We start from the raw sequence: 141,911 nt of genomic DNA, 5'->3' as shown, positions 1-141,911 counted from the left end.
GGCAGCACCTCTGGAGAAAAGGAATAGGTCGAAACGTTGACTATTACTTTTCTCTGGAGATGCTGTCTGACCCACTGAGTTACTCCAGCTTTATGTGTCCATCTTTAGCCCACGAACCTGCACGTCTTTGGAGTGTGGGAGGAAGCCAGAGCTCACGGAAAAAACCCACACAGATCACAGGGAGAACGTGCAGACTCCATACAGACAGCACCCATTGTCAGGATCGAACCCGGGTCTCTGGCGCTGCGAGGCAGCAACTCTACCGCTGCGCCACCGTGCTAATTAAATATTTTACAATGACAATTAAAAAAACTTGCTTCCTTGCTCAACAAAGTCCACATGATGTGAAAAATGTACTCAAAGAATGTCCCACTGAGGAAACCAACTAATCACTAGATCAGAAGGTTAAAATAATCCAAGTTAATGATGGCGTTTAAAACAAAACATGCATTTCCGTGACTTGGCGGGTGAGGTGCTGGTGTTTCAAGTTAAACGTGGCATGGTTGCACGAGAAAACTATTTTTAATGAAACAATCTTCAATGCATCAGCAGTTCTTGGTGATAAATTGTTTCCAGCAGTAGACAGTCAATGAAATGTGTCTGGGAAAACAAGATTCCCCCCCAGAGGGGCTTTCATTGAATGCATAATCCGTTCAAAGCCAGGACCTTGCTTGATGAGGCTCAGCGGCCCAGCGGGTAGAGCCGCTACCTCACAGCGCCAGTGATCCGGGTTCGATCCTAACCTCTGCCGCTATCTGCGTGGAGTTTGCACGTTCTCCCTGTGACCGCGTGCGGTTCCTCTAAGTGCTCCCACATCCCGAAGACCTGTGGGTTTGTTGTTTAATTGGCCCCTGTATATTGTCCCCAGTGTCTAGGGAGTGGATGAGAAAGTGGGATTACACAACTGATCCCGAACTCGATGGGACCTGTGGACAGTTTTGTATTCTAAATTAAACTTAAATTGATGGTAAAGTAACCCCCTGTATAAAAAGTACCCTTCATTAATGTATAGTTTAGCTAGGGAGTTTAGGTAGGAAGGAACTGCAGTGGTCTTACATAGAAAGATAGACGCAAAATGATAACTCACTGGTGATCAGCGGATGGCACGGACTCGATGGGCCGAAAGGCCTGTTTCCACGCTCTATCTCGAAACTAAAGGGCAAGCGGCAGGTATGGGGATGGAAGCAGTCAATGTTTCGGGCTATTAACTTTTCTGCACAGCAACATTTTTCAGATTTAATTTCAGATTTTCAGCGTCTGCAGGTTTTGAGTGCTTTCAAGTTGTTGTCGTCTCCCATTTTGTCTTCAACGTTTGTCAGGGCCCCAATATATCCCGCAGTCTAAACATCTGATTTAAGGGCAAATCAGAATGCTAGATGTGCAAATACATATTCCAGTTAGACTGTGTAGACGGACGTCAGAGGTGGGAAGCTTGATGTGGTTTCCACCTTTACTCAACTCTGCAGAGATGAAGCCAATGGAATTGGCCAACAAATAGAGTCAAGAGTGGTTTATTGTCGTATGTCCCAGATAGAACAAGGAAATTCTTACGTACAGCAGCACAACAGGATATGTAAACATGGTACACTGTCAACAATATAATAAACGAGAAAAGTTCAGTGTGTGTGTATATATATACATACATACTCGCATATACATATATATACATACACACACTTATATATGTATGTGCATGTGTGTGTGTATATGTGTATATACATACATACACGCATATACATATATATACATACACACATACATACACCTATATATGTATGTATGTGTATGTGTCTGTATGTATACATACATGTGGGTGTGTGTATATACACATATAAATATATGTAAAAGTGTATGTGTATATAATGTGTGTATATAAATATTTACACACACACACACACACACGTTCAGAGCTTATAGTATTTAATAGCCCGCTGGTCATAGGGACGGAACTGCTCCTGTACCAGGAAGTTACAGATTTCAAGCTTCAGCCCAAAGTTTAAAGGACATTGTCCATGCATTTATCATGTGGTGTATTTATCCAGAGTTTCATCAGGGAAACTGCTGCACTTAAGTTAATAGGCTTTTAAACATGGATTCATTTACTGACTAACAGATACAGGGCACTCAGAGTTTTCTAACAAGCAGCCACAAGGTGACAGTAGTTCTTCACAAAGTTCCCACTTGGACTGGATTTAAAGTGTAAACAAAGTGAGGTAAAGAAAATGACCTTTTTTGAGAAGCAAATGACAGGGATGAATGGTTCTGTTCAATCATTAAACCAACACCGTTTTAGAATGAGAGGGGAGGAGAGAGCTGATAGAAGTATATCAAATGATGCGAGGCCTAAGTGGAATAGACAGTCAGGGCCTTTGTGCCAGGGTGGAAGTGACAAAGACTAGAAGGCATAACTTTAAGGTGAGAGAGGCGAAGTTTAAAGGACATGTTTCAGGGCAGGTTTGTTGTACACAAGAGTGGCGGGTGCCTGGAATGTGTTGCCAGGGGTGGTGGTGGAGGCCGATACAATAGTGGCGTCTCCACCATACGATGGGAGGCTTTTGGATGGGTACACAGACATGGAGGGAAATGGGTCATGCAGGCAGAGGAGATTAGTCTAACTTGGCATCATGTTCAACACAGACATAGTGGGCTGAAGGGCCTGTTCCTGTGCTGTACTGTTCTATATCTCACACACAAATAGACCTGTGCTCTTTTGCACTTAGAGTCACAGAGTGGTACAGTGTGGAAACAGGCCCAACTTGCCCACACCGACCAACATGTCCCAGCGACACCAGTCCCACCTGCCTGCTCTTGGCCTTTCTAAAACAGGAACAACAAAATTCCTAGGGTGCGTCTACAATGTAGTGTTGGCCAGGAGCAATATCAAGTTTGTAGAGTTCTTGTAGCATGAAATGACTTCCAATTCCTTTCGCTACATGTTTATTATATTGAGCCCAGTTTCAGGCTCCATGTGTACCAATTCTTTAGTATTAATTCAACTAATACTGTTTAGCAATAATACCACACCCATTGTACTAATGCCTCCATGATACACTTATTTCTTGAAATCACGGCATTTTCAAATGTGATTTGTGTTTCAGTACGACAGCATTTCCTGAAATACTAGTAATTATGAATGGTGTAATGATTACTACCGCAACTTTTAAGATACATTTAGACAGGTACATGGATAGAATAGGTTTAGAGGGAATATGTAAGAAGGGACTGCAGATGCTGGTTTACACCCAAGATAGACACAAAATGCTGGAGTATCTCGTGCAGCATCTCTGGATAGAAGGAATGGGCGACGTTTCTGAAGAAGGGTCTCGACCCGAAATGTCCTTCTATCCACAGATGCTGCCGATCCCGCTGAGTTACTCCAGCATTTTGTGTCTGTCATGGGTTTAGATGGATATGGGCCAAATGCAGGCAGGTAATACCAGTGTAGATGGGACATGATGGGCTTGTGTGGGCAAGTTGGGCCGAAGGGCCTGTTTCCATGACTCTATCATAACTTCAATGAAAGTATAGATAATGCATTCAAAGCAGGGAAGTTTCCTCTGTTATCAAAGCTGAGGTTAAATAAAAATTGCATTAACAATGGAGTGACCCTGAAATATCTCCTTCGTGGAAATGAAATAATGAAAACGGAATTGTGGTCGGCTTTCATGACAGGGAAACATTTGTGGGTCGAATACCAGGTGCACCCACAACACTTCTGCACAGACTCCATCAGATATTCTCCAAACCTTTTGTGCTATTTTGTGTTCGTGTTAAGGGAGGGGTTAAAAAAAAAAAAGTCTGATTATTTTTGGCGAGCTCCTGTTCTGCTTTCCAATAGATGTGACTCGTTGATACCGACAGCCTCTGTTCCAATGATAAAAAGCACTGTTTTTTCCCCTTGTGACGCATTGGCAAGCTGATAAATGTGTTTAAAGACGTTGACATGTTTGGCGTGCTTACAGATTTGGGAACAATGTGACCTAATTCATCTCTGAATCAGTTCTGTACTCGATTGTGGCATTTGGCTAATACACAGTTATTAACACCAAAATATGTCCCGATCTTTACTTCTGATTCATGAACAAAACGCGCATCTGGAGGGACAAAAAGGCACGATATAATTTGTTCTTAATATAGAGAGGCAGCTTTTTATTCCATACAATTGAAGTTTTATATTTATTCGAATAGACCTTTTGTTCCACTAAGCTTCGGGCCTCAGCAATGAGATTTTTTATAAACAACTCGTTTTGTAGGCATCAAAGAATTACGGACGTGGAATTTAATGATATCTGGAGACCACACGCTACTGGGAGTCAAAGGGACATTTAAGATAACTATAATTGCTTTGCAGAAGCCTGCAAGCTCCAAAATACTCACCATTTAGAAATAATAGGCTAATGCCTGGATATAAGTTGAGCTTATAGTTAATTCAAGATTTGACGTTGGTTGAGACCTTGATGATGCTATCAGGTTAAGACTGGTCGTTGGACTAGTGGAAATGTGTATAGAGTTGGGAAGTCATGTTACAGCTTTGTAGGACTTGGGGTTGGAGTATTGTGTGTACATCTGGAGTGTTGTGTGTATCTGGAGTATTGTGTGTATCTGGAGTATTGTGTGTATCTGGAGTATTGTGTGTGTATCTGGAGTATTGTGTGTATCTGGAGTATTGTGTGTGTATCTGGAGTATTGTGTGTATCTGGAGCATTGTGTGTATCTGGAGTATTGTGTGTATCTGGAGTATTGTGTGTGTATCTGGAGTATTGTGTGTATCTGGAGCATTGTGTGTATCTGTAGTATTGTGTGTATCTGGAGTATTGTGTGCAGTTTTCATGCCCCCTTACAGGAAGGATGGGAAGGCTTTGGAGAGGGTACAGAAGAGATTTGCTAGAAAGGTGCCTGGATTAGATGGTATTACCTAGGGGGCAGCTAGTGGGCACAGCAGTAGAGTTGCTGTATTACAGCGCCAGAGACCTGCGTTCGATCCTGACGACGGGCGCTGCCTGTACAGAATTTGTGCGTTCTCCCTGGGACCGCGTGGGTTTTCTCCAGGTGCTCCGGTTGCCTCCCGCATTCCAAAGACGTGCAAGTTTGTCTGTTAATTGATTTAGGTAAGTTGTAAAATAGTCTCCCATCCTTCCTGCAGGATAGTGCCGGTGTACGAGGTGATGGCTGGTCGGCACGGACTGGTGGGCCGAAGGGCCAGTTTCTCTGTATCTCTAAAGTCTAAAAGTCTAAGGAGAGGTTGGACAAACAGAGAGAAAGTTATCGACTTATGAGAGGCAAGGCGAGGATAGACGCATAACCTTATTCCCCAGAGTGTAAATGTCAAGGACTAAGAGCCGACAGCTTTAAGGTGAGAAGGGCAACATTTAAAGTATTTATTGTAGGGCAGGTTTTTACATTGAGAGTGGAGGGTGCCATCGACCTGCTGCCAGGAGGGGTGTTGGGAGCAGGTACGATTGGGGTTTTCAAGAGGCTTGGATATGCAGAGAAGGTTCTTGACCTGAAACGTCACCCATTCCTTCCATCCAGAGATGCTGCCTGACCTGCTGAGTTACTCCAGCATTTTGTGTCTATCTTCAGGGATATACGGATCACATGCAGGCAGAGGAGACCAGTTTAACTTGGCATCATGTCTAGCACGGACACTGTGGGCCGAATGGCCTGTTCCTGTGCCTGTACTGTTATTTCATGTTATTTCTTAATGATTAGAGAGACATTGGAGGATCGGGGATGTAAACAGAAGACAACAAACTGTGCTTCCTCCTCCTTCACCACCAGTGTCTTTACACTGAAGAAAGACGCAAAGCACTGGAGTAACTAACTCAGCGGGTCAGGCAGCATCTCTGGAGAAAAAGAATGGGTAACGTTCCGGGTCACAGACTGAAAGTAGAGTGGCTCAGTGGTAGCAGCGGTAGAGTTGCAGCCTTACAGCGCCAGAGACCCGGGTTCGATCCCGACTACGGGGGGGGGCTGTCTGTATGGAGTTTGTACGTTCTCCCCGTGACCTGCCTTGGTTCTCTCCGATACCTTCGGTTTCCTCCCACACTCCAAAGACGTACAGGTTTGTAGGTTAGGTTACACAAAAAAGCTGGAGAAACTCAGCGGGTGCAGCAGCATCTATGGAGCGAAGGAAATAGGCAACGTTTCGGCCCGAAACGTTGCCTATTTCCTTCGCTCCATAGATGCTGCTGCACCCGCTGAGTTTCTCTAGCTTTTTTGTGTAACCTTCGATTCTCCAGCATCTGCAGTTCCCTCTTAAACACAGGTTTGTAGGTTAATTGGCTTGGTTAAAAAATGTCCCTAGTGTGTGTAGGATAGTGTAAATGGGGTGTAGGATACGATGGGCCGAAGGGCCTGTTTCCGTGCTGTATCTCTAAACTGAACTGAACTAAATTAAACTATCGGGAAGGGATCCTTACACTGGTTGCAAGAGTCTTTATACTTTATACTGTTCCATTCTCCAAGATATTTTTAGCCACAACTTTCGTGCAGTTGTTTACAGCTTGCGGGCACCTAGTCAAAGCTCTCGATTTCATTTCCGCAAACTTTGAAGAGCTGTAGTTGCATCCGCTGTTGCCTTCTTTGAATTAAAGTCCAGGGATTTATCGACAGACTCCTGATCCAGAAGATAGACACAAAAGGCTGGAGTTAACGCAGTGGGACAGGCAGCATCACTGGAGAGAAGGAATGGGTGACGTTTCGGATCGAGACCCTTCTTCAGACTGAGAGTCGGGGGGGGGGGGGGGGGGGGGGGGGGGGGAGGGGGGGGGAATGAAGAAGGAAGAGTCTTGACCCGAAACGTTAAGCATGTGAAATGGCCCATTCTCTCCAGAGGGGAAGGCGCTCCCGCTGAGTCCCCAGCTGAGTTGTCGCTCGCCCCCCGTCCCACTTAGTAAACTGAACGAAGTCTGAAACCTCTGGAGTTAAGCACTTCTCTCCAGCCCCACCCGCTGAGTTATCCCCCCGCGGTTAGTAAACCGGAGGTTCTCGGAGACTTTGCGCCCCAGGTTTTTGTCAGCCTCCCTAGGTTCATTGAGGTTTTTGCTTCCACTACGGCAACCACCTCCGGCAACCACCTGCAACCTCCGGCAACCGCACGGAAACCTTGGGTGGGGCGCAAAGTCTCCAGAGGTTTCCGTTCAGGTTTCCTAAGTGGGACAGGGGCATTACTCCAGCATTTTGGTTTAAACCTGCATCTGCAGCTCCTTCCAGCACAGTCTCCTTATCCAGTTGTGGAGGTTTCCATGGTGACAAGACCATCCACGAGGCCCAGCCCAGAAGGCTTTGCAAGCGTTTCCTTTGAAGTCAGTCAGCCAGCAGCCAATTTATTTCTCTCTTTTTACACAAAGAAACCTCTGTCGCTGACTGTCCAAATCACAGAATCATTTTGATCTCGATCCGAGAGATTGCAACTGAGCAATGCAAGCTCCGCTGCTGAAACAGTCAAACCAGGCACTTATAAAACTTCCTTCACAATCTCAGTACATCAGAAAAGATTTCCAGGTTTAAAATAGAATTTAAAAACTGAAAAAGGTGAAAAAAAAGTCTGTGGAACGAGAAACATTTGGTTTAGTCTGAAAAAGGGTCTCTGCCCGAAATGTCACTTATTGCTTTTCTTCCGAGATGCTGCCTCACCCGCTGAGTTACTCCAGCACTTTGTGTCTATCTTCAGTGTAAACCAGCGTCTGCAGTTCCTTCCTAAACGTTTAGTTTAGTTTATTTAGAGATCAGGGCGGAAACAGGCCCTTCGGCCCACTGAGTTCTCACCCATCCAGCGATCCCCTCACACCAACACTATCCTACACATGCTAGGAACAATTTACACTTGTGCCAAGCCAATTAACCTTCAAACCTGTACGTCCTTGGAGTGTGGGAGGAAACCGGAGCTCCTGGAGAAAACCCCACGCAGGTCACGGGAGGAACGTACAAACCCCGTACAGACAGCACCCATGGTCAGGATCGAACCCGGGTCTCTGGCGCTGTGAGGCAGTAGCTCTACCCCTGCGCCACCGTGCTGCCGGAGTGAAGCTTGGGCATGCTGAGTTACTACAGCATTTTGTGTCTATCTACAATACTCCAAATGCGGCCTCTCCAACATCTTGTGCAACTGTGGCAGAACCTCCCAGTTGCTCCCCTTGTCTGACGATGGCCAATATATCAAAAGCCTTCTTTAGAAGGAAAAATATGGAAAGGAATACATGATCCGAGCATTCTCAATTGCACCAGTTTCTTGATCCAAAACTGAAATAATCTTTTTAGTGGATGTTTATTGGCATGCAGTTAACATTTCTACATTTTGATACATTCTTAAATATACTAAGATAGACACAAATGTTTCTCTGTAGATTGTCACTGGAACCTCTGGAACTCTCTGCCACAGAGGGTAGTTGAGGCCAGTTCATTGGCTATATTTAAGAGGGAGTTAGATGTGGCCCTTGAGGCTAAGGGAATCAGGGGGTATGGAGAGAAGGCAGGTACGGGATACTGAGTTGGATGATCAGCCATGATCATATTGAATGGCGGTGCATGCTCGAAGGGCCGAATGGCCTACTCCTGCACCTAATTTCTATGTTTTCATGTTTCTATGTCACCTTGTCGTGGTGGAGAAAATTGTGTGGACCTGAGATCCTGAGAGTGATGCCGTCTGGAGCCGTGCTCCTGGTAGGGCCACCCATGGCAGTATGGTCGAGGGGGAGGTCCCTGACAAAGAGCAATCCAACCAAGACCTCAATGGTGGAACAGGTGGAGGATGTTGGCTGACCTTAGTGGAGCTGGGAAGGCGGATGGATGAAGGCTGCAGCAGAAAAGGGTCTCCAGTCGTCTTGGACTCCATGCCACTGAATCCTGACCCAGATCTGTCAAGGACCATGGGGTGGCTGTCTGTGCACCATGCTCCCACGTTAAACAAAGTCACGCACAGACGCCCTCCATGGAGGGACTAGCACCCTGGAGACACCCATGGTCAGCCACAACCAAAGAGGGCCTAAGGAAGAAGACACAAAAAGCTGCAGTAACTCAGCGGGACAGGCAGCATCTCCGGAGAGAAGGAATGGGTGACGTTTCGGGTCGAGACCTTTCTTCATACTGAAGAAGACTCTACCCATTTCTTCTCTCCAGAGATGCTACCTGACCCGCTGAGTTACTCCAGCTTTTTGTGTCTATCTTCGATTCAAACCAGCATCTGTGGCTCCTTCCCACACTCCTTAAATATACTCATTGGCACAGTTCTAATGGTGGAATATATTTTAAAATAATTGTAACGCCTGCAGGTGAATCATTCGACCAGTTGTGCTGTAGGGACTACATGCATAGTTGCAAGCAGCTACTTGGTTTATTAAAACATGGTTTTGAATCGACAACAACTTCCAAACAGGCAAACAGAAGATTTAAAATAGTTAGGTCAAGGCATATTTAACACACTGTCGTTTTAACTCCCCCCTCGACTCCATTCAAGGACCCAAGCAGTCGTTCCAGGTGCGACAGAGGTTCATCTGTATCTCCTCCAGCCTCATCTATTGCATCCGCTGCTCTAGATGTCAGCTGATCTACATCGGTGAGACCAAGTGTAGGCTTGCCAATCGTTTCGCCGAACACCTCCGCTCGGTCCGCATTAGCCAACCTGATCTCCCGGTGGCTCAGCACTTCAACTCCCCCTCCCATTCCGAATCCGACCTCTCTGTCCTGGGCCTCCTCCATGGCCAGAATGAGCACCACCGGAAATTGGAGGAGCAGCACCTCTTATTCCGCTTGGGCAGTCTGCACCCTAGCGGCATAAACATTGAATTCTCCAATTTCCGGTAGCCCTTGCTGTCTCCTCCCCTTCTCAGCTCTCCCTCAGCCCTCGGGCTCCTCCTCTTCCTTTTTCCTTTCTTCTCCCCACCCTTCATCAGTCTGAAGAAGGGTTTCGGCCTGAAACGTTGCCTATTTCCTTCGCTCCATAGATGCTGCTGCACCCGCTGAGTTTTTCCAGCACTTTTGTCTACCTTCGATTTTCCAGCATCTGCAGTTCCTTCTTAAACACCACATCCAATTGTAGTTTCATGCTGTCATTCTTGAAAGCGTTCGTTTCAAAGCATTTTGATTTATGAAATGGAAAAAAACACCGTTCTGTTTCACCTACTGCTGTTTAGTAGTTATATTCATTTGAACGCCTGCCCACTCTTGGGAATGTACAATGTACAACAATGTCTTCGGGGTTTGAAACCATTTGTGCAACCTTACATTTTTAAAAAATCGAACAAGGACCAAGGGCTCAAAACAATATCACGATATTTCAGTCTGTTTTGGCTTTAATTACAAATATTAAGTCATGCGCCTCCAGGATCATCATGGATTGCATGATTTTGTGGAGATTCTGTTGCCATTTTAGAGTCATAGAGAGTGATACAGCGTAGACAGGCCCAACTTGCCCACACTGCCAACATGTCCCAGCTACACGAGTCCCACCTGCCCGCGTTTGGTCCATATCCCTCCAAACCCGTCCTATTCATGTACCTGTCTAACTGTCTCTTAAATGTTGGGATAGTCCCAGCCTCAACTACCTCCTCTGGCAGCTCGATCCATACACCCACCACCCTTTGTGTGAAAAAGTTACCCCTCAGATTCATGTTCAATCTTTTCCCCTTCACCTTGAACCTATGTCCTCTGGTCCTCGATTCACCTACTCTGGGCAAGAGACTTTGTGCATTTACCCGATCTATTCATCTCATGATCTTATACACCTCTATTTTGTGTGAACAGGTATAAGTTGTAATAGGACCCCATGGATCTTGACTTGACTTGACTTGACTTGGAAGCAAGAACTGGTAATTGTTCCATGTATTGAAAGTGAGAGATGCTGATACATAGATTAAAGGGCCTGTCCCACTGTACGAGGTAATTCACGAGTTCTCCCGAGTTTTCCCCTGATTCGAACTCGGAGAATGTCTGTAGTGGGTCCATAGGAGTTTGTGGATGTCTCGTAGCGGCTCGTATGAGTAACGGTAGGTACTCGGAAATCCGGTTAACTTGGGACGTTTTTTCAACACTGTGAGAAATGTCCACGAGTAAAAAAATACTCGTGATTAAAAAAAATGGTTACGTTTTACTCGTACGAGCCGCTACGAGACATCCACGAACTCCTACGGACCCGCTACGGACATTCTCCGAGTTCGAATCGGGGGAAAAATCAGGGAGAACTCTTTAATTACCTCGAACAGTGGGACAGGCCCTTTAGTTTAGTTTAGAGATACAGTGTGGGCACAGGCCGTTTGACCCACCGTGTCCGCGCCGACCAGCGATCCCCACACAATAACGCTCCCCTACACACACTAGGGACAATTTACATTTACACCAAGCCAATTAACCTACAAACCTGTACGCCTTTGGAGTGTGGGAGGAAATTGAATATCTCGGAGAAAACCCACGCAGGTCACGGGGAAGAACGTGCAAGCTCCGTACAGTCAGGATCGAACCCGGGTCTCCGGCGCTGTGAGGCAGCAACTCTACCGCTGCGCCCTGGGTGGGCGAGAAGGAAGGCTTGATCATGTGAGCAGGATGTGAGAGTCATGGAGTCATTCGGCTGGGAAACAGGCCCTTCGGCCCAACACTTCCATGCCGAGCAAGATGCCCCATCTAAGCTAGACCCTTTTGTACCCTCTGGCATTGTGAGGCAGCAACTCTACCACTGTGCTGTCCCACAGGATAATTAAACCTTTCATCAAAGAGCAAAGGTTTTCTGTTTACTTTGTGCACATGCATGAATGCATCTGAAAAGTTTCACTTTCTTGTACATTTTGAATTGTTTAGTAAGTTCTGGGCCCAGCTGGTAAAATCCCCACAGCTTTGGGAGGCGGTGCTGCAGATCCAAGATTAGTAAATTGGGGTCACTGGGGGCCAAGCTGAAGCAAGGTCCCTCACCTGTTATTGTCAGTGAAGCATCACCTTTAATACACTTTGAAACCCTGCTGATTTCACCTATTGCTCCTCTGTCAGGCTGAAGACTCTTTGCTGCTCTAACGAGCATCGAGATGTGTGACCTTTCACCGTAAAGATGTGACTAATTTGACTCAGGGGGGTCTACACGGAGCTGCAGTCTTGGCCTAGAATGGAAGACAAGGTGGCAATCTCTGCTTGGAATTGGGGGGGGGTTTCCTGGCAATAACAACGGCCTGCATTCTAATTGTTCTGCGCCATTATCTTGGTTTGATATGTTACCTTGTTTATCATATTAAGATATGTTATAATAGATAGATGGCCCCATAGCAGAAACATCCACGTCACGGGGCTGGAAACTGGAAGTATCCCGAGCTAATTCTGCTACCACCATGATCTATTGCAACAAGTGACGGCTCCCACTGATTGTCGCCGGAAGCTTGCGTCCTTTTCAGGACGGACGATGACAGCGAGGTCAACATTTGTAACAAGATGGACACTGAAAGGATAGATAGAGAGATAGAGATAGATAGATAGATATAGAGAGATAGGTAGAGAGATGGATAGATGGATAGATAGATGGATAGATAGATGGATAGATGGATAGATAGATGGATAGATAGATAGATAGATAGATAGATAGATAGATAGATAATATTAATAATACATTTTATTTAAGGGCGCCTTTCAAGAGTCTCAAGGACACCTTACAAAAATTTAGCAGGTAGATGACAAACATGTAAGGGGAATGAAATAAATAGTAGAGACATGACTAGTACACAAAGGAAATACAGAATTCAATACAAAACACAATAATAAGGCAATTAATGCACAGAAGAAAGGGGAGGGGGACGTGGGGCTAAGGATAGGCAGAGGTGAAGAGATGGGTCTTGAGGTGGAACTGGAAGATGGTGAGAGACACGGAATTGCGGATCAGTTGGGGGAGGGAGTTCCAGAGCCTGGGAGCAGCCCTGGAGAAGGCTCTGTCCCCTAAACTGCGGAGGTTGGACTTGTGGATGGAGAGGAGACCGGCAGATGTGGATCTGAGGGACCGTGAGGGTTGGTAGAGGGAGAGGAGGTCAGTGAGATATGTGGGGGATGGATAGATAGATAGATAGATAGATAGATAGATAGATAGATAGATAGATAGATATTATCTTTGTGTGATATTTAACATTTTTCGAGCCTGACTTTTATTGACGGTAACAGGAATTCAAGAAGAATAACAGCAATCTGACTGAAACACTAGGCAGTTATTGGTCATGGCCTAACTATTTCTGGCGACATTAAGATTTTTCTGACACCATTAGCAACTGAAATGGAGGACGGGAAAGCCATTGTAAGCACACCCTCTGTAAACAATAGCGGAGAAACCGCCCGGAGCTGATAGCATTTCAAGTCATCAATGCGATGCATGAGTGTGTGGGAATAGCACCTCATATTTCGCTCGGGCAGTCTACAACCCAGCTGTATGATTATTGATTTCTCTAACTTCAAGTAGCCCTTGCATCTCCCCCCCCCCCTCTCTCTCTCTCTCTCTCTCTCTCTCTCTCTCTCTCTCTCTCTCTCTCTCTTCTCTCTCCTTCTTCTCTCTTTCTCTCTTTGAACCTCCCCCCACCCTAGTGGTTGTACTAGTTTCATTGTTGTCCTGCTGAGTTTCATTGTCTGATATCTAATTTCCACCCAGCCCATTGCTAACAATGGCCTGCTTCCTTTATCATCGTTACTCTTTCGCATATCTTTCACTAATTTATTCTATATCTCTCTACATCACCGTCTATATCTCCCATTCCCCTCTCCCCTGACACCCAGTCTGAAGACGGGCCTCGACCTGAAACGTCACCCATCCCTTCTCTCCAGAGATGCTGCCTGTCCCGCTGAGTTACTCCAACATTTTGTGTGTGTCTTAGGCGTGTGGGATATTTGATTCCTCACCCCCCCAAGTGCATTGTAAACGCTTCCCACACATTTTCTTCACTGTTATGAATTAATAATTCTGTTTCAATTAATAATTTCTCTTTTAAGCTGAAGTAGAACCGTGGGTGTTTCGTTTGGCGGTGACAAGTAAAACGAATAATTGATCACGATCCACGTTTAACCTTCCAAGCAGTGGCGCAGGCTCAAGCTCCTCTGGTTGCAAATAGGAAATAGCTTCATTGCTGATGAAAGTGAACTAAATCTTCTCCGCACCCCAGCTCATCACAGTCAGAACAATAGTGGCGTTCCATCCTTTGAACGGGAATAAAGAAGTTTCTTCCCATGAAGTCTTTCAGAACATTCAACAGCGTTTTAATGCCAGTGAAGGAAGTCTTGGCAATTGCACCCGAGACTTCCTTCACTCTTGCTGCCAAGGTGAGATCAGTGTTTGGGTTCAAAAGAGCAGGACTGAAGATGGAGTTGAATCAGCAAGTGGGGATTGAGTAACTAACGTGAGGTCTACAACTGATGGAGCAAGGGTAAAGCTTGCAGGTGTTCAGCGTGGGAAGAAATGAACTAAACAGATGAATGATTTATAAAGAACGCACCTGCCCAGAAACAGAAAAATCGTTGAGAAAAAAGTACTAATGGAAAATAAAACATGGATTCGTACCTTTAGTGGGCGATGAGGAGGAATTTCTTTAGTCAGATGGTAGTGAATCTGTGGAATTCATTACCACAGAAGGCTGTGGAGGCCAAGTCAATGGATTATTTTTCAGACAGAGATAGATAGATTCTTGATTAGTGCGGGTGTCAGAGGACTGATGGGGGGAGGCAGGGGAATGGGGTTGAGAGGGAAAGATAGATCGGCCATGATTGAATGGCAGAGTCGTCTTGAGGGGGGATCTTATAGAAACTTACACAATTCTTAAGGGGTTGGACAGGCTAGATGCAAGAAGATTGTTCCCGATGTTGGGGAAGTCCAGAACAAGGAGTCACAGTTTAAGGATAAGGGGGAAGTCTTTCAGGACCGAGATGAGACTTTTTCATTCACTCAGTGGTGAATCTGTGGTATTCTCTGCCACAGAAAGTAGTTGAGGCCAGTTCATTGGCTATATTTAAGAGGGAGTTAGATGTGGCCCTTGTGGCTAAAGGGATCAGGGGGTATGGAGAGAAGGCAGGTACAGGATACTGAGTTGGATGATCAGCCATGATCATATTGAATGGCGGTGCAGGCTCGAAGGGCCGAATGGCCTACTCCTGCACCTATTTTCTATGTTGATGGGCCGAATGGCCTGATTCTGCTCCTATCACTTATGAACGTGCGATCCCGGCAGCAATTTCAGAAATGTATGAAAGGGAATACACAAAAATCGGTTGATATTTATAATATATTGTCACTTTAATAGATATGCATTTGCACTTAATGCATTTATTTAAGCAGTCTAACACACAGATTGGTTTGTGTACGATGTTTCTGTTTCCCACTAAAACTGCGAGTTTGACAAAGGCAACACGTACTCACAAATAAATAATCTAATTCAAGACATTTTGTGTCGGGGCGCGGTTATGTCCCGTCTTTTTACACGTCATGACGTCTGCATACATGAGATACAATATCGCGTACACCGTAATGTCTCAGACCAGTAGAAATCTAATAGAACCCAGTTCTTACGCCTAACACTGTACCATTACTGAGTATTTGTACATTCATGGTCGCCATGACCACAATACTTAGTGAAAAGCGACACAGTGCTGCCCACAGTGTTGTACATCCGGTGAGCACAGCTGAAAGCTCACAGACGACTTCACAAAAGACTGAGCGTGAGAAGGCAGGCGTGACACATTTTCAATCCATTTGCTCAATCGTTCCCACTGGAAAGGCTGCGCAGAGCTTTAGTTTCAGAGATACAGCGGGGAAACAGGCCCATACCCAATTCCCACCTAATCAGGAACAATTTGGCTGCTATCTTGAGGCTGACGGCTGTGTTTAGTTTGGCTTCGTTTGGAGATACGGCGCGGAAACAGGCCCTTCGGCCCACCGAGCCCGCGCTGACCAGCGATCCCCATACACTAACACCATCCTACACACTCACACACACATGGTGGGCAAATTTACATTTATACCAAGCCAATTGACCTACAAATCTGTACGTCTTTGGGGTGTGGGAGGAAACCGAAGATCTCGGAGAAAACTCACGCGGGTCACGGGGAGAACGTATGAACTCCATACAGACAGCGCCCGTAGTCAGGATCGAACCCGGGTCCCTGGCGCTGTAAGGCAGCAACGCTACCGCTGCGCCACCGTGCCGCTCTAATTATTTTCAGTCATCCCAAAGACATTGATGGAGGATGCAGGGATGAGTGCTCTGTACATTTTTCATTAAATGCCTTCCTTGCTCACCCCCCCCCCCCCCCCCCCCCCCCCCCCATCTAATGAAATTACCGTAATTGAACTCCAAGCAATGTGTTGGGAATATTAAGTGACTTCATGTGGAGGAAGGAACTGCAGATGCTGGTTTCAACGGAAGATCGGCACAAAATGCTGGAGTAACTCAGCGGGTCAGGCAGCATCTCTGGAGAGAAGGAATAGGTGACGTTTCGGGTCGAGACCCTTCTTCAGACTGAGAGTCGGGGGAGAGGGAAACGAGAGGTATAGACGGTGATGTAGAGAGATATAGAACAAATGAATGAAAGAGATGCGAAGAAGTTAACGGCCTGTCACACTTTCACGACCTAATTCACGACCTTTTTTACTCGTGGACATTTTTCATCAGGCTAGAAAAAACGCCGCGACCTACTTGATGCCACAAGTACCTACGGCTAGCATCACGACCTACCTACGAGCTCCTACGACCATGTTGCGAGTATGAGTCAAGGGTAAACTCAGCAGAGGTCGTGAATTGGGTCGTGAAAGTGGGACTGGCCCTTAACAAGAATAAAGGAAACAGGCTGTGAGCTAGGTGAAAACGAGTTACAGACAATGAGACTGAACAAGACGACTTTGAAGCTGGTACCACACAGGTGGGGGAATGATGGCGATTGCGGGGATGCAAGGGTTAATTGGAGCTAGAGAAATCATTAGTCATACCGCTGGGTTGTAAGTGACTTCATGCTTCGTTTTCTTTGATGAGGTAGGTGAGGATGTTGGCGTTAGGATTTAGCAGCAGATGGGAAAGGAGGAACAATGAGACTTGGAAGAGAGAGAGAGACGGGAGCTGAGTGAGAACGTGTACAGATTGGACAGGTGCAGCCCGGGAGAACAAAAGGCAGCTTGGAAAAGCTTTGCAGAATATGTGCGCAAAACTCGGCAAATGGCATCGATGAGACCAGCCAGGGGGAAATGGTAGAAACATAGAAAATAGGTGTACGGGTAGGCCTTTTGGCCCTTCGAGCCAGCACCGCCATTCAATATGATCATGGCTGATTGGTAAAAGGTCATAGCAGGGAACTGGTTGTTCCCGAGGAAGTTGGCCCACATCATCTGCTGCCTCGTTGGATGGTCCACGTGGAGCTTCTGACCGTTTAGCTGTGTAACGGGGGGGCATTGCAGAGGGTGGTGAAAATTGCCCAACGCATCACCGGTTCCACGCTCCCCTCCATTGAGTCTGTCCAAAGCAAGCGCTGTCTGCGGAGGGCGCTCAGCATCGCCAAGGACTGCTCTCACCCCAACCATGGACCGTTTACCCTCCTACCATCCGGGAGGCGCTACAGGTCTCTCCGTTGCCGAACCAGCAGGTCGAGGAACAGCTTCTTTCCGGCGGCTGTCACTCTACTCAACAACGTACCTCGGTGACTGCCAATCACCACCCCCCCCCGGACACTTATTATTATTTATTCAAATCGTTTGCTATGTCGCTCTTCAAGGGAGATGCTAAATGCATTTCGTTGTCTCTGTACTGTACACTGACAATGACAATTAAATTGAATCTGAATCTGATCATCCTGCTCTCTCCCCATATCATTTGATTTTGTTAGCCCTAAGAGCTACATCTAACTCTTTCTTGAAAACATCCAGTGAATTGGCCTCCACTGCCTTCTGTGGCGGGGAATATTGTTGTGGTGATAATGGTGGCTAGACTGGTAAAAGGTCATAGCAGGGAACTGGTTGTTCCCGAGGAAGTTGCTGCCTCGTTGGATGGTCCACGTGGAGCTTCTGACGTTTAGCTGTGTAACGGGGGGGACGTTCAGCGTTCCCACGTGGATGTTCCCGGTGGACATTCACCGTGAAGATCCCGACCTGGATCCCGTAATGGATGATTACTGGAGACTCGACCGTGGTCTCCACGTTTTTCTGGAGTCCGGTGAAGGAACATAAACCTCCATGGGTCCTATTTCACTCACAATGGAGAACCTGTACATTGAATCTGTATCCCTTTGCACATTTTTGGAGCAAGAAACTTTGCTTGGACATCGTTCACCCCAGCGGTGTGAATATTGACTTTGCCACCTTCCAGTGACACTTCCTTTCCCTCTCTCTCCATCCCTCCCCAGTCCCAGTCCGCTGACCCCGGTTACATTTTATCTCTGTTTGCTTTGTTGTCACTTTCTCCGAGCGAATAATGATCTATTCGACGTCTTCCTTGATCCCCATCTCTTTAGATGTCACGTTTTCACACCTTCCCCTTCCTTATCTCTGTGTCTCCCCCCCGACTCTCAGTCTGAAACATAGAAACATAGAAATTAGGTGCAGGAGTAGGCCATTCGGCCCTTTGAGTCTGCACCGCCATTCAATATGATCATGGCTGATCATCCAACTCAGTATCCCGTACCTGCCTTCTCTCCATACCCTCTGATCCCCTTAGCCACAAGGGCCACATCTAACTCCCTCTTAAATATAGCCAATGAACTGGCCTCAACTACCATCTGTGGCAGAGAGTTCCAGAGATTCACCACTCTCTGTGTGAAAAAAGTTCTTCTCATCTCGGTTTTAAAGGATTTCCCCCCTTATCCTTAAGCTGTGACCCCTTGTCCTGGACTTCCCCAACATCGGGAGCAATCTTCCTGCATCTAGCCTGTCCAACCCCTTAAGAATTTTGTAAGTTTCTATAAGATCCCCTCTCAATCTCCTAAATTCTAGAGAGTATAAACCAAGTCTATCCAGTCTTTCTTCATAAGACAGTCCTGACATCCCAGGAATCAGTCTGGTGAAGAAAGGTCTCGACCCGAAACGTCACCCAGTCCTTCTCTCCAGAGATGCTGCCTGTCCCGCTGAGTTACTCCAGCATTTTGTGTCTACCTTCGATTTAAACCAGCATCTGCAGTTCTTTCCTACACATGTAAATCAGATTAATTGCATGGTCGACAGCACCAACACAAGATGACATTCTTCACTTCAACTTTGGTCTCTAGGGCCACTGCATCTGTGTAAGACAGAGGGTATCATATTTCATTATCTGCCCTTTCTCTATTTTCTGACCATGTTCAAACTTTTTTCTAGTGGTACAGTGGAGCTTGGTTCCATTCACAAAGTCTCAGCGGTTTAATAGTGGTGCTGATGGGAAACAGAACTGAACGGTAAAGGGCCCGTCATTTGTGCCTCATTTACGTATTATATGTAAATCAGGTTGAAGCGTCGTGACGCGTGGGATCCGCGTCCCGTTGCGCATGGTGAGGCGTGGAATCGTCTGCGGTGGCGCGCGGTGTCACACGTCGCTCCAGGATCTAGTACAGGAATGAAATTCTCGCGGGCCACCTGCGTGACGAATCGCGTACGCACGCTGACACATTGGCGTCGTACGCTGTCTCACGTGCATCGCGTGGTGACGCATGGCTACGTCCTTGCGTCAACGTCCTGCCGCGTGCCGCAGGGCATTCTAATGACGTCACGGGCACCAGACGCCTTTGATGACGCGTGATTTGCGCACGATGTCGCGCATCACCACGCGTCGAAACTAGTTTACATATGACACGTAAATGAGGCGCAAAATGACGGCCAAGTGGGTCAGGCCCTTAAAGCTCCAAACGGATTCTGTTTTATATTAGCATGTTAGAGATGATTTAAACAGAGATATTTCAACAGGTGGTCTCCAGCTTCATGGACCTGTGTCAACAAAAGACTGACTTTGCCTGGGCCAGGTGATACATTTGCACTGAAGATCAATTAGCAAGAGACGACAGATATATAGGCAGGAACTGCAGGTGTTGGTTTCCATAGAGTCACTGAGTGATACAGTGTGGGAACAGGCCCTTCAGCCCCACACCTGCCAGCATGTCCCAGCTGCACTAGTCCCACCTGCCCGCTTTTGGTCCATATCTCTCCAAACCTGCCCCATCCATAAGGTACACCGAAGATAGACACAAAATGCTGGAGTAACTCCGCGGGACAGGCAGCACCTCTGAGAGAAGGAATGGATGACATTTTGGGTCGAGACCCTTCTTCAGACTCAGTGTCAGGAGAGAGGGAGACTAGAGGTACGGAAGGGTACAAAGAGAATGTAAGGTAAGTAAAGGAACGACCAGGTGTGACAACAATAAACCATTCCACATTTCCTTGACCATCCTCTGCCCTGATCTGTCGATTTCACACTGAACTAAACTAAATAAGTCACAGTCTATCTCACTTCTCCCTATATCTCGTCCACAAGCCTATGTGACGAGGCAACTAGGTAATTATAACAGTGATATCCAGTTTGAAGAAGGGTCTCGACCTGAAACGTCACCCATCCCTTCTCTCCAGAGTTGCTGCCTGTCCCACTGAGTTAAACCCCTGTCCCACGGTACGAGTTCATTCCAAGAGTTCTCCCGTGCTTGCCCTGATTCGAACTCGGAGATTTACGGTAATTGCCGTTCGTCGGTACTCGGGGCTCTCATGGACATTTTGCATCATGTTGAAAAATCTTCACGAGTCTTCCCGTGCTTACCTGCCGTTAGCGAGTCTTGCCGTTAGCGCTAAGAGACGTCCCCGAGCTCTGACGTACCCGCTACGTTCATTCTCCGTGCTTACCACGAGTTTGGGTTTTTTTTAAACTCGGGAGAGCTCTTGGAATGAACTCGTAAAGTGGGACGGGGCCATTACTCCGGCACTTTGTGTCTATCAGCAAGAGATGATGGGGGTTTAGAATTGTGACTCTGCGCAGCCTTGGGGAACATGAATGAACAGGTAATGCTGAATATTCTGGACTCCAGGCGGTATATTGTGTTTGTTCTACATGAAGACTATTGCTTACACGTCACATTCAGTTTGAATAAACACATTTTCCTAACATTGGACTTGGCTACCAGACACTCGACTGACCACAGGAGCTACACGTTCAGTCCACTGGGAATATCTGTATAGTCAGGACCAGCATCAAGCACCGTAGCCACTGTCGGTTGCTTCACTCGAGAGAGATGTGCCACCAACATGATGCAACCGCTCCAGTTCAATGCTTGCCTCTCCCAATATCCAGGCACTATTCTGCATCTGCAAAAGACAAGTTGAATCGTCAGGGAAACATTAAAGAACAATTTTACCCTAGTTTGTCCGTGGGTAAACACAATATTGTCTTATCTGTCCTGGGCCTCCTCCATTGTCAGAGTGAGGCCCAGCAAATTGGAGGAACAACACCTCATATTTCATTTGGGCAGCTTACACCTCAGCGGCATGAATATTGAATTCCCTAACTTCAAGTAACCATATAACAATTACAGCACGGAAACAGGCCATCTCGACCCTTCTAGTCTGTGCCGAACACGTATTCTCCCCTAGTCCCATCTACCTGCGCTCAGACCATAAACCTCCATTCCTTTCCCGTCCATATAACTATCCAATTTATTTTTAAATGATAAAAACGAACCTGCCTCCACCACCTTCACTGGAAGCTCATTCCACACAGCCACCACCCTCTGAGTAAAGAAGTTCCCCCTCATGTTACCCCTAAACTTCAGTCCCTTAATTCTCAAGTCATGTCCCCTTGTTTGAATCTTCCCTACTCTCAGTGGGAAAAGCTTATCCACGTCAACTCTGTCTATCCCTCTCATCATTTTAAAGACCTCTATCAAGTCCCCCCTTTATCTTCTGCGCTCCAAAGAATAAAGCCCTAACTTGTTCAGTTAACCCTTCCTTCCCTCTCTCTCCATCCCTCCCCCTTCCCAGTTCTCCGACTAGTCTTACTGTCTCCGGCTACATATTATCTCTGTTTGCTTTGTTGTTACTTTCTCCCAGCCAACAACAATCCATTCTCCATTTTCCCTGATCTCCATTCCCTTATTTCTGTTTTCACACCTTACACTTCCCTATCTATGTTGTTCCAGGTACCATGTATCTGTACACGGTTCGATTGTAATCATGTATTGTTTTCCCGCCTGATGGTTAGCAGGTAGCTTCGCCAACTTTCCCGCTCCCAAATAAGGGACAAATTCCCGACGGCAATTCGTTGACCGACTCGGCCGTGGCTGGGTGAATGATGAGTTGGCCCGGGTGCTGGACTGTACACCAAGCCCAGCCGGCAGACCAGCTGAGGAGTTTTGGGCCAGGTGCGATGTCGTGTGCAAAGTCCGGCGCCCCATCCAACTCATGAGCCGATAATCGGCCACGAGAAGGAGGGGTGGTGGTGGTGGCGGTAAGCGAAGGACAGCTGGCTGGGCTGCCGACCGACGGAGCCGCAGGTGAGGCGCTGCTGCTGCTGCACTCCATGGGCTGCACTACGATAGGACGGGTGAGGCGGGATCAGGTGCAGTACCGAGTAGTAGCAGTCAAGGGCAGTCCCGTGTGGGCCAAACCAATTTAGCCCAATATACGGGATGTCCCGGCTAATACGGGACAGTTGGTAATCCCATTAACATGCTACAAAACCTTTTCACTGTACCTCGGTGCACGTGACAATAAACTAAACTCAAACTCATACAGATGGTGGAATTGCAAAGGAACCAGGGTGCTTATGGAATCAGCACCAGAGGCCATACAGCATCATCTACCTTCACCACTGACAGTTGAATGAATGAATGAATTAATAGTTTAGTGGCCAAGTATTCACATACAAGGAATTTGTCTTGGTGCTCCGCCCACAAGTGACAACATGACATACAGTGACAGTTAGGAATGACACATAAATCATTAAACATTAATAATAAAACATTATCGATTAAACATGTGAATTAAATAAAATACCAGAGCAAAAGGAGGCTACAGATCTTGGTTATTGAGTAGAGCAACTACTCGTGGAAAAAATTGGGCAGATTGAGGGGAGAATTGACGAGGGTGCAGGATATCATGATGGGCCTGCAGAGGACACAGGAGAGCAGTTGTTTCTTGCAGCAGATGGTTGAAGGCGCAGGGATTCAAGGTGAAATTTAAGCCTCTGGAACGCGAGGTAGAGCTTTTATTTATTATGGAGAGCGACTCTAATCTGCAACTCACAGCCAGTGACAGTGGCTGATGCAACATCCATCAGGATTTTCAGAAATGAATTGGATGGTAATGTTAAATAATTCATAGGGTACACACTAGGTGACCTCTAGTTTCCCTCTCCCCTGACTCATGTGGTAGGAGCAGAATTAGGCCATTCGGCCCATCAAGTCTACTCTGCCTTCCAATCCTGGTTGATCCATCTCTCCTTCCTAACCCCATTCTTCTGCCTTCTCCCTATAACCTCTGTCACCCGTACTGATCAAGAATCTATCTATCTCTGCCTTAAAAATATCCACTGACTTGGCCTCCACAGCCTTCTGTGGCAAATAATTCCACAGATTCACCACCCTCTGACTAAATACATTTCTCTTCCTCTTCTTCCTGAAAGAATGCCCTTTCTTTTATTCCTTAATTCTGAGGCTGTGACTTCCAGTCCTAGACCCCCCCCCACTAGTGGAAACATCCTCTCCACATCCACTCTATCCAAGCCTTTCACTATTCTTGAGGCTAGCAGCAGCCAAGTTCTCCATGTAGGCCACAGATGTTGGTATGTGTTGTATTTTCACCCTGGGATGGATTTGGGAAGAGAGAAAGAAAAGGAAGGGCCACAATTACTTTCCCTCCATTGAATTCAATACAAATTCCGATATTTGTCATAGAAACATAGAAAATAAATGCAGGAGGAGGTCATTCGGCCCTTCGAGCCAGCACCGCCATTCATTGCGATCATGGCTGATCGTCCCCAATCAATAACCCGTGCCTGCCTTCTCCCCATATCCCTTGATTCCACTAGCCCCTAGAGCTCTGTCTAACTCTCTCTTAAATCCATCCAGTGACTTGGCCTCCACTGCCCTCTGTGGCAGGGAATTCCATAAATTCACAACTCTCTGGGTGAAAAAGTTTTTTCTCACCTCATTCTTAAATGGCCTCCCCTTTATTCTAAGACTGTGGCCCCTGGTTCTGGACTTGCCTAACATTGGGAACATTTTTCCTGCATCTAGCTTGTCCAGTCCTTTTATAATGTTATATGTTTCTATAAGATACCCCCTCATCCTTCTAAACTCATGAGAGATCTTGAGAGATAGGTAAACAGAATTAGGCCATTCGGCCCATCAAGTCTACTTCGCCATTCAATCATGGCTGATCTATCTCTCCCTCCTAACTCCATTCCCCCGACTTTTCCCCATAGACCCCAACAGCCGTACTAATCAAAAATCTATCTATCCCTGGCTTAAATATATCCACTGACTTGGCCTCCACAGCCTTCTGTGACAAAGAATTCCACAGATTCCGATATTTGTCTTCAATTAGTTGTGTTATTTTCCCCCAGAACAGTTATTAATTCTAAATGAAACAATTTTCTTTGTTAAATAAATGATTCCAGCAACTGCCAGCAAACAAAGTGTGGAGATGAAGGCCTCTATTTTCCCCACATGGGTAAGGTGGGCATTGTGCCAGCTGGGCACAGTGCCACCCACACACCCACTCTTGTTTGGTAGAATCAGCCTCGGCCAATTAGTTTAAGTTGCGCAACTTCCATCTAATGCTGCCATAGTTAATAGGGTTTCCTTTCTATCTTAAGTGAAGCTGTCAGCCTAAATTTCTAAGGACAATTTTACATGTTGCATCTGCTGGTGATGAACCAATTTTTATAACAGCAAAATAACAACGACTGCACTAGGAATTTACTCTGACTTATTAATGCAATATTTTTTTCTTAATTACACGTTAAATTTTACTGGTGTGCAGTAATGAAAGGGACACTCGGGCTAGAGATGGGGAGATGGATTGTATCCCTGACGTTGTTTCTAACACAGTTTTGCACCCCCTTTATCTTTATGTGAGGGGGTGTACGTTAACCGTGGTGCTTTGAAGGACAATCTTTAGTTTAGTTCAGTTGAGAGATACAGCGCGGAAACAGGCCTCTCGGCCCACCGGGTCCGCGCCGACCAGCGATCCCCGCACATTAACACTATCCCCACACACACACTAGGGACAATTTTTACATTTACACCGAGCCAATTAACCTACAGACCTGTACGTCTTTGGAGTGTGGGAGGAAACCGAAGATCTCGGTGAAAACCCACGGGGAGAACGTACAAACTCCACAGAGGCAGCACCTGTAATCGGGATCGAACCCGAGTCTCAAGGCACTTCATGACTGTCCTTGAAGGCGAAGACGGTGAAGGCGCTGTGCACACATCAGCCAGGCAACAGTCGCTTGTCTTGTTCTTTTGGTTTTCACTTTGAATTTCAAGTTCTTGTGTACCTTGTGTGTTGTGACTGTCGGCAGACCAATCTCCCTCTGGGGATGAATGAAGTCTTATCGTATTGCCGGGTGAAACACACCGAGTCTACTCACCAAGCAGTTGAAGTTTGAAAAGACATCAGTGCTGGGGTCTGAGCATCAGTCTTCAATGTCTGCATAGTCTGTGATGTCTGAGCTTGGGCCTGGGCCTGGGCCTGGGCCTGGGGCTGGGCCTGGGCCTGGGGCTGGGCTGAAGCCTGGGCCTGGGCCTGCCCTTGACTCGAATCGCTCCACTGACCCTCATCCTGGTTCAGCCAGCTGCCCCGGATTCCCCACTTCGACAAGTAGAACTTACAGATCTCATAGTTCATGGCAGAGTAGTAGAGAAGGTCCAACACAAGCAGAACCAGGACAAAAAAGCCATAGATCCACACTCCAACCAGTGCACTGTAGTTACTGAAACAAAAAGAGAATCACACCAGGGTGAGGATAGAAACGACACAGTTTTACATCAACAAACCACCGCCTGGAATATAATCATCCAATATATTTTTATGTGTAGGATGGAACTGCCGATGCTGGTCTAAACCGAAGATGGTGACAAAAAGATGGAGTAACTCATCGGGACAGGCAGCATCTCGGGAGAGAATGAATAGTTGACGTTTCAGGTTGAGTCCCTTCTTCAGACTCTGCCTGTCCCGCTGAGTTACTGCAGCATTTTGTGTCTACCTCCAATATATTTTAGTTTAGTTTACTATTGTTATGTGCACCGAGGTACAGTGAAAAGCTTTTGTTTGGTAAGGGAAACAAGTAGAGTAGCTATGGAAACTATGAGATTCAAAGAAGAGGAAGTACTGACACTTTTGAAAAATATAAAAGTGGATAAGTCTCCAGGTCCTGACAGGATATTCCCTAGGACATTGAGGGAAGTTAGTGTAGAAATAGCAGGGGCTATGACAGAAATATTTCAAATGTCATTAGAAACGGGAATAGTGCCGGAGGATTGGCGTACTGCGCATGTTGTTCCATTGTTTAAAAAGGGTTCTAAGCGTAAACCTAGCAGTTATAGACCTGTTAGTTTAGGGTTGTTAGTGTTGAAGACCTCCTTCGACCTCCTTCTACTATGTTGAAGACCAACTATGACTAGCTACGACTAACTTCGGGAAAATTGGACACTGAATAGTGGAGATTTAAGACGACCTCCTTCGATCTCCTTCGACCTCCCTACGACTATGATGAAGACTATCTACGACTACCTTTGACTACCCTCAATTACCTACGAGTAACATGGCGACCTACTATGACTAAACCTACGAGTAAAAAAAGTATCTATTTTTTCCATGGCAACCTTTTTTTACTCGCGGGCATTTTTTATCACGTTGAAAAAAACGCCGCGACCTAGCTGAAGCCTTGAGTACGCGGAGACCACTCTCGAGCATGAAGGAGAGTTACGGAGACCTCCTACGGCCTCGTGTCGACCATGCTGCGAGTATGAGTCAAGGACAAACTCGCCAATTACGTCGCCCAAGTGTAGGACAGCCCCTTTAGATGTTTATTTCTTCTTTTAATCTAAAACAATCTTTAATTTCCCTAGTTGATGGCTGCCATTTTATAATTGCGTTTTCAATGACCAAGGGAATCAAAATTATTTATTAAGAATTATGTGCGATATCTTTAAATGTTAGTAATTACTTCAATACTTAATTTCTAATTTATCATTCGCTAAATGCCAATTTCTAAACTTCCTCGGGCAACTCACCCATTCTTTCGGCAACACATATTGTTGAAATTTAAGACTCAAAATCACAATGCTCTAAAACTTAATATGAAATTCTGTTATATTAAGATTGCTCTTCCCCAGAGAATCCTTCATTATAAGATTACTAATTAACCCTGTCTTATTAGATAATTTCTAGATCTGAGATAACTTATTCCCGAGTTGGTTCCATAACATATTATTCAAGCTAAGTAATCCATGAACTCTTGCTCTAAGCTATTTTTTTCCAATTAAGGAAAATTGGAAAATCTATGTGAAGTTTAACATTGTGCTGAAATATTACATTATGTATTTTACACGCTTCTCTAAATCCCTGATTTATGATCATGATGAAAGGTCTCTGTAAATTACTCACACCCGTCCTCCAGCCAATTTCCTTTCTTTACCCTGGCCATGCAGATTCCTTGTCTTGGTTTTCTGAGCTGTAAACCTACATAGGTTCTCGGAGCAGAATTAGGCCATTCGGCCCATCAGGTCTACTCCGCCATTCAATCACGGCTGATCTATCTTTCCCTCTCAACCCCACTCTTCATAAGTTCATAAATTCGCAAGTGATAGGAGCAGAATTAGGCCATTCGGCCCATCAAGTCTACTCCGCCATTCAATCATGGCTGATCCATCTCTCCCTCCTAACCCCATTCGACCTGCCTTCGCCCCGTAACCCCCGACACCCGTACTAATTAAGAATCTATCTCTGCCATAAAAATATCCATTGACTTGGCCTCCATGGCCTTCTGTGGCAATGAATTCCACAGATTCACCGCCTTCTGACTAAAGAAATTCTCCTGCCTTCTCCCCATAACTTCCTCCCCATAACCCTGATCATTACCCTGCTGTTATCTCAACATCATCTGCCTTACTCTGCCTTCCGTTCCAGTTTCCCACTCCTCTGAATTAGCAGGACTTTGGAAAATGTCCTTTCATGGTAATCAGGGCAACACGGTGGCGTAGTGGTAGAGTTGCTGCCTTACAGCGCAAGGCAGCCAGGTTCGATCCTGACTACGGGTGCTTTCTGTACGGAGTTTGTACGTTCTCCCTGTGACCTGCGTGGGTTTTCTCCGGGTGTTCTGATTTCCTCCCACACGCCAAAGACGTCCAGGTTTGCAGGCTAATTGGTTTGGTAAAATTGTAAATTGTCCCCAATGCGTAGGATAGTGTTAAGTGTATGGGGATCGCTGGTCAGTGCGGACTCGGTGGGCCGAAGGGCCTGTTTCTGCCCGGTATCTCAACTGAACTAAACTGAACTGTAATCAGCGCATTAGAAAATGATGACGTTCTAATCTATTCTCACAGATTATGTTTTAGTTCAAGACGGCTTTTCGACTAAGTGACTAGATAAAATAATTCCTTGTGGGAAGATAAAATGCTGGAGTAACTCAGCGGGTCAGGCAGCTTCTCTGGAGGGAAGGAATGGGTGTCGTTTTGTGTCGAGACCCTTCTTCAAACGGGGAAATTTCCTTGTGGGAAATTGGGTCACAATTTATTTGCCTGTTCCATTGAGCCATTGGCCGTTGCAGCAGACTGCTCGTTGTGAATCAATTTTGCAGTTTAATCTGCACACAAGGAACAATAATGTCCTTCGGATTGTATGCTGAGTTTCACCATCCATAAACCTTGCCGCAGTTGACTTTACTGCTTGCTCCTGGAGTCCCCACGGACAGAGGCCAGTGGTTTATTGAAGCTGCCCGCAGTCGTGTTTTATCTTCCTCCCATTTCTATGCAGCATCACTCTGATTATCTTTCCCGTGTTCAGCAGAATTTGCCCACTGTACAATTTCCATCTACTCAGGGATTGTATTGGTGGACTGACATACTGCAAGCAATATCATGCATTGTTCACTTGTACAGAGAGAACATGCTGGTACACAGTTTAGAATCTTTATTGTATTTTTCCCTCCCTGCTGTTACTGCATAACTTTATCTATGAGGACATAGATTTTACATAAGATTCATAGAAACATGGAAAATAGTTGCAGGAGTAGGCCATTCGGCCCTTCAAGCCAGCCATTTTGGATGATCAGTCATGATCATATTGAATGGCAATACCGGCTTGAAGGGCCGAATGGCCTACTCCTGCACCTATTTTCTATGTTTCCATATTTCTGGGATGGAGTAATTATTGTTTTTACACCAGTGATTTAATTGCAATTAGTCTTAACCTATGCACATCAATAATTTGGAATATGTTCTGGTGCCAGTCTACCACAACCAGAGAGCAGCGCTGAACGACTATCTAAGGTAGACAAAAGTGCTGGAGAAACTCAGCGGGTGCAGCAGCATCTATGGAGCGAAGGAAATAGGCAACGTTTCGGCCCGAAACCCGGAAGGAAATAGGCAACGTTTCGGGCCGAAACCCTTCAGGGTTTCGGGCCGAAACGTTGCCTATTTCCTTCGCTCCATAGATGCTGCTGCACCCACTGAGTTTCTCCAGCACTTTTGTCTACCTTCGATTTTCCAGCATCTGCAGTTCCTTCTTAAACACTGAACTACTATCTACCTCCTTGGTGACCTTCGGACTATCATTGATCCGACTTTGCTGGCTTTACCTTGCACTAAACGTTATTCCCTCATCATCTATCTGTACACTGTGAATGGTTCGATTGTCCGTCTACCCGCAGAAAGACCGGCACGCCACAAAAAAGCTTTTCACTGTACCTCGGAACAAACTAAAATGAACTGAACTCGTCGAATTCTTCTTATTGTGACTCCAGTTAACACACTAATCTTCGCCTTGCCTCCCTTTCTCCTCACAGAGTGCCAGCCTAGTTATTTTCTACTCCATCGTTGAGACTCTTCTCTAGACTGAGCCTGGAATTGTCATAATGTCCATTCCCGCCACAGACGATGCCATATCCTCATCCCATATTCCTGCCTTTTCCCCCTAACCCTTGACAACCGTTCTAGTCAAGAAGTTGTCTACCTCCGCCTTAAAAATATTATCCACTGACTTGGCCTCCACAGCCCTCTGTGGCAATGAGTTCCACTGATTAACTACCACTCTGACAAGAGAAGTTCCTCCTTTCCAAAAGAAATTCTGCCAATTCTCTATCGAAATTTCCACTGATATATAGAAAACATTGAAACATAGGTGCAGGAGTAGGCCATTCGGCCCTTCGAGCCTGTACCGCCATTCAATATGATCATGGCTGATCATCCAACTCAGTATCCCATCCCTGCCTTCTCTACCATACCCCCTGATCCCTTTAGCCACAAGGGCCACATCTAACTCCCTCTTAAATATAGCCAATGAACTGGCCTCAACTACCTTCTGTGGCAGAGAATTCCACAGATTCACCACTCTCTGTGTAAAAAATGATTTTCTCATCTCAGTCCTAAAAGACTTCCCTCTTATCCTTAAACTGTGACCCCTAGTTCTGGACTTCCCCAACATCGGGAATAATCTTCCTGCATCTAGCCTGTCCAACTCCTTAAGAATTTTGTAAGTTTCTATAAGATTCTATAAGATATGAATCATTATTTGGACATGGGTATGGAACCAGAAGACTGGAAGGTCTCTAGTGTGCCTCTACTTATGAAGGCTGCAAAACAAAACCTGGGAAACTATAGACAATAAGTCCAACTTCCCTTGTAGGAAAGTTAATGCTGAGGACTCTGAAGGATAAATATATACATGGATTTGGAAATACATGGGTTGATAGCAATAGTCAGCATGGTTTTGTGCCGAACAAATTAAATTGTTTTTCTTTTGAAGAAGTAATCAAGAAGGTTCATGAGGGCAAGGCTAATTTACAGCATAGAAACAGGCCCTTCGGCCCACAGAGTCCAGTCTGCCCAACGATCACACATACATTAGTTCTATCGTACACACCAGGGATAATTTACAGAAGCCAATTAACCAACGAACCTGTGTGTCTGTGGAATGTGGGAGGAAACCAGAGCACCCGGAGAAAGGCCACGCGGTCACGAGGAGAATGTACAATGTCCATATAGATAGCGTTCACAGTCGGGATCGTATGAATCGTCCCCAGTGCGTGTCGGATAGTGTTGGTGTGCGAAGGTCGCTGGCCTGTGTGGACTCGGTGGGCCGAAGGGCCTGTTCCTGCACTGTACCTCAAAACTAAACTAAACTAAACAACTTCAAGGCCAGTGTTCACTACTTTATCTGCGACATTGGCAGAACACAGTTCCTTGTCATGAATAACTTAAACCGTGTTTTCAAATCAAGTTTCAAAGAAGCTGACAGGACTTGAGTTCATGCACACTTACTTATGGTAAAGTAAGTTTCGTAAAGTACAACTTATGCCTGGTAAGATGGTAAATTGTTCCTAGTGTGTGTGGTGTGCTGGGATCGCTGGTTGGTGCGGACTGGGTGGGCCAAAGGGCCCGTTTCCGCGCTGTATCTCGAAACTAAACCAAACACCTACTTCTTGTGTGGCATTGGCAAATCACAGGCCCTCAGCATGAATAATTGACAGTATGTTTTCAAATCGAGTTTGCAAGAAGCTGCCAGGGCTGGCGTTCTTGCGCACTTACTTATGCATGTATCCCTCGGCCTGGTCCGTCAGGTTCATCTGCATGACTGCTTGAAACTCGGTCTCGTTGCAGCAGTACTTGAAGGTCGAGCTGTTATGGTGACAACATAACATGTAGCTCTTGCCGTCCGACAGGCGTGGGCAGTGGAAGCCAAAGTGATAGCGCCCCTTGGCATCCGCATAAGGCTCACAAACGCGGAAATGTGCTGAGGTCACTGTTCAAAGAAAGCAGAGCACCCGATATTATTATTGATTTATCACTTCTCGATTATCGTTAGTAAGACCGTGGAATTCTCTGCCTCAGAGGGCGGTGGAGGCCAGTTCTCTGGATGCTTTCAAGAGAGAGCTAGATAGGGCTCTTAAAGATAGGGGAGCCAGGCGATATGGGGAGAAGGCAGGAACGGTGTACTGATTGGGGATGGACAGCCATGATCACATTGAATGGCGGTGCTGGCTCGAAGGGCCGAGTGGCCTACTCCTGCACCTATATAACCATATAACAATAACAGCACGGAAACAGGCCATCTCGGCCCTACAAGTCCGTGCCGAACAACTTTTTACCCTTAGTCCCAAATTGTCTATTGTGTATTGGCTTGGATCCGGTGGGTCACTCACGCTGTATCTCTAAACTTAACTAAACTAAACAACACAATGATTCCAACAATGGAATAAGATTCCCATTCTATTCCTAGCCCACCACTGCAGCTTTGACTTTGTCTGACGGGAAGTTTTTGTAGTTTTTAAGTTATGTACAGTTTTTGTGATATTTTCTCTTCTGAGTCTTCCGAGTGAAGTTATACCCCCCCCCCCCCCCCCCCCCCCCCCCCCCCCCCCCCGGCTTGGAATGTGAACCGAAAAATCACCTTGAGTTATCCACTGATAGGGTGTCATTTAACAACCTTGTTTATAAATTCATAGAATTTAAATGGCGTGTGGGGGCCACGGTGAGGGAGGGGGAAGAACAATGGACAATGAGGACCCGGCGTGGGGGGCTGCCGTGACGGGAGGGGGGGGGGGGGGGGGGGGGGGGACATGGAGGAGCCGGCGTACTTTGTACCTGTGTTGCTGCCCTTTATGTGGCCTCTATTTGTATACCTTGGATATCCAAGCAAAGAATTTCCCAGTGCCTAATAAAGCATTCCATCCCTCTATTATATTCTAATTATATTCTTTATGTTATGTTCTTATCACGATGTTCACTACTACAATGTCGAAGCAAGGGTTAGGAGCGGGAGATAGCTCAGCCATGATTGAATTGCAGAGTGGACTTCATGGGCCGAATGGCCTACTTCTGCTCCTATCACTCATGATTTTATGAACTGCGGATGCAGGAATCTTGTGCAGTGGGAATTTTATTTTTGTCCCAAACATCAGATATTGGTCCAAAGTTGTTTGCCTCTTGTGTTAATCACCTGCAACCAATCGCACTGGTCCCCCATGAGCGCGTCCCTCTTGGTTTATTTTTTGTAGAACTGCAGGTGCTGGTTTACCAAACAGGACACAAAGTGCTGGAGTAACTCAGGCATCGGCTCTGGAGAAAAATGGACGGGTGGCGTTTCGGGCCGAGACCCTTCTTCAGTCTGAAGAAACAGATGAGGTTCTGCGGGGAGTGGATGGGGAGGATGTGGAGGGAATATTTCCTTTACTGTGGGGTATTTGCCACTAGGGGGCATCATTACAGCATGGAAACAGGCCCTTCAGCCCACTGAGTCCATGCTGTCTATCGATTACCCGTTCACACCAGTTCTATTTTGTCCCGCTCCCTCACCCACTCCCTACACAAGGTCAATTAATTCACAGTGGCCAATTAACCTACAGACCCGGGATGTGGGAAGGAACTGGAGCTGCCGGATGAAACCCAGGTGGTCACTGGAAAAATGTGCAAACTCCACATAGACAGCACCCGAGGTCAGGATCGAACCTGGGTCTCCGGCACCGTGAGGCAGTGGCTGTACCAGCTCTGCAACAGTGCGTTCCATTTCTCCAATGTTTTGTGAGTATTATTTACGTTATGTTCTTATCACAATTTTGATTACTACAATCTAGAAACAAGGAACTGCAGAGGCTGGGATCTAGTGGAAAATACAAAGTGTTGGAGTAACTGAGTGGTGACGTTTCGGGACGGGACCCTCCCTCAGACTGAAGAACGGTACCAACCCGAAACGTCACCTATCCATGTTCTCCAGAGATGCTGCCTGAGCCGCTGAGCTACTCTAGCATTTTGTGTTCCTGTTGATTACGACAATGCAGGATGTTGACTCATGACGCGATGTTGAAGGAAACTCCGCACAGATTAGATTGCACCCAAGGTCAGGATCGAACCCGGGTCTCTGACGCTGCCAGCTGCGGTCAGCGACTCTGCCAGCTGCGCCACTGTGCCGCCACAGACACGATGGAGATAAGAAGTAATTTTGTCTCTCTGAGGGTCATGCCTGCTTGGAACCCTCCACCCCAGTCAGCTGTGGAGGTGAATGAAGTCGTTGAGTAGATTCAATGCAGAGACTGAGCTGTGTGAAGTATAAGGGAAGTGATGTGGTATGTGGATAGGGGCGGCCACGGTGGCGCAGCGGTAGAGTTGCCGCCTTACAGCGCTAGCGGCGCCTGAGACCCGGGTTCGATCCCGACTACGGGCGCTGTCTGTACGGAGTCTGTGCTGAGAGAATGGAGCAGCCGGGCTTGTACACTCTGGAGTTTAGAAGGATGAGAGAGGATCTCATTGACACATATAAGATTGTTAAGGGCTAGGACACACTAGAGGCAGGAAACATGTTCACGATGTTGGGGGAGTCCAGAACCAGGGGCCACAGTTAAAGAGTAAGCCATTTAGAATGAAGACGAGGAAACACAGAGAGTGGTGAGTCTGTGGAATCCTTTGCCTCAGAGGGCGGTGGAGGCGGGTTCTCTGGATGCTTTCAAGAGAGAGCAGCTAAATAGGGCTTTTCAAAAATAGCGGAGTCAGGGGACATGGGGAGAAGGCAGGAACGGGGTACTGACTGGGGATGATCAGCCACGATCACATTGAATTGAGTGCTGGCTCGAAGGGCCGAATGGCCTACTCTTGCACCTATTGTCTATTGTCTATTGAGTCCGTACGTTCTCCCCGTGACCTGAGTGGGGGTTTCTCCCAGACCTTCGGATCCCTTCCACACTCCAAGGACGTGCAGGTTTGAAGGATAATTGGATCGGTGTGGTGTAAAAATTCTCCCTAGTGTGTGGAGAGTAGTGTTGGTGCGCGGGGATCGCTGGTCGGCACGGACTCGATGGGCCGAAGGGGTTTGTTTCCACGTTGTATCTCTAAACTAAACTAAACTAAAGGTAGACAAAAATGCTGGATAAACTCAGCGGGTGCAGCAGCATCTATGGAGCGATGGAAATAGGCAACGTTTCGGCCCGAAACCCTTCCGGGTTTCGGCCCGAAACGTTGCCTATTTCCTTCAGGGTTTCGGCCCGAAACGTTGCCTATTTCCTTCAGGGTTTCGGCCCGAAACGTTGCCTATTCAGATTCAGATTCAGATTCAATTTTAATTGTCATTGTCAGTGTACAGTACAGAGACAACGAAATGCATTTAGCATCTCCCTGGAAGAGCGACATAGCAAACAATTTGAATAAATAATAATAAGTGTCCGGGGGGGGGGGGGGTGGTGATTGGCAGTCACCGAGGTACGTTGTTGAGTAGAGTGACAGCCGCCGGAAAGAAGCTGTTCCTCGACCTGCTGGTTCGGCAACGGAGAGACCTGTAGCGCCTCCCGGATGGTAGGAGGGTAAACAGTCCATGGTTGGGGTGAGAGCAGTCCTTGGCGATGCTGAGCGCCCTCCGCAGACAGCGCTTGCTTTGGACAGGCTCAATGGAGGGGAGCGAGGAACCGGTGATGCGTTGGGCAATTTTCACCACCCTCTGCAATGCCTTCCGGTCGGAGACAGAGCAGTTGCCATACCATACTGTGATGCTATTTCCTTCGCTCCATAGAGTTTCTCCAGCATTTTTGTCTACCTTCGATTTTCCAGCATCTGCAGTTCCTTCTTAAACTCAACTAAATGTCATTGTCTATTATTGTGGATGATCAGCCACGATCACAGCGAATGGCGGTGCTGGATGAATGGCCTACTCCTGCATCTATTGTCTATTGTCTATTGTCTAAACTAAACCAAACTAACTAAAGTGGAATGGTTGTGTTCAGACCAAGATAACACAGACCATGATTAAATGGCAGAGCAGGAACAAGGGGGAGGATTGGCCTTCTCCTGCCCCTGTTAGACTATTGCCCCATTCATCATTCAGTTGTCCTTCCATAATATTGTTCCCCAGAAGCCATTTGCTTATCGCTGGCCAGGACAAACTAATGAATCATTTATTGTGCTACGGTCTACAAGGAATACCATAAAAGCTAACGTGTCATATCTTGTCATGCAGGAGCCTTCAGAAGAAAAAAAAATCCCCTGCACAAGTATACTGCGCTTTCAAATAGAAACTTTGAAATAATGTATTTTTCACATCTCTGTGGGGAAAATGGTAAAAAATACACTGTCATAGGCAGTCATACCGCCATCCATATAAACGGGACTGAGGTGGAGCGCGTCTCCAGCTATAAATTCCTCGGAGTACATATCTCGGAGGACTTGTCCTGGTCCCTCAACACCTCCAAGCTGATCAAAAAGGCACAGCAGCGCCTTTACTTCCTTAGGAGGCTCAAGAAAGCCCACCTGTCCCCCCAGATCCTGACCAACTTTTACCGCTGTACCATAGAGAGTATCCTGACCACCTGCTTCACGGTATGGTACAGCAGCTGCACTGCTGCGGACAGGAAGGCACTACAACGGGTGGTGAAAACCACGCAGCACATCATCGATGCCCCGCTCCCTGCCATGGATGCCCTCCACCGAAAACGGTGTCTGAGACGGGCTGGGAAGATCATCAAAGACCCCTCACACCCCAACCATGGACTGTTTGCCCTCCTCCCATCAGGGAGGCGGTACAGGAGCCTCAGGTCACGTACTAGTAGGATGAGGAAAAGCTTCTATAACAACACAATCACATTGCTGAACTCGGAGTCCCGACGATAGATTTCTCTGGTCCCTCCGTCCCCTTTGTTTAATCATTCTGTATTTCCTGATTATTCTGTATCTTCCCTCTTTCTATTTTTTTTGTTTTTCTTTATGTACAACTACTACGGACTGACGCAAAACTGCATTTCGTTGCACTGATACTTGTATTTGTGCGATGACATTAAAGTTGAATTGAGTTGAATTGAATTGAAAGGTGGCATCCTAAGAAGCATCAGAATGAGGATTCTACCGAGCACAGGTCTCTTCAGAGCAGTTAAAATTCTCATTCAACGATGTTGTCAATATTCTACTCCTGACAATGATTAGTAATCTTGGCACACCTACTGCTGAGATTGTTAACAATGGCTTCCTCCAGCAGAATGTGGCATATTCATAACGAACGTTGTATGAATGTGTCACCTAATGCTGAAGCCATTGTACTTTTGTGCGTGTCTCTCAGCGCCACAGGTTTAGGAAGCGAAGCCTATTGAAAGAAGGGCCGCCAATTAATCATAATTAACACATAATTAATGCGACGGAAATTAAAGCCATTTGTAAACACACGTCATTTGCAAATGTAAAACTTATTTATTCAAAATGGGATGGCGAACACCACAAGATGGTTTAACATCTCTCCGAGAGAATATTAGATGCTATCATTGAAGACGTTAATAGCAGGTGGCGCAGCGGTAGAGTTGCTGCCTTACAGCGCCAGAGACCCGGGTTCGATCCTGACTATGGGTGCTGTCTGTACGGAGTTTGCACGTTCTCCCCATGACCTGCGTGGGTTTTCTCCGGGACTTCCAGTTTCCTCCCGCACTCCAAAGACATGCATAGAAACATAGAAAATAGGTGCAGGAGGAGGCCATTCGGCCCTTCGAGCCAGCACCGCCATTCATTGTGATCATGGCTGATCGTCCCCAATCAATAACCCGTGCCTGCCTTCTCCCCATATCCCATGACTCCACTAGCCCCTAGAGCTCTATCTAACACTCTCTTAAATCCATCCAGTGATTTGGCCTCCTCTGCCCTCTGTGGCAGGGAATTCCGCAGGTTCGGTAAAATTGTAAATTGTCCCTCGTGTGTAGGATAGTGTTAGTGTGCGGGTATTGCTAGTCGACTAAGTCTGCACCGACCAGCGATCCTCGCACATTAACACTATCCTGCACACACTAGGGACAATTTTAACTTTTACAAGAAGCCAATTGAACTACAAACCTGCACGTCTTTGGAGTGTGGAAGAAAACTGAAGATCTCGGAGAAAACCCACGCAGGCCACGGGGAGAACGTGCAAACTCCGCACAGACAACACCGGCAGTCGGGATTGAAACATGATCGTATTGAATAATGTGCACGGCTTGAGGGGCCTGATGCATCTGTGACATTCTTGTACCCTGCCCCATCTTTTATTCCAACTTATTAAAAGCACCATCCTTTCGAAAATGTTTAACTTTTTGCCAATACTGTGATAACTTTATCTTGCACTAAATGTTTGAAGGAGGGTCTCGACCCAAAACGTCACCCATTCCTTCTCTCCTGAGATGCTGACTGACCCGCTGAGTTGTCATGTATCGTCTTTTTGACTAGATAACAGGCAAACTAAGACTTTTCACTGTATCCCAATGCACATGACAATTATAAACTAAACTAACCTAAACTTTTGTGATTTGTTGACTTTGTGAGCTGTGCCCATCAGAGAGGAGGCTGAAAATATTTAGAAACATAGAAAATAGGTGCAGGAGTAGGCCATTCAGCCCTTCGAGCCAGCACCGCCATTCAATATGATCATGGCTGATCATCCAAAATCAGTAACCCCCCCCCCGTTCCTTCATTTTCCCCCATATCCTTCAATTCCGTTTATTTATTTATTCCGTTTATTTATTATAAGTTCATAATTTGCATTAAGCTTCCTACCTGCTGATGTTAGCAACAGGAAGACAACTGTTGCCACGGTAATGGACTGCGGGCAAAAGCTGATCATTTTTCAGGTTGCTTTCATCTGACTGTTAGAGAGACGTCTGCTCAACAAAGTTTGTCAAGATGGCCGACTGCCTCCCCGGCTGGTTGTCCTGTACATCACCAAGGGACACTGGAAAGAGAAAACGTTTGTGATAATATCTTAATTCCAGATTTATCTGCAAGAAAATAAGAGAGGTTAGAAAACCAGAAATTGCTGTAAGATAGTCAACAGTCCAGGCATGACCATCAGAAGAGAAACATAGAAACATAGACAATAGGTGCAGGAGTAGGCCATTCTGCCCTTTGAGCCAGCACCGCCATTCAATATGATCATGGCTGATCATTCAAAATCAGTTCCTGCTTTTTCCCCGTATCCCTTGACTCCTTTAGCCCTAAGAGCTAAATCTTAATCTCAAAAAGAAAGAAGATCTCATGATGTTAGTTTTTAGTTTTATTTTTTTTGGAGATACATAGAAACATAGAATAGAACCATAGAAATTAGGTGCAGGAGTAGGTCATTCGGCCCTTCGAGCCTGCACCGCCATTCAATATGATCATGGCTGATCATCCAACTCAGTATCCCGTACCTGCCTCTCCATACCCCCTGATCCCTTTAGCCACAAGGGCCACATCTAACACCCTCTTAAATATAGCCAATGAACTGGCCTCAACTACCCTCTGATTCCAGAGATTCACCACTCTCTGTGTGAAAAAAGTTCTTCTCATCTCGGTTTTTTAAAAGGATTTCCCCCTTATCCTTAAGCTTGACCCCTTGTCCTGGACTTCCCCAACATCGGGAACAATCTTCCTGCATCTAGCCTGTCCAACCCCTTAAGAATTTTGTAAGTTTCTATAAGATCCCCTCTTAATCTTCTAAATTCTAGAGAGTATAAACCAATAAGACAGTCCTGACATCCCAGGAATCAGTCTGGTGAACCGTCTCTGCACTCCCTCTATGGCAATAATGTCCTTCCTCAGATTTGGAGACCAAAACTGTACGCAATACTGTACGCATACAGCGCAGAAACACCGAGTCCGCGTCGACCAGCAATCGCCGCACGTTAAGACTATCCGACGCACACAAGGGACAATTTACATTTGATACCAAGCCGATTAGCTTACAAACCTGTACGTCTTTGTAGTGCGGGAGGAAACCGGAGATCCCGGAGAAAAGCCACGCAGGTCACGGGGAGAAATGACAAAACCCCCGTACAGGCAGCACCCGGGTCTCTGGCGCCGTGAGGCAGCAACTCTACCGCTGCTCCACCGTTTTTAATTCTTTAACGTCAATGCCACATTAACAACTGCTCATCTCTTTGTGCTCAAGATTCCAGCATCTACTGTATCTTGCATCTCCGCCAATCTCTCTGGCTGTTGAACTGTGAAATGCCTATTACTACTTAGCTATTTCTAATCTGTGTTAAAATCGGTGTTGTATCTATTACCAATCAGCACTTTTTTTTTGTGAATATTGAATTACACATTCGGCAACGAATTATCACACTTAAGAACCTCCCCCACGCTTGAGTTTGAACGTTAATATCTGCTGTAGACAAGACGCTGGAGAAACTCAGCGGGTGAGGCAGCATCAATGGAGCGAAGTAATAGGTGACGTTTCGGGTCGAGAACCTTCTTCAGTCTGAAGAAGGGTCTCGACCCGAAACGTCACCTATTCCTTCGCTCCATAGAGGCTGCCTCACCCGCTGAGTTTCTCCAGCATTTTTGTCTACCTTCGATTTTTCCAGCATCTGCAGTTCTTTCTTAAACATTAATATCTGCTGGCTTTCATAAGTTGAGTAGAATTCTGGTTATTAGAGGAATCGGGCAATAGTTTAGGAAAGTCGAACAGATATGAGGGGCCGAATGGCTACTTCTGGTTTCTCAGTCTGGTTTTTGGTGATGGTTAGAGTTCAGTGCGGTTTGTCGGCACTGCGCCTGTACTCGCTGGAGATTAGAAGGGTGAGGGGGACCTCATTGAAATGTACAGAATAGTGAAAGGCTTGGATAGAGTGGATGTGGAGAAGATATTTCCATTAGTGGGACAGTCTAGGACTAGAGGTCATAGCTTCAGAATTAAAGGACGTTCTTTTAAGAAAGAGATGAGGAGGAATTTCTTTAGTCAGAGGGTGATGAATCTGTGGAATTCATTGCCACAGAAGGCAGCGGAGGCCAAAGTCAGTGGATATTTTTAAGGCAGAGATAGGTAGATTCTTGATTAGTACGGGTGTCAGGGGTTATGGGGAGAAGGCAGGATAATGGGGTTAGGAGGGAGAGATAGATCAGCCATGATTGGATGGTGGAGTAGACTTGATGGGCCAAATGGTCTAATTCTACTCCTATCACTTATGATCTTATGGACATTCTTGCCTGGAGTTACAGTAGGAGACTTAAGTAGCAAATGTTGGCAACTCTTCTATGCAACACGGGGGAACGTGGCATTCCTGTTTTGTTAAATTGTTTGGCTGTCAGGTGTAGGTACGGTGACGCAGCGGTAGAGTTGCCGCCTTACAGCGCTTGCAGCGCCGGAGACCGGGTTCGATCCCGACTACGGGTGCTGTCTGTACGGAGTTTGTACGTTCTTCCCGTGGGTTTTCCCCCGAGATCTTCGGTTTCCTCCCACGCTCCAAAGATGTACAGGTTTGTCTCGGTAAATTGGCTTTGGTAGATGTAAAAATTGTCCCTAGTATGTGTAGGATATTGTTAACGTGCGGGGATCGCTGGTCGGCGCGGACCCGGTGGGCCGAAGGGCCTGTTTCCGCGCTGTAACTCTTAACGAAAACTGAACAAAAAATATATGTCACTGAGAAAACTGAGTTTGCTGTTCCCTTCGTGGGAATGAGGGTGAAATTGTTGCACTTTCGGCACTATAACAAAACCTTTTACTTTTAAATCTACTACAGTTTTACGCACTGCCAGCCAAGTTGTTCATGATGGATAAACATCATTGGATTCTATCAACAATACGCTCAAAATATGTCCCAAAAAAACTGGGTCACTTGGCAGCCGTGAACAACCAGATAAAGATTTGCTCTATTTAACAGTTTTTTGCACGGGTGGCTGTTCTGTTTGCTCACACACTAACTCAATCACAGAGTGAGATGTTGTTTTCTTGAGAAGCTGAGTTTAGTTTGGATGAGTTTAGTTGAGAGATACAGCGCAGAAACTGGCCCTTCGCCCCCCCGGGTCTGCTCCGACCAGCGTTCCCTGTACACAAAGTTTCCCGAGTACCTGCCGTTAGCGTTACGAGCCGCTGAGAGACGTCCCCGAGCTCCGACATAGCCGCTATGTACATTCTACATGCTCACCACAAGTTTGATTTTTTGTAATACTCGGGAGAGCTCTTGAATTAGCCAATTAACCTACAAACCCGCAGGTCTGTGGAGTGTGGGAGGAAACCGAAGATCTCGGAGAAAACCCACACGGTCATGAGTCAAGAGTGTTTTATTGTCATGTGTCCCAGATAGAACAATTAAATTCTTACTTGCAGCAGCACAACAGAATATGTAAACATAGTACACTGTAAACAGTATCATAAACAAGAGAGAACAAAAAGTTCAGTGTGTATATATACACACACTCACAAGTACACACACACACACACATGCATGCACACACACACACTCACAAGTACACACACACTCACAAGTACACACACACACTCACAAGTACACACACACACACATGCACGCACACACACACACACACACACTCACAAGTACACACACACACACACACACACACACACACACACACACACACACACACACACACACACACACACACACACACACACACACACACTCACACACACACACACACACACACACACACACACACACACACACACACACACACACACACACACACACACACACACACACACACACGCACACATGCACGCACACACACACATAAATATATATACACACATACTCAAAAAACAAACAATATTAGTGCAATAATAATAATAATAATAATAGTCTATTGTAGTTCAGAGTTTATTGGAGGTTGCAGTGTTTAATAGCCTGATGGCTGTAGGGAAGAAGCTGTTCCTGAACCTGGACGTTACAGTTTTCAGGCTCCTGTACCTTCTTCCCGATGGCGGGGGTGAAATGAGTGCGTGGCCAGGGTGGTGTGGGTCTCTGATGATGCTGGCTGCCTGTTTGACGCAGCGACTCCTGTAGATCCCTTCGACGGTGGGGAGGTCAGAGCCGGTGATGGACTGGGCAGTGGTCACAACCTTCTGCAGTCTTCATCGCTCCTGGGCATTCAAGTTGCCGAACCAGGCCTTGATGCAACCAGTCAGTGTGCTCTCCACTGTACACCTGCAGAATTCTCTCTGACATACCGAATCTCCAGCACAGGGAGAACGTGCAAACTCCGTACAGACAGCACCCATAGTGGGGATCTGGCGCTGCAAGCATTGTAAGGCAGCAACTCCACTGCTGTGCCTCCGTGCTGCCCAGTTACAAGCTCATATAACTGGAAACACACTGGGATATTGCTAATTAAATTATGCCATCCTTGAAACACACCAATAGTTTCGACCTCAAACTTTAGTATGGACTTCATACAATTTTAACGCTGGCAGCTTGCAACCCCCATGGTATGAATATTGATTTGTCAAGTAATCCTTGCATCCTCTCTCTCTCCATCCCTCCCCCTCCCAAGTTGTACCAGCTTCAAGGTCGTCTTGGTGAGTTTCATTGTCTGCAACCCGTTTTCACCTAGCTCACAGATAACTATGGCCTGCTTCCTTTATCATCGTTACTTTTTTGCATATCTTTCATTCATTTGTTGTATATCTCTCTACACCACCGTCTATATCCCTCGATTCCCTTTCCCCTGACTCTCAGTGTGAAGAAGGTTCTCAACCCATCCCCATTCTGCTGAGATGCTGTCTGACCCACTGATTGACTACAGTTTTTTGTGTCCTATCCTTCCTACACATGCAGCCAAACTATGCTCATTGCTAGCCTTGGAAACTGGTGACAGACACAACAAGCTGGAGTAACTCAGCGGGACAGGCAGTACCTCTGGAGAGAAGGAATGGGTAATGATTCGGGTTGAGACCCTTCTTGATATCCCACTAACATCTGGTGCTATCCAAATGGAGGACTGGACTTGTCCTGTTCGCAGTTGCTACTGGGTATTACTTCAAATGGATCCCTGCTATTCAGGGCAACACGGTGGCGCAGCGGTAGAGTTGCTGCCTTACAGCGCCGGAGTCCCGGGTTCGATCCCGACTACGGGTGCAGTCCGTACGGAGTTTGTACGTTCACCCCGCGACCTGCGTGGGTTTTCTCCGAGATCTTCGGTTTCCTCCCACACTCCTAAGACGTACAGGTTTGTCAGTTAATTGGCTTGGTATTAGTGTGAATTGTCCCTAGTGTGTGTAGGATAGTGTTAGCGAGCGGGGACCGCTGGTCGGAGCGGACACTGTGGGCCAAAGGGCCTGTTTCCGCGCTGTATCTCTAAACTAAACTAAACTAAAAGTAAAAACTAACAACAATACAATTAAAATTGGCCAACCACATCGAAGAATTCTCTTGCGAAATATCATTCCAAACTTTTAGGAGCTTGTAATATATAAATTGGAATTGCTCGAAAGCTGAATTAATACAAACAAATTAATAAAAGTAAATAGTAATTTAATATTGCCTGCAAACTATAACATATGAACCTATAACCTCATTGAAACATGCAGAATAATGAAAGGTTGGAAATAGTGGATGTGGAGAGGATGTTTCCACTGGTGGGAGAGTCTAGGACTAGAGGTCACAGCCTCAGAATTAAAGGACGTTCCTTTAGGAAGGAGATGAGGAGAAATCTCTTTAGTCAGTGGGTGGTGAATCTGTGGAATTCTTTGCCACAAAGGTCTGTGGAGGCCAAGTCAGTGGATATATTGAAAGCAGAGATAGATAGATTTTCGATCAGTATGGGTGTCAGAGGTTATGGGGTGAAGGCAGAATGGGGTTGGGAGGGAGAGATAGAACAGCCATGATTGAATGGCGGAGTAGAGTCGATGGGCCGAATGGCCTAATTCTACTCCCATTACATAACCATATGATTGAAGGCAGAGTCAGTGAGAACAATTTCTGGAATGCGACCACTAACTGTACTCTTGAGGTTGGCAAATACTGATAGTTTCGCTGTCACTTTAACTGTAAAATCCAGGCAATCTCACTGCATTGTGCAGCACAGCGAGATATATTTCCTAAAACCTAGTATATAATCAAGAGTAAACTCTCAACAATTTACACTGATTACACTGGCAATTAGGTTTATTTCTTGGAGATCTGCAGGAAGTCTGAAGAAGGGTCTCGACTCGAAATGTCACCCATTCCTTCACTCCAGCGATGCTGCCTGTCCTGCTGAGTTACTCCAGCTTTTTGGGTCTATCTACAGGTATTCTTCAACTGTTTCTCTGTTCCTGCAGGAAGGAACTCCAGATGCTGGTTTAAACCGAAGAGAGGCACAAAATGCTGGCGTAACTCAGCGGGACAGGCAGCATCTCTGGTGAGAAGGAATGGGTCTCGACCTGAAACGTCACCCATTCCTTCTCTCCAGTGATGGTGCCAGTCCCAATTTGTTTCTCTTGCGACTTTGCTGATGTAATTTTGAGTTTCAGCTGTAAACCTGTCTGCCAGCTGATTGTTCGAATGTATCTCACTTCAGATGACCAGGCCTAATGTGATGTCCTTCACGTGAGTGGGTGGGGGAGTCAAATGTAGGCCAGTTAATATGAAAATGGGAGCTCCCTAAAACATCATAGGTGGCTTAGCGGAAGAGCTACTGCCTTAAGGGCCTGTCCCACTTACGCGACTTATTTGGCGACAGCAGGCGCCCGTCATAGGTCCCCGAAGATTTTCATCATGTTGAAAATTCAGCGGCGACCAGAAAGACGTTACGACTCTTTGGGTGACTAGGAGACGACTCACGACCATACAGACGACACCTTGGCGACATGTCGCGGGGTGAAACCTGTACGGTCGTGAGTAGTCGCCCAAAGAGTCGTACCTTGTTCTGCTCGCCGCTGGATTCTCAACATGTTGACAAATTAGTAGTGACCAGAATTTTGACGCCATGGAGAGCAGCGAGAATTCTCGTGCCGTAGGTGCAGTGGTAGTGGGTCGCCAGGAGGTCGTAGGTTGTCGTAGGTTGTCGCCGGTGCTGACCGATGAAATTCATTGGCTCATTGGGAAAAAAAACGCAACCAGCCGTTTTCAAAACCGAGGATAACCGTCTGGTAATGTTAATGTTAATGTTCGCCGAGCTTCATAGTTGTGTATCTCTGGCTTCTTAAAAGTTGTTCCAACTCCTTCTCCCCCCTTCTCCCCCCCTACTCCTCCCCCTACTCCATTCCCCTCTTTTCAAGGACTTAAGGGACCCTTCCCGTACACTGTAGTTTCACTGCCTTAATTACAGCTCCAACCTTCCTGTTCATCGCGGTGTGTGTCTGTATCACATTGGCTTTGCACCGTGTGAATTTCACTCAGACAGCGCTCCCCGCGCTTTGCCCTGTCCCCCGCCTGTATAGCGGGCTGGTGAAGGAAGCGGTGTGTGTGTGTGTGTGTGTGTGTGTGTGTGTGTGTGTGTGTGTGTGTGTGTGTGTGTGTGTGTGTGTGTGTGTGTGTGTGTGTGTGTGTGTGTGTGTGTGTGTGTGTGTGTGTGTGTGTGTGTGTGTTCCACTCTGACAGTCGCCGGCAGTCACCTGAAAACAGTCGCCTGAAAAATCGTCTAAGTGGGACAGGCCCATAAACTACATAATGAACAAGAAGTAAAAGTCCAGTGCGCGGTTATGTTATAGAGTCACAGAGTCTGTAAAGAAACCTACTTTAAAAGGGCTGATAACAATATCGATAACTAGAGTCATAGAGTGATATACAGTGTGGAAACAGGCCCTTCGGCCCAACTTTCCCACACCGACCATCATGTCCCAGCTACATCAGTCCCACCAGCCCGCGTTGGTCCATTACCTCCAAACCTGTCCTATCAAAGACCCACACCATCCTGGCCACACACTCATCTCCCTGCTACCTTCAGGTAGAAGGTACAGGAGCCTGAAGACTGCAACAACCAGGTTCAGGAATAGCTACTTCCCCACAGCCATCAGGCTATTAAACCTGGCTCGGACAAAACTCTGATTATTAATAACCACTTACTGTTATTTGCACTTCGTCAGTTTATTTATTCAAGTGTGTATATATTTATATTATGGTATATGGACACACTGATCTGTTTTGTAGTAAATGCCTACTATGTTCTGTGTGCTTAAGCAAAGCAAGAGTTTCATTGTCCTAGGTACACAAAATTGCTGGAGAAACTCAGCGGGTGCAGCAGCATCTGTGGAGCGAAGGAAATAGGCGACGTTTTGGGCCGAAACGTCGCCTATTTCCTTCGCTCCATAGATGCTGCTGCACCCGCTGAGTTTCTCCAGCAATTTTGTGTACCTTCGATCTTCCAGCGTCTGTAGTTCCTTCTTGAACACATTTCATTGTCCTATACAGGGACACATGACAATAAACTCACTTGAACTTGAACTTGAATATACCTATCTAACTGTTTCTTACATGTTGGGATAGTCCCAGCCTCAACTACCTCCTCTGGCAGCTTGTTCCATACACCCACCTCCCTTTATGTGAAAAAGTTACCCCTCAGATTCCTATTAAATCTCTTCCCCTTAACCTTAAACCTGTGTCCTCTGGTCCTCGATTCCCCTTCTCTGGGCAAGAGACTCTGTGCATCTACCCGATCTATTCCTCCCGTGATGTTATACACCTCTATAAGATCACCCCTCATCCTCCTCCTGTGCTCCAAGGAATAGAATCCCAGCCTGCTCAACCTCTCCCTATAGCTCAGACCCTCTAGCCCTGGCAACATCCTCGTAGATCTTCTTTGCACCCTTTTCAGCTTGACAACATGTTGGAAGTAAGTGAGTTGAAAATGAAAAGGGTGCACGCGATAAATGTGAGGTCAGTGTCTGTACAAAAAGTAATAAGCATATTTGAGATAATGTTACTGGATTAGGATTTGCCTGCATTCGGTGCTGGGCTGAATGAAGAAATAATCATCTGCCACAGAAACCCAATTATAATTAATGAAGTTTCCGTAGCAACCGAGGTTAGGGGATAAACAACAAAGGCGAATGTTAATTCTCTGTGTGGTAAACAAGCCCTATTATTCTCCATGTTATTTCCGCGCCTGCCTTAGACAGGAAAACTATATTTAATGCCGCGGCAGATAATCTAGCTGTGTTGTGTGAACTGTTGAAGGTCAGTATCATTTCATTTCAATACCGTTTGCATACAATTAAATCATTATAGAAAGCAGCCACAAACTGGGTCGACCTTGCAAACCAACAGACTGTCTGACCGAGTTCAGAATATTCCACTTTCTTTTTAAGATAAAAACACAATTAAGTTGCACAATGCAGGATGTCGCTGCTTCCCCAATAAATATATTGTTTAGTTTAGTTTAGTTTAGGGATACAGCACGGAAACAGGCCCTTCGGCCCACCGAGTCCGTGCCGCCCACACGGCAACGCTATTCCTACGGACAGTACGGACAATTTATACTTATATCAAGCCAATTACCCTGCAAACCTGTACGTCTTTGGAGTGTGGGAGGAAACCGGAGATCCCGGAGAAAACCCACGCGGGTTACGGGGAGAACGTCCAAACTCCGCACAGACAGCACCCGTAGTCAGGATTGAACCTGGGTCTCTGGTGCTGTGAGGCAGCAACTCTACCGCTGTGCCTCTTATGCCACCGTACTGTGTTCACTATTCTGTCCCAAAATTCTTAGTCCTGACTGAATCCTGAGGTCCATAAGGTCATAAGGTCATAAGTGATAGGGGCAGAATTAGGCCATTCGGCCCTTCAAGTCTGCTCCGCCATTCAATCATGGCTGATCTATCTTTCCTTCCTAACCCCATTCTCCTGCTTTCTCCCCATAACCCCTGACACCCGTACTAATCAAGAATCTATTTGGTCAGGCCCAAATTGGAGTATTGTGGAGCCGTATGGGATCCCTTCAACGACAACAACAACAACAACAACAACACCCTGGAGAAAGTGCAGCGTTGAGCAGCCCGCTTTGTATGTAATGACTACAAGCGCAAATCAAGCGTGAATAATATGCTGACTTCTCTCAGATGGGGCACCCTAGACCTCCGCAGAACCAGGCTAAGTCCAGAACCAGGCAGTTGTACAGGGTCTTGGTGAGACCACACCTGGAGTATTGCGTACAGTTTTGGTCTCCAAATCTGAGGAAGGACATTATTGCCATAGAGGGAGTGCAGAGACGGTTCACCAGACTGATTCCTGGGATGTCAGGACTGTCTTATGAAGAAAGAGTGGATAGACTTGGTTTATACTCTCTAGAATTTAGAAGATTGAGAGGGGATCTTATAGAAACTTACAAAATTCTTAAGGGGTTGGACAGGCTAGATGCAGGAAGATTGTTCCCGATGTTGGGGAAGTCCAGGACAAGGGGTCACAGCTTAAGGATAAGGGGGAAATCCTTTAAAAACGGGATGAGAAGAACTTTTTTCACACAGAGAGTGGTGAATCTCTGGAATTCTCTGCCACAGAGGGTAGTTGAGGCCAGTTCATTGGCTATATTTAAGAGGGAGTTAGATGTGGCCCTTGTGGCTAAGGGGATCAGGGGGTATGGAGAGAAGGCAGGTACGGGATATTGAGTTGGATGATCAGCCATGATCATATTGAATGGCGGTGCAGGCTCGAAGGGCCGAATGGCCTACTCCTGCACCTAATTTCTATGTTTCTATGTAAGTCTTATTGCAATTTACAAGGAGATTCCCCAAAATCACTGGCCATCAAATCTCCCGTCATCCCAGAGCATCAACTGCCGTGAAACAAGACAAAATAACGGTCCCTACATCATCAACTCGCTAAATGTCAATAAAGTTTGCTACCAAGATTCCTTTTACCCAAAGGACGATAAGGGAATGGAATATGTTACCACCCAACACATGTGCTGCTCCCGATGTTGTTATTTAAAAAGGGGATTGATCACCGAGATCTCCTCCAAAGTGGTCAAAGAGGCCCACTTCAAAATGTGATCACTACTCTACTCACCCCGACCTGCACGAGATAACCACTGATGAGGAGTTTGCGCAGTGATCAACCAGAACCAGAACCAGAATCCTCTTGTGCTGCGGCATGTAAGGATTTCATTGTTCTATCTGGGACATACAACAATAAAACACTCTGGACTCTCCTGACTCTTGACTCTTAACGAGGGGGATTTAAAATCGCACAACATGCCTGTGTACCACTTTTCTGTCTTTGGGCTGAGCAGCAATGATAATGTCACCTGGTTACTGCGGGAGAAGAAATGATTTGCTATTATATTTCGGAGAGAGAGCGGTGCAGTATTGATCGCTTGTTGAGTCCACTCGACGCTTCACCAGAGATAGGTAGCCCCAATCCGCCACTGATGTGAGGCTTAAAATTAGAAGGCAAGATTTCTGTGGCTATGTTGGACTTTGTGTTCAGTGGGATTGAGAGATTAATCTTGTTTTTTTGAAAAATTGATGAATATATATTGGAGCATTCCCCCCCCTTCTGGTCATTTTCCGTTTATTTTAGAGTTTCTTGTGAAATCTCGGGGAAAAATTACGATACGTTGCGATGGAATTCTATTTATCCCAGGAGGGAAATTGATCAGCTGACAGTCATAAAAAACCCCAAAACACAAAGTACATGCAACATGAAATTAAAGCCATGAATGGAAAGGATTGGGGATCTGCAACATTTGGTGAATGGTGGTGGAGGGGGGTGGGGGAGTCGAAGGGGGGGGGGGGAGTCAGTCCTCTCTCACCTAATTAGTAATATTTAGTAATATGAATATGATGGGGAAGTCCATCTAGGGGTCACAGTTTAAGGATAAATGTCCAAATAATGATTCATATCTTATAGAAACTTACAAAATTCTTAAGGGGTTGGGGCTAGATGGGAAGATTATTCCCAATGTTGGGGGGGTCCAGAACGAGGGGTCACAGTTTAAATAAGAGGGAAGTCTTTTAGTACTGAGATGAGAAAATCATTTTTTACACAGAGAGTGGTGAATCTGTGGAATTATCTGCCACAGAAGGTAGTTGAGGCCACAGTTCATTGGCTATATTTAAGAGGGGGTTAGATGTGGCCCTTGTGGCTAAAGGGATCAGGGGGGTATGGAGAGAAGGCAGATATAGGATACTGAGTTGGATGATCAGCCATGATCATATTGAATGGTGGTGCAGGCTCGAGGGGCCGAATGGCCTACTCCTGCACCTATTTTCTATGTTTCTATTTACAATGCATCCTAATTCTTGCATGAATATCTGGACCCCTTGCAATGTGAGCTGATGTATCAGAAAGGGTACAGAATATTTGGGAAGTAGAATCATAACCAATATTCATAAGTCAATTTAGTTCAGTTTAGGTTTTTTGTCACGTGTACTGAGGTACAGTGGAAAGGTTTTGTTGCGTGCTAGCCCGTCCGTGGAGAGACAATGTTTGATTCACTTTAGGCAAATCTTTTCCTTCTGTCCACGGAATGATTTTAATTTCAGAATTCCACCCATAATTTAACCTGAAACTTTGCTTAAGGGCATTTGTTTGCTCACTGAAAATATTCCACCTGAAAGTTACATTTAAGTTTTTGCAAGAGTTGAAACAATAGAACTCTTGAATGCTCATAGAATGTAACATGTTGGTCATGAGAAGCTGAGACCATAACCTCACGTTGACCAATGATGTGAGATGCCATCCAAATCCAACCAGCTCATCATAGACTGACACAAAAAGCTGGAGCAACTCAGCCGGTCAGGCAGCATCTCTGGAGAAAAGGGATAGGTGCAGCCTGAAGAAGGGTCTCGACCCGAAGCAGTCTGAAAAAAAGGTCTCGACCCGAAACATCACCTATTTGTTTTCTCCAGAGATGTTGTCTGACCCGCTGAGTTACTCGAGCTTTCTGGGCCTACCTCCGGTTGAAACCAGCATCTGCACATCCTTCCTACACAGCTCATCATAGCATTCAGCACTGGTCACCCTTCCTAGAAACGGGAGAATCAATGGGTGAGAAGCTATTTCAAAGCAGCCCGTACATTGAGTTTAGATATATACCGTGGGGGAAACAGGCCCATCGGCCCACCGAGTCCACTCTGACCATCGATTGCCTGCACACACATTACCTCATTCGGTGGCACAATTGCAATAACGGGTGAAGATTTCTGGCCCTGAAGATACAATATCTGACAGATCGCATTCAATGCTTTGAATCAAAACAAGTGACAATTCTGACATGAAATTTAAGAATGCTGGCATTTACCAGAATAATTCAACTTGTACCCTTCCAAATTTGCCAGGATAATCAAGGGCGGCACGGTGGCGCAGCGGTAGTGTTGCTGCCTCACAGCGCCAGAGCCCCGGGTTCGATCCTGACCACGGGTGCTGTCTGTACGGAGTTCGCACGTTCTTCCTGTGACTGCGTGGGTTTTCTCCGAGATCTTCGGTTTCCTCCCATGCTCCAAAGATGTACAGGATGTAAAACTGCCCCTAGAGTGTGTAGGATAGTGCTAGTGTGCGGGGATCGCTGGTTGGTGCGGACTCGGTGAGCCGAGGGCCTGTTTCCACGCTGTATCTCTAAACTAAAAATAATCAACAGTAATTTGATGGCAGTTCCTACTCCCCATCTTTACATAAAAACATCTGCACTACAGATATTCTCTAGTGCAATTGGAACCTGTTTTAAGTAAAGATCATTGAAGCTTAAATGACTTTGTCTGGGGGAAAGAAATGAAAAATATAAAATATTATTACCAGCAATTATGCCAAGCAAGTAGAGCCAAGAGGCGTAAATTAAAAATTACTGTCATTTAATTTCATAGAACGTTCTTCTTGTAAAATGTAGTACCATTTAAATCTTAAAAATATAGTTACTGGAGGAAAAGGGTTGCAATAATTGAAAATACATTATTGTTCACATTATGATAAATTGGAAGCTGTACTGCTCAATATTGCAGCATACTTTATAATATAATTTTTAATTGGTTGATGAGATTTTCGGTTGAAATTGATTCTAGTATGTGTTGGAAAAGAGGTTGTTTTGGCTTGGTCAGTTTGATACTAATATCATGGAGTCATAGAGTGATACAGTGTGGAAACAGACCCTTCTGCTCAACTTGCCCACACCAGCTACATTAGTCCTACCTACCTGAGCTTGGTCCATATCCCTCCAAACCTGTCCTATCCATAAACCCTGTCTAACTGTTTCTTAACGTTGGGATAGTCCCAGCCTCAACTACCTCACCTGGCAGCTTGTTCCATATACCGACCACCCTTTGTGTGAAAAAGTTACCCCTCAGATTCCTATCAAATCTTTTCCCCTTCACCTTGAACCTATGTCCTCTGGTCCTCGATTCACATACTTTCGACAAGAGACTCATCTATCAGCACTTTAATCTGCTGAGGTTTGCTTAAGTCCCTGTCCCCCTTTCCCGAGTTACTCACGAATTCTCCCGAGCTTTCCCCTTGATTCAAACTCGGGGAATGCCCGTAGCGAGTCTGTAGATGTTTCGTAGCGGCTCGTAATGCCAGCAGTAGGTACTCGGGGCATCTGGTAAGTCGGGACGTTTTTTCAGCATGTTGAAAAATGTCCACGTTAAAAAAATAGCCCCGAGTACCTACGGCTGGCATCACCGAGTTTGAATCAAGGGGACACTCGGGAGAATTTGTGAGTATCTCGGGAAACAGGTCCTTTACTCTTAACTCTTCAAAGAAGTGGCACTGGCCAGTTGTCTTATGAAGTAAGCATATCTGATCAGATTTGACCGGGTCAGCATCACGGGTTTCCCCATGTCAAAAGATGGTCCTTCGAAAACTGCCATAGATAATTGTGCATAGAAGTGTAGTCAATAACCCTCTGCTATCTTACATTCATGAACCATAGGCACAGAACTAGGCCATTCAGCCCATCGCGTTTGCACCGCCATTCGATCATGGCTGATCTATCTCACCCTACTAACCCCCGTCTCCCCGTGACAATTAATATCCTTACTAATCAAGACATTTTGAATGTGGTTTCGCAGCATCCACCGCTAATTAATTGATTGACCCGAAACCCAGCAAATATAGGGCAACTTATACATAATTTTAATAGTTATATGATGAAGGTTATTGTAATATAGTCTGTGTACAGTGAGCATAAGAAGACCAACCACATCAACATTTTAAGCTCATATATAGATGAGTGCTTCTGCTTATCGAGTCCACACACAAGATTAGAAGTTGCTCAGGCAGAGCTGAACACATTTATTGGCATCTGCGCACAATGGTGCCTGTGTTGTTGCTTCTTGTGTGTGGTGGTGGAAACATTGGTGGAAACAGGGTCGCCACGTCCTTGACCCCTAGATGAGTGCTGGCAGTGGTTCTGATCCACATTCTCTGTAATAAGTGAGGAGTTACAAATTAAATTTCATAGACTAATGGAGCCAGTCAATATTCCATCGCTATTATTCGCTAGTTACCTCAGTTACCTCAATATTTAAGTATGTGGAGGGAGGAACTGCAGATGCTGGTTCACACCAAAGATTGACACCGCCATGCTGGAGTATCAGCGGGATCAGACAACATCTCCTGGAGAGAAGGAATCCATGACGTTTCGGATCCCCTTAGAACAACTTTTTCTTCAGACTCTTCGGGTATTGACCCGAAACGTCACCCATTCCTTCTCTCCCTCTGCTGCATTACTCCAGAGATTCACCACTCTCTTCGTTTAAAAAAAGCTGATTTACATATCGGTTTTGAAAGGCAGTTTTTTTTTCATTAGGTCATAAGCTGTGCAGAATTAGGCCTTCGTCCCATGTCTACTGCTCCAATCAACATGGGGATCTATCTTTCACTCCTAACCCCATTCTCCTGCCTTCTCCCCATAACCTGTATTATTATATTCTCTCTGTTTCACGATGCAACATCTGCAGTGAGAACATCTGCTCCTTTCTGTGTTACCAAATGTTGGGTCCGTGAAGTCACAGTTCAGTTTGTAAGGAATCCTCTGTACGCGTACAGGAGCATACATACATTGAGGAGGAGGTAAATGCAATGAAGGACCAATAGCTAACTTCCTGGCTGACATTTTTGGAACATTCTTTTTTCTATTGATCAGCTCCCATTGTGTGACTTTGTTTTGCTTCTGCTGGCACGAGCAACCATTCTGTAGACAAGGCATAAACAATGCTGACCCACAGTGCAGGTCTCTGTTGACTTGTTGAAAGTGGTACTGATACCTCGACTGGATATAATGAGGTGTTCGACATTTCTTGCTGTTTCTTCATCGTCACTTCAACTTAGTACATTACTCTTGTGGCATGACCTACTAGTGAGAATATTATCGTTTAAACTCCGAGGTCTAATCTAAGAATTTTGTGGCCATCAATCCCTTTACATTTGATGGACAAGTAGCATTGTAACGCGTTTCCAATTGTGTTGTGTTGCACTGTTGACGTGATCAACTGGGAAAAACATTCATACATTGCCTTCACAACTGGTTATATTATTATATTCTCTCTTATACGAGTGGGCCATCGGTGCATGGTGTGCCTATGTCATCCTTCATGGTTATTCATTTGTGATGCCGTGAAGTCACAGTTCAGGATGCACAGTGGCGCAGCGGTAGAGTACAGTTGCATTATAGAACATAGAAAAGGAGGTGCAGGAGTAGGCCATTCGCCCTTCGAGCCAGCACCGCCATTCAATATGATCATGGCTGATCATCCAACTCAGTATCCCTTACCTGCCTTCTCTCCATACCCTCCGATCCCCTTAGCCACAAGGGCTACATCTAACTCCCTCTTAAATATAGCCAATGAACTGGCCTCGACTACCCTCTGAGAGAGTTCCAGAGATTCACCACTCTCTGTGTGAAAAAGGTTCTCCTCATCTCGGTTTTAAAGGATTTCCCCCTTATCCTTAAGCTGTGACCCCTTGTCCTGGACTCCCCCAACCTCGGGAACAATCTTCCTGCATCTAGCCTGTCCAACCCCTTAAGAATTTTGTAAGTTTCTATAAGATGCCCTCTCAATCTCCTAAATTCTAGAGAGTATAAACCAAGCCTATCCAGTCTTTCTTCATAAGATAGTCCTGACATCCCAGGAATCAGTCTGGTGAACCTTCTCTGCACTCCTCTCATGGCAATTCATTGTCCTGATGCTCAGATTTGGAGACCAAAATGGATGCACGCAATACTCCAGGTGTGGTTGCTCACTTACCCTGTACAACTGCCCACTTAGGAAACCTGAACTGAAACCTATACTCAAATTTCCTGCCCCATTTAGGAAAACTGAACGGAAACCTCTGGAGACTTTGCGCCCCACCCAAGGTTTCCCTACGGTTCCCGCAGGTTGCAGGTGGTTGCCGGAGGTTGCAGGTAGTGGAAGCAGGTAGGGAGACTGACAAAAACTGCGCGGAAACTGCAGGGTAACCTTGGGTGGGGCGCAACGTCTCCAGAGGTTTCCGTTCAGGTTTCCTAAGTGGGACAGGGGCATTACAGCACTTGCAACGCCGGAGACCCGGGTTCGATCCCGACTAGGGGTGCAGTCTGTACGGAGTCTGTACGTTCTCCCCGTGACCCGCGTGGATTTCCTCCCACACTCCAGAGACGTACAGGTTTATGGGCTAATTGGCTTGATGTAGGTGTAAATAGTCCCCAGCGTGAGTAGGATAATGTTAGTGTGCGGGGATCGCTGGACGGCGCAAAGTCTCCGCGCTGTATCTCTAAACTAAACTAAACTAAATGAAAAACACGTGGGCTGCTGCTGCGATATGTGCATGTGAAGAACTCGCTAATCAACGAGGATTAGTTTTGTTTTAGGTTCACCAACAGAAAATCTTATTGTGTACGGGATACACGGCAAACTGAGCGAACTTTCAGATATTTGCATGGGGAAAACTGTACAACATTTAAAAGACGTTTGAACAGCTATGCGGATGGGAAAGGTTTAGAGGGATCTGAGCCAAGCAGGGGCAGGTGGGACCAGCATAGATGGGGCATCTTGGTCGGTATGGACAAGTTGGGCCCAAAGTCCTGTTTTTGTGCTGTACGACACAATGACTCTACAAAGCCTAGAATCATCTTAAAAAATGTATGCATTGGGAACTGTAGGTTTTAGTTTTAGTTTAGAGACACGGTGGGGAAACAGCCCCTTCGGCCCACCGAGTCCGCGCCGACCAGCGATCCTCGCACATTAACATAACCCGACACACACTCGGGACAATTTTTACATTTGCACCAAGCCAATTAACCCACAAACCTGCACGTCTTTGGAGTGTGGGAGGAAACTGAAGATCTTGGAGAAAACCCAGCGCTGGTCACGGGGTGAGCGTACAAACTCCGTACAGGCAAGCGCCCGTAGTCAGGATGGAACCCGGGTCTCTAGCGCTGTAAAGGCAACAACTCTACCACTGAGCCACCGTGCCACCCACAGCAACAGAACAAACAGCAGATGGAAGGCAATATTTTATGTCTGTCCATTGGGAACATCAAACCCATCTCCTGGGGCAAAGAAACTGATGTGGAACTGCAATCAGTAGCTCTCATTTAATAACAGCGCATCTGTTCCGTCTTTGATAAGGAACACTTCAAAATCGCGCTTGCATTTTTTCCACTTGGGGATAGTGGAATGTGCTTTGATGCAAAGAAGCTGAGTTCCTCATGTATAAGAAATAATATGAGGTTTCATTATTATTTGAGGTTATTCCATATTATTACTTCTATTATTTCTCACCGAATGGAATTTTGCTGGAACGATGCTTTGGAAGCATTTTGGAGAGATTTACTTGGACAACACAAGTGGTAGGAGCAGAATTAGGCCATTCGGCCCATCAAGATTCAAGATTCAAGATTCAAGATTCAATTTATTTGTCATTTGGACCCCTTGAGGTCCAAACGAAATGACGTTTCTGCAGCCATGCATTACAAACAAATAGACCCAAGACACAACATAATTTACATAAACATCCATCACATCGCTGTGATGGAAGGCCAAAAAACTTATCTCTCCACTGCACTCTCCCCCCCGATGTCAGAGTCAAAGTCAAAGCCCCCGGCTGGCGATGGCGATTGTCCCGCGGCCATTAAAGCCACGCCGGGTGATGCAAGGTCGCACACCGGGTCTTGGTGTTAGAGCGACCTCCAACAGGAAGACCTGTTGGAGGCCGCTCTAACTTCATCTAACTTAATCAAGTCTACTCCGCCATTCAATCATGGCTGATCTATCTTTCCCTCCTAACCCCACTCTCCTGCCTTCTCCCCATAACCCCTGACACCAATCAACCCCTAATCAAGAATCTATCCATCTCTGCCTTAGAAATAATCCATTGACTTGGCCTCCACAGCCTTCTGTGGCAAAGAATTCTACAGATCCGCGTATGGAGCATTTGGCTTATTTTATAAGGAAAGGTTGGACTGACTGGAGTTTGGAGAAGATTGGTTTCAAACATAAAACCATTAGCTCGGTACATTAGAGGGTGATTCCTCTTGTCGGCAACATCACCATTTAGTTTGTCTTCTTACTACATATCCCCCTGCCCAATTTCAGTTATGTTAGTTGGAGCTACTAGTCTGGTAAAGCATGGCATGGCACTTAATTGTCCAGTGTACCAACGTACAGTGAAATTCATTTTTGTATACAGTTCAGTACAAGTATCGCTATAAATAAGCACTTAGATGCAGGCGGCATCTGTGGATAGAAGGAATGGGTGATGCTTTGGGTCGAGACCCTTCTTCAGACCCGAAACGTCACCCATTCCTTCTCTCCAGATATGCTGCCTGTCCTGCTGAGTTACTCCAGCATTTTGTGTCTATCTTCGGTTTAAACCAGCAGTTCCTTACTACAACCTTATACATTTCCTTTCCGCCCCCAACTGACACTAAGTATCACTGTGCAACCTGTGCACCATCACGTTCCTTCAACAGAGAGTCATAGAGTGATACAGTGTGGAAACAGGCCCTTCGGCCCAACTTGCCCACACCGGCCAACATGTACCAGCTCCACTAGTCCCACCTGCCTGCATTTAGTCCATCTCCCTCCAAACCTGGCCTATGCATGTAATGTGTCCCATCCAAGATACATTTTATTACTTCTGAAGTCAAATATATTCTCCTAAAAGAGGAATATTGATGAAAGAAGTGAATTTACAAATTAAAAGGGGAGCTACTACAAAGCTTCCCCAAGAAGTAATTTAGAAATTATAAGATAACAGGGCAATTACTTCCTGCACTTTGTTTCATTAACTTTGCAATGAGTGCTTAAGCTGATTGCATGTTCACTTTCAAAGAATTATTGAAGTCGTTAATAATATTCTGAGCCTCGCGTACCCTGCAGCTCTGAAGAGCAATATTAGTGAAAGTGTACAACTCAGCGGTCTGAATATTGATTTCTCTAACTGCAAGTAACCCATGCATCCCCTCTCTCTCCATCCTTCCCTCACCCAAGTCGTACCAGTTTCAAAGTTGTTTTGTTGAGTCTCATTGTCTGTAACTGGTTTGCACCTAGCCCACTGCTCAACAATAACTGCTTCCTTTATCAACGTTACTTCTTTTGCATATCTTTCATTCATTTGTTCTATATCTCTCTGTATCACTGTCTATATCTCTCATGTCCCTTTCCCTGACTCTCAGTCTGAAGAAGGGTCTCCACCCAAAACGTCACCTATTCCTTTTCACCGGAGATGCTGCCCGACCCGCTGAGTTACGTCCCTGTCCCACTTAGGAAACTTGAACGGAAACCTCTGGAGACTTTGCGCCCCACCCAAGGTTTCCGTGCGGTTCCCGGAGGTCTTTGACAGTCTCCCTACCTGCTTCCACTACCTGCAACCTCCGGCAACCACCCGCAACCTCCAGGAACCGCACGGAAACCTTGGGTGGGGCGCAAAGTCTCCAGAGGTTTCCGTTCAGGTTTCCTAAGTGGGACAGGGGCATTACTCCAGCTTTTAGTGTGTTTATCTTTGGTTATCTGCAGTTCCTTCCTACACATTAATGGAAGATGACTGTATTTTAAACCACTTTGGAGGGCACAAACCTAACATAATATTCCAGTCATACAAACCAATATTTTATTCAGAAATGTTTTTTGAATGGAGGTTCTACATTTCCTTATCTTTTCACCCCCATCTGAATATTTATCCTCTCCCGAACTTGCATGCACATCCAACAATATGAGCAGTCACGTATTATTGCGGATCTGTGGTGGCCGCAGATTGTCGTGCATTTACCTTCGAATGCACGGGATGCGGTGTGGTGCAATTGTTCATTAAAATAGTTCGCAGAATAGTTCGCAGAAAGTAAAACTCAGCATTGCAGGCGTGTTGGAAGCGCAATTAAATACAGGTACATATCCTATGGTATCCATCGCTTTCCACTAAATGCACTTTTGGGTATATATGAAACTCCATTAAATGGTTAATATTGTTGCACAGAATTGATAGGATCAGCATTTCAAACACCACCTTAGTCTTGTGCATAGTAATGTATCAGTGAGACAATTGAATGTAGAGAGGTGCAGATTAAAGTGAATAACTGCTTCAGATATCATTTTAAGCAAATATTTATCAAAAGCTTTTTAATGATGGAGACTCATAGATGATTAAAGACAGAAAAGGATCCAACAACATACAAAATGAATAACGTTTCATAGGTATCTGAAGAACTGGTTTTGTAACGTGATGGGATTAGAAGATTTATTTGTTTTATCTAGGACGATACCAATGACCTTGGAGAGGCGACATACTCCTAATGAGAGCAGTTCCACAGTATGAATGTAATTTGTACAATCATATGTATATATAGTCTTTAAATGGAGATTTCACATACAGAAAGAAGCTTTGAGAATGACTATATTAGATACAGTATAGACATGCAGACCATTTCTTGCACAGATGATCTCATTACTTAAATTTTTAAGAAAGAACTGCAGATGCTAGAACAATCGAAGGTAGACAAAAATAGTCAGGATCGAACCTGCGTCATAATGCCCCTGTCCCAAGTAGGAAACCTGAACGGGAACCTCTGGAGACTTTGTGCCCCGCCCAAGGTTTCCGTGCGGTTCCCGGAGGTTTTTGTCAGTCTCCCTACCTGCTTCCACTACCTGCAACCTCCAGCAACCACCTGCAACCTCCGGGAACCGCATGGAAACCTTGGGTGGGGCGCAAAGTCTCCAGAGGTTTCCGTTCAGGTTTCATAAGTGGGACAGGGGCAGGCCCTAGCTCTGCCGTTACGCCACCGTGCCGCACTACGTTGAACTTAAAATGCAACTTTGAATTCACCCGAGGGTGCTTTCCTTGATTCAGCTTCATATTGATTTACTTTTATGTTGAGGTTTTATTCAGCATATGGCTGGTTTTACACAGAGGTAGGTCGATGCTGGTGAATTATCTTGTCTGGAACTGCTCACGCTGCACGATTAACTGCCATCAGGTCATTCCAGGCAGTCTTGCCCGCAGCTGTGCAGAGTTGATTAACAGAGACTGCTGCTGGCTGCAGCCTTTGTATGTCTCGACTGCAGATTGCTGAGCATTACCTTTGTGGAACTATGGTTTCTCTGTCATTAGTGACCCTGTGCAGCTCCTTCAAGCTCAATGTCAGGGAATTATAAGGTAACAGTATTGGTGTCGTTCACAGAATGACCTGTTCTTGTTAAATTTCCCTTTTTCATTCATCAACGCGAAGGGCATCAGTATCAAGCTTCACCCAACTTAAAAACATTGTTATTGATGCTGCTTTTTGGTCGCCTAATTATAGAAAGGATGTCAACAAAATAGAGAGAGTACAGAGGAGATTTACTAGAATGTTGCCTGGGTTTCATCAACTAAGTTACAGAGAAAGGTTGAACAAGTTAGGGCTTTATTCTTTGGAGTGCAGAAGGATAAGGGGGGACTTGATAGAGGTCTTTAAAATGATGAGAGGGATAGACAGAGTTGACGTGGATAAGCTTTTCCCATTGAGAGTAGGGAAGATTCAAACAAGAGGACTTGACTTGAGAATTAAGGGACAGAAGTTTAGGGGTAACATGAGGGGGAACTTCTTTACTCAGAGAGTGGTAGCTGTGTGGAATGAGCTTCCAGTGGAAGTGGTGGAGGCAGGTTCGATTTTATCCTTTAAAAATAAATTGGATAGGTATATGGATGGGAAAGGAATGGAGGGTTATGGTCTGAGTGCAGGTAGATGGGACTAGGGGAGAATAAGTGTTCGGCACGGACTAGTAGGGCCGAGATGGCCTGTTTCTGTGCTGTAATTGTTATATGGTTATATGGTTAACTAGTCCCAGCTTTTACAGCACCATGCATTAGAACGTGCCGGAATTGTCATTCTAAATACCACCCTTAATGAACAGTGCAGATGAGTATATATGGATAAATCTGAATATTAGACATCTGCAATGATTTCTCTACGTTTGAATAGCTAACGTACATTCCTTGACCGAGCACAAACTGTTTGATTATAAACACAAACTGCTGGAGTAACTCAGCGGGACAGGCAGCGTCTCTGGAGAGAAGAAATGGGTGATGTTTTGGGTCGAGACCCTTCTTCAGGCTGAGAGTCAGGGGAGGAGAGGGAGACACATAGATAAGGAAGGGTAACGAGCCATGTAAGGGGACATAGCTGAAAGAAAATGTAGAAGCGTCTGAACAAGGGTCTCGACCTGAAACGGTTCTTCAATTATACAGGGGAGAACGTACAAACTCAATGCAGACAGCACCCGTGGTCAGGATTGAACCCGGGTCTCTGGCGCTGTAATGGGCCTGTCCCACTTAGGCGATTTTTTCAGGCGACTGTCAAGAGTGGAACACGCACGCACGCACACGCACGCGCACACACACAGGCACCGTCCCACGCTCGCACGCACACACGCGCGCACGCACGCACGCACACACACACACACACACACACTCACACACACACACACACACACACTCACACACACACACACACACACACACACACACACACACACACACACACACACCACACACACACACACACACACACGTTACACACAGGCGGGGGGGGACAGGGCAAGCGGGGGGAGCGCTGTCTGAATGAAATTCACACGGTGCAAAGCCAATGTGATACAGACACACACCGCGATGAACAGGAGGGTTGGCGTTGTAATTAAGACGGTGAAAGCACAGTGTATGGGAAGGGTCAAGTAAGTCCTTTAAAAGACGGGGGGGGAGAGGGCGGAGAAGGGGGAAGAAGGAATGGCGACAACCTTTAAGAGGCCAGAGATACACGGCTGTGAAGCTCGGCGGACATTAACATTATCGGTCGGTTATCCTTGGTTCTGAACACTACCGCTTATGTTCTTTTTTCCCCCAATGAGCCAATGAAATTCACCGGTCAGCACTGGCCTTCAACCTACGAGAACCTATGACAACCTTCGACCTCCTGGCGACCCACTAGGACCTCCTGGTGACCCACCTACGGCTCGAGAATTCTCGCTGCTCCCCATGGCGGCTTCATTCTGGTCTCCGCTAATTTTTCAACATGTTTAAAAATCCACGGCGACCATAATGAGGCCGCGACTAGTTCCCAGGACGTGGGAAATCCTCACGACCATGAAGGCGACTCCCCGGCAACCGCCCGCGAACATGTGGCGACTGCAGTCGCCTAACAAGTTGCCTAAGTGGAACAGGCCCGTAAGGTAGCAACAGGTAGAACAGCTGACTGTCAGCTAGGGGAAGGTGAACAGCCCAATAGCTTGTTCCATCTCCAGGGCTGAGGATTCTAATAGAGTCACAGAGTGATAGAGTGATAGATACAGTGTGGAAACAGGCCCTTCGGCCCAACTTGCCCCAGCTACATTAGACCCACCTGCCTACATTCGGTCCATATCCCTCCAAACCTCTCCTATCATTAATGGCAAATGACCCTGGGAATGTGGATGATGAGCAGGTATTTAAACACGTCAAACAGATTTTTGACAATCACCGATATGCATTTGCTTTTTCTGTGTAACTGGTGCAGGCAGTGACGGGTCAGATGCTGTCTGATCAGTTGTCAAACTCTGAATAATTCCATGTGTGGATATTTTAATTGCCGCTGGCTGTCGGTGAAGCGGACTGATTGAAACTCTGCGGGAACACTGAATGTGACGAGCTGCCGCGGAAAATGGAATTGGTAATTGTGTGCGGGTCGACCTTATCCTCCACTATCATTTGACAGAAGTTCCATTGGTAAATGTTATTCTGCTCATCAGCAAATCTACCGCTGCGCCACCGGGCCCGCCAGCCACGTATCATGAAGACACAGTGGTGCAGCTACTAGAGCCGCTAACTCACAGCGTCAAAGACCCGACTTCCATCCTGACCTCGAGTGTGCTGTCTCCGTGGAGTTTGCACGATTTTATACTCCTCTATAAGATCACCCCTCGTCCTCCTGTCCCTGCCTACTCAACCTCTCCCTGTAGCTCAGCCCCTCGAGTCGGTATTGTTCCATCCCTATCAGTGTTTATGCGACCAACTCCTCGCAGGATTGTTGCAACATGGTTTAGTGTTGAACTCACTGGGGAATCTATCTGCCTCATTGTAGGAAAGCTGTGTCGTCCTGACAAAATAGCCATTGCTTCTATTTAATAGAGTGTCCTTGCTGTTTGAATTACCAACAGATGTCTGAAAGCAAAACAAAGGCCAACAGAACAGTGCGGCACGGTGCCGTTCGACCCCGACTACGGGCGCTGTCTGTGCGGAGTTTGCACGTTCTCCCCCGTGTCCGCCTGGGTTTCTCCGAGATCTTCGGTTCCCTCCCACACTCCAAAGGCGTACAGGTTTGTAGGTTAATTGGCTTCGGATAAGTGTAAATGTGCGGGGCAGTGTTAATGTGCGGGGATCGCTGGTCGGCGCGGACTCGATGGGCCGAAGGGCCTGCTTCCCACGCTGTATCTCTAAACTAAACAAAAACTAATCTAAACAGTCCAATGATACAACGGAACGGTTTACTAGTAACGTGCCTATCAATGTCTGTCAACCAAGAGTCTATTGATTCTGGCCATTCAAACTGTGGCATAGACAGGCTCAAAGTATAATCATTGCCTCTCTTAGACAGAATGCTACCACGCTGAATTTCCCCTGCTGCTCTCACCCAGAGTCTCGATAGAAGGGCACTATTTCTCGGGCAACACTGTTCATCTCTAACCAAAGAGTTCAAGTCAAGTCAAGAGAGTTTATTGTCACGTGTCCCAGATAGGAAAATGTAATTCTTGCTTTGCTGCAGCACAATGGAATATTGTAGGCGTAAATACGGAACAGTTCAGTGTGTCTATATAGCATAGACCACACATACACACTTAAATAAACAGATAAAGTGCAATAGGCTGTTACAGTTTCAGTGGATCCTGAAACACATTGTGAATACCCAGTGGAATATCCCTCCCCCTTCCCAGTTCTCCGACCAGTCTAAAGGGCCTGTCCCACATGGTGATTTTTTTGGCGACTGCCGACATCATTGACTGGCGTGATGTGGCGTGATGACGTTTGACGTGCGGTGGTTTTTCAAGTCCCGCAACATTTTTTTTTGTCGCCGTTGGATTTTGAAATGTTCAAAATCTTTTGGCAACACTGATATGACACCGGCAGTCACCGAAACAAAATCGCCAAGTGGGACAGGCCCTTCACTGTCTCCGACTACATTTTATCTCTGTTTGATTTGTTGTTACCTTCTCCCAGGTAACAACGATCTATTCTACATCTTCCTTGATCTCCATGCCATTTGTCCTGTTTTCACATCTGACACTTCCTTATCTATGTGTCTCCCACTCCCCCTGACATCAGTCTGAAGGAGGGTCTCGACCTGAAACGTCACCCATTCCTTCTCTCCACAGATGCTGCCTGTCCCGCTGAGTTACTCCAGCATTTTGTGGAGTATACCTTTGGAATAGTTTTGATGGCTGACTAGAAAGTCTACAAGCAATGTCAAGGAAAACCAAGGAGTCCAATACCAATGCCCAGGACCTTTGTGTGAAACTTTAAAGTTCAACCATGGAAATGTCGGGTAATTAATCTTCTTCAGGGTTTGGTGGGCACCGAATCTTCTTCAGACACACGTATCCATAGTCCTTTGATGCCTCTTTATATCCTCCTCCCCATTGACAACCCATTTAACGTTACATCATCAGCAAACCTGGAAATATGCTATTTAGTCCCTTCCCATTTAGCCAAACTGTTGGTATAACTTGGGCCTCAACGCCAATGTCTGCGATATTGCACCACTCACATAGAGTCAACCTGGGGAACATCCGTTTATTCCAACCCTTTGCTCTCTGGCCAAACCAATTTTCAATCCTTTTCAGTATGTAACCGGCGGCACGGTGGCGCAGCGGTAGAGTTGCTGCCTCACAGCGCCAGAGACCCGGGTTATATCCTGACTGTGGGCGCTGTCTTGACTGAGTTTGTACGTTCTCCCCGTGACCCGCGTGGGTTTTCCCTGAGATCTTCGGTTTCCTCCCACACTCCAAAGACGTACGTGCTTGTAGGTTGATTGGCTTGGTATGAATGTAAAATTGTCCCTAGTGTGTGTAGGATAGTGTGGGATAGTGCGGGGATCGCTGGTCGGTGCGGACTAAGTGGTGTGCTGTATCTCTGAACTAAACCCAACTAAACTAAACCTGGAGACGTGGCTGTCAAAGATCTGCTCAACAAGAGTAGTTATCCTCCACGCATCTGGTGACTCATTGCACCAGGGGCTATTAGAGCTGATAGGATCTGCTTTTCTCACATATCAGAAAGTTAAACACATTTGACAGCCAGATTTATCATTGCAGCTGTTATATGCAGTTTTGGGCTTAACCAGTTTCACTGAGAATAAATACCAGAGCACCATCAGATAGTCATTAATATCTAGTGGAGTGTAAAATTCCCCGCAACTGTCCAGTTATTCTGAAGTTTAACAGAGCCAGCATATAAACCGGTGAAACTAGAAATTGATTTATTTTTGCATTATAGATTTCACACTGTAAGAGCATTTTATTTGCTCGCCATTCCAATTATTTTCATTCTTAATGTGAACTGTGGTAAGAATTCTTATAGTAAAGGATTAGGCTTATTAGACCTCTGAAGTAGAGGTACTGCTCGGAAACAGGCCCTTCGGCCCATCGAGTCCGCGCCGACCAGCAATCACCCCCGTACGCTAACAAAACCAATTAATCCACAAACCTGCACACCTTTAGAGTGTGGGAGAAAACGGGGGTACCCTGAGAAAACCCGGACACAAAGAGAGGGAAGGAACTGCAGATGCTAGTTTATATCAAAGATCAACACAAAATGCTGGAGCAACTCAGCGGGGACAGGCAGCATCTCTGAAGAAAAGGAATAGGTGATGTTTCGGGATGGAACCCTTCTTCAGACTCAATATGCTGGACCTCTAATGGGATGTGGACGGGCGTTTCATGGTCAATGGTCCTTGTTTAGTTTAGTTTAGTTTAGAGACACAGCGCGGAAACAGGCTTTTCGGCCCACCGAGTCCACACGGACCAGCGATCCCCGCACATTGACACCACCCTACACACACTAGGGACAATTTACATTTATACCAAGCCAATTAACCTACAAACCTGCACGTCTTTGGAGTGTGGGAGGAAACCAAAGATCACGGGGAGAACGTACAAGCTCCGTACAGACAGCACCCGTAGTCAGAATTAAACCCGGGGCCCAGGGCTCTGGTGCTGTAAGGCAGCAACTCTATCGCTGTGCAATGAGATGTGTAGATGGGTGTTTCATGGTCAGTACACCTGCGGTGGGTGGGCCGAAGGGCCTATTTCTGCATTGTACGATTCCGTGACATAATTTGACTCTTCAGCCAAATGTATTGGCCCATTCATATTAATCTCCCTGTTGGATTGCAACCTTGTCGTGGTCGGGGAGCTTGTGTGTCTCAGTGACCCCCAGAGCTAAGCCAGCGGGAGATTCATCTCCTGTTAGGGTCTCCCATGCTGGACAGGTCGAAGGGTGAAGAGCGTTCCACTGGTCCTCCAGGTTGGAGGTTGAGCACAGGGCTGACAACCCTGTCTTGTAAAACAAATTTGTTACGGAAACAGCAACTGAAGGAATCAACAGAACTGGGTGGAGGACCTTCGTTGCTGCTCTACATGCCAGGAGGCATAATAGGCAGTAAGTAAGTAAGTATTCATATTAATATCATTCACACAACCTGTACGTCAGTGATTTTCTCACCTACAAGAAGAACATAATGGTTTATAGTACAAACCCTGTAGATTGAAAGGAAACCGGAGCACCTGGAGAAAACCCACACAGGTCAAGGGGAGAACGTACAAAATCCATACAGACAGGACCTGTGGTCAGGGTCGAGCCCGGATGTCTGGCGCTGTAAGGCAGCAACTCTACCGCTGCACCACCGTGCCGCCCTCTCAAAGGTACAGTAATCATTAATCATTAATGTTTTATTATTATTAATGTTTAGTGTTTTCTGAGTCATTCGTAACTGTCACTGTATGTCATGTTGTTACTTGTGGGCAGAGCACCAAGGCAAATTCCTTGTATGTGAATACTTGGCCAATAAAGTTACTTACTTACTTGCTTATACACATGCACATAAACGCATCGCATTGCTTCCTTTACAAAAGAGTAAATCTTTGCAATCTATTGACCACTTACATTTATAAAATGATGCATACAGTTATTTCTAATAATGAGCAGTTGTAAATTCAACTTGACTGTAAGTGGCACGGTGTAAATGTAGATTGTCCCTAGTGTGTGTAGGATAGTGTTAGTGCGCTCGGATTGCTGGTCGGCGCGGACTCGGTGGGCCGAAGGTCCTGTTTCCGCGCTGTATCTCGAAATAAAAAAAAACTGTCACATAGTATAACTTTGATGCACTGCTGCACCAGGCTGCTGCAAATTGAGTGTTCGAGCCTTCAATAAGTGATGTTCCACTGACAACAATACTCGTTTCTTCGTAGAGAGGAACAGAAATGAGCGCACACGTAGCTTAGTGGCGATGATTACCTTGTTGATTGAAAGATTTAGATGTTGTTTTAAGTCTATTCCAACAGCGGCTCTGGCTTGTGACATTAGGTAAATTGATCTAATTTTTAAGTGCATTGTATTCTCATGTTAAAAGTATCAGTTGTTTGGATAGTGTCAGCAGCTGTGCATATGATAAAACACAGCTGAGGCAAATGTGGTTTCCTTTCATCATAAAAAAACAGTACAAGATTTCCTTGAGATGTGTGCCAGCTAGCAGATAACCTCTTGCAAAGACATAACGTGGATGCGTGTCGTTTTCTCCAGATTTTTGTAATTAAAAATTTATCAACCTTTACATTCAAAATTTCCTTTGCCAGCATCAGTCCTTTTCAGATCTGCAAACCTGGATATCTTATCTCAAGGCAGGAACAGAGACAAGAGCAGGACAGCCACGGTGGCGCAGCGGTAGAGTTACCGCCTCACGGCATTTACAGCGCCAGAGACCCGGGTTCGATCCCGACTACGGGTGCTGTCTGTACGGAGTTTGCACGTTCTCCCCGTGACCTGCGTGGGTTTTCTCCGAGGTCTTCGGTTTCCTCCCGCACTCCAAAGACGTGCAGGTTTGTAGGTTAATTGTCTTCTTGTAAATGTTAAAATTACACCTGGTGTGTGTAGGATAGTGTTAATGTGCAGGGATCGCTGGTCGGTGTGGACTTGATGGGCCTGTTTTGCGCCGAACCTCTAAAACGAAAAACTAAAAAAACTTTAGTTCCTCAGTCTTTCAAATATTTACCTGTACCCATTTTAAATATCAAATGATCTAGCCTCCGCCATCTCTCGGAGCCAGAACATTCTAGAGATTCACTCCCACCAAAAGGAGAGATTTCCCCACATCTCAGTTGGCCCGTTGCTTGTGGCCATCACACCATTCCCCGCTGTAGCTCTAAACTAAACTAAACATGGAACTCCTTCAGCTCATCGCAGGCAGTAAATCTGTGGATGACAATGTTTGTTATGGCTGGTATAATCTCATAAAATGCCTGACCTTGAATCCAAAATATGTTGCTAATGAGAACTTCTAGATTATCCAAACAAGAGTTGGCATCTGGCAATGCTGTTGCTCTTCTTTGATAACATTCCCAATAAAACATCCTTCTTAGTGGTCGAACATATTAAGTGTGCACCCTGACTTCAGGGGGGAAAAATGGCATTGTCTATAATTCATGTATTTTACCAAATGAAGTAGATAGACTGAGTGGGGAGATTCCTCTGTGTTGGTTTTCCATACATCAAGAGTCAAGAGAGTTAATTTAATTGTCATTTGGACCCCGTGAGGTCCAAACGAAATGCCGTTTCTGCAGCCATACATTACAAACAAATAGACCCCAGACACAACATAATTTACATTTTACATAAACATCCATCACATCGCTGTGATGGAAGGCCAAAAAAAACGTATCTCTCCACTGCACTCTCCCCCCCCCCCCCCCGATGTCAGAGTCAAAGTCAAAGCCCCCGGCTGGCGATGGCGATTGTCCCGCGGCCATTAAAGCCACGCCGGGTGGTGCAAGGTCGCACACCGGGTCTTGATGTTGGAGCCCCCGGCGTGCGCTCGCAGAGTCCCGCGGCCATTCCAAGCCGCGCGGGGCGGTGATGTTAGGCCCCGCTCCAGGAGCTCTTCGGCCCCGCAACTCGGGCAGGAGAAGTCGCCGTTGCAGGAGCCTTGAGAAGCGGTCTCCCTCCGCAGACCCGCAGTTGCAGCCTCCGAATCAGCTGCAGCAGCAGCAGCAGCAGCAGCAGCAGCAGCGCTCCACCACCGCTCCACCCGCTCCGGACTCAGCCAGCTCCGCGACGGTGAGGTGAGTCGGCACCAGAGTCCCCGGTCTTCTTCTGTTGGAGGCCGCTCCTCATTGCAGCCCCAACGACAACGGAGACCCGACAAGAAAAGGTCGGGTCTCCCGTGCAGGGAGAGATTTAAAAGTTGCCCCCTCCCTCCGACCCCCCCCACACACACACCCCAACAAAAAATAACAAAAACTACATATAAACATAGACAAAAAATAATAAAAACGCGGACGGACTGCAGAGGCCGCTGCTGACGAGAGTCGCGCAGCCTACCGGGGAGAGACATTTGTTGAGTATATTAATGACGTGCGAAATTCTCAACAAATACACATGAAACATAATGATAAGATTCAGAGATGTTACGTTTCCGAGAGCCGTTATCTCTAAAGCTTGTTAAAAATAATTTTGTACAAAGCTCCTCACGGCAATCACTATTCCAATGTCAGATCCTATTTCTGATGGGTTGCACGGTGGCGCAGCAGTAGAGTTGCTGCCTCACAGCGCCGGAGACCCGGGTTCGATCCTGGCTACAGATGCTTGCCTGTACGGAATTTTTACGTTCTCCCCGTGACCTGCGTGGGTTTTCTCCGAGATCTTGGGTTTCCTCCCACACTCCAAAGGCGTACAGGTTTGTAGGTTAATAGGCTTGGTATAAATGTAAGATTGTGCCTAGCCCACCACTGCAGCTTTGATCTTGTCTGACGGGAGGTTTGTGTCGTTTCTAAGTCTGAAGAAGGGTCTCGACCCGAAATGTCACCTATTCCTTCGCTCCATAGATGCTGCCTCACCCACTGAGTTTCTCCAGCATTTTTGTCTACCTACTGACTTACTGATGAGTCTGAAGAAGGGTCTTGACCTGAAACCCATTCCTTTTCTACGGGGATGCTGCCTGACGCGCTGAGTTACTCCAGCATGTTGTGTCTATCTTCAGTGTAAACTAGCATCTACAGTTCCTTCCTACACATGCTGACTAACAATCAGTCTCTCCCATTAGTAGCCTACCTTGCGAATGATTATTTAGGCAGAAAGCGGGTAAAAGGCATATGAATTAGAGCCCTAAGCAGGTCCCCACTCAATTCTATCACTTATAAGAAATATCTGGACATGATGAATATGTAATCAATTTCTGGAGAAGTGAGAACTGGCAGAGCATAATATTGTGCGGTGGCAGGAAACTGTCAGGGGAAGGCAGTGAGAAAACTCTCTGAATTTGCAAACATGGATGTTAAATGACAATCCCTATCAGTGTTTAACATGAGGTAATTTTTCGAGATTCCAAGCGGGGGGGGGGGGGGGGAGAGGAGGGGGGGGGAGGTGCAGGGGGATAACTTCACTCCCGGCAGGAGACACAGAAGAGAAAATATTACAAAAACCGTACATAACTTAAAAACTCCAAAAACTTCCCGTCAGACAAAGTCAAAGCTGCAGTAATGGGCTAGGAATAGAATGGGAATCTTATTCCATTGTTGGAATCATTGTCTTGTTTAGTTTAGTTAAGTTTAGAGATACAGCGTGAGTGACCCACCGGATCCGGGCCAATACACAATAGGTGCAGGAATAGGCCATTCGGCCCTTCGAGCCAGCACCGCCATTCAATATGATCACAGCTGATCATCCACAATCAGTAGCCCGTTCCTGCCTTCTCCCCATATCCCCTGACTCCGCTATCTTTAAGAGCCCTATCTAACTCTCTCTTGAAAGCATCCAGAGAATCGGCCTCCACCGCCTTCTGAGGCAAGAGAATTCCACAGACTCACAACTCTCAATGAAAAAAAGTGTTTCCTCATCTGTGTTCTAAATGGCTTACCCCTTATTCTTAAACTGTGACCCCTGGTTCTGGACTCCCCTAACATCGGGAACATGTTTCCTGCCTCTAGCGTGTCCAATCCTTAATAATCTTGTATGTTTCAATAAGATCCCCATTCATCCTTCTAAATTCCAGAGTATACAAGCCCAGCTGCTACTTTCTATCAACATATGACAGTCCTGCCATCCCGGGAATTAACCTGGTGAACCTACGCTGCACTCCCTCAATAGGACACACCAGAGACAATTTACAATTACACAAAGGCTATTGACCTGCAAACCCGCACATCGTTCAGGTGTGGGAGGAAGCTGGAGCACTCAGGGAAAACCCACGCTGGTCACGGGGAGAACGTACAAACTACGTACTGACAGCACCCGTAGTCAGGTTCGAATCTGTTTCTCTGGCGCTGTGAGGCAGTAACTCTACAGATAGAGGATAAAGGGTGTAACGCTTGGCTCTTAGACAGCGCTATGTAAATCACTGCTGGTATCCCATTAAACCACACTAACATCTTGTGTTTATGTGGCACCTTCAACGTAATTAATCCACCGCAGGAGACTTATCCGACCAAATCTGACATTAAGCTGCTGATGAAGACATGAAGCCAGATGACTTCAGCCAAGCGAGCAGCTTGGTTAGTTGTAAGTTGGATGGGTTTTTCAAAAGGGAGAGAGGATGGAAATGGAAATGGAAATGGAATTCCTCAGCTTGAGGTTAAGGAGTTTACCAAAGAAAGATGGGGGTTGAGGACGCCATCATCCTCCTGCTCCAACGTTCCTATGCTCACCTGGATAAGCCAAGAGGCATTGTGCGAGTTGTGTTTTTCTCCAGTGCCTTTAACACCATCTGGACCACACTGCTAGGGAGCAAACTGACGGAAGATGCGGGTGGATGCTCCATTGGTGTCCTGGACCAACCAACTACCCGACTGGACGACCACGGTATGTCAGGCTACAGAACTGTGTCTCCGACATGGTGGTGAGCAACACAGGGGGCCCACAAAGGGACGGTCCTCTCTCTCCCTTCCTCTCCACCATCTACACCTCGGACTTCAGATACAACTCCGTCTCCTGCCACCTGCAGACGTTTCCCGATGACTCTGCAATTGTGGGCTGCATCAGTGAGCGGAGGGAAGCTGAACACAGAAGTGAAGTCAACGGGGTTTTGTTGAGTGGTGTGGGCTGAATCACCTGCAGTTCAACACCGACAAGACTAAGGAGTTATTGGTGGACTTTAGGAGGAGAGGAACGCCCCTGTCCCTTGTCTCCATCAACGGTGTGGATGTGCAGTTTACCAGGGAGTTTAGTTTAGAGATACAGCGCGGAAACAGGCCCTTCAGCCCATCGGGTCCATGCCGACTAGCGATCCCCGATCATTAACACTATCCTACACACACTAGGGATAGTTTTACTGAAACCAATTAACCTACAAACCCTGTGCATCTTTGGAGTGTGGAAGGAATCCCACGCAGTCACAGGGAGAACGTACAAACTCCATACAGACAGCACCCGTAGTCAGGATCGAACCCGGGTCTCTGGAGCTGTAGGGCAGCAACTCTACCGCTGCGCCACCGTGCCGCCATTTCATTACAATAGTGCCCCAGTATCTATTAGATCAGAACCCGCCACAGCCCAATCAGGATGACTTGTGATTTCTGGATAAGTTCTTTTGACTTGGGGCAGATTAGGCCGGGCTGGTAGCATTTCCCTCTTTATAAATAAACACAGGAATGAGGTCACAAGCTGTCTCATCCTCTTGAGGCAAAGTTTGTGAATTAAATTAAGTGTGGTTATTTATTCCCACAAACTGTCATGTTGTGCCTGTACCTACCCCTTGACCATGAGCCCACAGATCAAAACCAGGCCATCACCAATCTCACAATCTCCACTCATTTCCCCAACCACATCCTCCAATCTCACAGTTGGCCCACCTTGCACCAACCAACCAACCAACCTCCAACCAACCTACTGAAACTGAAGCTCTTAAAATCAGGGGATCTGGTGATAAGGCAGGAACGGGGCACTGAATGTGGAAGATCGGCCATGATCACAGTGAATGGCGGTGCTGGCTCGAAGGGCCCAATGGCCTACTCCTGCATCTATTGTCTATTGAAGCTGAACCATCCTACCACAACCAGAGAGCAGTGCTGAACCACTATCTACCTCTTTGGTGACCCTCGGACTATCCTTGATCAGACTTTGCTGGCTCTACCTTGCACTAAACGTTATTCCCTTATCATGTGTCTGTCCACTGCAAATGGCTCGATTGTAACCATGTATTGTCTTTCCACTGACTGGAAAGCACGCAACAAAAGCTTTTCACTGTATCCCAGTACACGTGACAGTAAACTGATCTAAACTAATCTGAAGAAGGGTCTCGGCAGGAAACATCACCCATTAATTCTCTCCAGCGATGCTGCTAACTAACTAACTAACTAACTAACTAACTAACTAACTAACTAACTAACTAACTAACTAACTAACTAACTAACCAACCAACCAACCAACCAACCAACCAACCAACTAACTAACTAACTAAGTAACTAAGTAACCCACGTGTACAAACTCCGTACAGGCAGCACCCGTAGTCAGGATCGAACCCGGGTCTCTGAGGCTGTAAGGCAGCAACTCTACCGCTGCGCCACCGTGCCACCAGTACAACGTGTACTGATGTGTCGGAAGGAACTGCAGATGCTGGTTCAAAGCATGGATAGACACGAAGAGCTGGAGTAGCTCAGCGAGTCATGCAACATCTCTGGAGAAAAGCAACAGATGACGTTAGGTTTCGATCCAAAACGTCACCTATTCCTTTTCACCAGAGATGCTGCCTGACCCACTGAGTTGCTCCAACATGTACTGATGTTGATTTTCCTGTTAGAAGTACCTAACCCTGAGCCCTTGCTATCAGGGGGGATCTGAAGTGATTCTTAGATAATTTATTTTTCCCGATGATGTGTTAAAGTGACAGGAACACAGAATTGGAATAATTAACCACTCTCTAGTGATGAGAGCTCAGGCAGTGTACTAGACAAGGGCTCAATCTGGTGCCTGAGGAGTAGATCTCATGATCTTACATTGGCATTTAAACGCATCCTGTGCATAAATCTTGTCTAACATTATCACTGATTACCAAGCTAATGCTTATTACAACTAAGATCATGGAGGTGTGTGGCAAACTCATGGAATATGAGAGGAATAGATCGGGTCGATGCACAGAGTCTCTTGCCCAGAGTAGGTGAATCGAGGACCATGGATTGGGCAGGTTTGGAGGGATATGGACCAAACACAGGCAGGTGGGACGAGTGCAGCTGAGACATGTTGGCCGGTGTGGACAAGTTGGGCCGAATGGCCTGTTACCAATCTATGACTTTATGACCAGAGGACATAGGTTCAAGGGGAAGGGGAAAAGATTTAATAGGAATCTGAGGGGTAACTTTTTCACACAAAGGGTGATGGGTGTATGGATCAAGCTGCCAGATGAGGTAGTTGAGGCTGGGACTATCCCAACGTTTAAGAAACAGTTAGACAGGTACATGGATAGGACAGGTTTGGAGGGATATGGCAGGTGAGACTAGTATAGCTTGACATTGTTGGCTGGTGTGGACAAGTTGGGCTGAGGGGTCTATTTCCACACAGTATCACTCTATGACTCTATGAATATAATGCACATGACATTGGGATTAAATGCATATCCCAAGACTATGTACCCCGAGACCATGTTAATCAAGTCTCTCCAAACCAATTACATATTATCAATATTATCAATTTTTTTTTAAAGCTCAAAAAAATGAAGTGGTACAACATAATGTAATAAGATATATGCGATGTATTAATGTGATTTACTGTACTGCTAATAAAAATAAAATAAAAAAAATATTATCAATATTAAATTAGAAAAGTAAAATGGTTCATGCAATGTTATGCTTCATGTTCATAACCCATATTAACCACGAACAACAAACTTTAAAAATGTCATTATCTTGTGCATGTTTTAGTGTTATACGCTCAAATTTAGCTTTCCAGGTTTTCAGTAGGACATTTCCTCTTCTATCAATGTTTAGTCTCAGGGCAGCTCGGTGTTCATTGGGCTACATCTTGGATATTTATGACCAAAAATAATGATCAATAAAAATTCATTACAATCTGGAATGGTGCCAGGCCAGTCCAGTGTTCACGAGACCCCACTCTGCAGAAAAATGGAGTTGCGTTTGTTTCCAGCAGCCGCCAATAGCTTAGTTTAGTTCAGAGAAACGGGGCGGAAACTGCCCCTTCATCCCACGGAGTCCGCACCGACCAGCGATCCCCGCACACTAACGCTATCCTACAATTTCCAATTTTAACAAGTCAACTAACCTACAAACCTGTACGTCTTTGGAGTGTGACGAATTCAGTACAGACAGCACCCGTAGTCAGGATCGAACCCGGGTCTCTTGTGCTGTAATCGCTGTAAGGCAACAACTCTAACGCTGCGCCACCGTGCCGCTCATATGTCAGGGGAAGGTTCGACAAGCAGAAGGGCAGAACCACCAAGGCATCCTAAAATACTGCGGAGAGAGTATTTTTCACTTTGTTTTGCCTCTGAGCACGGGGCAGCCACGAGTGCTGTATTCATAAGATCATAAGACATTGGAGCAGAATTAGGCCATTTGGCCCATCGAGTTTGCTTCCTCATTCGTTCATGGCTGATCTATTTTTCCCTCTCCACCCCCTTTTTAGCTTAGTTCAGTTTAGAGAATACAGAGCGGAAACAGGCCCTTCGGCCCACCGAGTCCGTGCTAACCAGCGATCCCCGCACACTAAGACTGTCCTACACACACCAGGGACAATTTACAATTTTACCAAAACCAATTAACCTACAAACCCTGTACGTCTGTGGAGTGTGGGAGGAAACCGGAGCACCCGGGAGAACGTACAAACTCCATACAGACAGCACCCGTAGTCAGGATCAAACCCGGGTCTCCGGCGCTGTGAGGCAGCAACTCTACCGCTGCACCACCATGCCGCCCTTTTGCGATTTATTTAATCCTTTACCAACCCTTTTACTGTATATCATTGCACTATAATAAACCTAGCTCCTTTCTAACTTCAAAGTGTGTTTTTCTCCATCATTGATCTGAAATCTGCTTTCATCATTACACATCGTGTGTTCGTTTTTTCCGCCCAGCAGTTTCTGCTCTTGGACGCACACGCTGCTGTAACTCATTGCTGTTGGACAAGTGCATGGTGTGGGGAGTGCTTTTGTTAAAACAGGGTGGCATGGTGGCGCAGCAGTAGAGCTGCTGCCTCACAGCGCCAGAGACCCGGGTTCGATCCTGACTACAGGTGCCGTCTGTACAGAGTTTGTACTAGTCAAGTCAAGTTTATTTGTCACATATGCATACGAGATGTGCAGTGAAATGAAAAGTGGCAATGCCTGCGGAATGTGCAAAAAACGACAAAGCAAAAACAGAATACACTCTCCCCGTGACCTGCGTGGGTTTACTCCGAGATCTTTGGTTTCCTCCCACACTCCAAAGATGTACATGTTTGTAGGTTAATTGGCTTGGTATCAATGTAAATTGATGCAGGGACATATGTTGAGGAAGGAGGGAAGGAGGGAAGGAAGGAGGGAGGGAGGGAGGGAGGGAAGGAAGGAGGGAAGGAGGGAAGGAGGGAAGGAAGGAAAGAAAGAAAGAAAGAAAGGAAGGAAGGAAGGAAGGAAGGAAGGAAGGAAGGAAGGAAGGAAGGAAGGAAGGAAGGAAGGAAGGAAGGAAGGAAGGAAGGAAGGAAGGAAGGAAGGAAGGAAGGAAGGAAGGAGGGAAGGAGGGAAGGAAGGGAGGAGGGAGGGAAGGAAGTAGGGAAGGAGTGAAAGAGGAGAGGAGGGAGGGAGGGAGGGGGGGAGGGGGGAAGGAAGGAAGGGAGGGAGGGAGGGAGGAGGGAGGGAGGGAGGGAGGGAGGGAGGGAGGGAGGGAGGGGGGTCGGTCCATAGTTGGATCTGGTGGTAAAGGAATTGGCTTCCGAGGTGAAACGGAGTTGTTGTGGCCGAAGGAATCAGACAAGCTGCGAGATGTTGTACTTACAGAAGAATAATTCCTTTGGAATTAGGGAGTATTTCAACTCCAGGAAGTAGATTGTGAGTTATATACTGTAGATGTGATGAGTTGCAGGCCACCACATCCCACATTTGATCTGATCGCCCTAGCGAGGAACATCCCAAGGATAGACACAAAAAGCTGGAGTAACTCAGCGGGTCAGACAGCATCTCTGGACAAAAGGAATGGGTGTCGTTTAGGGTCGAGTCTGAAGATGGGTCTCGACCCGAAACGTCACCCATTCCTTCTCTCCAGAGATGCTGTCTGACCCGCTGAGTTACTCCAGCTTTTTGTATCGATCTTTGGTATAAACCAGCAACTGCAGTTCCTTTTTATTGCGTTAGGAGTGTCCCGGAGATGGTATCTGTACTACTTTCTGCTTTTGAAGTTTTGACAGTACAAGTGTTATAGAGTGAAAAATAAAACTAGGGATTTCACGATCAGCTTGAGATAAACTTGGCGTGTGTTTCACATCGTTGTAAATGAGTTTGTCATCTAATACACATCCTGATTATTTCACTTCATGTTCTTGTTGTAAAGTGCTGGACCAAGTTCACCGTATCAGCGTTTTAAAGAATAACCAATTCCACGGTATTTTGTTAGCACGACGCATCTGCGTTCAATAACTGTTTCCAGAGGACAGCCACGGTTCGATCCCGACCACGGATGCTGTCTGTACGGAGTTTGCTCGTTCTCCCCGTGACCGCGTGGGTTTTCTCCGAGATCTTCGGTTTCCTCCCACTCTCCAAAAGACGTACAGGTTTGTAGGCTAATTGGCTTGGTGTGTGTATAAACTGTCTCTAGTGTGTGTGTGTGTAGGACATGTGCGGTGATCTCGCTGGTCGCTGAGGACCCGGTGGGCCGAAGGGCCTGTTTCCGCGCTGCATCTCTAAACCAGACTCGACTAAGACGGGCTCCAGATGGTGACGGTGACGGGAAGAATGTTCTAGAAGCTGCTGGTAAAATAATGAGCGAAGTTTCACTCCTGGCACTGCGAGTGGAATCTGCGGATTGATAAAGAACAAAGACAGCTGCAACAACTCTCGTGTTTCTGGCGTAAACATTGCGCTGAAATGTAAACCTTTAAACCTAAAATATTAGCACTGCAAGTGTGGGGGACTAGGGAGTGTTGACATGCCCACAGACACGGCTTTGACGGGGCTGCCGAGCCGATGACAAGGTAATAATGGAATGTCCTGATCAGACTTTCAAAACCGTTTCCTTAACTATGGTTTGATAACGGGAAAAAAACTTAATACTCAAAGTTTGGAAAAATGCACCCACTCCATCCAACGCTGAAAATGTGGATCGCAAACATGTCTGAGATGTTACATCTCAAAGATATGAGATTCGGTCTAGCAGGAAAATCAGAACAATCAGAGGAAAACATTTTTCACACAGAGGGTGGTGAATCTCTGGAACTCTCTGCCACAGAAAGTAGTTGAGGCCAGTTCATTGGCTATATTTAAGAGGGAGTTAGATGTGGCCCTTGTGGCTAAAGGGATCAGGGGGTATGGAGAGAAGGCAGGTACTGGATACTGAGTTGGATGATCAGCCATGATCATATTGAATGGTGGTGCAGGCTCGAAGGGCCGAATGGCCTACTCCTGCACCTATTTTCTATGTTTCTATGTTAATTCTTAAAGATATGGTCTCCTTTCATCGATTTATCACAAATATAATATGGTGCAACATATATATATAATGCAACACAACATAACAAGCAAACCGCTCTGGATTTCTGATGGCCAAGTGGCTTCCAAAGCATTGTGGAGCTTCGGAAGATCTGATCGGAAAGCCTGGAGGCGTGATGGCTGGGTGTGCCAGGTGGGTGTGAAGGAGGCGGGGGTGGTTGATGGTGAGAGTAAAGGTGGGCCTTCACTTTAGGATGTGGAAATGACTGGAAAAGTCTGCAATTAATCCCCATTCTTTATCGTTTTTGACCACTCATGTAAACAGCAAGAAGCAGGAAGATGAAACAGAGATGTATTGTAATCCAACATCAGAACTGTGGGGATTGGAGGTCAAGTCTAAATGTCACCATGGTGGTCGAACAATAAGGCCTAGTGAGGTCAAGTCAAGTCAAGTCAAGTTTATTTGTCACATACACATACGAGATGTGCAGTGAAATGAAAGTGGCAATGCTCGCGGACTTTTGTGCAAAAGACAAACAACAAAACAACCAAACAAATTATAAACACAATCATAACACACATATTCTTTTACATAATAAATAATAGAAGGAAAAACGTTCTGTAGAGTTAGTCCCTGGTGAGAAAGGCGTTTACAGTCCGAATTGCCTCTGGGAAGAAACTCCTTCTCAACCTCTCCGTTCTCACTGCATGGCAACGGAGGCGTTTGCCTGACCGTAGCGGCTGGAACAGTCCGTTGCAGGGGTTGAAGAGGTCTCTCATGATTTTGTTTGCTCTGGAGTTGCACCTCCTGTTGTATAGTTCCTGCAGGGGGGTGAGTGAAGTTCCCATAGTGCGTTCGGCCGAACGCACTACACTCTGCATAGCCTCCTTGTCCTTGGCAGAGCAATTCCCAAACCAGATGGTAATGTTCCCGGACAAGATGCTTTCCACCGCCGCTGCGTAGAAGCACTGGAGGATCCTCGGAGACACTCTGAATTTCCTCAATTGCCTGAGGTGGTAAAGACGCTGCCTTGCCTTACTCACCAGTGCTGAGGCGTGTGATGACCATGTCATATCCTCAGAGATGTGGACTCCCAGATATTTAAAACAGTTCACCCTATCCACAGGATCCCCATTTATACTCAATGGAGTGTACGTCCTCGGATGATGTGCCCTCCTAAAGTCCATGATCAGCTCCTTCGTTTTTTTGATGTTCAAGAGGAGGCTGTTCTCCTGGCACCAGAGTGCTAGATCAGCCACCTCCTCCCGGTAGCAGGCGAAGAAGCCTAAGTTAGTTTAGTTTAAAGATACCGCGCGGTAAAACAGGCCCTTCAGCCCACCGAGTCCGTGCCGGCCAGCGATGCCCGCACACTAACACCACCCGACACACACTAAGGGCAATTTACTATTTTACCAAAGCCAATTAACCTGCAAACCTGCACGTCTTTCTAGTGTGGGAAGAAATCAGAGCACCCGAGGAAAACCCACGCGGTCACAGGGAGAGCGTACATACTCCATGCAGACAAGACCTGTGGTCAGGATCGAACGAAGTCAGGATCAGTATCAGGATCTTATTGCAACATATAAGATTATTAAGGGTTTGGATATGCTAGAGTCGTGTTCCCGATGTTGGGGGAGTCCAGAACCAGGGGCCACACTTTAAGAATAAGGGGTAAGCCATTTAGAGCCACGGAGACGAGGAAACACTTTTTTCTCACAGAGAGTTGTGAGTTTGGGGAATTCTCTGCCTCAGAGGGCGGTGGAGGCCGGTTCTCTGGATGCTTTCAAGAGAGAGCTGGATAGGGCTCTTAAAGATAGCGGAGTCAGGGGATATGGGGAGAAGGCAGGAACGGGGTACTGATTGTGGATGATCAGCCATGATCACATTGAATGGCGGTGCTGGCTTGAAAAGGGCCGAACGACCCACTCCTGCACCTATTGTCTATTGTCTATTGTCCCCGGGTGTATTGCGCTGTAAGGCAGCAGCTTCACGGCTGTTTCTGCAGCAGATGGTTCTTATTGCTTCTACAAAGCGGGGGACGTGGAGAGAGAAAAAACTCTCAAAGGCAAAATACACATTTAAGAGTCTTTGCTGGAGATTAATGCAATATTGCCATTCCCAGATATCTGTGAATTGGATTTACGAGTAATCTTTGTGGTGACTGCTGTGATTGAAGAGCTCAAACAATCCCAGTGAGTCACCACTTCTCTCTGTTGTCTGAGTTAATGGCGTGAGATCTTGCTCATCTAATGGGGGATTAAGGGCAGTTGCCGTAGTTACTTTGAGGTTCATTGGCAATTGAAACATCGGCGTTGAGCGTGGGAAGTGCTTCAGAGAGTTATTACCCCCATTTGGGGCAACGCTGCTTTAACATGGAAGATAGACACAAAATGCTGGAGTAACTCAGCGGGGCAGGCGGCATCTCTGGAGAGAAGGAATGGGTCACGTTTCAGGTCGAAACCCTTCTTCAGACTGAATATTGACTTCTCTAACTTCAAGTAACCCTAGCTTTCCCTCTCTCTCTCTCCATCCCTCCCCTTCCCAGTTCTCCCACCAGTCTGACTGCTCCCCTGATTACATTTTTATCTCTGTTTGCTTCGTAGTCACCCTCTGCTAGCTCACAATGATCTATTCTACATTTTCCTTGAACCACCTCTCCTTTGATGTCTCGTTTTCACACCTGACACTTCCTTGTCTCTGTGTCTCCCTCTCCCCTGACTCTCAGTCTGAAGAAGGGTCTCGACCCGAAACGTCACCCATCCCTTCCCCTCCAGAGATGGAGCTTAACAGATTTAATTAGTGATTTCAGGCACGTTATAGTTTTAAAGTGCCTTTCATCCGCTGCCTTCAAATAGTCGTGATGTTGCCTGAGGTTAATAGATTAGTGTAAGAAGCAGACTTTACTGAGGATCACAACACTAAGAGCTGGATATCCTTTTCATCTCGAATATATTGCTTTCTTAATAAAGTTTGCAACAAATAGATAATACCCAGCATTCATGTCATGCCATTCCAGGAAACAACCCATATCATTCTATTTGCATTATAATAACATTACATCAATTTAATTTTGATAAAATTCTTAAGCAAACAGTCCAAGCGCATTTTTAGGAAGGAGCTGCAGATGCTGGTTTAAACCGAATAGTCAAGTCAAGTTTATTTGCCACATACACATACGAGATGTGCAGTGAAATGAAAGTGGCAATGCTCACGGACTTTTGTGCAAAAGACAAACAACAAAACAACCAAACAAATTATAAACACAATCATAACACACATATTCTTTTACATAATAGAATATTATATAATAGAATATGGACACAAACTGCTGGAGTAATGCCCCTGTCCCACTTAGGAAACCTGGACGGAAACCTCTGCGCACTTTGTGCCCCACCCAAGGTTTCTGTGCAGTTCCCGGAGGTTCCCGGAGGATTTTGTCAGTCTCCCTACCTGCTTCCACTACCTTCAACCTCCAGCAACCATCTGCAACCTCCGGGAACCGCACGGAAACCTTGGATGGGGCGCAAAGTCTCCAGAGGTTTCCGTTCAGGTTTCCTAAGTGGGACAGGGACATAACTCAGCGGGACAGGCGGCATCTCTGGAGAGAAGGAATGGGTGACGTTTCTGGTCGAGACCCTTCTTCAGACTGACTCCAGCATTTAGTGTCTGTCAAGTGGATTTTTACACACGGTTTTCTGTCCGTCCATGGGCAATGGGAGGGACATTTACACATCACACGCTCAACATTTCTGAAGCTGCACCTTTCTCCGCAAAAGGCACAAATTCACAAATTCACTGATTCTGCTTCCAATCAGACACCAATAAGGTTGCAACCATTTGATGACCCCTTTAAAGCCCTTGTCTCTGCTGGTTTCTTAGAGTGTTTGGTTTAGTTTAGTTTAGTTTAGAGGTACAGTGTGGAAACGGAGATGAGGAAACACTTTTTCACAGAGAATGATGAGTCTGTGGAATTCTCTGCCTCCGAGGGCGGTGGAGGCAAGTTCTCTGGATGCTTTCAAGAGAGAGCTAGATAGGGCTCTTAAAAATAGCGGAGTCAGGGGATATGGGGAGAAGGCAGGAACGGGGTACTGATTGGGGATGATCAGCCATGATCACATTGAATGGCGATGCTGGCTCGAAGGGCCGAATGGCCTACTCCTGCACCTATTGTCTATTGTCTAATGAAACAGGTCCTCCGGCCCACCGAGTCTGCGCCGACCAGCGATCCCCGCACGCTAACGGTACCCTACACACACCAGGGACAATTTACAATTGCAACAAGCCGATTAATCTACCAACCTGTACGTCTTTGGGGCGTGGGAGGAAACCGGAGATCACAGAGAAAAACCCACGCAGGTTCACAGGGAGAAGCTACAAACTCATAGAAACATAGAAATTAGGTGCAGGAGTAGGCCATTCGGCCCTTCGAGCCTGCACCGCCATTCAATATGATCATGGCTGATCATCCAACTCAGTGTCCTGTACCTGCCTTCTCTCCATACCCCCCTGATCCCCATAGCCACTTTCAAGACATCTAACTCCCTCTTAAATATAGCCAATGAACTGGCCTCAACTACCCTCTGTGGCAGAGAGTTCCAGAGATTCACCACTCTCTGTGTGAAAAAAGTTCTTCTCATCTCAGTTTTAAAGAATTCCCCCCTTATCCGTAAGCTGTAACCCCTTGTCCTGGACTTCCCCAACATCGGGAACAATCTTCCTGCATCTAGCCTATCCAACCCCTTAAGAATTTTGTAAGTTTCTATAAGATCCCCTCTCAATCTCCTAAATTCTAGAGAATATAAACCAAGTCTATCCAGTCTTTCTTCATAAGACAGTCCTGACATCCCAGGAATCAGTCTGGTGAACCGTCTCTGCACTCCCTCTATGGCAATAATGTCCTTCCTCAGATTTGGAGACCAAAACTGTACGCAAAACTCCAGGAGTGTTCACCAAGACCCTGTACAAACTCCGTACAGACCAGCACCCGTCGTCAGGATCGAACCCGTATCTCTGACGCTGTTAGACAGCAACTCTACCGCTGCGCCACCGTGCCGCCCTGTGATTTGAAGAAATGGCAATGGCTGAATTGTTGAGGTCTGATTTGGCACCAAATCTTGATGCCAAAAATGGAGGTAAGAATCTGTATGACCTCCATACCTTCAGGAGGTTTGGTCTCTTCATCCTGACGGATAGCGCAGGCTGCGCCAAAAATCATCTTGCCCCCGCTGCTCATTACATTTTAGCCACATCAGCTCCCATGATAACTGACTAGTAAATCCAATGAAGCCCACATTTTCAGAATTGGCAATTTGCAATATTTCCAGGCTCCCAGGTCTAAATTCTTCTTCTAAATCAGCAGGTACTCCATTAGAATGTGTAGGGAGTGAGTAACCTGTTGAACAAATGCTGTTCAAGTGAATATTCCATCAGCAGGGAGTCTATTAACTTGTGTTTTCTGTATTTCAAATTCATAGGGTTACATTGAAAGATCTAGGCTGTTAAGGTTGCTTTCAATATTTTGTGAATGAACTAAAGGTGCCACAGAGAAATCACATTTAGGAGTACGGGCTGATTAGTACGGGTGTCAGAGGTTATGGGGAGAAGGGGTTTGAGAGGGAACTATAGATCAGCCATGATTGAATGGTAGAGTAGACTAGATGGGCAGAATGGCCTAATCCTGCTCCTAGAACATTATTCCCGGGATGGCGGGACTGTCATATGCTGAGAGAATGGAGCAGCTGGGCTTTATACTCTGGAATTTAGAAGGATGACAAACATATAAGATTATTAAGGGCTTGGACACGCTAGAGGCAGGAAACATATTCCCGATGTTGGGGGAGTCCAGATCCAGGGGCAACAGTTTAAAAATGTGGGGTAAGCCATTTAGAACGGAGATGAGGAAACACTTTTTCTCACAGAGAGTTGTGAGTCTGTGGAATTCTCTGCCTCAGAGGGTGGTGATGGCTGGTTCTCTGGATACTTTCACGAGAGAGCTAGATAGGGCTCTTAAAGATAGCGGAGTCAGGGGATATGGGGGGAGAAGGCAGGAACGGGGTACTGATTGTGGATGATCTGCCATGATCACATTGAATGGTGGTGCGGGCTCAAAGGGCCGAATGGCCTACTCCGAATGGCACCTATTGTCTATTGTCTATTGTCTATGAACTTATGAACTTATCTCAGGCTTATAAATGTGTGTGCTGGGAGAACATGATGTGTGTTTGTAATGGTGAGGCTGAACATAGTAAGCTGATGCTACACAACAGCAACAGTGAACCAGATTGCTTCTCCGATCAAATTGTGATCAGCCCTTCCACAGAAAGACATACATGAAAGAAAGAAGGGCTAACTATGGATGCCATCTTGCCCATCTCATCAACGCATGTTACAAAACAACACCAGGAGTAGTTGAGGGATGGGGGATTAGAATCAGATTCAGATGGATTATTATCCTAAAGATAGACACAAAGTGCAGGAGTAACTCAGTGCACCAGGTAGCTCTAGAGATCTCTGGGGCAGCACGGTGGTGCAGCGGTAGAGTTGCTGCCTTACAGTGCCAGAGACCTAGGTTCGATCCTGACTACGGGTGCCGTGTGTACTGATTTTTTTACGTTCTCCCCTTCACCTGCGTGGGTTTTCCCCAGTGTCAATAGACAATAGACAATAGTCAATGGGTGCAGGAGTAGGCCATTCGGCCCTTCGAGCCAGCACCGCCATTCAATGTGATCATGGCTGATCAACCCCAATCAGCACCCCAATCCGTTCCTGCCTTCTCCCCATAGCTGCTATTTTTAAGAGCCCTCTCTTGAAAGCATCCGGAGAACCGGCCTCCACCGCCCTCTGAGGCAGAGGTCCTCCCACACTCCCAGGCTCGTCGGTCAATTGGGTTGGTAAAATTGTCAATTGTCCCCAGTGTGTGTTGTACGGGGTGATCTCCGGTCAGCAGAGACTCAGTGGGCTGAAGGGCCTGTTTCTGCGCTGTATACCTAAAGTTAAGTCTAAATAAAGGATAAGTAATGGTGCAGGCCAGGCCCCTTGGGCCCCAACCCGAAATGTCACCGATCCTTTACCTCCAGAGATGCTGCCTGTCCCGCTGAGTTACTCCAGCAGTATGTGTATATTTTTGGTACAAACCAGCATCTGCTGTTCTTTAGTTCTCACACCCTCAGGCGCTCCTTTCATGTGTGAGAGAGGGAGAGAGAATCTGCAAATGTCATAGATTCCGTTCTGGTTTCACACAGCACCTAGTCGCTGCATCCAAAATGGAAATGGCACACTTAACTCAGGACAGTCACGATGGCGCAGCGGTAGAGTTGCTGCCTTACAGCGAATGCAGCGCCAGGAGACCCGGGTTGGATCCCGACTACGGGTGCTGTCTGTACGGAGTTTGCACGTTCTCCCCGTGACCTGCGTGGGTTTGAATCGCGCACTCCCACCCATTAAAAACGAGATCTTCGATTTCCTCCCACGCTCCAAAGACGTCCAGGTATGTAGTGGGTGTAGGATAGTGTTAATATGTGGGAGCAAATCAGTGGGATCTTTAAATCTCCACGCGCGGACACCGGCTTTCTACCTTCAGGTAATTACCTTACTTTCTATCTTTTTTTTGCCGAAGGGCCAGTTGTCCACGCTCAGTATCTTTAAATTCTAAAACAAAACTAAATCAATATTTTGAAGATTCAAATAATGCAGCCACGCAGTATCGGGGGGGGGGGGGGGGGGGGCTGTGTCGGACAACTTGATTTAGCTGCCTCAAGCATGACTTGAGATCGACAGGCCGAGATTGATAGATTCTTGATTTGTACGGGTGTCAGGGGTTATGGGGAGAAGCAGGCATGGAAGTCGCTATCAAAACATAGGGGGGTCACAATTTCTTGGCAGTCGAGCGCGAGGCTTCAGCCGTGGGCCCTGTGGACGGTAACATCAGGTGCTGCCCTGGTTGGTGGCCGTCTCCGAACTCCAGCAGCTTTGTCCATCCCAAATCATGGGGCTTGAATCGGCCCGCTCGCGGAGGCTTTCATCGGTCGGTGGGGGCTTCAACGTTGGGAGCCTCGATCGCCTCGATGCAGCAGTTTGATTTGAAGCAGCGCCGGGTTCTGAAAGTCCCCACGAACGGGCCCATTCAGCCCTTAGAAAGGGCCTGATAAAGTCCGGATTACAAAACATGGGGGGGATTGTCCCCCACCTCTCAAAGCATGGGGGGGGGGTGGTTCCCCGTCCCCCCCAGGATTTCCGCCCCTGGCAGGAGAATGGGGTTGAAAGGGGAAGACAGATCAGCCATCGACTTGATAGGCCCGATAGCCTAATTCTGCTCCTGCCACTTAGGAAGTTATAACCTTTGTTTACGACAGAAGACTGTTCAGCGTTTTTGTTCACAGATGTCAACTCCTTTTGCTTTATACTCTTCCGGAGCAGATTAAATCTTTACCCGATGAGAAAAGCTCTGAGAACGTAAGCATGTTTACAGAGCAAATTCCCATGCATAATTAGAAGTGTTTCAGTGTTAATTACAGATAGAGTGGTCTGTGATTTAAATCAAATAGCTGTGAAAAATAATCAAGAGGATAGGGAAAGACATACGTTCTTGCACCAATCAATTCTGTTGAGAAAATGCTAACTACTCGAAATGGGAACTGTGGTGCTCCAGTTAATCTCTGCAATAAAATATCTCAAGTCTTAGGCTAAAGGGACCCATCCGTAAGATGTTTTGAACAGTTCAAGATGGCGGCGCTGCCTTAGCAGCTGCGGCTCGCCTGCAGTCTGTCTGTTTTTTCTTTCTTTTTTGGGTTGTTCTTTTGTCCTGTTTAGTTAATGTTTGGTTAATTATGTTGTGTATGTGTAGGGGGGAACACGTTTTTGATCTCTTCCTTCGGGGGATGAGACTTCTTTTGTCGTATCCCCCGTCTCCGCCTGCGCCGAGGCCTAATGGCGGAGCTGGCGGCCTCGGAGCTGGAGCTCGGCAGCGGCAGCGGCTGCCCGGCATCGGAGCTGGGACGGCGGCGACCAGAACTCGGAGCTGGGGCACGTTCCGGCGGCAGCGGCCACTCGACCCGACTGCGGGCCCAGTGGAACAACAACGGCGGCTGGGACAGAGGCAGTGGCCTCGACGCAGAGGGAAAATAAGAAGGGATGAGACAAAGACTTAAGACTTTTGCCTTCCACCACAGTGAGGAGGTGCCTGGTGAACTCACTCACTGTGGTGAATGTTAATTTGTGTTTATTGTGTGTTTTGTCATTTTTACTATATGTAGGACTGCAAGACAACAACATTTTGTTCAGACCACAAGGTCTGAATGACAATAAAGGCTACTTGTCTAAGTTAGCCTTGGATTCAATGAGTTTGTGACAGGATGGCTCGTACATTATTCAATGCTGGCTTACACTAAATTAGTCAAACAACAGTCAGAAAGAATCTGACACGTTCATTTCGATCGAACTATCAGAAGTAATTTCAACCTCAAGCAATTTACACCCAGCTCAGGCGAAAAAGTATAAATAGGGATTTAACTTCACAGTCATAATTCAATAATAAGACTCATGCCTCAAGCAATAGCAGGGTGTTGGCTATTGAAGGATGAGCCTACCTATGTGTAGGAAGGAACAGCAGATGCTGGTTTACACCGAAGATAGACACCAAAGGCTGGAGTGATTCAGCGGGACAGGCAGCATCTCTGGGTAGAAGGGATGGGTGACGTTTCGGGTCGAGACCCTTCTTCGGACTTCAGAGGAGAGGGGGAACACAGAGATAAGGAAGGGTGAGGTGTGAAAAGGAGACATCAAAAGAGATGCGAGCGACAACAAAATGCTGGAGTAACAAAATGTTGCCGCCTTCCTCTCAGCCAACAATGAGCCATTCTTCATTTCCTTGTATATCGTCTGCTTTGATCTGACTCTTCACACCTTAAATCCACTTTGTACTCTTCCATATACTTCGGTTCCTCCCCCTCCTCCTCTAGGAGAGGGCGTAGCAAAGATTGGAAGGGTGAGGTGTGAAACATCAAACTGGAGACATCAAAGGGGAAAAAAGGTCAAGGAAAATGCAGAATAGATTTTGTTTGCCAGGGGAAGTTGACAACGAAGCATAGAGAGATACCATTTAATCAGGAGGACAGTCAGACCGGTTGGATGGAGAGAGAGGGAAAACAAGGGTTACTTGAAGTTAGAGAAGCCGATTTATGTATTTTGAATTTGATGACCATTAAAAAAATATTGATAAAAACTGAAAGATTTCTTGATAATTTTTAAAGATTTAAAGATTTTTTTTCAGTTTAGGAATAGTTTTAGTTAAAGATTGGTATTTTTCTCACGTGTAGCAAGGTACAGTGAAACACTTTTGTTTGCATGCTACCCAGTCAAAGAAAAGACTATAATGAATGCAATCAAGCCATCCACAATGCAACGGCAAAAGGGCACAGTATTTAGTGTAAGATACAACATTGAAGTGATTAGGTTTAAAATGACGGGGGGGGAAAAAACTAGTCCGTTAATATTCCTCTTTTGTTTGTTTTAACAAAAGATTTCTATGTGTTATTTATCGTTCAACTTGGTAACAGTGGCATGGTCTCCAGGCGTTCAATGCACTTTATAGCATTTCAGTTCAGTTTAGTTCAGAGATACAGCGTGGAAACAGACCCTTCAGCCCACCGAGTCCACGCCGATCACCACGTCCGCATCCAACCGGCGAAAACCACCAGCCAACCTCGCAACAGTAACGTGTTTAAGAAGGAACTGCAGATGCCGGAAAATCGAAGGTAAACAAAAATGCTGGAGAAACTCAGCGGGTGCAGCAGTGTCTATGGAGCGAAGGAAATAGGCGACGTTTCGGCCCGGAACCCTGAAGGAAATAGGCAACGTTTCGGGCCGAAACCCTTCTGGGTTTCGGCCCGAAACGTTGCCTATTTCCTTCGCTCCATAGATGCTGCTGCACCCGCTAAGTTTCTCCAGCATTTTTGTGTACCCGCAACATTAACACTTTCCTCCACTCACCGGGGACAATTTTACATTTATACCAAGCCAATTTAGTTTTTGAATTGTTCTAGTTAGTTCCCTTACTATTTACAAATCACGGGTTTATACTCTCTAGAATTTAGGAGATTGAGAGGGGATCTTATAGAAACTTACAAAATTCTTAAGGGGTTGGACAGGCTAGATGCAGGAAGATTGTTCCCGATGTTGGGGAAGTCCAGGACAAGGGGTCACAGCTTAAGGATAAAGGGGAAATCCTTTAAAACCGAGATGAGAATAACTTTTTTCACACAGAGAGTGGTGAATCTCTGGAACTCTCTGCCACAGAGGGTAGTTGAGGCCAGTTCATTGGCTATATTTAAGAGGGAGTTAGATGTGGCCCTTGTGGCTAAGGGGATCAGGGGGTATGGAGAGAAGGCAGGTACGGGATACTGAGTTGGATGATCAGCCATGATCATATTGAATGGCGGTGCAGGCTCGAAGGGCCGAATGGCCTACTCCTGCACCTAATTTCTATGTTCAAGCTCTATGTGATACAGATTTGAGAGGAAGATTTTGTCGGATTGACTTGGTAATATTGTAATATCCTATCCATTGTCACTGTTTATTAATTTTGTGCGGCTTATCATCGTGAAAGATCTCGGTTCTGCGGCGAAACTTTCATTTGCATTTCACCTGGTTACGTTCAAACCCATTGTATTCAGGACTGTGTGGGTGTGAGCTGCAGGGAGAGGATGAGCAGGCTGGGACTCTATTCCTTGGAGCGCAGGAGGACGAGGGGTGATCTTGCAGAGATGTAAAAAACCACGAGAGGAATAAATCGGGTAAATACACAGAGTAGACAAAAGTGCTGGAGGAACTCAGCGGGTGCAGCAGCATCTATGGAGCGAAGGAAATAGGCAACGTTTTAGCCCGAAATGTTGCCTATTTCCTTCGCTCCATAGATGCTGCCGCACCCGCTGAGTTTCTCCAGCATTTTTGTGTACCTTCGATTTTCCAGCATCTGCAGTTCCTTCTTAACAGTTCACAAAGTTCGTGTGATAGGAGTAGAATTAGGCCATTCGGCCCATCAAATCTACTCCGCCATTTAATCATGGCTGATCTATTTCTCCCTCCTAACCCCATTCTCCTGCCTTCTCCCCATAACCTCTGACATCCACACTAATCAAGAATCCATCTGTCTCTGCCTTAAAAATATCAATTGACATGGCCTCCACAGCCTTCTGTGGCAATGAATTCCACAGATTCACCACCCTCTGATGAAAGAAATTCCTCCTTATCTTCTTCCTAAAGGAACGCCCTTTGGTTCCGAGGCTGTGACCTCTGGATTTAGGCTCTCCCATTAGTAGGAACATCCTCTCCACGTCTTACTCCAGCACTTTGTGTCTTTTTTGTAAAAGCATCATCTGCGGTTCTTGTACCTCCTTATTAGTCGTACGACAGTTACCAGCTGAACGTTAGATGTGTCAGTGTTATATTTGCCTGGAAATAGCAGGGGACCAATTTCAGACGGCCAACAATCAACCCGATACCAGCAAAATTTAAGATACTCAAGACAAATTTTGAATACAATTTCTGTATAAAAATGAGTCCAAATAATGCAAAATAATGCCAAAATACGAGATGCCAAAGAAATGATTTGAAAGGAATTAAAAATATATTTCAGCATGAAACACCATGATTAGCATTCCATCTAAAAAGCAAAATAAATTGTGACACAAACATTGGAGGCTGAGGCAAGATAAATTGGTATAAATTGTTGGCAAATGTAGCCGGAACGTTTGAAGTCATGAATATGTATTACAGTAATTTAAACAATAAACGTTGTTGAGAGACTGGAATAAAGAAGGACATTAGAGAAAGATGTCAGGGAGTCACGGTGGCACGGCGGTAGAATTTCCGCCTTAGAGCGCCGCCGTGACCCGGGTCATGGGTTCGATTCTGACTTTGGGTGCCGTCTGTAGAGAAATCGTACGTTCTCCCCGCGACCTGCGTGGGTTTTCTCCAAGTTTAGTTTAGTTTAGTTTAGTTTAGTTTAGTTTAGTTTAGAGATACAGTGTGGAAATAGGCCCTTCGGCCCCACCGGGTCCGCGCTGACCAGCGATCCCCGCACATTAATGCCCCTGTCCCACTTAGGAAACCTGAACGGAAATCTCTTGAGACTTTGCGCCCCAACCAAGGTTTCCGTGCGGTTCCCGGAGGTTGCAGGTGGTTGCCGGAGGTTGCAGGTAGTGGAAGCAGGTAGGGAGACTGACAAAAACCTCCGGGTACCTCCAGGAACCACACGGAAACCTTGGCTGGGGCGCAAAGTCTCCAGAGGTTCCCGTTCAGGTTTCCTAAGTGGGACAGGGGCATAACCCTATCCCTGTACGTCTTTGGAGTGTGGGAGGAAACTGAAGATCTCAGAGAAAACCCACGCAGGTCACGGGGAGAACGTGCAAACTCCGTACAGACAGCGCCCGTAGCCGGGATCGAACCCGGGTCTCCGGCGCTGCATTCGCTGTAAGGCTGCAACTCTACCACTGCGCCACCGTGACAGACCTTTGGTTTCCTCCCACACTTCAAAGACGTGCAGGTGTAAATTGTCCCTAGTGTGTGTGTTGGACAGCGTTAATGTGCAGGGATCGCTGGTCGGCACGGACTCGATGGGCCGAAGGGCCCATTTCCACACTGTGTCTCTAAAATAAACTAAATTAAACCAACCTTTTTTTAAAAACAAATCAGTTTTGAAAATGGTTTCTTTCAAGTGTATTTTAACTGGATATATTTAATGTATTTCAGTTAATTCTGGCAAGATTATACATTCAGAATGCTTTGTTCGAGAGGAAACTTCATTCTCTCAAAGACACTTTTGATGAATTTTGCCTTCAAAGGCAACCACAAGATGAGAAATGACAAATAATTACATCAAACCAATCTTGATTAGAGGCATGAAAATCAAAAAAACTACTGATGCTGGAAATAGAAATCAGGCATTCAAGGGCATTGCTTTAGGATGGAGATGAGGAGGATTTTCTTTAGTCGGAGGGTGGTGAGTCTGTGAAATTATTTGCCAGTAAAGACTGTGGAGACCAGATTCTAGTATGGGGTTATGGGCAGAAGGCAGGAGGAGAATGGAATTGGGAGGAAGAGATATATCGGCCATGATCGAGCCTTGATTGAGCCACGATCCACTTGATGGGCCGAATGGCCTAATTCCGCTCGTACAACTCATTAAGTTATGACATTGCTGGAATATTCAGCGGGTCAGGCAGCATTTGGGGTGAAATGGAGTTAACATTCCAGCCGTCCAGGACAAAGCTGGACCCGGTGTGGGGGACCGTCGAGAACAAAGGTGGGGGGGGGGGGGGGGGGACTCAGCAGGGGGAGGATCGAGTACTAAGGCGGACAAGCACGGGGGAGGGGGGGGGGGGGTTGTTGAGAATGGGGGGGGGGGGGGGGGGGGGGGGGGAGAAGGAGGGGAGACCCATCAAAAATGGAGTACTTGTGTAACTTTGTCTGTGCTCTTTATGTGGTGACTCTTTGTATACCTAACTATATAATACAAAATATCTCACTGTAACTTGTCAGATGTGACAATACAAAGCATCTAATCTAATCTGATTGCAAGTATACGGCTCTCTAAGGACCACGATACATATCATCGAGGACCAGACAACATAGGTTTAAGGTGAATGGGAAAAAGATTTTAATAGGAATCTGAGGTGTCACTTTTTCACACAAAGGGTGGTGGGTGTATGGAACGAGCTGCCAGGGGAGGCAGTTGAGGCTGGGACTATCCCAACATTCATGAAACAGTTAAGACAGGTACATGAACAGGGTGGGTTTAGAGATGATATGGGCCAAACGCGGAGAGGTGGGACTAGTGTAGCTGGGACATGTCGCCCGGTGTGGGCGTGTTGGGCCAAAGGGCCTGTTTCCACACTGTATCACTCAATGACTCTATAAGGTACTGTTGCTGACTTCAGCGTGGATATAGCAGTGTGTGGTGACTCACTGTGCTGACAACTGAACAAAATAATTATTTTTTTCGGGCATTTGAGTATAAACGTGCTGTCATCAGGGATCAGATCCACTTTAAAAGGGATTTGCCTCACATCCGAGGGCAGGCGAGATATAGTGTGGCTCGTCCAGCAATCAACCTGAGGAATTCTCATTGAGCCTGTACATAGAAATCAGACCTGTGGGTTCGATGTATGTGGTGTGGGAAGGAACTGCAGATGCTGGTTTACACCGAAGATAGACACGAAATGCTGGATGTAGTAACTCAGTGGGTCAGGCAGCATCTCCGGAGAGAAGGGAATGGATGACGTTTCGGGTCGGGGAGAGTCAGGGGAGAGGGAGGCATGGAGATTTTGGAAGGGTGCGGTCTGGAAGGGAGAGGGGACGAAGATCAAGGAAAATGTAGAATAGATCTTTGTGCAGGTTTAAACCGAAGATTGACACAAAACTCTGGAGCGGACGGATGCCGTGGCTGGACAGCGCTGACCCCGATGGGGAGGGGGGAGAGTGGGGGCTGTCCCGAGGGATGCGCTCCTTTAGCCGCTTACACCTTGGTGCTGGGGTTGAGAGCAAAGATACTGGAGCATTTGGTACAGAGCGCTCACTCACTCACCCTCCACAATTATTTACAGCGCAAAAACTGACCATTTCGCCGTTTTTTTAACAGGTAAGAAAATACGCGTTTTGTGTGTTAACGGTGTATGCCGGAGGCTGCCATGTCCTCCAGATGGATTGAGCTGCTCCGTGCTTCACGCCCTTTGACCCGATGACCTTATGTGCAACCCCCCCTATTAGGTAAGTCAGTGAGTGCTGGAGTAACTCAGCGGGTCTGGCAGCATCTCATGTCTATATAGATGACGCCTCACCTCGGGACTCTTTTACAGATTGCTCGTGGTGGAGGTGGGTGCTGATAGCTTAGCTCAGTTCAGTTTAGTTTAGAGATACAGCGCGGAAATCATAGCAAAAGGATTTGAGTATAGGAGCAGGGAGTTTCTTCTGCAGTTGTACAGGATCTTGGTGAGACCACACCTGGAGTATTGCGTACAGTTTTGGTCTCCAAATCTGAGGAAGGACATTATTGCCATACAGGGAGTGCAGAGAAGGTTCACCAGACTGATTCCAGGGATGGTCAGGACTTTCATATGAAGAAAGACTGGATAGACTCGGCTTGTACTCGCTAGAATTTAGGAGATTGAGGGGGGATCTTATAGAAACTTACAAAATTCTTAAGGGGTTGGACAGGCTAAATGCAGGAAGATTGTTCCCGATGTTGGGGAAGTCTAGAACAAGGGTTCACAGTTTAAGGATAGAAGGGAAATCCTTTAGGACCGAGATGAGAAAAACATTTTTCACACAGAGAGTGGTGAATCTCTGGAACTCTCTGCCACAGAAGGTAGTTGAGGCCAGTTCATTGGCGATATTTAAGAGGGAGTTAGATGTGGCCCTTGTGGCTAAAGGGATCAGGGGGTATGGAGAGAAGGCAGGTACGGGATACTGAGTTGGATGATCAGCCATGATCATATTGAATGGCGGTGCAGGTTCGAATGTCCGAATGGCCTACTCCTGCACCTATTTTCTGTTTCTAACAATCAATGGTACACGTTAAAGTCTGTAACTACTGCAGGTTCGTCAAAGATAATGGGTAACCTAATTCCCATCTCAGCAGCTATTTTCTATGTTTCTATGAAACAGGCCCTTCGGCCCATTGAGTTGCTGCCTCTGGATAGTAGCTGTGAATTTAGGTTGTATTTTCTACGCAACAGCAGCGGTAAGCCATTGGACGAGGGCCAGCGGTGGACGGTAAACAACATGTTGGTCCATTTGTTCACCGAGCTGCACAACTCTGGCAGTGCCTTGGATACTCGCATCTAACGGTGCATTTCACTCTTGCCTGAAGGTGCATCTGCCACTTCTCATTAAATAGCTGTGAGCTTTCATTGTGAGCTTCACTGCTATTTACACAGCAGGGCCTGGGCTATTGTTTTTCACTCCAAATCTGCATCCAGACAATTCCAATTGGTTTAGGTCAGACATACAGCGCGGAAACAGGCCCTTCGGCCCACCGACACAGTGCTGACCAGCGATCCACACACACACACACACACACACACCCACACACACACACACACACACACACACACACATATACCCACACACACACACACACACACACACACACACACACACACACACACACACACACACACACACACACACACACACACACAATTGGGACAATTTATAATTTTGCCAAGCCAAATAACCTATAACCCATAGAACCATATAACAATTACAGCACGGAAACAGGCCATCTCGACCCTTCTAGTCCGTGCCGAACACATATTCTCCCCATGTCCCATATACCTGTGCTCAGACCATAACCTTCCATTCCCTTCCCATCCAATTTATTTTTAACCCTGTACGTCTTTGGAGTGTGGAGGGAAACCGGAGCACCCGGAGAAAACCCACGTAGGTCACGGGGAGAATGTAAAGATTCTGTACAGACAGCACCTGTGGAAAGGTCACCAAAGAGGTAGATAGTAGTTCAGCACTTGCTCTCTGGTTGTGTGGTAGGATGATTCAGTTGCCTGATAACAGCTGGGAAGAAACTGTACCCCGAACCTGGAGGTGTGCGTTTCCGCACTTCATCTGAGGGCCCCGGGAACGGCGACAGGGACGAACGTGCAAACTCCGCGCAGACAGCACCCGTAGTCGGGATCGAACCCGGGTCTCCGGCGCTGCGAGGCAGCAACTCTACCGCAGCCACTGCTGTCTGAGACTTGAGTGGGTCAGGCGTAGTCTCAACCTGCCACCTGATGCTTCAAAGTGTTCAAGAAGGAACTGCAGATGCTGGAAAATCGAAGGTACACAAAAATGCTGGAGAAACTCAGCGGGTGCAGCAGCATCTATGGAGCGGAGGAAATAGGCAACGTTTCGGCCCGAAACCCTTCCGGGTTTCGGCCCGAAACGTTGCCTATTTCCTTCAGGGTTTCGGCCCGAAACGTTGCCTAATTATAGGAAGGATGTCAACAAAATAGAGAGAGTACAGAGGAGATTTACTAGACTGTTGCCTGGGTTTCAGCAACTAAGTCACAGAGAAAGGTTGAACAAGTTAGGGCTTTATTCTTTGGAGCACAGAAGGTTAAGGGGGGACTTGATAGAGGTCTTTAAAATGATGAGAGGGATAGACAGAGTTGACGTGGATAAGCTTTTCCCATTGAGTGTAGGGAAGATTCAAACAAGGGGACATGACTTGAGAATTAAGGGACAGAAGTTTAGGGGTAACATGAGGGGGAACTTCTTTACTCAGAGAGTGGTGGCTGTGTGGAATGAGCTTCCAGTGAAGGTGGTGGAGGCAGGTTCGTTTTTATCATTTAAAAATAAATTGGATAGTTATATGGACGGGAAAGGTATGGAGGGTTATGGTCTGAGTGCAGGTGTATGGGACTAGGGGAGAATACGTGTTCGGCACGGACTAGAAGGGTCGAGATGGCCTGTTTCCGTGCTGTAATTGTTATATGGTTATTTCCTTCGCTCTATAAATGCTGCTGCACCCGCTGAGTTTCTCCAGCATTTTTGTGTACCTGATGCTTCAATATTCTGGGGGTGCTGCGGAATAACCTCCATAGCCGTCTGCCCCTGCAATCACATCCCCTTTAAGCAGAGCGTGCCTGGGTTTGATGACAGTGGCCAGCTCCAGATGGTACCAGACACTTGAGACACACACAAGCACGACTCTGCACTGAGCCTAGTGCTGGTCTGAAACGCAATCCCTAATCCATTTCAACTTCTTCCTCAAGGTTTTGCTCCACGCGCTCCATCTGTTGCATTAATGCCCTATTTTGTAAACATATATATATTTGGTGGGGAGTATTTAACATAATAATTCCCAGGGCCCTCAGATTAAAGTGTTTCTGAGGCTGTTTCAGCGCAGGAGTTGAAACCGGCACGGATCAAACAGTTGACAAAATGCTCGCTGATAAAATGTGCCGGTGGGTCAACGTTTTCAGAAGAAAATGTCATTGCTGCGGCTGAGGTTATTAATCATTCACATCTCCATGTCAGGGCAAAAGGCAAAGCAGGCACAACGTGCTGGAGTAGCCCCTGTGGGGCAGGCAGCATCTCTGGATGGAAGGAATGGTTGACGTTTCGGGTCAGGACTCTGCTTGAGACCTCGACCCAACCGAAAACGTCACCCGTTCATTCTCGTGTTCAAGAAGGAACTGCAGATGCTGGAAGATCGATGGTACACAAAATTGCTGGAGAAACTCAGCGGGTGCAGCAGCATCTATGGAGCGAAGGAAATAGGCAACGTTTCGGGCTGAAACCCTTCTTCAGTCTGAGGAAGGGTTTCGTCCCGAAACGTCGCCTATTTCCTTCGCTCCATAGATGCTGCTGCACCCGCTGAGTTTCTCCAGCAATTTTGTGTACACCCCGTTCATTCTCTCCAGAGATGGAAGCGGGGGGGGAGGGGGGGGGAGGGGGGATATCGATTGGCAGATGGGTGCAGAGGTGCCAAAAATTAGAGGTGGAATGGACACAAATGGGTGTCAGATAAACGGGGTACGGATTGTGGATGATCAGCCATGATCACATTAAATGGCGGTGCTGGCTCGACGGGCGAATGGCCTACTCCTGCGCCTGTTGTCCCGCGGAACAGACCCTTCGGCCCACCGAGTCTGCACCGACCAGCGATCCCCGCACACTAATGCCCCTGTCCCACTTAGGAAACCTGAACGGAAACCTCTGAAGACTTTGCGCCCCACCCAAGGTTTCCGTGCGGTTCCCGGAGGTTTTTGTCAGTCTCCCTACCTGCTTCCATTACCTGCAACCTCCGGCAACCACCTGCAACCTCTGGGAACCACATGGAAACCTTGGGTGGCGCGCAAAGTCTCCAGAGGTTTCCGTTCAGGTTTCCTAAGTGGGACAGGGGCATTACATTGTCCCACACACACACGCTAGGGACAATAATACATTCATACCGAGCCAATGAACCTACAAATCTTTACGTCTTTGGAGCGTGGGAGGAAACTGAAGAGCCCGGGGAATGCCCAGGGAAGAACGTGCAAACTCCGTACAGACAGCACCCATGGTCGGGATCCAACCCCGGGTCTCTGGTGCAGTAAGCGTTGCGCCACCGAGCCGCTCCGCAACTTATTTGATTGTCTATTGATCTTTCTATTGTCTATTGTCTATATCAGAGTCCCAATGCTAACGCATTGGGACTCTGAAATAGACAATAGACAATAGGTGAATAGGTGCAGGAGCAGGCCATTCAGCCCTTCAAGCCAGCACCGCCATTCAATGTGATCATGGCTGATCATCCACAATCAGTACCCCGTTCCTGCCTTCTCCCCATATCCCCTGACTCCCCTATCTTCAAGAGCCTGATCTAGCTCTCTCTTGCTCCATGCCTCTATCAACTGAGAGGTTTGTAAAAACACCCTTCGGAACAATTCACATAACCATATAACCATATAACAATTACAGCACGGAAACAGGCCATCTCGGCCCTACAAGTCCATGCCGAACAAATTTTTTCCCCTTAGTCCCACCTGCCTGCACTCGTACCATAACCCTCCATTCCCTTCTCATCCATATGCCTATCCAATTTATTTTTAAATGATACCAATGAACCTGCCTCCACCACTTCCACTGGGAGCTCATTCCACACCGCCACCACTCTCTGCGTAAAGAAGTTCCCCCTCATATTACCCCTAAACTTCTGTCCCTTAATTAATCGAAGGTGCTTATTTGCATAATTGTTGAGAGCCCATTATCCCGAACCAGGTTCACACTGAAGGGATACTGAACAAAAATGTTGCGTTTATGTGTAGGAAGGAACAGCAGTTGCTGGTTTACACCAAAGATACAGGAATGCTGGAGTAACTCTGCGGGACAGGCAGCACCTCGGGAGAGAAGGAATGGGAGAACCTTCTTCAGACTGAGAGTCAGGGGAGAGGGAGACACAGAGATAAGGAAGGGTGAGGTGTGAAAATGAGACATCAAAGAAGATGGGGATCAAGGAAGATGTTGAATAGATCATTGTTAGCTGGGAGAAGATGACAACAAAGCAAACTGAGATAAAATGTAACCGGGTGCAGTCAGACTGGTGGGACAACTGGGAAGGGGAGACGGGTGGAGAGAGAGGGAAAGCAAGCGTTACTTGAAGTTAGGGAAGTTAGGCTGTCGTGTACTTGTGGACCAGCAGTTTCCTAATGCTCTCACCGTCTGTATGTGATGAACCTGTATTTTGTATACTTAAAAATATCACGCCAGCTCTTAAATTATGCATGCACAAATAGCTTGTTTAAGAACAAAATGTTATTTGCAAGGCCCCTGTTCTGTGTAAACAAATTTCAAGTAACTTTAACAGCTAAATTAAACTGCGCAATTAAATTAGTTCACGTTCTGTGCTGTGCTTCACGGCCTGGGAGCTTGATGTGATTTATCAGCCGAGGTTTGTTGTGCTCGGTTACAGAAGCAATGTGTTTATGCCTTGATGGTGACATGAAGGGATACAGGGACCATCCAAAGGTCAGCGCGGTCGGTGTCTGTGTTTTATATGTCAATGTTGGCCGTTTCCACGCTTTCATTATATTCATCTGAATTGTACTCAGATCGTTCCAGCTCTCCAGGTGGCTCAGCGGGTAGAGTTGCCGCCTTACAGCGCCGGAGACCCGGGTTCGATCCTGACTGCGGGCGCTGTCTGTACGGAGTTTGTACATTTTCCCCGTGACCTGCGTGGGTTTTCCCCAAGAGGTCCCACTCTCCAAAGACGTCCAGGTTTGTAGGCCAATTGGCTTTGGTAAAATAGTATAGTGTTAGTATGCGGAAAAATCGCTGGTCGGCACAGACTCGGTGGGGCCGAAGGGCCTGTTTCCACGCTGTATCTCTAAACTAAACTAGACTCGCGTGTGTTGGATTGTGTTAGTGTGCGGGGATCGCTGGTCGGCACGGACTCGATGGGCCGAAGGGCCTGTCACCACGCGGTATCTTCCAAGAGGCACAAAAATGATGAGTTGGTCCTATTCCCATTTTTACTTCCCCGTTCCCCACTCTGAATGAAACATGTCACCAATTCACGCGTTTTACACCCAAGTCGCAGAACTGGCAAAGTCACTCAAACTACTCCTGCGGCAGCTTCTCCTGAGAATCAAATTCACAGCTGAAATATTCAGTTACATTTCAGAGCGGTGAATGTATAATGAAAGTGGTCTCTCTTCACTTGCCAACATGGTCTAATGCATTCCTCCACAGCCTCCTCTCTCAGGGTCCCTGACCTAGACAGGACCACACGTCTCTCTCCAGTTTCTTTCCCATCTCAGTTACAGTTTAGTTTATCGTCGCGTGTACCGAGGTACAGTGAAAACCTTTTTAGTTTAGTTTAGAGTTACAGCACGGAAACAGGCCCTTCGGCCCACCGGGTCTGCGCCGACCAGCGGTCCCCGCACACTAACACTATCCTGCGCCCACCTGGGACAATTTTTACATTTACCACCAAGCCAACTAACCTACAAACCTGCACGTCTTTGTAGTGTGGGAGGAAACTGGAGATCTCGGAGAAAACCCACGCAGGTCACGGGGAGAACGTGCAAACTCCGTACAGACAGCACCCGTAGTCGGGATCGAACCCGGGTCTCCGGTGCTGCATTCGCTGTATGGCAGCGACTCTACCGCTGCGCCACCCTGACCTTTTGTTGCGTGCTAACCAGCCCGCGGAAAGACAATACATGATATCACAATCGTGCCATTTAGGTACATGATAAAGGGAATAACGTTTAGTGCAAGGTAAAGCCAGCAAAGACCAAACAAGGATAGTCCGAGGGTCACCAATGAGGTAGATTGTAGTTCAGCACTGTTCTCTGGTTGTGGTAGGATGGTTCAGTTGCCTGATAACAGCGGGGAAGAAACTGTCCCTGAATCTTCCCCCCCCCCCCCCATTCTGATTTCATATTCTATGTTTCCCACTTACATTGCCAGTAAATTCCTGCTCACATCAGCTCCGCATTTTGCCACCTCCATGCAAGATGTATTGAAAATGGTTCTTTCTCCTCAGTAATTGTTCCTCTCCCAGTCAAAAGTAGTGCCACTGACTCACTTTATTCCCAAAGTCACTTTAAATTCCTATCCCAATTCCAACTTAGTTTAGTTTAGTTCTCTGCCACAGAAGGCAGCGGAGGCCAATTCACCGAATGTTTTCAAGAGAGAGTTGGACTTAGCTCTTCGGGACTAACGGAATCAAGGGATATGGGGGGAAAAAGCAGGAAAGGGATACTGATTTTAGAATGTACACAAAATTGCTGGAGAAACTCAGCGGGTGCAGCAGCATCTATGGAGCGAAGGAAATAGGTAACGTTTCGGGCCGAAACCCGGAAGGGTTTCGGCCCGAAACGTTGCCTATTTCCTTCATGGTTTCGTGCCGAAACGTTGCCTATTTCCTTTCCTCCATAGATGCTGCTGCACCCGCTGAGTTTCTCCAGCATTTTTGTGTACCTTCGATTTTCCAGCATCTGCAGTTCCTTCTTAAACACGTTACTGTTGTGGGGTTGGCTGGTGGTTTTCGCCGGTTGGTGCGGACATAGTGGGTAGGCGTGGACTCGGTGGGCTGAAGGGTCTGTTTCCACGCTGTATCTCTGAACTAAACTGACGTTTCGGGCCAAAACCCTTCTTCAGACTGATGGGGGGTGGGGGGGGGGGGAGAAGGAAGGAAAAGGGGAGGAGGAGGAGCCCGAGGGTTAAGGAAGGGGAGGGGACAGCAAGGGCTAGCAAAATTGGGAGAATTCAATGTTAATGCCATCCGGACGCAAGGTCCCCAGGCGGAATATGAGGTGCTGTTCCTCCAATTCTCCAGTTCCTCCAATGCTGTTCCATCCAAAACCTTCGATTTTCCAGCATCTGCAGTTCCTTCTTGAACACTGATTTTAGAATGGTCAGCCTCGATCACATTGAATGGTGGTGCTGGCTCGGAGGGCCAAATGGCCTGCTCCTGCGTCTATGTTTCTAAAGAGGAATGGGTGACGTTTTGGGTGGAGACCCTTCTTCAGACTGGCTAGGGATAAGGGAAACGAGAGATATAGGCGATGTAGAGAGAGAAAAAATGAAAAAGGTGAGGATGATAAAAGAAACAGGGAATTAATTGTTAGCTGTTTGTTTGGTGAAAACGAGAAGACTTGTGTGGGGGAGGGAGGGATAGAGAGAGAGGGGGAATGCCGGGGCTACCTGAAGTTAGAGAAATCAATATTCATACCACTGGCCTGTAAAGCTTATAGAGTTATTGAGTTGTGGAGTTTAGTTGAGAGATACAGTGCAGAAACAGCCGACCAGCGATCCCCGCACACTAACACTTGCCTACACACACACACACACACACACACACTAGCCACTTTCTGCAGTACCTGCGCACCTACTAAACACCAGGAATGATTGCACCTCCAGGCTTCATGGAATAAGTGACACATTTGGAAATAATGACAAAGAGATCTCTGCTGAAAGACTTTAAATACTGAGATGTATTGTGCCTGACTGCAGTCTGATATAGAGTCCTTGTGATGGAATCAAAAACGGGATCATTTGCTGTCATTATAATCTGACTCCCAGATCTCTACCATCATAGCTCTTTGATGTTTCATTTTCTTCTCATTTTTCATTCTGTTCGACACTGACGGCTGGGCGGCTGAGCATGACGATGCCCTCAGCCACTGTCTGTCTAATGGTAGCCACCACGAACCATCGATCATCCACAGAAGCCTTGCTATTACTCATTCTTTATCCCGCTCCTGAGGGCCAAGAAAGCCAATTATGGAGCCATTGAGTGATACAGCATGGAAACAGGCCCTTCAGCCCAACTCGCCCGCACCGGCCAACATGTCCCAGCTGCACTAGTCCCCACCTGCCTGCGCTTGGTCCATATCCCTCCAAAACCTGTCCTATCCAAGATTGTTAAGGGTTTGGACACACTAGAGGCAGGGAACATGTTCCCGATGTTGGCGGAGTCCAGAACCAGGGGCCACAGTTTAAGAATAAGGAGTAAGCCACTTAGAACGGAGACAAGGAAACACTTTTTCTCACAGAGAGTGGTGAGTCTGTGGAATTCTCTGCCTCAGAGGGCGGTGGAGGCGGGTTCTCTGGATGCTTTCAAGAGAGAGCTAGATAGGGCTCTTCAAAATAGCGGAGTCAGGGGATATGGGGAGAAGGTAGGAACGGGGTACTGATTGTGGATGATCAGCCATGATCACAGCGAATGGCGGTGCTGGCTCGAAGGGCCGAATGGCCTACTCCTGCACCTATTGTCTATTGTCTATTGTCTATCCATGTACCTGACTAACTGCTTCTTAAACGATGGGATAGTCCCAGCCTCAACCACATCCTCTGGCAGCTTGTTCCGTACACCCACCACCCTTTGTGTGAAAAAGTTACCCCTCAGATTCCTTTAAAATCTTTTCCCCTTCACCTTAAACCTAGGTTTGGTGCTCGGTTCACCCACTCCAGTCAAGAGACTCTGTGAATCTAGAGCTGAGGCGGACATGGGCTGCAGCATAATTCAAAAATACAAAGGGAAGATGCCGGAAAATATTCAGTGAGTCAGGCAGCATCCATGGGGAGAGCAATGTGAGGTAGAAGGTGTTTAGTTGTGACTTGTCAGCTAAGTCTGCTTCAAGCCTGACAGACCGAGTTCGATATCTCTCTACATTACCGTCGATATCTCTCGTTTCCCTTTCCCCTGACTCTCAGTGTGAAGAAGGGGCCTCGATACCAATCGTCACCTATTCTCTTTCTCCAGAGGTGCTGCCCAACCTGCTGAGTTACACCAGCTTTTTGTGCCTATCTTTGGTTTAAACCAGCATCTGCAGTTCCTCCTCCACACAACGAGCTAGTGTTTCCTGACCCTCTATCGTTTTATCTTTAGACTTTAGAGATACAGCATGGAAACAGGCCCTTCGGCCCATCGACTCCGTGCTGACCTGCGTCACCCCGTGCACTAGCGCTATCCCACACACACTAGGGACACAGAAACATAGAAACATAGAAAAGGTGCAGGAGTAGGCCATTCGGCCCTTCGATATGATCATGGCTGATCATCCAACTCAGTATCCCGTACCTGCCTTCTCTCCATACCCCCTGATCCCTTTAGCCACAAGGGCCACATCTAACTCCCTCTTAAATATAGCCAATGAATTGGCCTCAACTACCTTTTGTGGCAGAGAATTCCAGAGATTCACCACTCTCTGCGTGAAAAATGTTTTTCTCATCTCGGTCCTAAAAGATTTCCCCCTTATCCTTAAACTGTGACTCCTGCACCTATTTTCTATGTTTCTATCACTTATGACCTCATGACCGTCTGCCCTCCGAGTCCGCGCCAACCAGCAATCCCCGAACACTAGCGCTATTCTGCACGCTAGGACAATGGACCTTGGAAGGTCAAATCCTTCTGACCGTGTGGCAATGCATTTCTCGTCGTTCCATTAAAACAGAGCAGCTTGCCTTCCGTGTTGAATGGACATGTTCTACTGAAGGGAGCAAGGTGTTCACCAGTGACCAAGGCACCACACGTTTCTCATTGTTATGAAGCTACAGGGTGAGTCATTGCAACTCTGCCTTCGTAGAATTCCCCAGGAAACCATTTTATCTTGAATACTATAAAGTGCTTGAAACCGAACACAACAAATCTCCCTTGTCAGCTAATTATCATTCCAGTACAATGAGGCAGCGACTCTGGCTTCCAGATGCAGGCAATTAACAGGGACAAAGCTCCGAATTTTGACGCAATAAAAAATATCATGAATTAACATGCTTAAGAAGAAACTGCAGATGCTGGAACATCGAAGGTAGATAAAAATGCTGGAGAAACTCAACGGGTGAGGCAGCATCTATGGAGCGAAGGAAATAGGCGATGTTTCGGGTCTCGGTCAAGCACGGGTGACCCGAAATGTCACCAATTTCCTTTGTTCCATAGATGCTGCCTCACCCGCTGAGTTTCCCCAGCATTTTTGTCTACCTTATGAATTAACATCATTGAATAGGGGAAAATATCAAGGCAATAAGCCATGCATGCAGCACGGTGGCGCAGTGGTGGAGACCCGGGTTCGATCCTGACTACGGGTGCTGTCCGTGCGGAGTTTGCACGTTCTCCCCGTGACCGCGTGGGTTTTCTCCGGGTGCTCCGGTTTCCCCCCACACTCGAAAGACGGGCAGGGTTGTAGGTTCATTGGCTTTGGTCAAACTGTAAATTGCTCCTAGTGTGTGTAGGATAGCGCTAGTGTACGGGGGGGAATCAACGGTCGGGGCAGACTCAGTGGGCCGAAGGGCCTGTTTCCGCTCAGAACTAAAACTAAACTAAACTAAATTCATAGTTGGGCTTTGCTTCTGTGTTCCAGAGTTTCTCTTGCTGTTGAACAATACACAGCATCATTTTGATGATGGATTCATCTCTCATTTTATAACCACCCTGGAGCTACTTGGCCCACTTTGTTCACCTTGATCCTGGCATTCTCATTCTTATTAACACAAATTTGAATAGTAATCTCGGAGAAAAATTCGAGTTGGTTTCCTGCTTTCCAGTGTGGAAAAGATAAGATTCACCTTCTGAAGAAGGGACCCCGACCTGAGACGCCACTTTATCCACGTTCTCCAGTGATGCTGCCTGACCCCCTCAGTTACTCCAGTACTTTGTATGGGGTTTCTTTCTTGTAAACCAGCACCTGCAGTTCTTTGTTTCTACTCTTAAGATTCACAACACTTTTTTCAGGTGGCGCAGCGGTAGAGTTGCTGCCTCACAGCGCCAGAGACCCGGGTTCGATCCTGACTACGGGTGCTGTCTGGACGGAGTTTGCACGTTCTCCCCGTCACCTGCGTGGCTTTTCGCCAGTTGCTCCGGTTTCCTCCCACACTCCAAAGACGTGCAGTTTTGGTGGTTAATTGGCTTTGGTAAAAACTAACGGGTGAGGGGCCTGTTTCCGCGCTGTATCCCTGAACTAAACTAAAATTGGATACACAGCTAAAGGGGTTTCCTGTGCAACTTTAGGCAAATTCCCAGCAGTGAGGACTCACTGAGTCCCGGCACTGAGCACTAACGAGCAGATCCCAAACTGAGACCTGACGACATTGGAAAGCTACAAATAAATAAAAATGTAAGCAACATGTGGACAGCAACAGAAGACTCAAGCATTGTCGTGAGTCTCAAGATAGGGACAGTTCCATCGTTAGCAGTGGCGGTGGGTGCCAGGAGCAAGCTGCCACCATAACGTCATTTGAGGTTTTAGATAGGCACATGGATAAGCAGGGAATGAAGAGATATGGATTGCATGCAGACAGAGGAGATTAGTTTACATTAGCATCATGTTGAGCGCAGACACTGTGGGCTGAAGGGCCTGTTCCTGTGGTCTCCTGATCCATTTAGTTTAGTTTAGTTTAGTTTAGAGATACAGCGTGGAAACAAGCACATCGGCCCACCGGGTCCGCGCCGACCAGCGATCCGTGCACATTAACGCTATCCTGCACACACCAGGGACGTTTTACAATTATACCAAGGCAATTAACCTTAAATAAATCTGTATGCCTTTGGAGGGTGGGAGAAAAAAGATAGAAAGTAAGGTAATTACAAGAGGGAACTGAAGGTAGAAAACAGCGGAAGTGAACAGCCGACATTTGCCGTGGAGATTTAAAGATCCAAAATATCGGGAATTATCGCGTTTGCTCGCTGAATTTCATCAAAAGTAAGGCATTATTAACTTACTTTTGATGAAATTCAGCGAGCAAACGCGATAATTCCCGATATTTTGTCGGCTGTTCACTTCCGCTGTTTTCTACCTTCAGTTCCCTCTTGTAATTACCTTACTTTCTATCTTTTTTTTTGCCTGAAAATTTAGGTCGCTGTGCTTCACGGTCACCCCGACTAGCACAGAAAATTTCAGCTCAAAAATCGGCCGTTTTCCATGTTTTTAACGGGTGGGAAAGTGCGTGTTTCCCCATTCACTAACATGTACCGATGTGACATATGTCCTCCAGTTAAAATTTTCGGTCACGTGAGGGGGGATCTACGCTCATTTGACCTTTGGTGAAATCACCCTATAGAATCAGCTAAATGTGAAGAACTAACGTTTTGTCGACTTGTGTGCAGTGATTGAGTTAGATGACGGAACATTACTGCTTCCCCTCTGTAGGCCGCAAGAGAGGAGTTACAATGTAATCCTTACAGAGAGCTAGGCAGGAGTGGACCGTTCCTTTTCATTCTGCATCTACCATGAATTTCTGAAAGCAGTGGCGGTATCTTTAAAACTCCAGGCTGACATTACACCTGGAAGATATGAGACTCCTCCTTGCAGGCAAATCAGACCACTTCCAAAAGACATGGTCTGCATCTATCGACTTACTACAAGTACTAGGTGCAACAGTACTTTAAAAAAGAAATGGTGTCAGGATCTGGTGAGGGAGGGATGAAAAATACGAAGTCCCGTTTTCATAATAGAGTTGTTTCTTTTTCTTTCTTTCTTTTCTATGGCCTATTTCTTAACTTTTTCCCCTAACTCTTTGTTTAATGGGTTTTTCTATTCGATCACCTTTTACACTAACACGACTCGCTCTCATGTTCTTTACTTTCTTTATTTCTATCTCTCTTTAAAGCTTAAAAAATGAAGGGGTACAATAAATGTAATACGATATACGTGGCTTGTACTACTGTAATCTACTGTACTTCTAATCAATAAAATTATTTTTTTTTAAACTCCAGGCTGCTAGTCTACATATGATGGGATGCGTTGCTATCATGGATTAAACTGCTACAGTTCATTGCAAACTGATCAGCTCATCGTTAGGTCACATCTCATGAATACAAGGAAGACATTTTGTAAAATCCATTAGCTCAGAGTTACTGAAGACAGCAGACTTACTATGATGGCTATTGCTAGTTATATTGGATAAAATGTATACACTGCTAGTTATACTAATAACTATAATATCCATACTATAATATTGACAGTAAAACACTCCTCACTCTTGGCTCTCCATATTATCAACCTTTAAAACTGACAAAACAAATATATTAGAAGTGTTCCAGACACAAAAAGCTGTAGTTACTCAGCGGGACAGGCAGCATCTCTTGGGAAATGGAGTAGGTGATGTCTCAGCTGGAGGCACTTCTTCATAGAAACATAGAAAATAGGTACAGGAGTAGGCCATTCGGCCCTTCGAGCCTGCACCGCCATTCTCTATGATCATGGCTGATCATTCAAAATCAGTGCCCCGTTCCTCCTTTCTCCCCATATCCCTTGATTCCGTTAGCCCTATGAACTGTATCTAACTCTTGCTTGAAAACATCCAGTGAATTGGCCTCCACTGCCTTCCGTGGCAGAGAATTCCACAGATTCACAACTCTCTGGGTGAAAAAGTTTTTCCTCATCTCAGTCCTCAATGGTTCCCTTATTCGTAAACTGTGGCCCCTGGTTCTGGACTCGCACAACATGGGGGACCATTTTTCCTGCATCTAGGCAGTCCAATCCTTTAAGAATTTTATGTTTTTATAAGATCCCCTCTAATCCTTCTAAATTCCTGTGAATACAAGCCCAGTCGATCCATTCAGACTCGGGGTGGGGGGGGGAGTCAATGGGAAATATAGATGGTAGACAAAAATGCTGGCGAAACTCAGCGGGTGAGGCAGCATCTATGGAGCGAAGGGAAAAGGCAACGTTTCGGGTCGAGACCCTTCTTCAAGCTGATGTGGGGGTGGGGGGGAGCAGGAAGAAGAGAGGAAGAGGCAGAGACAGTGGGCCGTGGGAGAGCTGAGAAGGGGAGGGGAAAGAGGGAGAAAGCAGGGACTACCTGAAATATATAGATGGTACTTAGGACAAATGAATGAAAGATATGCAGAAAGCAATGACAGACAAGGAAATATGATGAAATGATCATGAATATAAAGATGTAAATGAACTATTCCTGTATCAAATGTTTAGCCCTGAAGCATTTAAATATATTCCAGTGTCTTTGAACACCTCATTGCCATTTACTCTGTAGTTTGAATCAGGAACTCATTTAGTGTATTTTTTTTAAAGATTGGAAACGTTACAGTTTTCTTTGCTGATTGGATTTGCATTTGAGCTTCTCCATACAATTCAGCCGGTCTTCTGCCCCAACTCTCTCCCCACTCACCTGTGATGTTTCATTATCTGACTGGAGTTTAGAAGGATGAGGGGGGGGAGATCTTACAAAAACATATACAATTATAAAAGGACAGGACAAGCTAGATGCAGGAAAAATGTTCCCAATGTTGGGCGAGTCCAGAACCAGGGGCCACAGTCTTAGAATAAAGGGGAGGCCATTTAAGACTGAGGTGAGAAAAAACCTTTTCACCCAGAGAGTTGTAAATTTGTGGAATTCCCTGCCACAGTGGAGGCCAAATCACTGGATGGATTTAAGAGAGAGTTAGATAGAGCTCTCGGGGCTAGTGGAGTCAAGGGATATGTGGAGAAGGCAGGCACGGGTCATTGATTGGGGACGATCAGCCATGATCACAATGAATGGCCGTGCTGGCTCGAAGGGCCGAATGGCCTCCTCCTGCACCTATTTGATATGTTTCTAATGAGCTAATTTGTAATGGTTACTCATCTGTACAAACACAGGTATCATACAACTCTGATACTCTGGAAGATCTTATTGTGTAGACACAAAATCCTGGAGTAACTCAGTGGGATAGGTAGAATTTCTGGAGACGGAACGGGTGACATTTCGGGTCGAGACCCTTCTTCAAACTGAGAGTCAGGAGTGAGGGAGACACAGAGATATGTTTAGTTTAGTTTAATTTAGTGTATTGCCACATGTACCGAGATACAGTGAAAAGGTTTTGTTGCGTGCTATCCAATCAGCAGAAAGACAATACATAGTTACAATCAACCCATTTACAGTGTATTGATACATGATAAGCGAATCACGTTTAGTGCAAGGTAAAGCCAGCAAAGTCCGATCAAGGCTCACCAATGAGGTAGATAGTAGTTCAGCACTTGCTCCCTGGTTGTGGTAGGATGGTTCAGTTGCCTGATAACAGCTGGGAAGAAACTGTCCGTGAATCTGGAGGTGTGCGTTTTCACACTTCTGTACCTTTTGCCTGATGGGAGAGGGGAGAAGAGGGAGTGGCCGGGGTGCGACTGGTCCTTGGTGATGCTGCTGGCCTTGCCGAGGCAGCGTGAGGTGTAGATGGAGTCAATGGAAGGGAGGTTGGTTTGTGTGATGGTCTGGGCTGCGTCACTGTGCCACCGCCTGAACAGTCACCGAGTTTGTGTCACTCAGGCAAACGTACAAAAAACAAGTGTAAAACAGGATCAGGTTTCTAATGTCTCATTCACAATGTCAGTTCACTTCTCTCAAAGTTCTTTGTTGTTCCAACTCACGTCTCCTCACAATCGGTGGCCTCATTTGTTTTACATCTCGCGATGACATTGTATTATTTATACCAGTCACCTCCTGGTCACCTCCTGAGCTAGATTATAGTGGTTCACCTTGAATGTTGACAGCCTGGTTGCTAACGGCGCTGGGAGCTGGAGACTATTTTCCTCACCACAGTGCGGGCATCACCTTCAGACCATTCTGCTCTCTAATGGCTGCCTGTTTCGGAGTTGTTTCTGTCACAAAAATACCTGGTGTGTAGGAAGGAACTGGAGATGCTGGTTTACACCGAAGATAGACACAAAATGGTGGGGTAACTCAGCGGGCCAGCCAGCATCTCTGGAGAGAAGGAATGGGTGATGTTTCGGTTCAAGTCCGAAGAAGGGTCTCGACCCGAAATGTCACCTATTCCTTTTCTTCAGAGATGCTACCTGACGTGCTTATTTACTCCAGCATTTTGTGTCTATCAGGATAATATCTGGTTCAGAAGACTTGCTTATCGCCAGACCATCTACCGTATCTAAATAAGACCTAATGATTGGGTTGAACTGACTCTTTAGATAAAGATATGGAATGGTAAGGTGCAAGGTGTGAAAACGAGAGATCAAAGGGGAAGAATTTCAAGGAAAATGGGACATGGTCTGGCAGTATTCAGGAGTTGCAATTTAATTCAACTTTCTGTTGTGAAAGGAAATATTTAGACATTTATCCAGAGAGCAGCTGTTAATGTCCTCCTCTATACTAAATGCAGAGATCAGCACTCCATAATAAGAGTTGTTAAGAATCTCGGTGCCTTGTCATAGAATGATAGAGTGATACAGGGTGGAAGCAGGCCCTTCGGCCCAACTTGCCCACACCGGCCAACATGTCCCAGTTACACTAGTCCGACCCGCCCGTGTTTGGTCCACATCCCTCCAAACCTGTCCTATCCATGTACCTGTCTATGAAGGAACTGCAGATGCTGGTTTAAACCGAAGATAGATACAAAATGCTGGAGTAACTGTTATTTGTTTTTAAATCTCTGAATGGGCTCGCCCCGCCTTACCTCTCTGAGCTGCTCCACCCATACGCTCCTGCCCGGTCCCTCAGGTCAGCTGGTCAGCTGCTCCTGGAGGTACCGAGGTTTAGTCGGAGGCTCAGAGGGGATAGAGCCTTCTCTGTTGCTGCTCCGGCACTCTGGAACACCCTGCCGTTGCACATCAGACAGGCCCCCTCACTGTCCATCTTCAAATCCAGTGTTAAAACACATTTGTACTCCCTGGCTTTTGACCATGCCTGAGGCTTTGCTTCTGTTTGTGGTGTTTTTGATGTTTCTTTATTTTACATGTCTTTTCCTACTATTTCTTTTGATTGTTATTTTTGGTGTGTATTAACTTTTTTGTCAATGATTAGTGATGTACAGCACTTTGTTGCAGCTATGTTTGTTTTTAAAGTGCTCTATAAATAAAATTATTGTTATTATTATTATTATTATTATTATCTCTTGAGAGAGGGTAGACAAAAATGCTGGAGAAACTCAGCGGGTGAGGCAGCATCTATGGAGCGAAGGAATAGGTGACGTTTGGGGTTGAGACTCTTCTTCAGACTGATCAATGGTCTGGAGAGAGGGAATGGGTGAGACCCTTCTTCAGACCTGTCTAACTGGTTCTTAAACGTTTGGATAGTCCCTGCCTCAACTACCCCCTCTTGCAGCTCGTTCCATACACCCACCACCCTTTGTGTGTGAACAAGTTACCTCCCAGATTCCTATTAAATCTTTTCCCCTCCACCTTAAACCTATGTCCTCTGGTCCTCGATTCACCTACTCTGAGCAAGAGACTCTGTGCATCTATTCCCCTCATGTTTGTCGTGGATAATAGCGTGTGGGTCACCAGATGTGACCCAGGGGAGGTTTGGAAAGGAATTGTTGTTGAGCATGTTTTCCGAGCGCATTACTTTCGTTCAGTGATTACTGTGGTTAAGGATTTTTTTTTAAACCAGACAGGGTGTTTTCCCAAAGTGTCCCTGCCTCAAACATTGTTGTCAGAGCTGGAAAGATGGGGAAATGCTAAATGCATTTTGTGAAATCTTTCTGACACCCAGAAACAATTCTAAAAACCTCCACGTGAAGAGATCAGCACCAGCCTCGTAGCAAACCGCTTGGCTCCTTTGAGTGCTTCAAGTGTAGTCTGTATTGTTGTTACATGCATAGGTTTTCCCCATGGGCGGGAAGGAACTGCTAATAATGCCCCTGTCCCACTTAAGGAAACCTGAACAGAAACCTCTGGAGACTTTGCGCCCCACCCAAGGTTTCCGTGCGGTTCCCGGAGGTTTTTGTCAGTCTCCCTACCCGCTTCCACTACCTGCAACCTCCGGCAACCACCTTGCAACCTCCGGGAACCGCACGGAAACCTTGGGTGGGGCGCAAAGTCTTCAGAGGTTTCCGTTCAGGTTTCCTAAGTGGGACAGGGGCATTACGCTGAGGATAAGCACCAAAATGTTGGGAGTAACTCAATGGGACAGGCAGCATATCTGGGGAGAAGGAATGGCTGGCATTTCGGGGGGGTTCGGCCACTTCAGACCCCCCCCCCCCCCGCCCCATCCCTCTCAAATAGACATTGGATTTTATTTGTCCTATTCATCCAATGTATTTAATTCTAACTATCCTTTGTAAAGGGCATTGAGTTCGTTATATTCTCAGAACACAACAGGGTAAATCCATCTAATGTTAGTTGCACACAAAATGCTAAAAGTATCTCAGCAGGTCAGGCAGTTATCTCTGGAGAGAAGGAATGGGAGACGTTAGAGTCGAGACCCCTTCTTCAGACTGAGAGTCGGGGGGGGGGGGGGGAGGGAAAACTAGAGATACCATAAGGTACACAGCAAAAAATGAATGGTGGGTGTGAAACTGTCTGCAGTTCCTTCCTACACATACTAGATGCCCCCCTCTGAGAAGATGGGTTTTTATAAAGGACAAAGACATATTCTAAACGTACTACAAGCCTCTGGATACAAACCCAACACAACACCAGAAGGTCTTTCTGAGATCTCTAGAAAAGCACAGACAGATTTTAAACGCACTTTAAGACAGGAATCACAAGGACTCCATCGATCAGTACATCATACCGGGCACCATTTGTAGACTTTGGAGGCGAGGCAACTCTGATCGAGGGTAGACAAAAATGCTGGAGAAACTCAGCGGGTGCAGCAGCATCTGTGGAGCGAAGGAAATAGGCAACGTGAAACGTTGCCTATTTCCTTCGCTCCATAGATGCTGCTGCACCCGCTGAGTTTCTCCAGCATTTTTGTCCACCTTCGATTTTCCAGCATCTGCAGTTCCTTCTTTAAAACTCTGATTGAGGAGTCACCAAGCAGGGGCTATTGGATGTTTGAGGCGACAGTAATTAAACATCCAACGAACTGCGATAGGATTTTCCCCGGAGCCTGTGCCTGCCACAGTTTGCAAAGTCCCAGCCAGCCACTATGCGCCCAGTCTATGTTACGAGGAGGAGAGAATGTACCTTACTTGGGTAAACTTTAACACCCAATAACTGCACTCGCATCACCACGGCAACAATCTCTAGTGGTTGGCAGAGGGGAGCAGCTTTAACAGCACAATTAGACAAGATTAAAACAAATCTTCAATAAAGGACAAAATAAACATTTCAGTACCTGTTAGCATGAAGTTGTTGGGCGTCGAGGCTGCAGCTTGGTTCCTGTCTCAAATGTTCCTGTCTCAAATGTTCCTGTCTCAGCTCAGGAAATCTGTCAATTGTGTTTCTTTTTTTTTTAATCTTCCCGATGATTTTCTTAATCCATTCAGGTCCAAGTCCAGATGATAGACAGAGCGGAACCAGACGGGGCAGCCCTTAAAGATGGGCTCAGCCGTCACCGTGAGTTGGTGGTGTTAGCTGGTTGCAAAGCTGACATACATCAGAGCAGTGCTGGCAGGAACGCTGTGATCACAGCTCAGACTAGAGAGAGCAGGCAGCTAGCTCCACCGTTTGTTCTGGATTCCGGGTTTCCCTCGTTTCAAAAGCCAACAAACAGCCCGCTCTATTTTTTTTTCTCGTCCAAAAAAGTGCTGTTGTGTTGAAGTCTAGCTTTTTCCCCCCTTGCCGGGCAATCTGACACTTCACAGCAGCGACACACCTGACTCTGATCTTCTTGGCTGTATATGTGTGTGTGTGTGAGTGAGTGAGTGTTCCTCTCTCTTCGTCGTCTCGTCCGCTTATGTTACTCTTCACTGAGAGCAGCTCTTTCCTTTAGATAAATACATTCAAATGAAAGACATCCAAAACCTGCAGGCGGTAGCATAAATGCACCCAGAGCTGGCTGGGAATGGGAGGTGAAGTCACAAAAGATTCCTCATGCAGCTGCTAAGATTTCAAAGAGTCTGCTGGCTGGCGCTGCGTGATCAGTTCAGCTTTGCTTACAGCTTCTCTCCCCACCCTCCCCCTCCTCTCTCTCCCCCCCCCCCCCCCTCTCTCCCTCTCTCCCTCTTTCCCTCTCACTCCCCCTCTCTCTCACACACACTCCCTCTCCTTGTCTTCTTCTCCCTCTCTCTCTCTCCTTCTTTCTCTCTCTCTCTCTCACTCTCTCTCTCTCACTCTCTCCCTCTCTCTCTCTCTCTCTCTCTCTCCCTCTCTCTCTCTCTCCCTCTCTCTCTCTCTCTCTCTCTCTCTCTCTCTCTCTCTCTCTCTCTCTCTCCTCTCTCCCTCTCTCCCCCCTCTCCCCCCCCCCTCTCTCTCTCTCTCTCTCCCCCCCCCCCCCCCCCCCTTTCCTTTCTCTCTTCTCACACACACACAATACAATCTTCCTCCCCGGTTGGAAGGAAGGGTTGGGTCGGCAACACTGTGTGTGTGTTTCCGACGGCAAGAAAGGGCATCCCAACTGACGAAGCAGCCGCTGCAAGTGTGCAGCTTTTCACTTTGAAATATTCAAAGAAAGCATTGCTTCCATTTAGCCTTGCAACGCCCAGAATTTTACTTTGAGAATGAGAATTCAGGTCTGCTCCAGTACTGACTTTTAATTGTCTACTGCTATTTCCCCTTAGCTTGCCAATGGAAGAAAAACATTGTCCATACATTGCATATGTCCAACTGAGATTTCAACGCGACTTAAATGTATGTATTGTACATATGATGCCAATGACATATGATGCCAATGTACATATGATGCCAATGTACATATTATGCAGATGTACATATTATTCTTCATCGTCAGGTCTGCCTGAAAAGGGCTTTTAAAAAATGTCTTTGTTTTATGAGCATCTTGCAGGCAAAAGCCTAATCCAAGAGATCAGCAAAGATTCCATTAAGCTGATTACATTCAAGCTAGTTATTGAAATATATTTTATGATTTATGCTGCATGAATATCGGTCATGCTAGGCTTCCGTCAGCGAATTACGAATTACTGCAAGTGGGAATCCCATCTCGTCGTCTTGCTGTCAAAGGCGTTCACAGCTTGAAATCCACTGAGCTCTGAGGTTAATGGCAATTTAAATAACCACCGTTTGGTTTTCCCTTACATGTAAGATCAGCTGGCAGGTAGGAAGGAATATTGAACTAGGGTGTAACCATGTGCAGTGAGGAACTGCAGATGCTGGTTTTACACTGAAGATAGACCCAGAATGGTGGAGTAACTCAGCGGGACAGGCAGCATCTCTGGGGAGAAGGAATAAGGGTGACGTTTCTGGTCGAGACTCTTCTTCAGACTGAGAGTAGGGTGAGGGGCAGAGAGAGAGAGATGGAAGCGTTTGAGAAAGACCTGCAGATGCTGGAAAAATCGAAGGCAGACAAAAATCCTGGAGAAAGAAACTCAACGGGCGAGGCAGCATCTCTGGGGAAAAGGAACAGGTGACGTTTCGGGTCGAGACCCTTCTTCAGACAGAATAAATGAGTGTGTAAACGCACACCACCAGATTCAGGGACAGTTTCTTCCCAGCTGTTATCAGGCAACTGAACCATCCCACCACAACCAGAGAGCAGTCCTGATCTACCACCTACCTCATTGGTGACCCAGTCCCTTGGACTATCTTTAATTGGATTAGAGTGGACTTTATCTTGCACTAAACATTATTCCCTTTGTCCTGTATCTGTACACTGTGGACGGCTCGATTGTAATCATGCATAGTCTTTTCTCTGACTGGATAGCACTGGATAAAAAGCTTTTCATCATACATCTGTACACATGACGATAAACTAAACTAAACTATAACACAATGATTAAAACAGAACCAGTTATCAGTGAAAGGCCTAAATAGAGTGGATGTGGAGAGGATGTTTCTACTAGTGGGAGAGTCCAGGACCAGGGAGCCTCACAATTAAAGGACGTTCCTTTAGGAATGAAATGAGGAAGAATTTCTCTGAGGAAAAAATCAGTGGGTGGTGAATCTGTGGAATTCATTGCCACAGACGGCTGTGGAGGCCGTCAGTGGATATTTTTCAGGCAGAGATAGATAGATTCTTGATTAGTGCGGGTGTCAGGGGCTATGGGGAGAAGGCAGGAGAATGGGGTTGAGAGGGGAAGATAGATCAGCCAGGATTTAATGCGGGGTAGACTGGATGGGCCGAATGGCCTAATTCTGCTCCTACCACTTATGACCTTATGAGTATTGTCCAAGTGAATGTTGACAGTTTGTGGTTTACGATGGGAATTGTGATTCATAGAAACATAGAAATAGAAATTAGGTGTAGGAGTAGGCCATTCGGCCCTTCAAGCCTGCACCGCCATTCAATATGATCATGGCTGATCATCCAACTCAGTATCCCGTACCTGCCTTCTCTCCATACCCCCTGATCCCCTTAGCCACAAGGGCCACATCTAACTCCCTCTTAAATATAGCCAATGAACTGGCCTCAACTATCCTCGTTGGCAGAGAGTTCCAGAGATTCACCACTCTCTGTGTGAGACAGTGAGACAGGGAAGGTGGTGAGGGCCATGGGGAATTGGCTTGGAAGCAAAGTTCATGTGTGTGTGTGTGTGTGTCGCTGCTGTGGGTGCCACTAATCATGGCCTGCCCCCGACCATCCACATTGTTCAGCAAATGGTTCCTGAACGGACCGAGGATGGAGAATGGCCAAACATTCCTCAGATTCCTCGCATATTCCAGGCATTCCGTGCAATCCAATCCAAACATGGATATTTTTTTTTTGCAAGATAAATTCATTCTCTTTCAGTCCAGGCCACCTCTGGAATTTGGAGCCGTGCTTTCCAGCTCACCACGCTCCAGTCCTTCTTTGTTCAATCCAGCCCACTTGGAGGCCAGTGCATCTCATCGATGAACAGCGGTAGAGATGCTGCATTACAGCACTTGCTGGTCCACAGTTGCCGGTTCGATCCCGACTAAGGGTGCTATCTGTACGGAGTTTGCACGTTCTCCCAATGGCCTTTCAAGGATACTTTCTGGATACTTTCAAGAGAGAACTAGATAGGGCTCTTAAAGATAGCAGAGTCAGGGGATATAGGGAGAAGGTAAGTACTGATTCGGGATGATCAGCCATGATCACATTGAATGGTGGTGCTGGATCGAAGGGCCAAATGGCCTACTCCTGCACCTATTGTCTATTGTCTTAGGTCTGTTAACCTCCAGAACCTTCAGTGGCAAAGAATTCTACAGATTCACCACCCTCTGATGAAAGAAATTCCTCCTCCTTCCTAAAGGAACGTCCTTTAATTCTGAGGCGATGACGTCTAGTTTGCTACAAGGTTGTCTACTGTCTTTTGACCTGCGTGGGTTTTCTCCGAGATCTACGGTTTGCTCCCACAGTAGATTAATTGGCTTGGGTTTGTATATTAGTGTAAGTGCAAGTTGCCCCTAGTGTGTGTCGGCCTGTGTTGATGCGCGGGGATCGCTGGTCGGCGCGGACTCGGTGGGGAGAAGGGTCTGTTTCCGCGCTGTATCTCTAAACTAAATTAAACTAAACTACTGCCTGACCCTCTGAGTTACTCCAGCATTTTGTGTCTACCTTTGATTCATCGCCAAAATTGATTTTAGTAAAGCATCAGGCAGGGTGGAAAATGGGCAACAGATCTGATTATGCAGTTCCCAGGTGGATCGGGTTAGGATATTTCCATTAGTATTGTTCTGGGCTCAAAGATATCCGGTGAAATTGAAATGAGGCTCCTCTGCAAAAAGGTCAATACTTGTCACCGGGGACGATGCATGGTTAATGTAAAGCTATGTAACGTGGCTTAACCTCAAAGATGCCACACAGAACATCTGCAACTGCACACATACTTTGTACCCACTTCCTGAAGACATTAAGCCTTTGTTTGTCGCTGCTTTGAATGCATCAGGAGTCATTTGAACAAAAGGAGATGGCGGCTGGATATTTATCTGCGCAACTCGGCTCCACAGTTTTGTTTAGTTTAGAGATACAGCGCGGATGGAGGCCCTTCGGCCCATCGAGTCCGCGCTGACCGACGATCTCTGTACACCATAGGGTGATTTCACGAAAGGTCACAGGAGCGTAGATCCGCACCCACGTGATCGAAAATCTGAAGTGGAGGACATGCTATACATCCGGTACATGTTAGTGAATGGGAAAACACGCACTTTCCCACCCGTTAAAAACATTGAAAACGGCCAGTTATTGAGCTGCAATTTACTGTGCCAGTCGGGGTGACCGTGAGGCACAGCTACCTAGATTTACAGTCCAAAAAAAAGATAGAAACTAAGGTAAATTAAAGAGGGAGCTGAAGGTGCCAATCCAGCGGAAGTGAACAGCGGACATTTGCCGTGGAGATTTAAAGGTCCAAAATATCGGGAATTATCGTGTTTGCTCGCTGAATTTCATCAAAAGTAAGTTAATAATGCCTTACTTTTGATGAAATGCAGCGAGCAAACGTGATAATTCCCAATATTTTGGATCTTTAAATCTCCACGGAAAATGTCTGCTAAGCACTTCCGCTATTTTTCCACCTTCAGTTCCCTCTTGTAATTACCTTACTTTCTATCTTTTTTTGCCTGAAAATTTAGGTCGTTGTGCTTCACGGGTCACCCCGACTAGCACAGAAAATTTCAGCTCAAATATCGGCCATTTTCCATGTTTTTAACGGGTGTGAAAGTGCGTGTTTCCCCATTCACTAACATGTACCGGAAGTGACATATGTCCTCCAGTTAAATAAGAGGGGGGATCTACGCTCATTTGACCTTTGGTGAAATCACCCTATACACAAACGCTATCCTGCACAAACTCGGGGCAATTTACAATCTTTTACTGAAGCCAATTAACCTACAAACCTGCGCGTCTTTGGAGTGTGGGAGGAAAACCGGGGCAGCCGGAGAAAGCCCACTCGGTCACGGGGAGAACGTGCAAACTCCGTACAGACAGCACCCGTGGTCAAGATCTGGCGGCAACTCTACCGCTGCGCCACCGTGCCGATTGGTTTAGATTATATTCCGTTCAGTGAACAAAAGACTAAATCGCTGTGCAATACTTATTTTAGATCCTTGGAATGATGAATGCTGGTGATTTAAAGAGTAATTTAAACCGTTAAAATTAAAAAAAAAAACCTGAATTGAATGATACTGCTAATCGAGTATCATGTCCAACACTTCGAACAGATGTTTCTGTTTTGTAAATAAATTCATCCATCTGCTAGTTTTAAAATCCCATCGTACGTCTGCACTTCAGGCAATGTGACAGCACTGTGCGCATATAGATCGGCCATGATTGCTTCTCTCCAGAGATGCTGCCTGTCCCGCTGAGTTACTCCACCTTCTTGTGTCTATCTTCGGCCATGATTGAATGGCGGAGTAGACTTGATGGGCCGAATGGCCTAATTATGCTCCTATCACTTGTGGACTTATCAACCTATAACACTGACGAGCATTGTTTCCACATTAATAGTTTTATTTTCAATTAGCAACACAATTATTGAGCATCATATAATCTAATTTGAGGGCAATTCCTGCACTGTACAGTTCTATGTTCTATGAGATAGAATGAGGGACTTGGATTATCTGCAGGCTGATAAGAGTTGGTCTTGACATCACAGTTAGCACAGACATCAATCAACCTTTATTTGTCATCTTGCAAGCAACAGTTGTACAGTGCAAAATGAAAAGACGTTTCCCAGGGAATACCGGAGCATCGCACATGAAATTTAAAACATTTCACACATAATAACACTAAAAAAAATCCAGTCCCTGATGGAACAGTATAAATAAATAGTTAAAAGCAGGTAAAACAACAACGTTAAAATACAGTAAAACCAATCATAAAAATGTCCGGGGCAGCTGATTTGAGTGGCCAGTGCCAGTTATTAAAGTGTCCGTGCCAAGCCTCAGAATCAGGAGACTGTGAGTACAGAGTGACTGTTTAGCAGCCTCACAGCCTGTGGTAGGAAGCTGTTTAGCAGTCTTGTAGTCCGGGCTTTGATGCTTCGATATCTCTTGCCTGATGGCAGGAGATCCAGGTGTATGTGGAGGGGGTGCAGTTTGTCCTTAGCAATTCTCTGAGCTTTTTTCAGACAGCGGCTCTGGAACAGTTCTTGTACCGAGGGTAGGGAGATGCCAATGATCCTCTCTGCTCCCCTCACTACCCTCTGCAGAGCCTTCCTGTCCGAGCAGTTGCAGGTGGAGTACCACGTATTTATGCAGTACGTGAGTACAGACTCCACCGTACCCCTGTAGAAAGTCCTGAGGATGTTGGTGGGGAGTGAGGCCTGTTTTAGTTTCCTCAGGAAGTGCAGTCGCTGATGGGCCCGTTTGACGGTCCCAGTGGTGTTCCTGGACCAGGTGAGGCTGTCTGTAATTTGCACACCGAGGAACTTTATGCTCTCCACTCTCTCCACTGCAGTGCCACTGATGTTGAGGGGTGTATGCTTTGGCTGCGCCCTCCTGAAGTCGACAACCATCTCCTTCGTTTTGTCGACATTTAATTCTAGATTATTTTTGCCGCACCAGTCCACTAGTTGTTTTACATTGCGGAGCGAAGGGCCTTTTCCTGTACTGTACTGTCTTCTGACTCCCTATTCATGGGCAGTCACGGTGGCACAGTGGTAGAGTTGCTGCCTTACAGCAAAATACAGCGCCAGAGACGGTTCGATCCCGACTACGGGCACTGTCTGTACGGAGTTTGCACGTTCTCCCCGTGACCTGCGTGGGTTTTCTCTGAGATCTTCGGTTTCCTCCCACACTCCAAAGACGTACAGGTTTGTAGGTTAATTGGCTTGATAAAAAAAAATGTTAAATTGTCCAAATTGGCGATATGCAGAGTACTGCCCTGCCGACTGCAATAATTCAGAAGGTTCAGAAGGTGTTCTCCCCTCTCTCATCAGGCCAGAAGATACAGAAGTGTGAAAACGCACACCTCCAGATTCAGGGATAGTTACCTCCCAGCTGTTATCAGGCAACTGAACCATCCCACCGCAGCCAGAGAGCAGCCCTGACCTACCATCTACCTCATAGGAGACCCTCGGACTATCTTTAATCAGACTTTACTGGACTTAATCTTGCACTGAGCGTTATTCCCTTTATTCCCTATAAATAAGAGGGAGTTAGATGTGGCCCTTGTGTCTAAAGGGATCAGGGGGTATGGAGAGAAGGCAGGTACAGGATACTGAGTTGGATGATCAGCCATGATCATATTGAATGGCGGTGCAGGCTCGAAGGGCCGAATAGCCTACTCCTGCACCTATTTTCTATGTTTCTATGTTTCTATCATGTATCTGTACACTGTGGACGGCTCGATTGTTGTCTTTCCACTGACTGGATAGCACGCAACAAAAAGCTTTTTCACTGTACCTCGGTAGGCCTGGCAATTTAAGCTAAACTAATCAACTAATCAACCATTCTTCCTATTATGGAATGTGGCATCACTGCCTCCAACTGCGGAGAGACGAGGAGCCATATTCAGTGGAAGTCACAGCTTTTACAGCGCTCACTAACATCAGCAGGTGTTTTAGAAAATATGATCATGTATCCTGGCTGTAAGCAAACACTTATAAGGTTAAAAGGCATTCAAGAGTCAAGAGTGCTTCATTGCCATGTATCCCAGACAGAACAATGATATTCCTACTTGCAGCAGCACAACAGAATATGTAAACATAGTACACTGTAAACAATATAATAAATGAGAAAAATGGTTCAGTGTGTGTACATATGCCCAAATACTCACATATACACGTATAAACACATACACACATGTATATGTATACTGTCTGAAGAAGGGTCTCGATCCGAAACATCATGCATTCCTCTTCCCCAGAGATGCTGCCTGTCCCGCTGAGTTACTCCAGCATTTTGTGTCTACCATGTATATACATATATATATATATATATGCATATACATGGTAGACACAAAATGCTATTAAACACGACAACCTCATATAAGCTCTGAACTTCAATAGACTATTATTGTACTATTATTGTTTGTTTGTTTTTTACGTCTATTTATGTGTGGGTGTATATATATATATATATATATATATATATATATATATATACATACGGCAGACACAAAATGCTGGAGTAGCTCAGCGGGACAGGCAACATCTCTGGATAGAAGGAATGGGTGATGTTTCGGGTCGAGACCCTTCTTCAGAAGTTTAAACCAGCATCTGCAGTTTCTTCCTACTATATATATATATTTCTTCTATCCAGAGATGTTGCCTGTCCCGCTGAGTTACTCCAGCATTTTGTGTCTGCCGTACGTATATATATATATATATATATATATATATATATATATACACCCACACATAAGTAGATATAAAAAACAAACAAACAATAAATAGTACAATAATAGCTATAATAGTCTATGTAGTTCAGAGCTTATATCAGGTTGTAGTGTTTAATAGCCTGATGGCTGTAAGGAAGAAGCTGTTCCTGAACCTGGATGTTACAGTTTTCAGGCTCCTGTACCTTTTTCCCGATGGCAGGGGTGAAACGAGTGCGTGGCTAGGATGGTGTGGGTCTCTGTTGATGCTGGCTGCCTTTTTGAGGCAGACTCCTGTAGATCCCTTCGATGGTGGGGAGGTCAGAGCCGGTGACGGACTGGCCAGTGGTCACAACTTTCTGCAGTCTTCTTTGCTCCTGGGCGTTCGAGTTGCCGAACCAGGCCGCGATGCAACCAGTCAGTACGCTCTCCACTGTACTATAGACAATAGACAATAGGTGCAGAAGTTGGCCATTTTGCCCTTCGAGCCATTCAATGTGATCATGGCTGATCATGCACAATCAGTACCCCGTTCCTGCCTTCTCCCCATATCCGCTGCAGGGACCGAGATGCAGCATATCTGTTTAAAAAAAAAAGCAATCTAAGCAAGGATGTGATCGATTGCATCAAGTTCAAGTTCAAGTTCAAGCTCCATTTATTATCCCATGCACCAATTGGTACATGAGAACAGTGTGCCGTTTAAAAGGCCATTTTTTTTGTCATTTTCATTAGTCTCCATGGTGAAGATACTTCATGTTCAGAACTTCAAACGCTTCCTGATTGGTTTCGGAACGAATTAGGTGCAAATAGAGGCTTCATTTCATACGAGGCTGTCAAATGGATTGCTTCATTCAGAGAAGGGAGGAGAATGTGTCAGTGCAAGGCAGGGGTTTTATCTATTTGCATTTGAATAGTAAGATATAAGCAAAGGCACAAGGGGAACATTTCATTGGTCTAAGATGTTCAGGAAATAGAACGTACTTGGAGTTAAGAGGTAATATCCATGCAAGAGATCTATCCATGCACTGTATACGTGTATTTATACTTATGCATTTTTAATATGTATGTCATGTTTCATACTTTGGCAATATAACCATGTATTTTATCATGCCAATAAAGTTTTTTAAATTGAAATTGAAATAAAATTGAAAATTGAAATGAATAAAAGACAAAGAAGAACCACAATGAAGAAACAAGGAACTGCAGATGCTGGTTTACAAAAAAAGAGAAACAAAGTGCTGGAGTAACTCAGAGGGTCAGGCAACATCTCTAGAGGTCATGGACGGGTGATGTTTCGGGTCAGGACCTTTCTTCGGACTGATTTTGTGGGGGGTGGGGTGGGAGAGGGGTTTTTAGTTTTAGAGATACAGTGCGGAAACGGGCCCTTCGGCTGAAGATCTCAGGGAAAACCCACGCAGGTCACGGGGAGAAGGTACAAACTCCGTACAGTTGCGGTGGAACCTGGGTCTCTGCGGCTGTAAGGCAGTAAGTAGCTCTGCCCCTGTGCCACCGAGCTGCCCGTGAAGCCAGAGGAAAGCAGAATATGGGTGGAGGAAGAGGGGGAGCGGATAAATAGCTGTGTCGATGAAAGTCTGGAAGCATGTGTTGGAAAGAACTGCAGAAGCTGGTTTAAATCGAAGGTAGACACAAAATGCTGGAGTAACTCAGCGGGACAGGCAGCATCTCTGATGCTGCCTGTCCCGCTGAGTTACTCCAGCATTTTGTGTCTACTAAAGTCTAAGAAGCAATTGGGGGAACTATTCAGGAGTATATATACAAAGATAATAATGGCTTTGATGTTGATCTGGACCAGCCACATCAGATTGGCAGTGGTTTGGAGAGTGAGTTCACTAAATGCAATCAAAGCAGTTCACTGGAGCGTTGTGTCACGGAACTAACTGAGGTGAGTCTATTTTAGATCTTGTCTTGTCTTTAAAAGGGGCATGCTTAGTTGATTAGTAAACACACAGCAAGAAATCCTCAAGGGAAAGATAATATCTATCATAAGATGATAGAATTTAAATTTTTTTCTTTGCTGATCGTATGTTGGGAACTGGAGATATGGAGATATTTTGCAAATTCTCAGCAAATTCAGTTTAGTTCCGACTAAACAGGCTCTGCGGCCTACTGTGTCCGAGCCGACCAATGATCCCCTTACACTAACACTATCCTACACACTGCTCGGGACCATTTACAATTTTACCAAGCCAATTAACCTATAAACCTGTACCCAATATAATGACCAGGGCAAAATATACCTGAAGCAATTAAAGGAAAGTATACATAAAAATGCTGGAGCAACTCAGTGAGGACAGGCAGCATCTCTGGTGGGGAGGAATGGGTAACGTTTCGGGTCGAGACCCTTCTTCAGACCAAAGACCCTACAGCGAGCAAGATAGTCCACTCGATGAAAAAGACGTAGTTCGGTCATGGGCAGATTCATGGGTAATTTCCGGCCCCATTTCAGTAACCGGCTTCCGTCTCCGTACCAAAGATCCCGTAGGATACTAGTGCGGAGACGGAAGCCGGTTACGGAAACATCCTCGTCAAAATAAAAGTTATTTGGTAAAAATCTTCTCCTCATTTTCAGAATTTAAATTTATTAACACAAATTGTTCCCCCGCAACGTTGATTACACTGCGAGTCGGGTCGGGTCGGGTCGGGTCGGGTTACGGAAATGGATGAAAAAAAGGCCCACGTTCCGCTCCGTTGCGTACTACACGTCAGCCCATTGTATTTAGCAGGAGTGGTCATATCTTGCTCCGCTATAGGATCTTTCCTTCAGACTGGTTAGGGATAAGGGAACATGAGAGATATATTGTTCTTTATCTCATTTCCTACATCTCCCGAGATATAGAACAATGAGATAAAGAACAATGAATGAAAGGTATGCAAAAAAAGTCATGATGTTAAAGGAAACAGGCCATTGTTAGCTGTTTGTGGGTGAAAATGAGAAGCTGGTGCGACTTGGTTGGGGGAGGGATAGAGAGAGAGAGGGAATGCCGGGGCTACCTGAAGTGAGAGAAATCAACATTCATACCACTGAGAAAGGAATATTTTTTGTTATATTTGCTGATGTCTGACTAGTACAAAGAGGCGGGGGAATAAGTGTTGCCGATATGGGCAGGAGCTCAAAGGCCAAGCTTGACATGGTCTCCACATCTCCTGTCAGCTGTCACTGGCCACAGGCCAACAGCATCACATCTGGCAGCTCAGCCATTCCTGGTGGCATTTTGACAGCTTCAATTAACAAAGACATTGATTTGTGTTTGATTAGCACAAACTCTCTACGGATTCTTCCGCTTTGGATTCCATTGTTTTTGTCCGTAGCGCGTATTAATTAACGGGTTCCACATTAATAAACATGCCCCTTGCCCTGACACTGGTTATGTCCTCATCTTACCGGAAAGATGAAGATTTCCCAAGAACCAGGGAATTAATACTATTGTTATATATATTACGTATTATATTGTAATCAATTCTAAACACCAAATGCTGGGGTGACTCAGCGGGACAGGCGGCATCTCTGGGGAGGAGGAAAGGGTGATGTCTCGGGCCGAGACCCTTCCTCAGACACGTTTCATTTCTAATCACGGAAGTAAATGCGAGTTCTCTTCACGGTGAGTGCTGGTCAGTTGTTCCATGAGGTGCGAGTGCTTCCATGGTTGTACAAAGGGCCCAGTTCTGTGGAGCTGCAGAAAAACATCAAACCTGCAGGATTACAAATAGGGAACATGCTGGGAATGCTCAGCTTGTCCGACAGCATTTGTGGAGAAGGGAAAGGTCAGTGACCACTCATTACAACATTACAAATAAGCTCCAAACTACATAGACGCATTAGTATTGTTCCAAACTACATAGTGTGTGTGTGTGTGTATGTGTGTGTGTGTGTGTGTGTGTGTGTGTGTGTGTGTGTCTGTGTCTGTGTATGTGTGTGTGTGTGTGTGTGTGTGTGTGTGTGTTGTGTGTGTGTGTGTGTGTGTGTGTGTGTGTGCATCTATATCTAGTATACAGTATGTAAAAATCACAGAGTTTCAGTGTGTGGTTTTGGCGGACCAACGAATCAAAGGCCGAATCTGACACCACAAATAAACACACACACACACACACACACACACAGAGTTTTAATAGTATATAGATATATACATATATATATGCAGCAAGAGAACAGATATGTAAACATAGTACTCTGTCTTCTTGCGTTTGAGGCAGCAGAGGTTATGTAACGGCCTGTAGCACAGGTCAATGTACCGTTGTTGAGGGGGCGTGAGGTCTACCCCTCCACCAGGGGGGCGGACAACAGCGCAGTCGAAAATGCCGTGCTGCTGCTGCGCTGTTTGCTGGTCTGCTCCACACGCGCAGGCTGCTGATGAACGCAGCCCCCCCAGCGATGCATGTTTGGCGTTGAACCGGCCGACCCCTGTACGGAGCCGGGTCAGGGCGACCCACTCTTTGCGGGGGGGGGGGGGGGGGGGGGGGGGGGGGGCAGGTCTGTGCCAGGTGGGGCTGTGGTGTTCCGTGCAACAGTGAATTGCGGAGGTGGCGAAGTCTGATCTCCATGCTCCTAGAAGAAGAAGAAGAAGAGAAGTACTCTGTAAACACCATAATAACAAAAAAACATGCATATATATTTATACATACACACACACACGCATGCATGCAGACACTCATTTATACATAGTATTTTCTGTTGTTAGTTATGGTGCTTATAGCGTACTATGTTTACACATTCTGTTGTGCTGCTACAAGTAAGAATTTAACTGTTCCGTTTCGGGACATACGACGATAAAACACTTGACCCTTGTCCGCCGTTCACCTTGCGATAGCGGTCCGTAGGAGTTGACCCTTCATTGCCAGCGAAGTCTCCCCTTCACTCCGACATTTTCCAATCTCCTGGAAATAGGAAAGTGCGGAAATCCAGATTCAGCCTGTCCGATATGTTGCCGCTCACAATCTGCATCCTCCTAATTCCATCGTTGCCCCTCTCAGTCCCTGAATCACTCTTCTCATTTATCAAAAAGACCAGCGTCTTCTCCAGCTGCCCTCGATTCTCTCGATTCTAATATATAATTTCCAAAACAAACCTCTCTGTCTTTTGATGTCTCTTTCCTCTTTCAAGATGGTCTTTAAGATGGATCTCTCTACTTTGATATCCTCACTTGTGTTTTGATGTCAAGAATTGTTTGATAATATTCCTATGAAGCCCTTTGGGTTTTTTCCGCTCTGTCGATGGTATTATTTGATCTTGACGTTGATGGTACTATTGACCATGCTTCTGTGGATTTGGCATACATGGTGTCTCTCTCTGATCTAGGCTTCAGGTTTACCACTGATCAACAGTTGTTGGAACATCTTTCCGAGAACATTTTATTGTCGGGCAAAATGAAGACCAAACATTCACTCACACAACACGGGACTCGGTTTAAAACAATTCTGCTGTAATGGTGAGACTGCATCTGGAGTATTGTGTGCAGTTTTGGCCTCCTAGTTTGAGGAAGGACATCCTTGCTATTGAGGCAGTGCAGCGTAGGTTCACGAGGTTAATCCCCGGGATAGCGGGACTGTCGTATGAGGAAAGATTGGAAAGAGGGGGCTTGTGTTCACTAGAGGTCAAGGGCAGCATGGTGGTGCAGTGGGTAGTGTCGCTGCCTTTACATCGCTTGCAGCGCTGGAGACCCAGGTTCGATCCTGACTACAGGTGCTGTCAGTACGGAGTTGTGTACGCTCTCCCCGTGACCTGCGTGGATTTTCTCCGAAACCTTCGGTTTCCTCCCACACACTCAAAAGACGTATAGGTTTGTAGGTTAATTGGCTTGGTGTAAATGTAAATTGTCCCCAGTGAGTGTAGGATAGCGTTAATGTGCGGGGATCGCTGGTCGGCGCGGACCCCAGTGGGCCGAAGGGCCTGTTTCCGCGCTGTATCACTAAAAATCTTTTTTAAATGAAGCTGCCTGACTGGGTCTGCAGTTGACCCTGAGAGAACATACACGGAGCAAACTCAAATACAAATGAAATGCTGCAGACTCTGAAAATCTGAAATAAATTTGAAAGTGCTGGAAATTTTCAGTAATGGTGGAAATGGAAAACGAGTTAACATTTCAGATCAACCAACTTTTTTGGTGCATGACTGTATCTCCACCAGTTTGCGCTTGCACATGGCAGAAATTGGAGGGAGACCTCAACACAGATCTGTTGTTGACTTTCCGACTGAACACAGAGGTCTCTCTCCATTCTGGCGCTGTTTAGTTTAGTTTATTGCATTGCCACAGTGAAAAGCTTTTGTGGCGTGCTAACCAGTCAGTGGAAAGACAATCGATTCATCCACAGTGCACAGATGTGTCAGAAAGGAAATGTTTAAGAAAGAACTGCAGACGCTGGAAAAATCGAAGGTAGACAAAAAAGCTGGAGAAACTCAGCGGGTGAGGCAGCATCGATGGAGCGAAGGAAATAGGCACATTTCGGGTCGAGACCCTTCTTCATTGGGAAGATTGGGGAGGGGAGAGATTGGTGAGGGGGGGCAATCAGGGAGGGGGGGCAATTGGGGAGGGGCATCTCTGGAGAAAAGGAATAGGTGACGTTTTGTGTCAAGACCCTTCTTCAGACTGAGAGTCAGGGGAATGGGAACTGAGAGACACAGAAGGTTCATCGGACGAATGAATGTAAGGTATGCAAAAAGCAACGATGGTCAAGGAAAGGTGGAGCCCACAATGGTCCATTGTTGGATGCGGGGATGGTGAGAACGAGTTGTACGGACCTTGCCAGAAGCACGAACCATATGGATGATTGGTGGTCTTTGCTTTCGTTCGACTGGAGAAGGCTCGCGGTGATCTGACTGAGGGCAAAGATAGAGTAGACAATGGGAAACATTTACCCAGGGGGCTTGCGTGTAAGCTAACGGATGGGAGATGTAAAGGGAATTTAGAAGGGACTAGACCAAGTGCAGACCCGTTGGGTCTGCTCCCCCAATGCAGACGTTCCCTACCCATAGCCCCCACGGGAGACGTGGTCCAACTCAAGCCGTTCAGGACTCAGTAGTGCGGCTGTTTTTTAAATGGCGTCTTTGAGGCGAGATGCGGGCGCCAGCAGTCGTTATGGTCGCTGGCCAGCAGGAGGCGACAAAATGAGTGAGTGGGGGAGGGGAGAAGGATTTTATTAAAAATGTGTACATAAACACGACAAAATTTAATCAGGAGTGGATACTTGGAATGAAAAGTGAAATCTCTACCGAAATGGAAAATATCTGGGCGTTTGTGGGTCTGGTGTTGGCATAACAATGAATCAAAGGCTGGCACCCACAGGCTGGCAACCACAAGTCAGGCAGAAACACAGCCAGCCAGCAGCCACAGAGTTTTAATATTATATGGATATATAGATATGAGGAAGTATCCTTTCACCCAGAGGATGGTTGAAACTTGGAACTTGAGGGGGTGGAGGAGGCAGGGTGGGGAATCTGTGGGATTCATTGACACAGGCGGCTGTGGATGCCAAATCAATGGATATTTTTAAGGTGGAGAATGACAGATTCTTGATTAGTCCGGGTGTCGGGGGGGGTTATGGGGAGAGTGCAGGAGAATGGGGTTAGGAGGGAGGGATAGATCAGCCATGATTGAATTGCAGAGTACACGTGATGGGCCGAATGGCTTAATTCTGTTCCTATCACATGAACATATGAACTTGAATCATTTACACTACATTTGGAAAATATTAGGCTTGTCTTCGTGGAAAAAGCAGATCAATTTCTTAAGACATGGTTCCCTTTTACTGAATTTCTGCAACAATCGAATGGTTAAACACAAATTGAAACCCGATGCCAGGGATAGATGGGGTGGGGGGGGGGGGGGGGAGGTATATCACCATCTTCTCTTTTCTTATTTATTTTCTTTTTCGGAAGTTTGGGGGTCTTTTTCTTATTTTCTCTTTCTTCATTCTCTTCTTTTCTCTCTTTTTTTTCATCTTTTTTTAATTATATTTTTTTACTTAGGTTCTAGCGTTATAAATTAAGCTATACAATGATTGTATAACTGTTATGTCGAGACCCTTCTCCCTGTACAATTGCTTCTAATAAAATTAATTCCAAAATTATTTTTTTTTAAAACTTGTATCATTTAAAGGAATATTAAAATAAACACTGGACACTATGTCGTAGAAGATTATGGGAAGAGGGTGGAAAATGGGATTAGAATAGGTTTGTATTTGCTGGCGGAAGCACCTTTTACTTTACTCGATGATCTACAATCCAACTTTCAAGGAAAACTGGGCCATTATTAGGGCAGAGTGAAAGCAGGTTTATACTGCCAATAATCCACTTTGTGCTTAATTGATTATATTGATAAACATTTGTCGGGAGACTGCGAGATCAGCAATTTAAAGTGGATGAAGTAATTGGGAATTTTAAAGGGATTGATTATCCTATTCCCCTTACAAGTAAGTGAGATAAGGGAGAGACCGACATCGGGATGCTCCAGAAACCACACAATGTCGACAATGGGTAGATCCCCCGGCGCGGGGGAGCTGAGATTCTCCCCCCCAACCCCCCCACGATGCAGGAGCTTGATCGCCCCGACGAGGAGGCCCGCTGCCGGCTGCGGTAATAAGGTCGTCCCGTCAACGGAAGGTACGCGCCCCCCCCCCCCCCCCCCCCCGACCGCTGGAGGACAAAGAAGGGAAGCGATTTGAACTTTTCCTCGCCTTCCATCACAGTGAGGAATGTGGAGGGGTCACTGTGGTGGATGTTTGTGTTAAAATGTATTTTGTTTGTTCTTGTCGCTTTTTATTAGTATGACTGTAAGGCTAATCAAATTCCACATATGTTGCAAAACATACTTGACTAATAAAGTAAGTATGAGTATGAGATTAAAAAATAATTTTAAAAAACAGTCCAAATTAACAGAGTTTAATGTGCCCTTTTATTTTCCCATCTAATTCTTCTCCAAAGCTCGACCTGATTTTTGGAAAATCTCACAGCAAGGAGGGCTTTGTATGTGGCAGTTTCATAGAAATATTTCAGATATAAAGCAAGGCCTGAATAATCTAAGGAACATGTCTGATAATGGATAGGAAGGAACTGCAGGTGCTGGTTTACACCAAAGATAAACATGAAATGCTGGAGTAATTCAGCGAGCCAGGCTGCAACTCTGGAGAGAAGCAATGGCTGAGACCCTTCTTCAGTCTCGACACAGAGAGTGGTGAATCTCTGGAACTCTCTGCCACAGAGGGTAGTGAGGCCAGTTCATTGGCTATATTTAAGAGGGAGTTAGATGTGGCCCTTGTGGCTAAGGGGATCAGGGGGTATGGAGAGAAGGCAGGTACGGGATACTGAGTTGGATGATCAGCCATGATCATATTGAATGGCGGTGCAGGCTCGAAGGGCCGAATGGCCTACTCCTGCACCTAATTTCTATGTTTCTATGTTTCTATGAAATAGCATCCAAATGCCTGATTTCTGTTTGTCCGCCTTGCTTCTGGTGAAAAATCTGGATTCAATTTACAAAGCCCAGTTCTCTGTATATTTTGCAGCTAGATTTCACAGAGGCCGATCTTAGGAACCACTTAAGATTATATTCTGGAGAATTGTGCAGAATGCTTTCATGACTGCTGCCAGAGCTGATGCTGATTGTATTTAGTTGACCTACATAATAGCTGGCCTATTTTTCACAGGCTACCAGTTATTGAAATAAACCCCACCGCTCCTTTTTAGGGCACATACAGGAATATCGAGTGTGGCAGTGGTGATGGTTTACATTTTCGGACTGGACGAACAGGAACAAAAGTGCATTTTGATTTCTACATTGTCATTCTGTTTCTTGCCCTTGTCTGGACAACAGATAAAAAGACAAATAAGAAATGTTGGGAAATTGTCCCAAACATTCCCATGGATGTGCTCCCAAACTGGAAGTTCAGCCCTCATGTTAAAATGGGAGCAAGTATAAAAGTGGTCTGATGTCGGATGTTTATTTCAAGAGGTGAAGCTAGTTTAGTTTAGTTTAGTTTAGTTTAGATCCGATTTATAGCGCGGAAACAGGCCCTTCGGCCCATCGAGTCCACGCCGACCAGTGATCACCGCACTTTAACACTATCCTTTACTAGGGACAATTTTTATATTTTTATACCAAGCCAATTAACCTCCAAACCTGTGCGTCTTTGGAGTGTGGGACGAAACCAAAGTTCTCGTAGGAAACCCACGCAGTCACGGGGAGAACGTACAAACCCCGTACAGACAGCACCCGTAGTCAGGATCGAACACTGTGTCTGTGTATCTGTGGAACGGCTTGATTGTCATCTAGTGCAGTCTTTTTACTGACTGGAAAGCGGGCAATAATGGCCCTGTCCCACTGTACGAGGTAATTCAAGAACTCTCCCGAGTTAAAAAAAAAATTAAACTCGTGGTAAGCACGTAGAATGAACGTAGCGGGTACGTCTCTGAGCGGCTCGTAACGCTAACGGCAGGTAATCGGGAAACGCGGTAAGCTTGTGAAGACTCGCGAAGATTTTCCAACATGTTGGAAAATGTCCACGAGAGCCCCGAGTACCTACGAGCGGCCATTACCGTAATTCTCCGAGTTCGAATCAGGGAGAACTCGGGAGAACTCTTGAATTAGCTCGTACAGTGGGACAGGCCCTTAAGAAAGTTTTTCACTGTACCTCAGTAAACGTGACAATAATAAACGCAACTCAACTATATTAAACTAAACTAAGCCCCTAATGCAACCAAGGCAGTTTGTAGATCCGAGTTTAGCTGAAGTTCGAGGTGTTCCATAGACTATGGTTGCTGGGAAGAAGCTGTTCTTGAACCTGGACGTTACAATACATTCTTCCAGGTGGCAGGGGTGAAATGACAGCGTGCGTGCATATGCTCGGTGGGAAGCAGAGAATCAAAGTGAACCACGTCAACCTGCCATTACGTTGTCTCATCGACCTGATGTCCTGCCACTGGTGATGGGGCCTTTGTTCATCATCAACTAAACACATGGAGCCACGCTCTCATTTCATTCCTGCCACCGGGAAAAAAGTACTGGAATCTGAAAACTCTACTGAAGGTAGACACAAAATGCTGGAGTAAAGGGCCTCCCACTTTCCCGAGTCCACTGCCGAGTTGAAAGGACCTTAAAAACAAATCAAGATTTTTGTGATCTACGAACTCATCCTCCCGACTATCTTTTTACTCGTGGACTTCTTTGACATGCTGGAAAAAACGTCCCGACTTACCTGATGCCCCGAGTGCCTGCGGCTGGCATAACGAGCCGCTACGATATATCTACGGACCCCTACGGTCTCCTACGGACTCGCTACGGACATTCCCTGAGTTTGAATCAAGGGGAAAACTCGGGAGAATTCGTGAGTAACTCGGGAAGGTGGGACAGGCCCTTTACTCAGCGGGACAGGCAGCATTTCTGGAGAGAAGGAATGGGTGTCGTTTTGGGTCGAGGCCCTCTTCGTCAGACTGAATCGGGGAGAGGGAGATACAGAGATAAGGAAATGTAAGGTGTGAAAACGAGACAACACGGATGGAGATCAGGGAAATTGTAGAATAGATCGTTGTTTGCTGGGAGAAGTTAACAACAAAGCAAACAGATAAAATGTAAACGAGGACAGTCAGGCTGTTCGGAGAACTGGGAAGGGGGGAGGGGATGGAGAGAGAGGGAAAGCAAGGGTTAGAGAAGTTAATGTTCATACCGCTGGGGTGTAAGCTACCCAAGCGAAATATGAGATGCTGTTCCTCCAATTTGCGCTGGGCCTCACTCTGACAATGGAGGAGGCCCAGGACAGAAAGGTCAGTGTGGGAATGGGAGGGGAGTTAAAGTGTTGAGCAACCGCAAGTTCAGGTAGGTTTAGGTGGACTGAGCGGAGGTGTTGGGCGAAACGATCGCCGAGCCTGCGCTTGGTCTCGCCGATGTATAGGAGTCCACGCCTGGAACAGCAGTGCAGATCCAGAAAAATTAGTATTCAGACAGAGCCACCGATGTTCTCACCTATTCAATGTTTGTCAATCATCGGAAAGTTAATCCAAAATTCATTACTCCAATTTAGATCCCTCTCATAAACGATATTCCTCGCAAATGTAATTTGATAATCAGTGATCAAATTAATGCTGAACTATGATGACAGCACTGAATTGCCTTTCCAACCTGCAATTCCATGAAAAAACCTCAACTAATTATTTCTTATTTGAACTGATAGGTTAACCAGACTACAATCATTTATAGCCATTACATATTCAAACAGCGATAATTATCTTTATGTTGATAAACATTCGTAGGTGCTTGACTCATTTTCTACCCACTTCTGGGATAGTTCGGCAAAGGTGAACGCACTCATTTGTGCAGGAAGGCAGTGCAGATTAGCGCGGGTGCCAGGGGTTACGGGGAGAAGGCAGGAGAATGGGGTTGAGTGGGAAAGATAGATCAGCCGTGATTGAATGGCGGAGTAGACTTGATGGGCCGAATGGCCTAATTCTGCTCCTATAATTTATGAGATGCTGGTTTATGCTGAAGATAGACACAAGCTGCTGGAGTAACTCTGCAGGTCCATTTAAACATAAACATCCACCACAGTCTTCTTCTTCTTCTTGCGCTTGAGGCAGCAGAAGGCAGCAGCAGGGCGGTGCCATCCGGGTCAACATCCGTAGGTGCCCGCCGTATTATTGGAGCATGCTCCGGGTTTGGCGCCAAACTGCGGCGCTGCTGCTGTCTCTGTTTGTCGTGTTCGCCTGACTGAGGTCAGTTGACAGGGCTCACCACAGGGAGGTCGACAACAGGAGTCCCATCCACCACAGTGACTCCTCCACATGCCTCACTGTGATGGAAGGCGAAAAAAAGTTCAATCTCTTCCCTTCTTTGCTCTCCCGTGGTGGGGGCCTCCAGCCTCGAGCGCTCCGTTGACGGGACGATCTTGACTCCCGTAGCCGGCGGCGTTTTGGGCCCCTCCGCATCGGGGCGATCAAGCTTCATCATCGGGTGGATGTCAGCCCCCCCCCGCGCCAGCGATCGGACCCCACGTCGAGGCTGGTCGAGCCTCTGTGTTGCTGGAGCTTCTCGACTCGGCCTCTCCCGACTGCGAGCTCTCGATGGTAACGTCCGCGGGCCGCGGTGGGAGCGATCCCAGGCAAGGGATCGGCTCCATGTTAAGTCCATGCCCCGTGGTGGGGCTCAAAGTCAGTCCAAGGCCTCCAGCTCCATCGATGGTAGGCCGCAGAGCGACCCGGAGACGCGACTCGTTTAAAACAATCGCATCTCCGGCAAGGAAAAAACAGTTTCCCCCCTCACCCCTTCCCCCACCCCCTCCCCTTCCCCCCTTCTCCCTCCCCCTCCCCTTCCCCCTTCCCCCACATAAAACAAACCAGAGAACATTTACACAAACTTTTCAAACACACTAAAAAAGATGATTAAACAGAAACACTAACACTATCACACACACACACACACACACACACACACACACACACACACACACACACACACACACACACACACACACACACACACACACACACACACACACACACACACACACACACACACACACACACACACACACACACACACACACACACACACGGGATAATTTACAATTTTACCAAAGCCAGGAAATATCAGGAAGAATAGAGAATGGTGGAAAAGTAAGTATACGGGTGAAGAATGGAAGAAGACAAGAGTTCTAATGTTCCCTTTGCCTTGTGTGAGAAGATGAAATAATTTAATATTTGCATTCATTATCTTCCTGGAAGTTCCTCCACAGGTGCAAAGTGAAGGGGTGGATAGATTTACACCTTCCTTGTCCGTTTGAATATACAAGAACAGGGCGTGCGATGCGCTTTCATTGCAAACTGGCAATGGATGTTCCAGCATTAGTTTAGATTTCGGAGCAGTCTACTCTAGGATGACTACTGCAATCAAATCCAGGCCATGAGAAACATGAGCCAGTGTCAATACTCTGTGAAAACTGGGCTGCATGCCAGAGTTTGCTCCAGTCGTGAGTTTGGAGAGTTTGAGAAATATCAGGAATCTGTCTCTTTCGTAACAAAAGGAAGTTTGAAGCAAGCCACCAGGCCCTCGTTCGTCTCCAAACCCAACTTCCGATCCCATCAAATGACATTCGGTTTAGGTTTGGAAACAGGCCCTTCGCTCCATCGAGTCCACGCCTGCCATCGATCACCCATTCACACTAGTTCCATGCTATCCCACTTCCCGCACATCAAGGGGGATTTTTTTTCACAAGAGGGCCAATTACATACAAGGCCGCACGTCTTTGGGATGAGGGAGAAAACCGGAGCACCCGGAGTGAACCCACGCGGTCCCAGGGAGAACGTGCAAACACCACGCTGACAGAACCGGAGGTCAGGATCGAATCTGTGACGCAGCGGCCCTTAGATTAGTCTAGTTTATTATCATGTGTACCGAGGTACAGCGAAAAGCTTTTGTTGCGTGCTAACCAGTCAGCGGAAAGACTATATATGATTACAATCAGTACAGATACATGATAATAATAATAATAATAATAATAATCTTATTTATATAGCACATTTTTAGTCAACTTGCATTGACCCCAAAGTGCTTCACATAATTACATTACATTTACACACAGGCAAAGGTGGGTGAAGTGTCTTGCCCCAAGGACACAACGACAGTATGCACTCCAAGCGGGATTCGAACCGGCTACCTTCCGGACTCCAGCCGAACACTTAGCCCATTGTGCCATCTGTCGTCCCAGGGAATAATGTTTAGTGCAAGTCAAAGCCAGTAAAGTCTGATCAAGGATAGTCCAAGGGTCACCAATGCGCTAGAAAGTAGTTCAGCACTTGCTCTCTGGTTGTGGTAGGATGGTTCAGTTGCCTGATAACAGCTGGGAAGAAACTGTCCGTGAATCTGGAGGTGTGCGTTTCCACAGTTCGGTACCTTTAGGCCGATGGGAGAGGGGAGAAGAGGGAGTGGTCGGGGTGAAACTGGTCCTTGATGATGCTGCTGGCCTTGCCGAGGCAGCGTGAGGTGTAGATGGAGTAAATGGAAGGGAGGTTGGTTTGTGTGATGGTCTGGGCTGCGTCACTGTGCCACCGCCTGAACAGTCACCGAGTTTGTGTCACTCAGGCAAACGTACAAAAACAAGTGTAAAACAGGATCAGATTTCTAATGTTTAAGAGGGAACTGCAGATGCTGGAGAATCGAAGGTTACACAAAAAAGCTGGAGAAACTCAGCGGGTGCAGCAGCATCTATGGGTTTCGGCCCGAAACGTTGCCTATTTCCTTCGCTCCATAGATGCTGCTGCACCCGCTGAGTTTCTCCAGATTTTTTGTGTAACATCAGGTTTCTAATGTCTCATTCACAATGTCAGTTCACTTCTCTCAATGTTCTTTGTTGTTCCAACTCACGTCTCCTCACAATCGGTGGCCTCATTTGTTTTACATCTCGCCGTGACAATATATTTTTCATACCAGTCACCTCCTGGTCACCTCCTGAGCTAGATTATAGTGGTTCACCTTGAATGTTGACAGTCTGGTTGCTAACGGCGCTGGGAGTTGGAGACTATTTTCCTCACCACAGTGCGGGCATCACCTTCAGACCATTCTGCTCTCTAATGACTGTTTGTTTCAGAGTTGTTTCTGTCATGAAAATACCTGGTGTGTTGGAAGGAACTGGAGATGCTGGTTTACACCGAAGATAGACACAAAATGTTGGAGTAACTCAGAGGGTCAGGCAGCATCTCTGGAGAAAAGGAATAGGTGATGAAACCCTTCTTCAGGCTGAGAGAACTGCCATCTATCTCTTTGATGGCCTCCAGCAGCTCATTCCATACACCTACCACTCTTTGTGTGAAAAAAATTCCCCTTCAGATTCCTATTAAATCTTTCCCTCTTCACCTTAAACCTATGTCCTCTGATGATCTACTCTGGGCAAGAGACTCTGTGCATCTACCCGATCTATTCCTAACATTGGTAATGTCCTTGTAACCCGTTTGTTTTGTTTCATTTTGAGATACAGCGCAGAAACAGGCCCTTCGGCCCACCGAGTCCGCACTGACCAGCGATACCGGCACACTAAGACTATCCTACGCACAGAGTATAATTTAACCTAAGCCAATTAACCAGCAAAACCCACGCCGGTCACGGGGAAGACGTACAAATTCCATACAGACAGCACCCGTAGTCAGGATCGAACCCGGATCTCTGGTAAGGTGGCGACTCTACCGCTGCGCCACCGTGACGCCGTTAGTTCGCACAATTTCTCTCTAATTTACGCAATAAACAATGATTATATAACATTGAAGATAAACAAAAAATGTTGGAGATAGGCAGCATCTCTGGAGAGATGGAATCGGTGACGTTTCGGGGTCGAGACCCTTCTTCATTTTATGTTCGTACTCTAAGCATTAGCGCAGATCTGTTTCCAATCTCCTAGTACAACCCTAGATCCAGTGATGAAGAGAAGTTGTCTCTGCCTCACCAGGGTTTGCATATTTTCCTCAGGTTACTTAAACTATGCGCATTGTTGCTGTCAGAACGTCTCCTGCCGTCTTCTGTGTGCTGTTTAGCGTGAAAGGCCCGAATAGTGAAAGGCCTGGATAGAGTGGATGTGGAGAGGGTGGTTCCATTGGTGGGAGAGTCTAGGACCAGAGCTCACAGCCTCAGAATTAAAGGACGTTCCATTAGGAAGGAGATGAGGAGGAACTTTCTTTAGTCAGAGGGTGGTGAATCTGTGGAATTCTTTGCCACATGAGGATGTGGAGGCCATCAATGGATATTTTTAAGGCAGAAATCGATGGTTTCTTGATTAGTACGGGTGTCGGGGGTTATAGGGAGAAGACCGGAGAAGGGGGTTAGGAGGGAGAGATAGATCAGCCATGATTGAATGGACTTGATGTAGACTTGAATGGCCGAATGGTCTAATTCTGCTCCTATCACATAACTTG

General features: G+C 46.3%; 1 protein-coding gene across 2 annotated transcripts; it reads right to left on the bottom strand.

The window, feature by feature from the left end:
• Nucleotides 1-21,207: 21,207 nt before the first annotated feature.
• LOC129706165 (protein shisa-like-1) lies at nucleotides 21,208-116,089 on the bottom strand. Of its 2 annotated transcripts, XM_055650207.1 has the most exons (5): nucleotides 116,015-116,089; nucleotides 38,641-38,815; nucleotides 31,684-31,897; nucleotides 25,527-25,868; nucleotides 21,208-21,238 (listed from the first exon to the last, which is right to left on the bottom strand). In XM_055650207.1, coding segments are annotated over exons 2-5 (624 nt in total). In that variant the 5' UTR covers nucleotides 38,708-38,815; nucleotides 116,015-116,089; the 3' UTR covers nucleotides 21,208-21,237. The 2 variants fall into 2 exon arrangements, with proteins under 2 accessions (XP_055506182.1, XP_055506181.1); XM_055650206.1 differs by lacking the exon at nucleotides 21,208-21,238 and having other exon boundaries at nucleotides 25,523-25,868.
• Nucleotides 116,090-141,911: the final 25,822 nt, after the last annotated feature.

This window comes from Leucoraja erinacea, chromosome 19 (genome assembly GCF_028641065.1).
Source record: "Leucoraja erinacea ecotype New England chromosome 19, Leri_hhj_1, whole genome shotgun sequence".
NCBI lineage: Eukaryota > Metazoa > Chordata > Chondrichthyes > Rajiformes > Rajidae > Leucoraja > Leucoraja erinaceus.
This window is presented reverse-complemented; position numbering and strand designations above follow the sequence as displayed.

Bases quoted from the DNA above. Each gene is read 5' to 3' on its own strand.
- LOC129706165 (XM_055650206.1), bottom strand. From the start codon at position 38,707: ATGATCAGCTTTTGCCCGCAGTCCATTACCGTGGCAACAGTTGTCTTC. The intron at 31,898-38,640 runs GTAGGAAGCTTA...TTCTTTGAACAG, and splicing joins CCTGTTGCTAACATCAGCAG to TGACCTCAGCACATTTCCGC. The intron at 25,869-31,683 runs GTAAGTGCGCAA...TTTTTGTTTCAG, and splicing joins GCCGAGGGATACATGCATAA to TAACTACAGTGCACTGGTTG.